The following is a 110,862-nucleotide window of genomic DNA, read 5'->3' on the forward strand; positions in this document are numbered from 1 at the left end:
GAAGAGGAGAGGCTACCTATTGAAGAAAACTTACTTCTTTATATGGGAATTGTTTCCTCCCCCCAAAAAAAGTCTTGTCCTAATTATACCTTCTTTCTCCTCTTATTTTTACAGATAGAATGTAGGGTAGGCACCTGTGAATTGTCCCCAGAGGAAATGCCCTTTTTCAACACAAAGCCTTGGCTTCCTAGAAACATGAGACTTTAAGTAATTTGTGTAGGATCAAAACCAGAAATTGAACCCAGGCCTTCCTAGTTTTTAGGCCAGCTGTCTACTATACCACACTACCTTTCAGACTGAATATAACAATATATTTGGGTCAAAACATTTCTTGCTAGCTTTGAGCCAAAAATTCATTTGTATACAAGGAATCATTTTAATTAATACTATGTTTTGTGAAATTCTGATCCACTAGGTGTTTTTTCAAAGTACTTTCTTTAACTTAGTGTTTGGCAATTGATTTGAATTATTTTACCCTTAGGAAAGACTCAAAAGAATTATGATGCAGTTATCTTAGCTCATTAAAATTAAAACTTCATTGACTTAAATCAGTCTTAGAATCATAAATTTAAAGTGAGAAGAATCCCTAGAAGTCATTTACTTATGGATCAAAATTTCACATTTTGTTTAAGTTAAAAGTCCAAAGAGTTTAAGTAACTTTACTAATTATTGCAAACTCAGTTGTTAAAATCACTTGTCCTGAATTGCATTAAAAACAGAGCTTTTCTTAATATACATTTTGCAAATAGTTTGTATCCATATTAAAAGGAAGGCACTGCATAATGATTCTAGTGAACATTAAAAAAATTTTTTTGGATTACATTTAAAACCCTAGTTTGAACAAATTCAACTACAACAGCAAGAAGAAATTCTATTGATATAATTTTTAAAAATTATTATAGCTTTTAATTTACAAGATATTTGCATGGGTGATTTTACAGCACTGACAACTGCCAAGCCTTTTGTTCCAATTTTTCCCCTCCTTCCCCCCTCCCCCAGATGACAGGTTGACCAATACATGTTACATATGTTAAAGTATAAATTAAATACAATATATGTATACATGTCTAAACAGTTATTTTGCTGTACAAAAAGAATCGGACTTTGAAATAGTGTACAATTAGCCTGTGAAGGAAATCCAAAATGCAGGTGGACAAAAATAGGGGGATTGGGAATTCTATGTAGTAGTTCATAGTCATCTCCCAGAGTTCTTTCGCTGGGTGTAGCTGGTTCAGTTAATTACTGCTCTATTGGAACTGATTTGGTTCATCTCATTGTTGAAGATGGCCACATCCATCAGAATTGATCATCATATAGTATTGTTGTTGAAGAATACATATATAATGATCTCCTGGTCCTGCTCATTTCACTCAGCATCAGTTCCTTTAAGTCTCTCCAGGCCTTTCTGAAATCATCCTGCTGGTCATTTCTTACAGAACAATAATATTCCATAATATTCATATACCACAATTTATTCAGCCATTCTCCAATTGAGGGGCATTCAGTTTCCAGTTTCTGGCCACCACAAAAAGGGCTGCCACAAACATTCTTGCACATACAGGTCCCTTTCCCCTCATTTGTATTTCTTTGGGATATAATCCCAGTGGTAGTACTGCTGGATCAAAGGGTATGCACAGTTTGATAACTTTCTGAGCATAGTTCCAAATCATTCTCTAAAATGGCTGGATGTTCATATAATTTCTAATAATAAAGTGAGACCATGTAGGTATTTCTATTATTTCCCTGGTAGATGAATACTAACTCATTTTGGGAAATTGACTTTAATTAATATGAAGTAGGAATTCTGCTTAAATAAGATCAAAAGAGTTCAGTGTTTGGTTATGTATCCCTCCAACCTCAATTTCATAGGTTAGGGGCAGCTAGGTGGCGCAGTGGATAGAGCACCAGCCTTGAATTCAGGAGGGACCCGAGTTCAAATGTGGTCTCAGACACTTAATACTTCCTAGCTGTGTGACCCTGGGCAAGTCACTTAACCCCAGCCTCAGGAAAAAAAAGAAAAAAAATTTAATAGATTAATTATTTTAAAAAATTCACATATGTTTAATTTTTATCTTTTGCTTTTATGTCATCTTTATTTCCAAATATAACTCTTCTCTCCCCTTCTGAATCCAGAGAGCCATTACTTATAAGGTGCTTCCCCCCAAAAAAAAAAGGAAAAAGGAGTGGGGAGGGATAAGAAATCCAGCAAAAAGCAAAAATCTAATGTATGCTTTGTGTTCCATACCTATTGTCCCTCCATTTATGTAAAGGAGAAAAGTTGTCGAGTTGGATCATTAAAATTACACAGCTTTTAATAAATTTTCACATATTTCTTATCTCTTGTTCCCTACAATACATTTTAAGACTCTTATTAGATTCACATTGATTGGCTATTTAGCAACCTAAAGATATTTCTAGTTCTTTACCACTACTTAAAAGTGCTACTCTGATTATTTTGATTTGTATGCGACCTTTCTATCTTTTCTTTGAGGTTATATATGTAGCAGTGGTATCTATAGATCAAAAGATTTGATTTTGACCATTTATTGATAATCAATAGTTTGTTTCTTAATGGAATTGATGAATTTTATGATCTACATAAACCGGATTTCCATAAATAAAACCTTGTTAAGTTTCCACAAAAAAAAGTACAAAAAGAAATTCTCCAAAAAAATATATTGAGCTGCTTATTGTTAAGGGACAGGTCAATTCTCTGAGAGCCTCCACAGTTGTGGATCATAGTATCTGAAGGAGTTTCAGGGCAGCCTTGCTGACACAGGTGTTGCGGACTGGGAACGAGATAAATTGGAGGGAGGTCAGAGAACAGCAATTGCTTCTCAGTCTCCTTGTATCATCCTCTCACAAGAGGAGATCCATTCTGCAGGTCTGGGCTAGATCTTCAGCAGTCACTGTCAGGTGGCTTCTGTGTCCAACAGCTGCTGTGAATTCCAACAGCTTATGGGACATAAAAGTGACACATAAAGATATTTTTTTTTTAAGTTCATTTTGAAGAGAATTTTAAAAAATATTTACAAAAGGTTAAATTACACAAGAATCACAAGAGTTGGAAGAACAAACTAGAGGTTATCTAGGTTATCTAGATCTTTTAAAATAAACTTTTATTTATACTTCAAAACAAGCATTTCTTTACACATAGTAAAAATAAAAAGGACTATATAAAACCACAAATATCGCCTGTTTTTTTTATGTGTATAATAAATACAACTTGTTATTTTCAAAGCTGTCATTTTGCTCCTGAACTGTTATGTACATATTTTAAAAATCAATGGCCTTTTTTCTTTTTGCTTTATTAAGCAAAATTTCTCTTCCCTCAAAATCCTCAATATTAGCTTGGAAATGGGGAAAAAAGAATGCTCTTTTACAAATGTCATCAAGCAAAACATCTGCCTTGTAATTCTTATCCAAAAAGTACATTGCCCTCCAAACTTCTCTGTGTCCATCACTTCTCTGTGGTTAAGTAGGTAACATAAGCTTCATCATAGGTAAGTGAACCTCTTAAAGTGCTTGGTCATTTCTTTGATCACAGTTAAGTGTTTCAAAGTATTGCTAAATTTATCTGATTTTCCATTTCAGCCTTTTTTTTTTTAATAGCAAACAAATTGTCATAGAATCAAGAACTTGATCGAGTTCACACATAAAAAAGCCAGGTTTCGAACCTAGGTTTTCTGATACAAGGTCCAGTGTACTTCATAATTCTAGATAGCACTATGGTGCTATCTACTTCCCAATATCTGCCTCATTAAATAATCCCTCATATTCTTTAACAATACTAATGTACTCTTGACATGTAAGCATAAAACCATGGTGCTAAATAAGAACTCTTCAATGTTTCATTATTTAAAACACTGGTTCTACCAATTTCATACAAATATTCTGTATTAAAATTTATTATTTGCTGTTCCATAAATTTCATAAATGCTGAACTAACAACATAATAAATTTAGGCATTTTTTGACTAATATTTTCAGTTAACTTGAATTTTTAAGTTAAGTGATCTATAAGGCAGGTTGATGTACTAGATTTGGAGTCTCAAAAACCTGGATTTTTAATCCTAGCTCTACTACTGGTGATCTTAAACATGTCACTTAACTCTCTCTGCTTCAGGTACCTCACCTGCAAAGTCTGGATCTTGCTGACTCCAGGGCCAATGCCTACCTATCTACCCCCTGCGCCACCTAGCTGCCCTTTCCCCCAGATTTTAAAACTCATTCATTTCTTTCATTCTTTATATCTACTTGGTTGCCAAGTCTTCTAAATTCTACTTCCATAACATTTCTCATCTGTTTCTTCTCTATTCACAAAGCCTTTCTCTAAGGCCCTCACCATCTCTTAGCAGAATTTTGACTGTCTCCAAATTATTCTCCTTTCTAAAAACTCCCCTCTTCATTCTACCCTTCACATAGCTGCCAAATTGATATTCCAAAAGCACAAAACTAACCGTATCAGTGCCCTTGCTCATGAAGCTCCAACATGAGGCTCCCTACAGTCTTTGGGATAAATAAAAGCTGTTGTTTGACATTTACAATTCTTCATAATGTTTCTCCACCTTTTTCTAGGTTTATTATACATTACTTTTCTTTCTGCAATGTGCAGTCCTTCCAAATCAATATCCAAACTCCTGTTCCTCATGTGACTTTTTTTATCAATCATCTTCACATCTCCTGTAGTTTGGAATACATGCCCTCCTCTGCCCTACTTAATGGATTGCTTAACTTTTTGAGAGTACCAGCCTTACATGAGCTTTATCCTAATGCCTACAGTTAATTGTGATTTCCTGGAAATTACTGTCCTCTGTGTGTATTTATCTGGATTCATATTGTTTCCTTCAAGGGAATGTAAGCCTGAAAGTAGGGACTGCTTTGTTTTTATTTCCTTAGGAACTAGAGCAGTTCCTGGTATCTAAACACTAACAATAATGAAAATGACTTTAAGATAGGCTTTCTAATTGCTTGAAACAGGTTTTTTGAAGAGGTGATAAGAGTTGTATTTCATAATTCACACACTGTTTTAAGCAGGTATATCCTTAGAACTGATAATTACTTCAAGTATACTTTTATTATGACTTAGATCAGAAAATATTTATCAGCACTGCCACACTGGATTTCTTAATTTCTTCACAAATCTATATGAAGTAGATTTAGAATAGCTTATGAGTTTCAGTCAGTTCCTATTTATTGAAACCTGTTATGTGTGAAGTAACTAAAAATGCTTTCAAAAAAAATTATTGGCAATAAGAATATTGTGAACTAAATGGGTTAAGTATAGTTTAAAAAAAAGAGAAAGAAGAATCTTCTTAAAAATCATTAATTGCTAAGTCATTCATTGTCTGCCACTTAAATTGCCATTATTTAAGCCTGGATAGGTTGATTCTCCATTCTGGCCTATGTTCTCATCTATTTAATAGGAGAATATACTAAATTCTCAAAGGTTCTTTCCTATTCTGATATGTTGTTTAAAGTCTGTTCCAGTGTTAATACTCTATTATCCTTATGATCCTACTATGTTTTTAGTGTGGTGCTTTACAGACTCAAGAATACTTAGATATCTATAATCTTCCAGACTCAAAAATATTTTTATATCTGTAATCTTTGTCTAATCCTCACAATAATTATGTGAGGCAAGCAGAACAGGTCTCTCTACAGGTGAGGTAAAAAGATTGTTAGGAAAAATAATATAATTTAGCATGATTTAGTTTTAAAACTCAGTGATCATTGGTAAGAGTGATTACTGGGAGCAGGACCCTGTTTTAGATGCTAGTGAAAACACAATGTTCCATAGTCTTTGCCATCTTGTACTTTACAGCCTAGTGGATGAATAAGACACCAAGAATTAGGAAAGTATTTCATGCGTGTATCAGAAAATGAGAAAGTGTGGATACTTGAGGGGGATTGATATTCTCTTCTTGGGATGGGTCAGGATTAAAGCACTATCTAAGTGTAAGTATTTAGTTCTTGGAATTGGTGGGTTTGAATAGATAGGAATTCCACAGTTGGAAGCAAGATATTCTATGCATAGGGAAAAGCACAGATGGACATGTAGACAAAAAAGTGAAAGATGTGATAGAAGAAAATAGTCCAATTTAGCTAGATTAGGGAGTAAAATGGAGGTGATGAGATATGGTCAGAAAAGCAGGGCAGTGCTAAGTTGTGCAGAGATTCAATTTGCAACCTAAAGGAATTTTCACTTACTTGGTTGCCCTTAAAGAGCCAATGATGATTTGAATACCAAAGCTGTATGTAAGAATTATTATGCTGACATATCGAGAGTTGTTTGGAGGGTGGAAGAAAGATGAAAGTCTGATAGGATGCTTTACAGTCAAATAGTAACAGGAGCCTATATTGGCAGTAGCAAAAGAAAAGAAGAAACAGATCTGAGAAATATGGAGGCAGAATTAATAGGTCTTGATAATTGTGAGGCAGAAATGGCAAAAATAACTTCAAGCTTTTGAGCAGGAAAAACAAAATGAATTGGAAAGAAGAGGGGCTTAGAGGCAGAGAGAAGGTAAGTTTTGAACATGTTGACTTTGAGGTGATGATAGGATATTCATGTGGAGCTGTCCTGGAGGCAGTTGGAAATGCAGAGAATGTAGGTCAGAGTCTGAATTCATCATTTAATTTTGTTTTCAGATAATTGGCTCAAACCAGCTCTGTCTTCACCATTTCTCAACTAGGCAGCAAATATTGAATGACTGAGCAAGAAAATGTATCGTTCCAAAGCCATTAGACATTTTAAAAGAGGCATTAAAGTAGGTGAAGTTCTGTGGAGTGTATGGATATTACCTTGGTTTTTTCCGAGCTTAAGTTCTAAAGAAATTTGTGTATTGTCTAGACATACACATATGTATGAATAAATAATGCATATTTTGTATACTGCCTTATTCTATTTTACTATTCAGGGGATGTTTTTGAAAGAGAGTTGGACTTGGAATTAAATTTGAAGTATAAGGCAGGAGGGCTATTGATCTCTAGGAAGAGAGAATACCATTTTTGGTTGACTTTTAAAATAAAAATCTAGTAATCATTAAAATTAAAGTTAACCTCAGTCCCTATGAGAGTACATGGAAAATGGAGGAATAAAGGCATTCCAAAATACTTTTGGAGTTGTGAACTTATTCAAAAGTAATCTGGAATTATGGTTTGTTGGCTTTTTTTTTTTTAAAGCAAAATGTTCATGATCTTTGATCCAGAGATTTATATACTACTATGTATCCTAAAGGAAGGCAAAGACAGGATAAAATGACCCACATATGCCAAAGTATTCATAATAATAAATTTTATGTTTTATGCCAGTGAGGAATGGGAAATAAAATAGATACCTTTCAATTGGGTAAGGACTAAATAATGGTACAAGAGTATAATGGAATTTATAACACTATAAGAAATAACAAATAAAGAAAAGCATGAGAAGCAAAACCAAGAAAATATATGCACAATGACAAATATGTAAATAGAAAAATTTCTTAAATGTTATTTGTGTGAAATTAAAATGATAAATTTTGACTGTGGAAAAGAGTGGATAAAATGTATATACCTCCTCATACAGTATTGGTGTGTTGGTTAGTTTTTAAGAATTTTTTTCCCTCCCCTTTTAAATCTTTAGTGAGAGGGGCAAAGGCTCATTGAGTAGGGAAAGAAGAAATGGAAAGAAGGTAAAAGTTAGGCATTAATAAAAATTTTTTTAATTAAAAGAAGGAAAGCATACGGATGATAATACTGAGACAAATATACTCCTCCCAAATACTGATAATCCCAGAACTATAAACATCCAATTTGCAAAATCAATACATCTTCCACCATGTGTTAGGCATTAAGGAAATAAAAACAAAAATGAGATAGTCCTGTTCTTTAGCTTTCTATTGAGTGAAATGATGAATATAAATATAAATATGTACAAAATACAAGTTAATTTGAGAGAGGAAAGCACTAGAAGTTAGGGAGAACAGGAAAGTCTTTATGTAGAAGATAATAAATACTTGTTATGAAAAAAACTAGGGATTCCAGTTATGGGCTACAGAAAGTCTATGCAAAAGCAACTAGATGAAAGCTATTTCAATTAAGTGATGATTTTAGAAACCAGATTGCAAAAAATTTAATAGAAAAATGAGAATACGTGGATGAAGCAAGCATAAAACTGCTTTTTTTAGAAGATTAAGAGAAATGATGTAGGATATTAGCCTGAGGAGATTGTAGGATCAAATGAAGGGTTTTGTGTTTTTTTTGTTTTGCTTTTCTTTTAAAAATGAGATGGGGGCATGCTTGAAAGCAGTAGGGAAAGAACTAGTAGAAAGTAAGGATGAATTAATGATAGGCTTGATGAAGGAAACTTCAATTTGCTGGAGAAGATAGGAGGGTATAGATTCAAGTGGAGAAGTAAAGAGATTGGCCACTTCTGTCAGACTGATGGAAAGAATGGGAAATTATATTGAAGGATCTTTAGCTAGAAGAGATAGGAAAGAAATCACTTTAAATGACCATAGTTTCTCAATTAAGAATCAAAGTCCATATATATATGTGTGTGTGTATATATATATATATATATATATATATATATATATATATATATATATATATATATAGCATTTTTTTCCCTGGGGGCAAAGAATTGGAAATTGAGAGAATTCCTGTCATTTGGGGAGTGACCTAACAAACTGTGGTATAGGATTATGATAGAAACCTATTGTGCTATAAGAAATGATAAGAAAGAAAAACCTGGAAAGATTTCCATAAGCTGATGCAAAGTGAAATGTACTGTGTACAAAGTAATAGCAATATTGTAAGATGATTAGCTGTGAATGACTTAGTTATTCTCAGCATTACAGTGACTCAAGACAACTCTGAAAGACTTATGAAAAATGCTTTTCATACTCAGAGAAAATAACAATGTCTGAATATAGATTGAAGCAATCTTTTTTTTACTTTATTTTTCTTGATATTTTGGAGGGGCCTTTGGGAGGGAGTCTTTTCTTTTACAACATGACTATTATAGAAATGTTTTGCATGTGTAACGTATATCAAATTGCTTGCATTCAAAATAGGGGTGGGGTTGGGAAGGGAAGAAGGAGAGAATTTTGGAACTCAAGTTTTTAAAACAAATGTTAAATTGTTTTTAAATGTAGGTGGGGAAAAATAAAATACTGAATAAATGAAAAAAGTCATGGCCCTCAAGAAAAGAAGATGAGGGATTCTTGAAGAAGGAAGAAAAAAATTTGGAATGTCTCCTTATGAAAGAAGGCAATATCAAACAGCTATTTCTCTCTGGTGACTATCTCTGAATAGAAATCTTGTGTACCTTCAGGTCTCTGATGTTGATTCTGTGGTGGAGACTGCTTGAAGGAATTCTTCCATTGTTCCCACAGCCCTAGATGGGGAGCTAGGCTATTTGGGATCAACCAAAAGTCAGCCTTAAAATAAAGGTTTTGGAGTTCTTGGGAGGAACATCTAGATTGGGTTGAATTATTGCAATCCGTCAGTTGCGTGAATGCTTGGACCAGTCAGAAGCCCTAGGGGTAGATAATAACAGGGAGAATTGTCTGAGCCCAACCCAATACATTGCTGGGATTGGGACTGGGACTGGAACATGAAGATCAAGCAGAGATGGATCCTGTTTACTGAACTTTAATCATCTGAATTAGCATTTGTGCCAAGCAGAGGCTAAAAGTAGATAGTAGCAGGAAGACAATGCTTGGGAAGATTCACAGAGACAGAGAATATTAGTTACAAGAATTAAGCAACAGAAAAATGAAAAGGATGAGGGAGTGGCTGTTAAAGCAAAAAGAGCTTCCTTTCCCCTCTTCCTCATCCTCAGATCACTTCAAATTTATGAAATTACAACCAGGCCAAATTAATGTGGCTAATGCTATGTGGAACAAAAGGGGACATTTTGGTACTTATTTTTCTCCACTGGAAATGTTTCCCTGAGTAACTTTTTCTTTCCTGGGTTTTGCTCAAAGAACCTTAAGCAGAGGCAGAGAGAGCATGGGCAGGGGAATGATGATCTAGTGAAATGTCTGTGTTTATTTACCTTTCACCAGGTCCATCCTGAGATCCTGCAGTTATGGGGGATAGATATCGGTTTGAAACACTGCAGAGCCAAGATTGGAGGTGATTTTGAAAAATCAGACTGTGCTAGAAAATCAAATACCTCCAACTTGCCAAAACATTATTCGTGGTTCTTAAGACACACACACACACACACACACACACACACACACACACACACACAATATGCATGGATAAATACAAATGTCTGTCCTGAAGCCCCCTTTCACAGAACCAGCAATTTATCAGAAGTGCTTTTGTTCAGGATTGATTGCAGGAGACAAGAACCTTATGGAAGTTTTTATACAGAAAGATACTAATAGTTAACGTTTATATAGCCCTTTATTTTAAAGTTTGAGAAATGCTTTACAAATATGTATTTTATCTTTACAACAACCTTGGGAAGCTGGGTGAACAAAAAGGAGACTCTTAGTTCCAGTCCCTGGAATGACTGCTATCTGACCTGAGGCATTCAATTAAATGCCTCACATATTCAAGCAGGCAGAGAGACCTTAGAGATTCTTTAGGCTACACATCCTGTGGAATCCACATACAAGGACCTCCCAAAGTAGATTAGTCGAAGCTTCTAGCAAGATTAAATTGGTGATACTCTTGGTTTTGAAGGGTCTCTATGTTGGAGGGGTCTTCTACCTATTGCTAAAAACCAGAACTTAATCTTAAAGTTCTTTTGTAGCATTGTAGTTTTCAAGGGCCGAAGCTCCTGTCATTCAAATTTGGATCCTGAACAAGAAACAGTGATTTAGCCAAAGTGGCCTTTTGTTCCTCACACTTGACAATCCATTTCCAGTCTCTGTGCCTTTGGCTGACTCTCATATCTGGAACACAGTTCATCCTCACTTTTGCCTCATGGATTTATATGTGTGTGTGTGTGTGTGTGTGTATGTGTGTGTGTGTGTGTGTGTGTGTGTGTGTGTGTGTGTATTCATCTTGTTTTTATTTGTATCCCTAGCACCTAATAGTAGAGAGTACATTGTAGGTACTTAATATAAGACTGATTGATTGATTGATTCCCTAGCACCTAATAGTAGAGAGTACATTGTAGGTACTTAATATAAGACTGATTGATTGATTGATTCTATCTTTCCTGAACCTCCATACTATTATCTTCCCTATTGGAATGTGAGTTTCTGAATACCAGGGACTGTCTCAGTGTTCCTTCTGTATCCCCAGGGTACAGAAAAGTATAAAGCACTTCAAATAATGTCACTCTTGGAACATTACAGTCCTAATTGTACTTATAAAGAATGTAGAAAATACACTAAAGAGAAAAATAAAGGAAAAAAATCCTGATGGGACCAAGAACTTGTGTAGAGATCAGTGTTATAGACAACACAATTGTGAAGGTATTGAGTGAGTTATATACAAAATATCTACAGGGGAGGATTATGGTGAAAAAACTCTTGAGCCTTAAATACTGGAAAGAATGAAACTGAGGAAAGAAACATCAATAGTTATTAACTTTTATGTCCACTCTCCCATCTATTAAAAAAACTTTGAGAAAATGCTTGATGTGAATATTAATAGGGAACACTCAGGCATTTGCAAATGATGGTGGTGATGTCATTACCATTTCACAACTGAAATATGCAGAGAATGAAAAAAATCCCATTGTGCTTTTAAAAAATTATGAAAAATATTTTATTTAATAAAACAAACTATCTTAGCTCTTTCATAACAAGGCACCAAAAACATTCAAGATTTTTAAAAATATATATTAACTCTATTCCACAACCCTCTCATTATAAACATCAAGCTAGGCATGCAACAGGGAAATATATTTGGCAAAAAAATTTGCCAGCATGGTGACAGCTAGGAAGCAAGTGAATAGAGAACTGACCCATGGAATCAGGAAGAGCCGAGTTCAAATGACACTTCAAACACTAGTTATGTGATCCTAGGCAAGTCACTTAACCTCCTTCAGCCACCTGTAAAATGAGGATAATAATAGCACGGATTGCTCAGGATTATTGTGAAGATAAAAATTAAATATTTGTATAGGATTTACCACAGTGCCTAGCATATAGTAAATATTTATGTCTTTTCCTTACTGGTAGAGAGCTAGAGCAGAGTTTGAAGAAAGATTACCTGTGCTTGTTTAAAACCTCCAGATGCACCTCTTTACATAAAAGATTATGCTTATTGCAACAAGTCCTAAGACATCCCTGAGTCTCCTGCTAGAGATATATAACTATTACAAAGAGTTTTATCAGATCCCCATTCAGGAAAGGTCAAGTGGTTGAAGAATGTCTATTAGCCAAGTTACAACTTGCATTTAGATGAATAACATAGAGCTTGTCTATCAGTATATGACTGGAAAAGACATATTGTTAAGAAAAAAAGGAGCATAGTGGGCTTGGTTGTTTTCAGGATACTGCAAAGATTCTTAAATGAGCCTAGAATTCACATCTTTTCAACACCAACACCAACATCCAGTGTTGATATATGACAAAAAGCATGAAATATTATAGTCTCCAGGGAATTAAAGATTAATCTCACTGGGAAGGCTATGAAGTAAAGTGTAGTACATGTGAACTGGCTGCAAGATAATCAAGAGAAACTCTGAAGATTAGGAGTTAAAGATGTAATTGAGGAATTGTACAGTAGGAAGAAAAGATGGTCTGATCATGTGAGGAGGAGGAATGACAGATGGATATCCAGAATGTTTCATTCGTATCCTCATGATATCAAGGGGAAAGGAGAAAAAGATAGAGAGGGAGGGAAGGAAAGAAGGAAGAAAGGAAAGAGGCCTCCTAAAAATTGAAGTAATTTAAATATTCCTGTTCAGTTTTAGGAGAGAAGACACGGACAAGAGTTACACAGAATGAGCAAATGTAGATGGCTTCAATATATTTATTGTGGAGGAATGTATTCTGAATCAATAAAATCATCCATCCATATGAGTATTCTTGACTTCTCCATATTGTTTGACCATATTGACTGTGGACCACTTCTTCTATCTTTATAGCTCCCCTTCCTCTTGTTTTCTCTGAAACTTCACTCTCATGGTTTTTTCCCTATCTCTCTTACCATTGCTTTTTTTGGTATCTTTTACTAGCTCTTCCTTCTCAAGCTCATTGAACATGGGTATTTCTGAAGGTCCTATTCTTTAGATTCTATAGTGTTTATACCTCCTTAGATTTAGCTTCTTTTTTAAAAAAAGTAATTTTTTGAATTTATTTAATATTTCACTTCCAACAAATTACATATAAATACAATTTTTAAAATTTGTTTTTAAAATTTTGAGTTCCAAATTCTCTTTGTCCCTCCCCATCCTCACTCATTGAGAAGGAAAGTAATTTAATACTGTCATGCAAAATATTTTCATATTACTCATGTTGTAAAAGAAAACAGATTAAAAAAAACTTCAAGAAAAATAAAGTAAAAAGAGTATGCTTCAATCTAAATTCTGACACCATCAGTTCTTACTTTGGGGATGGATAGCATTTTTCTTAAGTCCTTCAGAATTGTTTTGGATGACAATGGCTGTGAATAAGTGTCATTCACAGCTGATCATTTTACAATATTGCTGTTACTTTGTACATAGAGTACATATTGCTTTTCATCAGCTCATGGAAATCTTCCCAAGTTTTTCTAAGAACATTCTGTTTATCATTTCTTATAGAACAATAGTATGCTATCATAATCACAAATCATAATTTGTTCAACAATTCCCCAATTGATAGGCATCCACTCAATTTCCATTTTTTGCCTTTCTGGCTACTTGTAGGATTTTGTCCTTAACCTGGGAATTCTGGAATTTGACTATAATATACTTGTGAGTTTTCATTTGGGATCTCTCTGAAGAGGAGATTTATGGATTCTTTCAATGTCTATTTTAGCCTCTGGTTCTAGAATATCAGGGCAGATATCCTTGATAATTTTTTGCATGATAATGTATAAGCTCTCTCTCTTTTTAATATTGGTTTTCAAGTTGCTTAATTCTAATTTTTAAGGAATAATAATTATTATTAATTTTTTTTTTTCTGAGGCTGGGCTTAAGTGACTTGCTCAGGGTCACATAGCTAGGAAGTGTTAAGTATCTGACATCAGATTTAAACTCAGGTCCTCCTGATTCAGGGCTGGAGCTCTAGCCACTGTGTTACCTAGCTGCCCCTGGAATTCTTTTTTTTTTTCAGCGAGATTTTACACCTCCTTTTTCATTTGGCCAATTCTACTTTTGAAAAAAGGAATTTTTTCTTAGTCAAATTTTTTGCCTCTTTTTCCATTTGGCCAATTCTGATTTTAAGGCACTCTTCTCCTCATTGTTTTGTTTTGTTTTTTTCTTTTATCATTTGGCCTAGTCTTTTTTTAAGGTGTTATTTTCTTCATCATTTTTTGTGTCTCTTTACCAAGCTATTGACTCCTATTTCATGATTTTCTTGCATCACTCTTCTCAATGTCTAAAAAGGCAAACTCTGTGAAACAAGGTTGTTTCCTAAAAAAAAAAAAAAAAAGCAGGCAAAGCTATCCCCTGCAAACACAAGGAGTCCTTGTGCTCAAATCCAAGGCTCAGAGCTGCACAGGAAACTTGGGACAGCATTCCCTTTACCCCAGGAGCAGAACTCAACCATAAAAATTTTTAAAAATGGAAATACCAAAGAAAAGGAAAGAAAAAGAACAAGAAACAGAAAAGAACCTTGACCATAGAAAACTACTATGGTGACAGGGCAGAGCAAGACACAAATTCAGACGAGGACAGAATATCCACAGAAGAAATCTCAACAATATGCATTGGTCTCAAGCCCAAAGAAGCTCTTGGAAATGTTCATAAAAGACTTCAAATAAGAGAGGTAGAAGAAAAAAAATGAGAAAGGAAATGAAAGATGAGTGAGAGTCAACAGTTTGGAAAAAGAAGGAAAAAAATTGTTTGCAGAAAACAACTCTTTAAACAGTAAAATTAACCAAATGGAAAAAGAGATATAAAAGATAACTGAAGAAAATCACACATTAAAAACTAGAAAAGGGCAAATGGAAGCTAATGACTTTGTGAGACAAGAGTTAAGTCAAACAAACTAAAGAAAATGAAAAATAATGGAAGAAAATGTGAATTAACCTCATTGGAAAATAGATCCAGAAGAGATCATTTAAAAATTATTGGCCTACCTGAAGCCCATGACCAAAAAAAGAGCCTGGATAGCATTCTACAAGAGATCATTAAGGAAAGCTGCCCCAGTATTCTAGAAACAGAGAGGGAAATACTCATTGAAAGAATCCATTAATCACCTCTGGAAAAGAGATCCCACAAGGAAAACCCCGAGGAACATTGTTGTAAAACTTCAAAACAACAATCTCAAGGAAAAAATACTATAAGCTGCTAGATGGAAACAATTAAATATCAAGGAGCAACAGTCAGGATTACCCAGCATCTGGCAGTTTCTACAAGAAAGGATTGAAGGGTTTGAAATACAATATTCCAGAAGGCAAAGAACCTACGGTTACAAGAATTAACTACTCAGTAAGACTCAGCATCATCTTTCAGGGGAGGAGATGGAGCTTCAGTGAAGAGACTTTCAATAATTTCTATTGAAAAAATTAGAACTAAACAGAAAATTTAATTTACAAACACAGGACTCAAGAGAATCATAGAAAGGTAAACAGGGAGAAAATATATTTAAAAGGTTAAACTATTTACATCCCTAGATGGGAAAATGATATCTGTAACTCTTGAGAACTCTATCAGTCACTGGGGTAGACAGAAGGGGGCATCACATGAACTGAGGGTGTGGTTTGAATGGACTGTGATTTGATGACATGAAAGAAAAAGACATTAAGGAGGAAGGTCTGCACTGGAAAAAGAGAAAAGAAGAGGTATAATGAGATAATTAGTTCACCCGAAGAGGTGCAAAAGACCTATTACAATGGAGGAAGGGCATAAGGAAGAGGGATGAGCATTGTCTGAAGCTTGATCTCATAAGTTTTGGCTCTAAGAGGGAATAACTTAATCATTCAATTGGGTATATAAATTTATCCAACTCTATAAAGAAGTAGGAGGAAAAAGAGGAAAGAACAGAGAGGAACAGGATAGAAGGGAGGGCAGAAACACTAGGGGAAAAGGTAAGAGAAGAGGGGAAGGGATGATAGAATATAAGGCAGTGGGTGAGATGGGTAAAAAAAACCCTACAGAATTAAGAACAGGATGGAAAGAGAGAACAGAAGTAAATACAGGGGAGAAAATAGGATGGAGGGAAATACAGAACTGGTAATCATAACTGGGAATGGGAATGGTATGAACTCTCCCATAAAATGGAAGCAAAAAGCAGAGTGGATTAAAAAACAGAATCCTTGCCTGTCATTTAGAGGAGGGAGCAGAGGGAGGGAGAGGAAAATTTGGAAAAATGAAATACAAGGGATAATGTTGTAAAAAAAAAATTACTCATGCATATGTACTGTCAAAAAAATTATAATTATAAAATTAATTTAAAAAAACAGAATCCTACAATACATTGTTTACAACAAATACATTTGATACAGACTCATACAGAGTTTAGGGAAAAGGATGGAACGGAATTTATTAGGCTTCAGCTGAAGTAAAAAAAATCAGGGGTAGCAATTCTGATCTCAGATAAAACAAAAGTAAAAATAGATCTTATTAAAAGAACTAAAGAGAGAAAATACATCTTGATAAAGGCTACTGTAAATAATGAAGTAGTAATGATACTAAATGTATATGCACCAAGTGGTAGAGCAAACAAATTCCTAGAGAAGATTTTAAGCCAGTTATAGGAAGAAATATACAGCAACATTATTCCAGTGGGAGATTTCAACCTTCCCCTCTCAGAACCTGACAAATCTAGCTACAAAATAAACAAGAAAGAAAATAGGAAAGTTAATAGGATCCTAGAAAATCTAGATATGATGGACCTTTGGGGAAAATTGAATAACAACATAAAGGAATACACCTTTTTCTCAGCACTACATGGCACCTGCACAAAACTGACCATGTATTATGACATAAAAACCTCACAATCAAATGCAAAAAAAGCAGAAATAATAAATACTTCTTGTTCATTCCATAATGGAATAAAAATTATATTCAATAAAGGGCCAGGGAAAGATAGACTAAAAACCAATTGGAAATTAAATAATCTAATTCTAAAGAATGAGTGCATCAAACAACCAATCATCAAAATAATCCATAATTCCATCCAAGAGAATTACAATACCAAAACAGGTATTGTCAAATAAGTTCTTAGGGGAAATTTTATATCTCTAAATAGCTACATTTTTTATTTAAATAGCTACATGAATAAAATAGAGAAAAAGGAGATTAATTAGGTATTCAACTAAAAAAATTAGAAAAAGAACAAATTAAAATGCCCCAATTAAAATACCAAATTAGAAATTCTGAAACTCAAAGGAGAGATTAATAAAATATAAACTAAGAAAACTGTTGAACTAATAAATAAAACTGAGTTGGTTTTTTGAAAAAACTTCCCAATTTCTATTCCAAATTTATCCTTTACCTCTCTTACTTGATTTTCAAAATCCTTTTTGAGCTCTTCCATGGCCTGAGATACAATTCATATTTTTCTTGGAGGCTTTGGATGTAGGAGCTTTGATTTTGCTATCTTTTTCTTAGTGTATGTTTTGATCTTCCTTGTCACCATAGTGATTTTCTATGGTCAGAATTTTTATTTCTGTTATTTGCTCATTCCTCCAGTCTATTCCTTTACTTTTAACTCTTTGTTAAAGTAGGGCTGTGCTTCCAAACTGGAAGATGCACTGTCCCAAGCTTTAGGGTTTTGTGCAGCTGTTTTCAGAAATATTTCTAGGGACCTGTAAGTTTCCAGTTCTTTTAAGGTGGTATCATCTAAGGAGAGCTGTTTACTCCTCTGCTGGCCTCTGCACTGGTCTGTGAGTGACCACAAGTACTCTTTTGTGTGCTGGTACTGTGAGGAGGGTCCCATCTCTACTGTGGTAACAAGCTCTGATGAGCTAGTGCTCTTTTTTGCTCTGGAACTGTCTCTCAGGACTGTAACCTGGATCTGAATACGGACAAGATAATAGAATCTTGCCTTAGTGCTAACAGAGATCCCTCTAATCTCCTTTAGACCAGCTGTTCAATCCCCTTATCTTCTATGGTCTGAGACCTCTGGAAGTAGATGCTGTTATTGCTAATTCAATGGCTCCCAAGGCCTGCTCCTAGTTTTCTGAGGCTGGGGCTGTGCTCCATTGTCACCCAGTGTTGAGACCCTGGATATCTTAGAATCAGCTGGGGTCAAGATAAGGAAAAGTCTTTATTCTTGGTCTTTTGGGGTCGCTTTTGGGGGATTAGATCTAGCAATCTCCACCCCACCTTCTTCTCTCTCCACCACCAAAGAATCATCCTGCCAGTCCTACTCCACCCTCTCATCTCTCTCTTTTCCTTCTTTGTCCACACCCAGAGATCCAGCACAGAATAGTCCAGGAGGGTCATTCTGCAAGCATATGTTAATAGAGAATTGTCCAATTGGTAATTAGCCTTAAGTGCTAGGTTATCTCCGTTAAATAGATCTCAGTTTTAGCCCTCTACAACCCAGATGTGACACCTTTTCTGCTGACTTAAGTTGTCTTTGGCTGGAAATTTGTTTCATCCCTCAATTTGTGGATTCTGTTGATCTAAGAATTGTTTTATGGTATTATTGAAATGGGTTCTGGAAAGATTTCAGGATCTTGACTCTGCCTCCTCTGAGTGTATTCTTTTTTATTCTCTCTATAAGTTCTTCCTTGATGAGTACATCTATGGCTATTACTTGAATCATTCTTCACCTCTCTTCAGATGGCTCCCACATCCCTTGCAGCTTCCCCTTTGAGCTCTAGTACATTTGCAGTTGCCTCTTGGATACCTCCATTTGAATATTTTGCTAGCACCTCCCTATCAAACATACTCTTCTAAACCTATGATCTTAATACAAATCAATAGTACTCTTCATGTCCTCTTGTCTTTTATCTAGCCTATTATAATAACTGCATGCTTGGAGTAGAAGCCTCTATCCCATCACTAACATCTCTGTCTCTGGATGTCCCTCTCTTCAAGACCAATCATAGAGGCTACCTTCTGATTGGAAGGTTTTCCTAGCTCCCCCTATTCCTTATATGAAATGATCTCTTCTTCAAATTTCAGCTAGCAATTTTCCTTTAATTCTTAGCAATTAGCTCTGAATACAGAACATTATCTGAAATAATAATCACTTCCATACTATTTCTCTCTGAAATAGACCTTAAGCCTTCTTTAGTGAGGAGGTGAGGTAACTAGGTGATGCAGTGGATAGAGCACCAGACCTGAAGTCAGGAAGACTTATTGCTGTATGATCCTGGGCTAGTCACTTAACTTTATTTGCCTCAGTTCCACATGTGTAAGATGTATTAAAGAAGGAAATAGCCAACCATTCCAGAAACTTTGCCACAAAACTCTAAGTGAGATTACAAGGAGTTGGACATGACTGAATACCAACTGAGGAGGAATCCACTACCTCCTGATCCAGTCCATTACACTTTTGGATAACTCTAATTATTAGGAAATTTTTTCTTACCTCAAGGAAGGTGCCTTTTTGTACCTTCCACACATTATTTCTACTTCTGCCATCAGAAACCATAGAACAAATTTAATTTTTCTTTCTCAAGATGGGCCTTTAAGTATTTGAAATCAGCTAACATTTCCTTTCCCCCATTTCCTCCTCCCCAAGTCTCCTCTTCTACAGAAAAAGAGCTTCTAGTTACTTTAATAAACTTTAAGATTATAACAGCATAGGTTTAGAATTAGTGAAGATGATCTAATTCAGCCTTCTCATTTCACAGGTAAGGAAATTGAGGTCCAGAAAAGTTATGATTTATCCAAGGCCACATAGTTGGCTACTGGAAGAGTGAAAAATCTGAACCCAGATCTAGCACTCAGTTGTCAAGATGACCTTTCTACAGCATAGGTCTTATAATATTACTGACTTTGTCAATGAGTTTGTCACTGTTTATCCTGGAATCAAATAAAAAGTCTTGTTTGGTATTTAAATCTCCTATAACTTAGCTTCTTCCTACTTAAAAAAAAAAAATTCTTTTTATACTTAACACCTCCAAGCTCTTTGCTATCTTGCATTGATGGCCAAATTGCAATTCTTGGAATCTAACACTGTCTTCTGTCTATGCCTTTGCATTGGCTGCATGGAACGGTCTTCTTTATTCGACCTTTCTTCCTTTATTTGACCTTTTAGCTTCCATGGCTTTCTTCAGAATTCATCTCAAAGCTCTTTTTTTCATCATAAGGCTTCTCCTGAAACCCCAATATGCTACTACCTTCCTTTCTGGGAATATCAACCATCGAATATATCTGGTTATTTGTATGTTTTCTCTCCCTTTGGAATTATAAGCTTTTTGAGTGACTGTTCCTTTGTATCCTAGATCATATTGTTGCTGGCTAAAGGGCCAACTCTGGAAGAAGACCATGACATCATGGGTGATGTCTTAACTTGTTCATGAATTGAATTTAAGTGAGTCAGAGCTGTACAAAGTCTTCATTCTCTCTTCCACAGTTTTATTTTTTTAATTAATTAAAATTTTAAAAAGCTTTTTATTTTCAAAACATATGCACAGATAATTTTTCAATATTGACCCTTGCATAGCCTTGTATTTCAGATTTTCCCCTCCTTCCCCTAACCCCCTCCTCTAAAAGGCAAGCAATCCAATATATGTTAAACATGTTAAAATATATCTTAAATCCAATATGTATAAATATATTTATATAATTCTCTTGTTGCACAAGAAAAATCAGACCAAAAAGGAAAGAAAATCAGAAAAAAACAAAATGCAAGCAAACAACATCAAAAAGAGTGAGAATGTTATGCTGTGATCCACATTCAGTCCCCTCAGTTCTCTCTCTGGGTATAGATGACTTCTTTCATCATAAGATCATTGGAACTGGCCTGAATCATCTCATTGTTGAAGAGAGCCATGTCCATCAGACTTTATCATTGCATAATCATGTTGTTGACGTGTACAATGATCTCCTGGTTCTGCTCACTTCACTTAGCATCAGTTCATGTCTCCAAGCCTCTCTGTATTCATCCTGCTGGTCGTTTCTTTTTTTTTTTTTTTAATTTTTTATTATATATATATATTTTATAATATTATCCCTTGTATTCATTTTCCCAGATTATCCCCCCCTCCCTCTATTCCCTCCCCCCGATGACAGGCAATCCCATACATTTTACATGTGTTACAATATAGTCTAGATACAATACATGTGTGTGAATATAATTTTCTTGTTGCACAATAAACATTAGAATCCGAAGGTACATGCAACCTGGGCAGACAGATATTAGTGCTAACAATTTACATTCACTTCCCAGTGTTTCTTCTCTGGGTGTAGTTATTTCTGTCCATCATTGATCAACTGGAAGTGAGTTGGCTCTTCTTTATGTTGAAGATTTCCACCTCCATCAGTATATATCCTCATACAGTATTGTTGTTGAAGTGTACAGTGATCTTCTGGTTCTGCTCATTTCCCTCAGCATCAGTTGATTTAAGTCTCTCCAAGCCTCTCTGTATTCCTCCTGCTGGTCATTTCTTACAGAGCAATAATATTCCATAACCTTCATATACCATAATTTACCCAACCATTCTCCAACTGATGGACATCCATTCAACTTCCAGTTTCTAGCTACAACAAAAAGAGCTGCCACAAACATTTTGGCACATATATGTCTCTTTCCGCTCTTTAGTATTTCTTTGGGATATAATCCCAGTAGTCTGCTGGTCGTTTCTTACAGAACAATAATATTCCATAACATTCATATACCATAATTTACTCAGCCATTCTCCAATTGATGGGCATCCACTCAGTTTCCAGTTTCTGGCCACTACTAAAAGGACTACCACAAACATTCTTGCACACACAGGTCCCTTTCCCTTCTTTAGTATTTCCTTGGGATATAAGCCCAGTAGAAACACTGCTGGATCAAAGGGTATGCACAGTTTTAAAAGTCTAGTGGCAAGACAAAAATCAGGACAACTGGTGATGCAGTGAATGACCTTTGGCTTTCACAGTGCCTGATACATAAAAAGCACTAAGGAAATTCTTACTGACTTTTTCTTTCCACTATAATACACAGCTCTTCATATATATTGTTTCTTTTCTTCTTACCTTCTTGATCACTTTCCTCTGGATGTATTCCAGCTTATAAATGTCTTTCTAAAATATAGGGTTTCGATTTGAACATAGTCCTTCAGATGTCAGCTGACTCAAAGAACACAGTGTGACTACTACCTCCTTCCTTTTGAACACAAAATCTTTCGCTCTCTCTGTCTCTCTGTGTCTCTGTCTCTGTCTCTGTGTTTCTTACACACACACACACACACACACACACACACACACACACACACACACACACACACACTTTTCCCCTTTATCTTCCACTCTCTCACCTTCTTTCTCTCTGTTTTTCTGTTCTTTTTCTTTCCTTTCTTGCTGTTTCTTTATTTTCTTATTTTTTAAATTATCAAAAATACACTCTCTCTTCATTCCTCCCCAGTGCCAGCTGCATTACCTCTCTTAATGCAATATAAAATCATTTTAGCTTTTTTGGTTACGATGTTGCAGTATTGATTCATATTGAGCTTGTAATCTGTTAAAATCCCCAAATCTTTTTTTATATGACACTATTGTCCAACTTTCTTTTTCCATCTTTTACTTGTGAAACTGATTTCTTGAACCCAAGTATATTTTAGATGGATTGCATCAGATTTATTTGGGCCACTGTTCTAGCTTGCAAAGATTCTTTTTTTCAAGCCTAGCACTTACCATATTAGTTTTCTCTTGTAGCTCTGCATTATGCAAATGTGTAGTCATGTCTTCTATACCTTCCTCTACTTTACCTTTTATAAGTTATTTATATGTATATCCTTGCTATTCATTAGATTGGAATTTTTTTGTATCTTCCTTTTCATTACTTTGCATGTTCCTTGGGACCTTTTTATTTATCTTTGAATTCTCAGTATACTATCCCTTGCACATAATAGGTTATTAAGAAATATTTCTTTAATTAAATATTTCTTCAAGTCAAATAAAAGTCATTATCATTTTCCATGAAAGTTATAGTGTATTCACTGAATTAAGTCACCCCCATCCAGAAAGTCACTGTGACATCACTCTATATGATGGGAGACCATCATAGTAGACAGTAGACAAAAGGCCATCAAATTCAGCAAGAGTCCATGGTACCTTGGCTTAGTAGCAGTCAAAGTATGTTTGAATCTGAAAAGGTACCCAAATAATAGTAATCCCCTAAAGTTCATCTACCTAATTGCATCAGACAGAGTATTTTGGCAAGTACAGACTGAAGAGAATTCTAACAAAGAATAATTCTTTATCTCCTTCCTATCTTTATTGGACCCTTAGTTAGGCTGACATTAATGGTATTATATCTTAAGAGAATGGGGAATCCTGCTTCAGAGTAGCTCTTATTCAACTTTTTCTTCTTCCATGCTTCATGTGATGCAATGCCTAGAGATGGATACAGGAAGGTAAGTTTAAGTCGTTTTTGATAGTGTCTCATGTTTGACCAGTAGATTTGAATTCATGGTAATTTGGCAAAAGGAATTGAAAGCTAAATAATGGTAATGAAAATAAAATCTGGATGCCTAACTTCCACTAAAATCAAATTTTCTAAAATTTTTAGTTATTATGAAATTGATTTAAAGGATATTTCATAGTAGTGAATTTGAGCCTGTATCAATAGTAAAACTACTGTAACATTAATGATGACTACAGGGGCATCCATGATCTACAAAAAATTTTGTACCTAATTTTTTCTTTCTTTAAAAAATAGATTTCTACTGAAAGACTTTGTTTCCCAATGTATCCTTTCCCATTCCCTGTTCTAAAGAAGCATTATGTAACAAAAAATTTATAACAAAAATTAAAACATTTTTTAAACAGTAAAAGTTTAGCAAAATTATTGAGATATTTTAAAGTCCCATATTATTTGCAGTTTTCCCAATCTTAGTCACCTGTATAATAAATCAGGGTAAGGTGTCTTTTTATGACTTTTTTTTTTGTGGGGAAGAGAGGGTCAAGCTTATTCATTATGATTTTAAAATAATCATTTTTGATTGTTTTGTTCTTTTCTTTGCATTTATATTCTTATAATAATTATGTATATTATTTTCCTGTTTCTGTTTATTTTTCTATCTGCTCATGTGTGTTTCCTAAATTCCTTTGTATTCATTATATGTATCCATTATTTCTTAGAGTGGAATACTATTCTATTATATTCATGTAACCCAGTTTGTTTAGCTATTCCCTAATCAATGACAAGTCTTATATTCTGCAGTAATAGCACTAATTCTTGAGAATCTCAAGAATATAACAAGAAAATATTACTAGGAGATTTTATTTAGCTATGGTTCATGTCTCTAAGAAATTTATATTCATTCTAATGGGAAATGAGGGAGAGAGTCACAGATATGATATATTGAAAAAAACCATTTGGTCTTTTTCAATTTAGAATGAACATCAAAATACCCCAAACTATCTATATAATGAATGAAAAATAACATTTAGTCAAAAATTCAGACATTTTCAAGAATAATTCACATTTAATTCATGCTTTATATTATTACAAAGGGGTGTATTATATTATTTGATTCTCATAATTCTATAATGTATTATAATTTTTACAATCCCTTTTTAGGGTCAGTCAATAAATATTAAGTATCTACCATGTGTCAGGCATTGTGTTAAGTACTAGGACTATAAAAAAAAAAGAGAGAGAGAGAGAAAAAACAATCTGTGCTTTTAAGGTGCTTTTAGTCCAATGGAGGAAACAATATGCAAAGAACTAAGTACAAAACAACCCTTCTAGATCATAACTTTGCCTGGGTGTAGAGGGTCTTGGTAACTCAATGAAATTATGAGTTATGTCATGCAGGGTTACTGTAACCCAAGATGGATGATAGGTCATAGTAGAGAGTTCTGATGCAAGGTGATCCAGCAGAGAAGGAAATGGCAAATCATTCCAGGTTCTTTGTCAAGAAAACTCCATGAATCGTATGACACTGGAAGATGAGCCCTCAGGTCTGAAGGTGCCTAACACACTACTTGGGAAAAGCAAAGGACAACTACAAGTAGCTCCAGAAAAAATGAAGAGGCTGGACCAAAGCCAAAAGGAAGCTCAGCTGTGAATATGTCTGGTAGTGAAAGAAAAGTCCAGTGCTATAAAAGTCAATACTTCATAGGAATCTAGAATATAAGATCCATGAACCAAGGTAAGCTGAATGTGATCAAAGAGGAGGTGAAAAAATTAAACATCAAAATTTTGGGTGTCAATGACTTTAAGTGGATGGGAATGAGTGAATTTAATTCAAAAGAAATAATGACTCTGGATCAGGAAATAGATTTCCATGCTTCCTTTTTTATTTTAATACTAATAACTTTTTATTTTTCAAAATACATGCAACATTCATATTTTCAAAACCTTGTGTTCCATATTTTTCTCCCTCTATTCCCTTCTTCTCCCCTAAATAGCAAATAATCCAATATTATGTGCAGTTCTTCTAAACATATTTCCACATTTATCATGCTGCACAAGCAAAAATCAGATCAAAAGAGGAAAAAAAGAAAAAAGAAAAAAAACCAAGCAAACAGCAACAATTGTCCTGAATCACCTCATCGTTAAAAAGAGCCAACTCTATCATAGTTTATTATTACATAATCTTGTTGCTGCACACAATTTTCTCTTGTTCAATTCACTTCACATAGCATCAATTTATATAAGTCTTTTCAGGCCTTTCTGAAATCATCTTGCTATTTCTCCTAGAACAATAATATTTCATTACATTTTGCACATGTGGGTGCATTGGATTACCCTTCCTATTGATCTTTTTGGGATTCAGACCCAGTAGAGATACTGCTGGATCAAGAGTGGACATAGTTACAGATTGCTCTCCAGAATAGTTGTATCAGTTCACAACTCCTCCAATAATATATTAGTGCTCAGTTTTCCCACATCCCCTCCAACATTTATCATTATCTTTTCCTGTCACCTTAGCCAATCTGAGAGTCATGAAAGGGGTGCTTTGGAGTCATCTTAACTTATATTTCTCTAAACAGTGTTGATTTAGAGCATTTTTCATGACTAGGAATGCTTTAATTTCTTTGTCTGAAAATTGTCTTTATATCCTTTGACCATTTATCAATTGGAGTTAAATGGCTTGTATTCTTAAATTTGAGTCAATTCTCTATATATTTTAGAAATAAAATATTAGAGATATTGGATGTAAAATTTTTTCCCTGGGTATCTGCTTCCATTCTAATTTTGGCTGCATTGGTTTTGTTTGTGCAAAAGCCTTTTAATTTAATGTAATCAGAATTATCCATTTTGCCTTTCATAATCTTCTCTAGTTCTTCCATCAATTCCTACCCTTTCCATCGATCTGACATAGATCTTCCCTTGTTCTCCTAATTTGCTTATAGTATCACCCTTTATGTCTAAATCATGAATCAATTTTGACCTTATCTTGATATAAGATATGAAGTGTTGGTTAATGCCTAATTCTTGCCATACTATTTTCCATTTTTCCCAGAAATTTTTGTCAAATAGTGAGTTCTGGAGTTTGGGGGTTTATCAAATACTAGATTACCATAGTCATTGACTATTCACTTTCAATAAGCTTTCTGGGTAATATTTGACAATTTGGGCCTACATGGCCCAACATGGGCCTGCCTACAGGCCAGACATTGTTGGGTACTAGGGATGCAAAGACAAAATTTATTAAATAACTACTGCTCTCAAGGACTCTAAATTCTATTGTGTATGGGAGGGGGAGATGGGGAGAAAACAACATTTACACTGAAAAATACAAAACATGAACAAAACAAAAGTAAAGCAATTTAGGGAGTCAGCAGCAACAGCTGAACTCAGTGTGGACTAAGTGTAAGTAAGTAAGTGTAGGTAAGGAAATGGAACATGCATCAGGGACATAATTTGCAAAGGCACAGAGGCAAGAGATGAGATGCTGTATATTAAGAGCATCAAGTAGTCCAGTTTGGCTGGAAAAAAAAGCCTGTGAGAAGAAAGTAATATGTAACCATTCTGAACAGATTGGTTGGAGCCAGATTGCAAAAGGCTTTAAATGCTAAATGAAAAGTTTGTAGTTTATTCTAGGGTGATAGAATCATTGCAGCTTTTGGAGAAGGCAATCCCTTGTAATTTAGGATCCATGAGGAGATAAAACAATGTAATCTATCCTTTAATAGAAATGAGGAAATGTTATAAGTAGATCCAGAAGACCAAAACTGTTGATAACTTGAGTGGATGTGACGCACAAACTAAAATACTTATAATAAAATACATTATTTCTATCATTTATTCATTGTCAGGATGCGATTTAATAACAATAACAAATAATGAATAACAATAACAAAATATTTGCAGGCAATATCCTTTTTGTTTTCTTCAAGCTAATAAATCATTGTAAATATATTTAAACTTGACTCACTCTTGTGTAACTTGTATTCTTTATATTCTGATAATTATCTTGCAAAATCTATTTTTGTATAAATCATTTTAACTAAGGGACCAACAGCTCTGCATTTTTATCATGAGTACTTGAATAGGTACTCAAAATGAGTATGACCATGTATTATGTTTTGGGCTTTTTTGCTGAGGCAATTGGGGTTAAATGACTTGCCCAGGGTCACACAGCTAGGAAGTATTAAGTGTCTGAGGCCACATTTGAGCTCAGGTCCTCCTGACTTTAGGGCTGGTCTCTACCCACTACGCCACCTAGTTGCCCCATGACCATATATAATGGAAGAAAATGCCCAAGTATTATGAGATCTTTGTTCTTTGGCTCACTGGTCCATACATTTAATGAAGATTGAATAACATGATAAATGTCAATTCTTTGCCCCAGCAAAATGAAAATGTTGAACCACCCCTAAAATTGATCATTTCTTACTCAAAATGATTTGTTTGGGGATAGTTAAGGAAATTATGATCTAAGTGGTTGTAGAACACTTTGACAATTAATCACAAAAAGCTATCTATAGATGAGACAATACAGAGAGAGAAAATTAGGACTGAGGAAAGAGGAAGGGGAAGAAAATGAGTGAGGAGAGTGTTTTAGGTCTTATATAATTATTGAATTTTTAAGTTTTGGTCTTTTCTCCCCAATGAGCCTATAATTTTATGGAGTGCAAAAAAATCTGTTTTGTAAATCCTACTCTTGATGGAAGATATATAATATTTTTGAATCAATGAATGAAAAAAGCACTTGTTAAGCATTTATTATGGTTTTAGAACAGTGCTAAGTGCTAGAGATGCACTATGAAGCAGATACAGTACTTGCCTTCAGAAACTTACATTCTAATTCACAGAATATTTATTAAGCACCTATTTTGTGCCAGATACTGAACTGAATGCTGGGGATACAAATAAAAAGAACCTATACAGTCTCACTTCTCAAGAAACTTACATTCTAATGGGGGATACAACATATATAGAACTGCTTAAAGAGGGGAAAAGATGAAGGGAAATTAGTTGGAGAGGTGTTTGAGTAGTTTAGGAGAAAAAGTACCTGATCTGGAATGCTAATGACAATTCTGGAGAATTCAGAGGAGAATAAGATGAAATATGGCTGGAGTTATAAATTGGAGATCCTGGGGAGGAAGACATTAATGAGAAGGGACAAGGTGCCTGGGGTAGAGTATGTGGCAATGTGACAAGTAAGGAAGAATAGAAGTTGGTAGGTTGTGAAGGGTGTTTTCTAAAATACAGGTAAGTTAGTATAGCCTTAGGAAGGAAAGAAGCATTTATTAAATAACTAATATTTATTAAAGCTTCATAAAATGCCTATACTAATAACTTTGTAAATTTTATCTCCACAACAACACTGGAAGGCAGGTACTATTATCTCCATTTTGTAGTTGATAGAGATTAAATGACTTGCTCAGTATCCATAGCCACTAAGTAGATCTGAACCCAGATTTTCCTGACTCAAAGTTCAGTTCTCTATCCATTTCACTACCTAGTTATCTTATGGAAATAGAATGACATGCTCTTTCCAGGGATAGTCAGGTGGTACAGTAGGTAGAATTCAAAGCTTGGAATCAGGACTCCTCATTTTCATAAAGTCAAATTCAGCCTCAGATAGCTACTAGCTGTGTGACCCAGGGCAAGCCATTTAATCCTATTTGCCTCAGTTTCCTTATCTGTAATGAGTATCTGTAAAATGAGTTGGAGAAGAAATTGGCAGACCACTCCAGTACCTTTGCCAAGATAACCCCAAATGGGTCATGAACAACTGAATTACAACAAGTGTAGAAGCAATGTCAGAATTGATTTGATTATGGTTCTTGAAGGGCAGTGAGAATAGAGAGCTAGCCTGTGAGCAAAAAGAATTGGAGTTCAAATCCTACCTCTGACATACAGTGGCTAGATGACTTAACTTTCCAAAACTATAAATTGCAGAGAAGTAGCTATTGCATAAAAGTAGCCAACTTGCATTGTTAGAGGAAGATTGATGACAGTTGAATTTCACAATGAAATCATAGATTTAGCCCTGATCCTTAGTCCATCCAAAACTAAAGGGAGGTGAAGGAAGATAAGCACTTTGCACCAAGGCAGATGGCTAGATGATGGCAGGGATTTCAACACAGTAGAGATGGGATAAAGAATTGTGGCATTCATCCTGACAGCCTAGATAAAGTCAGGAGTTCTACAAGTGACAGAGTGATATCAATCAATCAATTAATAACATTTATTAGATAAATATAAAAGGCACTAAGCTAAGTATATAAAGGTAGGTAGAAGATAGTCCTTGCCCTCAAGGAACTTGCAATGTAGAATATAACTGAAAACATACACAAAGCAAGATTTCTAAAGAAAAAATAGGAAATAATAGACGGTTATTGATGCTGTTATTGTTATTGTTGTTGTCCTTCATTCTAGAAGATCACCATGACATCAGGAAGGTAATACCATAACATATAAGTGAACTGGATTTATGTGAGAGAGGGCTGTGCTAGGTCACCTGCCTCATTTTCCTCTCTCGAGCCATCTGGGACCAGTGGCAAGAACTACCAGACAACATTCCTCCCTCTCTCTCTTCCCTTCCTTCTTCCCTCTCTTCTTCCCTCCCTTCCTTCCTTCCTTCTTCCCTTCCTCTCTTTCTTGAGGTTCATGGGCTAACTTTCTTAAGGATCATGACAAACTCAAATTTCTTTGGCTCTCAACAAAAATGCCATTCTACTGAGCCATTGTTTGGGCCCTGATTGCCTCAGAGTGAATGTAAATAGCATTTGTTTCTGTTTTGATCAAAAATCCCTTCATAGATTGATTTTTTAAAAAACAAGGTTGAAAACAAAAAAAAGCATTCTTAGCCTCATTTCTTTCTTACCTAGCCTTAATTACTTAATGGACATTGCCGTCAAACTGAAACTTGTTAAAGACTTTAACTTAAAAAGGCCAAGGTATTCCACTACATTCATGGTCATCTCTAGTACTATATCTTGTACTATACCTTGCCACTGGATCCAGATGGCTCTTGAGGAGAAAATGAGGCTGGTGACTTCGCCCAGTCCCTCCCTCACTTAAATCCAATTCACTTCCATATATCACTTCCCAGAAATCATGGTCCTCTTGGAGAATAAAGGGCAAACAACAATTAACAATAGAATTAAAAAGAGTTGGATGAGAAAAGCTTTCCTGTAAAACAACATTCCAGGCATGAGGGAAAGCTAGAAATGCCTGGAGTATAAAGCTGGAGTGTGTTGTTCCTGAAATAGCCAGGTGCTCAGGGTTACAAAATGTAAAAAATATATGTTTAATACAAGACCAAGATGGCAGAAAAAGGCAGGAATGCTTCTCACACCACGACTTGCTTCCAATACCTTTAAATAACTCTAAATAAATTATAGAGCAGCAGAACCCACGAAAAGATGGAGTGAAACAATTTTTCAGTCCAGAACAACTTAGAAGGTTGCTAGGAAAAGTTTGTCAAACCAGGGAGTGAAGGGTAATGCTTCACAAGACAGGCTAACACAGCCCTGGCCTTGGGAAACCAGGAGCAGGCCTTGGGAGACACTGAATCAGCAGCAGCAGCAGCAGCAGCTTCCAGAGCTCTCAGTCCATGAATAGTAAGGGAGTCAAACAATTGGTCAGAAGGAGATTACAGGAAGTTCTTTGCTAGTGGGCAGGATTCAGTTGCTTTGTACTCCAGGTACTTGTTGGTAGCTTTATATGGGCCCTAGGGAAAGGCCGTAACAGGGAAGGACCTGAATTTTACAGTTCAAGCTACTCAGTCCTTAAGTGGACCTTTTGTTCTTAAGTAGACTTTTTGTTGTTTGAAATGGACCTTTACAGCAGTAGACCCAGGTTAAATTCCTTGTCCAATTCCTTATATTGATATATCCCCATAGTATTCAATCATCAGGAAAGCCAAGTCAGGATGGTTTTTTGTTTGTTTGTTTTGTTTTTTTTTAAATTTTATAATTATAACATTTTTTGACAGTACACATGCATAGGTAATTTTTTACAACATCATCCCTTGTACTCCCCTATGTTCTGAATTTTCCCCTCCTTCCCTCCACCCCCTCCCCTAGATATGGTAGGCATTGCCATACATATTAAATATGTTATAGTATATCCTAGGTATAATATATATATATATATATATATATATATATATATATATATATATGTAGAACCGAATTTTGTTGTTGTTGTTGCAAAGGAAGAATTGGATTCGGAAGGTAAAAATAATCTGGGGAGAAAAACAAAAAAATTCTAACAGTTTACACTTATTTCCCAGTGTTTCTTCTCTGGGTGTAGCTGATTCTGTCCATCATTGATCAATTGGAACTGGATTAGCTCTTCTCTATGTTGAAGATATTCACTTCCATCAGAATACATCCTCATACAGTATTGTTGTTGAAGTGTATAATGATCTTCTGGTTCTGCTCATTTCACTCAGTACCAAGTCAGGATGCTAACCCCCAAAGTTATTTATCTCATATAAAAGAAACTACTTCTGCCTTACTTCTTTGAAGGTTCATTAAGAACTGCTCACTTTATGACAGCAAATTCTCTAGAAACTTTGCCTGCCTTATTATGTATTTCTTTTTCTTAGAAGAAATTAACTTGCTAAGTGTCAATGACTAACTCCTTTTAGGATTAGCTTGCTTGCTATGTTATGAACCCACAATGGTAGGTTCTTTAGAAACTTGCCACACCTTATGGCATCTTCCCCTTTAACGGCGTCTTCTCCCTCCTCAATGGTTAAACATTATTTTTGGAAATTAGCCAACTATCAGCAGTATAATAAAATTTTTGCCTCTTATAGTTTAAACCTGTAAATTATTTTGAGACACCTGGAGACATTGACCCAGAACCCCAGTATATTTTGGGGCCCAACTTTGCTCAATATTTGATAGACTGTAAGACCTGAAACCCCAATATATTTTTGGAAGGGTTAGCATTTCTTGCACCCTTTTTAAACCATCACTAGCACAACAGAGTTTGTGGCTGCAGTGGAATGGGGACCCTCCTCACAGTTCCAATACAGAAAAGAGTGCTTATGGTTATTCACAGACAAGAACACATGCCAGCAGAAGAATAAACACCTCCTTACATCATCCTACTTTGAGAGCTCTGAAAACTTGCAGATTTCTAGAAGTATCTCTAAAAACAGCTACATAAAACCCCTGAAGCTTGGGACAGTACCTCCTCTGCTCTGGAAGCACAGCCCTGCTTTAGCAATAGTTAAAAGTCTAGTATTAGACTAAAGAGTGGAAAGGGACCTGTATGTGCCAAAATGTTTGTGGCAGCTCTTTTTGTTGTAGCTAGAAACTGGAAGTTGAATGGATGTCCATCGATTGGAGAATGTTGGGTAAATTGTGGTATATGAAGGTTATGGAATATTATTGCTCTGTAAGAAATGACCAGCAGGAGGAATACAGAGAGGCTTGGAGAGACTTATATCAACTGTTGCTGAGTGAAATGAGCAGAACCAGAAGATCACTATACACTTCAACAACAATACTGTATGAGGATGTATTCTGATAGAAGTGGAAATCTTCAACATAAAGAAGATCCAATTCACTTCCAGTTGATCAATGATGGACAGAAATAACTACACCCAGAGAAGGAACACTGGGAAGCGAATGTAAATTGTTAGCACTACTGTCTATCTACCCAGGTTACTTATACCTTCGGAAGCTAATAATTAATGTGCAACAAGAAAATGGTATTTACACACATATATTGTATCTAGGCTATATTGTAACACATATAAAATGTATGGGATTACCTGCCATCGGGGGAGGGAGTGGAGGGAGGGAGGGGATAATTTGGAAAAATGAATTTAAAAAAAAAATAGGGAAGAAAAGCAAATTCTTGTTAATAAACATCCATAGTCAAGCAAAACAAATTTCCTCATTGGTTGTACATATACAAATATATGTTATGTACACAGGGATAGCTAGGTGGCTCAAAGTGTAGAGTGCTGAGCCAGGAGTCAGAAATGTTCAGATGTGACTTCAGACACTTACTAGTTGTGTGACTCTGGGCAAGTCACTTAACCCTGTTTGCCTCAGTTTTCTCATATGTAAAATGAACTGGAAAAGGAAATGGCAAACTACTCTGGTATTTTTGCTAAGAACACCTAATGGGTTCATAAGAGTCAGACATGACTGAAATGACTCAACAACAGCACACACACACACACACACACACACACACACATATATAAGTTATATATATATAAGCCCTTTGGAAATCAAGGATAGTCATTGTTTTGATCATAATTCTTATAGCTTTCAAAATTGTTCATCTTTATATTGTTTATAATATTTTGCACTGTTATTAGCATATAAATTGTTGCTTCTACTCATTTCATTCTATATCAATTAATAAAAGTATAATTTTTAAAAATAAAAAAAAAAGTCAAGTATTAGACTGAGAAAATAAGCAAATAATAGGGAAAAAAAAAACTGACCATAGAAAGTTATTATGGTGACAAGGAAGATTAAAACTCAACTCAGAAGATAACAAAATCAAATCTCCTCTACCAGAGTCCCCTGAATGTATCTCAGGAGAACTCAAAAAAAAAAAAAGAAAGAAAAGAAAGTTTTGAAAATCAAGAGAGGTAGAAGAAAATTTAAGAGATGAAAGTGATACAAGAAAATCATGAAAAAAAGTCAACAGCTTGGTGTGTAGACTGAGACACCAAAAAGAAAATAACACCTTAAAAAAGACTAGGCCAAATGGTAAAAGAGGAACAAAGCCAATGAGAAGAATGCCTTAAAAAAGTAGAATTGGTCAAATGGAAAAGGAGATACAAAAGCTCACTGAAGAAAATAATTCCTTAAAAAATAAAATAGAGCACATGGAAGCTAATGACTTTATGAGAAATCAAGAAAAAATAAAACAAAACAAAAAGAATAAAAAAAATAGAAGACAATGTGAAATATGTTAATGGAAAAAACAACTGACCTGGAAAATAGACTCAGGAAAGATAATTTTAAAATTATTGAACTACATGAAAACCAAGATAAAAAAAAAGCCTAGACATAATTTTTCAAGAAATCATCAAGGAAAGCTGCCCTGATATTCTAGAAGTAGAGGATCACCTCTTCAAAGAGATCCTCAAATGAAATCTCCAAGGTGTATTATAGCCAAATTCCAGATTCCCCGGTCAAGGAGAAAATGCTGCAGGCTGCCAGAAAGAAACAATTCAAGTCAGAATAACAGAAGATCTAGAAAGAGAACTAGGGTTACAATCAAGAATCACTAATTAACAAAACTGACAATAATTCTTCAGGTAAAAAAATTCATATTCAATGAAATGAAGGACTTTCAAGCATTCTTGATGAGAAGACCAGTGCTGAATAGAAATGCAAGGCTCAAGAGAAGTATAAGAAGGTAACCAGCAAAGGAAAATCATAAGGGACTTAAGAAGGCTAAACTGTTTACATTTCTACAAGGGAAGGTGATACTTTAAACTCATGTGATACTTGTAACTCATAAGAGCTTTCTCATTGAAAGGGCAGTTAGAAAGAGTATATATAGACAGAGGGCACAGGTATTAGTTGAATGTGAAGGAATAATATCTAAAAAAATAAAATTAAGGATTGAGAGAGGAATGTACTAGGAGAAAGGGAAAGAAATAAGCAGAATGGAAGTACATTATCAAACAAAATTTTGAGGCAAGAAAAACTTTTTACAGTGGAGGAGAAGAAGGAGAACGTAAGGGGGAGTGAGTCAACTTTACTTTTATCAGAATTAACTTAGAGAGGGAATCACTCCGTTGGGTAGAAAAATCTATCTTACCCTTCAGGATTGGAGGGGAGAGAAAAGGGAGGATAAAAGAGAAGAGGGGTGATAGAAGGGAGGGCAGATTGGAGGGAGGGGGCTGTCAGAAGCAAAACACTTTTGAGGAAGGACAGGGTGAAAGGAGAAGAAGGGAGAATACAGGTAGCAAAAGCAATTTTTCTCAAAAATATTTTGTTTCTTCAAATACACACAATATAGTTTCAATATCCATTTTTGTGAGATTTTATGTTCCAATTTTTTTCCTCCCTTACCTTCCTCTCCTCAAGACAGCAATCTAATATAGATTATACATGTACAATCCTTTTAAATGTATTCCCATATTTGTCATGCAAGAAAAATCAGACCACGAGAAAAAAACATATAAACAAAAAGTGAAAATACTATGCTTTGATACACATTGTCTCCATAGTTCTTTCTCTGGATGCAGATGGCATTTTCCATTCCAAGATTATTGGAATTGCCTTGAATTATCTCATTGTGGAAAAGAGTCAAATCTATCACAGTTGATTATCACATAATCTTGTTACTGTTTACAATGTTCTCCTGGTTCTGCTCACTTCATTCAGTATCAGCACATGTAAGTCTTTCCAGGCTTTTCTGAAATCAGTCTGCTCATCATTTCTTAACAACACTAATATTCCATTACATTCATATACCATAATCTATTTAGCCATTTCCCAATTAATAGGTATCCACTCAATTTCTAAATTCAAAAGAGCTGCTACAAACATTTTTCCATATAAGGGACTTTTCCCCTCTTTTATGATCTCTTTGGAATACAGACACAGTAGTAAAACTATTGAATTAAAGGATAATACACAGTTTTATATCCTTTTCAGCCATAGTTCCAAGTTAGCAAGAGGGAAGAAAAAAAATTGTAACAAATTTTTTAAATTTAAGGCCTCATTTCTCAAATATAGTGAAAATGAGTCAAATTTGTAAATTTAAGAGCCATTATCCATTTGATAAATGATCAAAAGTTATAAAGTTTTCAGATGAAGTAATCAAAGCAATCTATAGCCATATGGAAAAAATGCTCTAACTCACTAATAATTGGAGAAATACAAATTAAAACAATTTTGAAATACTATCACATATCTATTAGATTGGTTTATAGGACAGAAAAAAAAATGACAAAAGTTGGAAGGTATATGGGAAAAATAAAATATTAATGCAATGTTGGTGGAATTGTGAACTGATTCAACCAATCTGTAGAACAATTTTAAATTATGCCGAAAGGGCTAGAAAACCTTTGACCTATCAATACTACTTCTAAGTCTATATCCTAAAAGACATAAAATATCATAAAGGAAAGGGACCTATATGTATGAAAAATATTTATAGCAATTCTTTTCTAGGAGCAAAGAATTGGAAATATGGATGCTCATAATTGGGGAATTGATGAATAAATTGTGGTATGTGATTATGATAGAACACTATTGTGCTATAAGAAATGATGAACAGGATGCTCTTAGAAAAACCTAGAAAGACTTCCATGAGCTGATGCAAAACGAACTATTCAAAGTAAAAACAATATTGTAAAATGATCAGTGGTGAATGACATAACTATTCTGAGCAAAATAATGATCCAAGATAATTCAAAGTAATTATGATGAAAAGCATTATCTATTCTGAGAAAGAACTGAAGTTGTCTTTATGCAAATTGAAGCATACTTTTTTAAACTTTATTTTTCTTGATTTTTTTTTTTTGGTCTGTGTTTTTCTTTCACAACATGATTATTATGGAAATATTTTATATGACTACACATGTATAACCTATATTGAATTGTTTGAATTATCAATGAGCCAGGGGGGTATTGAGAAAGATAGAGGATATGGAAGTTTTACAAATGAATGTAAAATTATTTTTACTTATAACTGGGGGAAAAGGAAATACTAAATGAAACAAAAAGAAAAAAGAAAAGTATGTTTTGGAAAGTTAGGTGTAACAAGACTGGACAGGTATGTGTGGGGGTATGTTATAAAGGGCTGTGAATGCCAAAGAGAGCAATTTATATTTATCTAATCCTGGAGACAACTAGAAATATTGGTTTTGGGAGGAGGGCAGAGTACATTATCAGACCTACATTTTAGTAGCTGAATGGAAGATGAATTAGAGTAGGGAGATATTTGAAGCTGGCTAACCCACAAGTACGCTATTGTAATAATTCATTTATGAAGAGATGAAGACCTCCACTAGAGTAGTGGCAATATCAGAGGAGAGAAAGGATTGTGATTGAAAGATAATGCAAAGGTGAGATAGATAGGCTTTAGCAACACATTAGACACAGGGGCTTGAGAGGATGAGAGAGTATGAGGAATCCAGGATGACTACTAGGTTGTAAGCTTGAGGGATTGGGAGGATGGTGTGACCCTCTACAGTAAGAGAAAAGGTAAGAGTAGGGAAGGGCTTAGAGGAAAGATAATAAATTCCATTTTGGACATATTAAATTTAAGTTGTCTACTGGGCATCTAATTCAAGATGTCTGAAAGGCAGTTGAAAACTGAAGACTGGAGGTCAGCAGAGAAATCAGGACAGGAAAGGTAGATTTGGGAATCATTAGCCAAGAGATAGTTATTAAATCCTTGGGATTTGATAAGTTCACTTAGTAAAGTAGTAGAAAAGAGAAAAGACAGAATTCTTGAAGGATACCTAAAGTTAGGGAGTGATCTGGAGAAGCATCCAGCAAAGTATTATCTTTAGATTGACAACTTTGAAGAGAGCAATTTTGGTGGAATGATGAGACTGGAAGGCAGATTGAAAGTGGTTAAGAGAGGAGAAAAACCTATTGTAGTTTTCCAAAATAAGTTTAGAAATCCTGTGTTAATTTTTTTTAACTGCAGTTTCATGATCTAGTTGAAGTAGATTTTTATGAGAAAAAAACTTATCAAGTAATAAATATTAGATTGATTTATGTTCAAGACATCTTAAATTCTAGCTTGTATAAGAGCCATTCCTATTTATCCCCATTGTTTCTGTTTTTCCCTATAGGATTTTTATATTTTATATGTATGACTGTTTGTCTTTTGTTTCTCCCATTGGAGTGTGAGCTTCATAAGGAGAGGGATTGTGTTTTTTTTTGTTTTTGTTTTTTTCTTTTTTCTGTATTCCCAGCTCTTAGAACAGTGCCTGACAAGAAATGTTTGTTAACTGACTGATTCAATATTTCATTCTCCACAAAAGGCTCGTCAGCAGGCTGCAATTATATAGTTCAGGGTACTTAAAAAAATTATTGTCTAGGCACAGATAGTAAATGACTTAGTTATATTGTGTCTGATAAATCCAAAGACTCCAACTTGTGGGATAAGAACTCACTATTTGACAAAAATTTCTAGGAAAATTGGAAAATAGTATGACAGAAACTAGGCATTGACTAACATCTCACAAGGTAAGTTCAAAATGGGTTCATGATTTAGACATAAGGGGTTATAGTATAAGCAAATTAGTAGAGTAAGAGATTGTCTACCTGTCAGATCTGTGGAGAGAGGAGGAATTTATACCTAAGAAAGAACTAGAGGACATTATGAAATGTGAAATGTATAATTTTGATTATAATTTGAAAAGTTTTTGCAGAAACAAAATCAATACAGCCAAAATTAAAAGGGAAACAGAAAGCTAGAAAACAGTTTTTACACCCAATGTTTTTGATAAAGGCTTCATTTCTAAAATGTATAGAGAACTTAGTCAAATTTATAAAAATACAAGTCATTCCCCAATTAATAAATGGTTAAAGAATATGAACAGACAATTTTCAGATAAAGAATTAAAGCCAATTCTAGTCATATGAAAAAATTCTCTAAATTACTATTGATTAAAAAAATGCAAATTAAGATAACTCTGAGGGTGCCTCTCTATAACTCTCAGACTGGCTAAGATGACAATCATTCTGGAGAACAAATTTGTAACTATGCCCAAAGAGCTATAAAACTGTGCATACCTTTTGATCCAGCAGTCTCGGTCAATATCCCAAAGAGATTATAAAAGCTCGAAAAGGACCCACATGTATAAAGATGTTTGTAGCAGCTCTTTTTGTAGTGGTAAGGAATGAGAAATTGAGTGGATGCCCATGAATTGGAGAATGGCTTGAAATAAGTTATAGTATAATGAAGGTAATGGAATATTATTGTTATAAAAGAAATGATAAACAGGCTGATTTCAGAAAAGCTTAGAAAGACTTACATGAATTGATGCTAAGTGAAGTGAGCAGAACAAAGAGAACACTGTACACAGTAACAAGATTATATGATGATCAAATTTGATGGATTTTGGCTTTTCACAGAGATGCAGTAATTCAAAGCAATTCCAATAGACTTGGGATGGAAAATGCCAACTGCAACCAAAGAGAACTATGGAGACTGAATGTGGATTAAAATATATAGCATTTTCATCTTTTTTTTTTCATTGTTAGTTTTTTTCTGTGTCATGGTTTTTTCTCTTTGGTCTGATTTTTCTTGTATAACATTACAAATATAAAAATATTTTAAAAGGATTGCACACATTTAACCTTTATTAGATTGCTTGCTGTCTTGGAGAGTTGGGGAGGTAAGGAAGGGAGGAAAAAATTGTCAAACACAAAGTTTACAAAAATGAATGTTGAAAACTATCTTTACATGTATTTGGGAAAATAAAATACTATTGAGAGAAAAAAAGAAAAGAAAATATTATATAGGATTGGGAGAATGAATCTCACTGTACTCTGCCCCTGAAATACCACATGTAAAGTATTATATTCAGGTCTGAACACCATATTTTAGGAATGACACTAATAAGCTTAATGTGTTCAGAAGAAGATGACCATGAGTAGGGATGGGGAGAGGGATACAGACATGATAGCTCTATAAATACTTGAAGAGTTCTACTTTGTCGATTTAGCTCTAGAGGACTGAATTAGGAGCAGTGGAAGTTTACAGAGGATTATCTAAGCTCAATGGTAAATGAAAACTTCCTAATAATTAAAACCATCTAAAATTAGGAAAGCACTGCCTTTGGAATCAATGGGTTTTAAGCATTCTAAGTAAATTCTCCGTGAATTTTGGTGGAGGTACCAAGTTGTAGAGTTGTATAAGGATATTTCATTTGTTTGAACCTAGAGTTTCTAAATTATAGGTTAATTGAAACAATAGGTGAATATAAAATATGTATTAAGAATTTACTATGTCTGGTAAGCACAACTTTACTTGCCCACAAGAAATTTACAAATTACGAATTAATTTTACAAATTGCATAATGTTTCAACAACACACACTGACACCCTCAATTCAGGAATATAGGCAGAATTCATCTGATTATAGTTTTTGATTCTAAAACTGGAGAAGGAGGTGATTAATGGAGGGGGGCAGCCAATAATCCGAAGAATTCACCCTAGAGTTGAAGTTCCTGAAGAAGTAGAAGAAAGCTATCTAAAAATTTAAAAAGACATATTCCAAAAGGCAAGTAATAAAGAAGCCTAGGAGCCTCGCAAATTCGTGTACTTAGATGAAATGTATGTTTCTGGTTTCCATGAACAAATAGATACTTTAATATGGAAAACTAAAGTGCCAGTACTTTTCGGTCAGTCTAATGTTCCAATAATTTATCAGAGGAGAAAACATAAACATATATACAAAACAAATAGGAAATGCCTTTGGATGTTTGGGGAGAAGAAAGGAACAATCAGTTTGTCTTGGACCTCTTTGACAGTCTGTTGAAACCTACGGAAACCTCAGAATAATATATTTATATTCATACAATAAAAATGTAAGATTATAAAGAAAACACATATTGAAATAGTTATCAAAATTTTTAAAAATGTCCAGCTATTTTATGGATCTTGCCAAATTAGGAATCCTGAGCTAGAGAGATAAGATGTTTCATATAGAAATGAAACAAGGGATAGAGTTGAAAAGGCAGTGATCCAAAGTTATGGAATCAGGAGATGGAGAGTCCTAATAGCAGAAAAACCACTTTGGCTAGGCAACAGATTGGAGAGGAATGATGCATAAAGCATGTTGGAAAAGTTATTAGTGGTCAGAGCTTTAAGAGCTTGAGAAACTTATAAGTAAATCAGTGAGGCAATTGTGAGCCCCTAGATTTATTTGCATAGAAAAGTGACATGATTAGGCCTGAACTTTAGGAAAATCACTTTGGCATAATAATTACAGGTCATTTTTCAAAATTTCACAGTTTTTTTTTTCAGATTTTGTATTTCTAGGAATTTTTATAAATTTCATTTTATAGCAATTTTCAAAACAGACTTATTTGTGCAAATACTGTGCTGTCCCTAAAATAAAACATTTTTTGGTGTTTTTTTCCCTATATTTCTTGCCAATGTTAGCAACTGTCTGGTTGATAAGTAAAGGAGATTTTCATTATTTGCCAAAATTTTTCCAGGATTTATGGAAGTTAACAGTCAGTTTTCAGTAACTTGGTTTGGACTTTGCACTTGCTTGAATGTCCATATTTTCTCATCTACTCCTTTTTCCCTTGATTTTGATGCTTAGAACTCTTTTAAATACTTAGTCTTTGTTACTAGTAAGAGACATGAAAAGATATATAAACAGACATGAAAAGATATATAATAACCACTTTAGGAAACCATTGATGCCAGCACTATTTCCTGACTTTCTGATCTTTGTGGTTCAAGAGATTTTTTGAATGTTTGTTTAAAATTAGCCAAGAAAAATTCTGATTCTTCAAGAGCTATTCTGGTAAGGTACGTGGTAAGAGAAGGCTCCATTATCATTAGGGTCATATTTTGGCTTTCTTTATATGAAATATAATTTAGGAATGTTTGAAAGGGCTTTAAAAACATTGCATGGTTTGGGCCCAAGACTGATAGAAGTTTATGGGATTTAGAGCTGAGAAGGCCCGTTAGAGAACCAACCTCTTAATTTTATTGGTGAAGCTCTGAGACCCAAAATCTTAAAAATGATCTATGCCCAAGAATCCGAAGGAACTACTTAATCAAAACTGGATTTTGACCCTAGGTCTTCTGACTCAAATGCCTGAGCTCTTATCTCTAGTTGAATACATCTTTGAACTGGCCTATGAAATATATATTTTCTTGATATTTTCTGTTAGGAATTTTGGGGTGCCTGGAATTAATTAGTAGTTAGAGGACATTGAAATTTTTTTTTTAAACTAGGTGATTTTTTTGTGGAACACATATCTGAAAGGTATATTGGCTATTGGAGATCTAGGTAAAAATTCTGTCTCTGATACCAGCTAGGGGACCATAGGCAAATCAACTACACATTTGTGAACCCCAATTTCTTCATCCATAAAATAGGACTGATAATGCTTATATTATCTACCTTACAGGGTTGATTTGAGGCTCAAGTGAAATACATGTGAAGTCCTATGGCAATTTTAAAGTGCTACATAGATGTAAGTTATTCCTAGTTCCTCCAAATTGAATTATGAATTTTTGGGCTGGAAAGGGACAATACAGATCCACACCTGTGTATTGTGTGTGAGAGAGAAAATAGATGATGTGTAGTTGAGAGGAGTAGAAAAGAGGATAAAGAGGAAGGTAATTTTTAAGACTGGAAAATTATTTATTACTGGTAATTATTTTTAAGCTGGAAAAGACATTGGAGGATCAATTAGATAAGGAACTGAGTGCCTGGATAGAGAGTAGCAAGTTAGGAGCTGCATAGGAATCCTTATATCTTATGGTTCTAAATGCCTTCATGCCTTTTTCCATCAGAAGGGCAATCAATTTTAGAAAGGACCACTAGGCCTTAGCTGCACCAAACTTAAGTCATCAAAACCATTTGGTGTTGGCTAAGAAATGGAGTAGTGGATCAGTAGAACAGATTAGGTGCACAAGGTACATAAGACACTATAGTTAATGCCTATAGTAATCTAAGGTTTGATAAACTCAAAGACCCAGCTTCTTGGATAATAACTCACTACTTGACAAAAATTGCTGGGAAAATTGGAAAATAGCATGGTATAAACTACCCATTGACCAACATTTGCTATTCTATACTAAGATAAGGTTAAAACAAGTTCATGATTTAGATAAAAAGGATGATACTATAAGCAAATTAAGAGAACAAGGAATTGTCTTATCTTTCATATCTGCAGAGAAGAGAGGAATTTGTGGCCAAAGAAGAATTAGAGAACATTTTGAAATGCAAAATTTTGATTACATTAAATTAAAAAGGCTTTGTACAAAATAAGCCAATGCAGCTAAGATTAGATGGAAAACAAGTTGGGAAATCATTTTTGTAGTCCAGTGTTACTGATAAAAGCCTCATTTCTAAAATTTATAAGAATACAAGTTATTCTTCAACTGATTAATGGCCAAAGGATATAAACAATTTTCTTAATTAAAATTCCCGGGGGAAATGAAAATTAATTTCGAGGTGCCATTTCACACCTCTCAGACTGGCAAAAGTAAACAGGAAAAATAAATGTTGGAGGGGATGTGGGGAAACTGGAACATTAATAGATTGTTGGTGGAGTTGTGAAATGCTCCAACCACTCTGGAGAGCAATCTGGAACTATGACCAAAGGGGTATCAAACTGTGCATACCCTGAGATCCAGCAGGGTCTCTACTCGGCTTGTATCCCAAAGAGATCTTTAAAAGGAGGAAAGAACCCACATAGCTACATTTGTAGTAGCTTTTTTTTGTAATGGCAAGGAACTGGAAATTAAGTGGATACCCATCAGTTGGGGAAAATTGAATAAGCTGTGATATAATGGAGGTAATGGAATACTATTGTTGTAAAAGAAATTATTTCAGAAAAGCCTGGAAAGACCTACATGAAACTGATGCTGAGGGAAGAGAACAGAACCTGGAGAACATTGTAAACAGTAACAAGATTTTGTGATGATCAACTGTGATGGACGTGGCTCTTTTCCACAGTGAGGTGATTCAAGGCAGTTCCAATACCCTTGGGATGGAAAATGCCATCTGCATCCAGAGAGAGAACTATGGAGACTGAATGTGGATTGAAGCCTCCTTTTTTCACTGTTTTGTTTTCTTTTTCTTTTTCTTTTTTTCCCTTTTGGTCAGATTTTTCTTGCATAAGGTGGAAATATGTTTAAAAGTTTAAATCAGATTGCTTCTTTTGGTGGGGGAGGAAGAAAAATTTGGAACACAAAGTTTTGCTAAAATGAATGTTGAAAACTATCTTGTATTTGGAAAAATAAATATTGAGAAAAAAGAAAAAAAAAAAAGGACACCACCAGGCCTGAAATGCTGTGAAATGTTACCATTCTGAAGAATCTGGGTAAATCCGGGTGAATGAAGTGGAGAGGAATAGGCAGAGGGGAAGGATGGAGGTGGAAAGTGTAATTAATGTGGAGACAGCATGTGCGCGGCTCGTTCTCACGTTCGTTCGAGCGAGTGTGCATGGAGGAGATTGAAGCTGTGGCTGCGCCTGAGGTGTGAGGACCACAGGCTGGTAGGATCCCGGCTTAGAGCTGGAAGCGCTTAGAGATCTAGTCCAAGCCCCGTCATTTTGCAGATGAGGAAACCAGAATGAACGATCCTGTCAGCACAGGGGGATCTGGCCCGGATGTACGGGGTAAAAGGGACAGAGCATCCTATTAGGGCCCCCCCAAACTCCCAAGATCCCGGGTGGCGGGCTCGAGGGGCGGTTGCCGGGGTATGTATGGGAGTAAGGGGGGGGGGCAGTTGGCGGCTCACGCGCCAGGATCTGACCCCTCTCCCTTCCTCTCTCCGCCCCACTCCTTTCGCTCTGTGACGCAGGGAGCGGCCTCCCCGGCGGGAGGGGCTGGGGGGGAGGGTAAGAAGGGGAAGAGGGAGGCGGGACCTAGCGAGGGGAGGGGGGAGGGGGGGAACGGAGGAGGGAGGAAGGGAGGGAGGGGGCGGGGAGGAGCGACGAGGGGGCGGAGCCAGGGGCGGCTGAGGCCCCGCCCCGGGCCGAGCGAGGACGCTACGGAGCAGGCGCGTTGCTGCCCCTTGCCTTCTCCAGAGCTACTGCCGCCGCGGCCGCCGCCATTTGCACTGGGACCCCGGTGACAGGGGGTTGGCGGAGGGGAGGGAGGGGGGGGTGGGTCGGCGGCCACAGAAGAAGAGGAAGCGGCGGCAGAGGAGGAGGGGACAGAGGAAGGAGAGGCGGTGAAGGGGACGACGAAGACGGCTCAGGAAACGAAACCAACGCCGCCAGTGCCGCCGTCACCACCACCCACCACCACCACCGCCACCACCACCACCACCACCACCACCACTACCACCGCCACCAGCAGCAGCAGCGGCAGCACCAGCACCAGCAGCAGGGGCGGCGGCGGCACCACAGCGATTGCTGCCGCCCGGGAAAACGCCGGGAGGAGCGGCGGTGAGGAGAGGCCGGGGCGGCTCGCAGGCCCCCGTGGGCGTCTCGCCGGCCAGAGTGTGCGCCTGAGGAGGAGGAGGAGGAGGAGGAGGAGGAGAGGAGGGAGAAGGGGGTGGGGGGGTCTCGGCGAGGGGCCGGAGCCGCCTGGGGCGGCGGCGGCGGCGGCTGCTGCTGGGGGGCAGGGGGCGGCGGCGGCGGCTGCGGGCGGGGCGGGGGAGAGTGGCCGCCGTTTGATGGATCCGAGGATCGCCTGGTTTCAGCCAGAGCAGCTCGGACCCTCCAACAGTTTGTGGATGCAGATTTGGGAGACAACCCAGGGGCTGAGGAACCTCTACTTCAACCACCACTGTCACAGCAGCGCCACGAGCAGTAGCAGCAGCAGCAGCAGCAGTAGCAGCAGCAGCAGCGGGAGCAGCAGCAGCAGCAGCAGCGGGAGCGGCACCAGCAGCAGCAGCAGCAGCAGCAACACGGGCAGCCCCAGCGGCCCCGCCGCCGCCTCCGCCGCCGCCACCGCCGCCGCCCCAGCCGGCCCCGCCACGGCCCCCGCCGGCGGCAGCAGCAGCAGCAGCAGCGGCTCCCCAGCCGAGGGCATGTACCGCCCCGGGGAGCGGCTCTTGGGCGGCCACGCACTGGCCCCCGAACAGCGGGACTTCCTGCCCTTAGAGACGACCAACAACAACAACAACCACCACCAGCCCGGGGCCTGGAGCCGGAGGGCTGGAGCCTCTGCTGCGGAGACCGCCGACCCCGCCGCGGGCAACAGCAACAAGAGGAAAAGGGACAACAAGGCCAGCACTTACGGACTCAACTACAGCCTGCTGAGCCCCAGCACGGCCCCGGCCTCCACTGCCGGGGTCGGGGCAGGCGGAGGACAACCAGGGAGTCGTGGGAGTCGTGGGGTGAGTGTTTCCACTTCACTATGGGGGCTTAACGTCATTGCACTCACATGGAGATGGGGGTGGGGTGGGCACCGGGAAACGAGCGGAGGCTTCACACCACCTCTGCCGGGGGCACTTGGTTTCCACCGGATATTTGGTGGAGGTGGTTAACCTTCCCCACCCACCCCTTCACCCCGCCGCCCCTCCACAATTGTCCAATTGCCTCTGCCATCACACAGGAAGATGAGGTCACTTTTCATGGACATCTCAACCCCAAAGGGACATTAACGGCTCATTTGATAACAGGGGCTTTGGGGGGGGGGAGTACTTTCTTCACGAAAGTTTTTAAAATGGAAGATTATTCCCCATCTCCCAATTGCAAATATGACAGACTATTAAGACAGTGTGGCTTGTGACTCACTCTTGTTGGTGGTTCTCTCTTTTCTTACTGCTTTTCTTTTTTCTTTTTTTTCCTTCCTTTTAAAATATCCACCTGTATGTGGCCTCCTTATTCTACAGGAAAGAATACAAGGCTAAGGCTGTACAGTTCATATGCTCCTCTGCTTTACAGAAGCTCGAGGCCCTAAAGAACTTTCCAGGAGTTTGATAAATGTAGCACCATCTTCCTACTCTATATGTGATATGTACCATAACGCTCTGAGGATAGTGTAGGCTCTGCTAATGCTTTTCCTTCCAGGGTGGATTAACTTTATGCTAATTAGTTCTGTGTTGCACCATCAGTGACTCTCTGTTTAAAGTTCAGCAGTTACAAAATGGAATCTTACCTGACCCCTAGTGAATTATGTACATAAGCACAGATTGATTCCAGCTACATTTTGTCTTGTTGGAAATGCTTCTGGGCTGGAATGTTACAGAATTTTCTTCCAAGGTAGCTTTTGGACTATTTTCATTGGGTTTGGTAAATCTAGTTGATGGTTTTTCAAACTGTTTTTCCTTTTACAAATCCTTGGTTTTATGTGTGTATGCTAGAATGGGCAGTTGGAACAAGATAAGTGCCTAAGTATGGAGTCTTGCTTTTTGACCACCCATTAAATTTTACTCCACATTAGCAATAGGGAAAAGGATGGTCTCTCTTGCTTCTTGGAGTCTATGTTAAAATGACTTGGTGGCTTCCAATTGCTTCTCCTTTTTACTACTGTTATCATTAATATTCTTTTGGAAAAGGCCCTTGAAATTTTTATGCTCGGAATAGGTGTACACCTCAAATTTATCCTCTAATTTTGTAAGGAGGGGACTTTTTGACAGTAGGACTAGTGATGAGGGTGTGTTATTAAAAGTTACTGAGGCGCTATCCATGGTGATCTTTAATGTCTAGGTTAATAGGGTTCAGGTTGAAATGGATACTTGGAGCATTTTCAATTCCTGTCATAACAAGAAAATTAATATTAAGGACCTCTAGTAATTTAAGAAGTCCAACTGAATAATTATTGTCAACCAAACTTAAAAATAAATAATATAATTTTATTCTTTTGAAACCTTTGTATGTTTATGTAACTTAGAAAATAAAGCAAGTTACAAACACTGGCAAACTTGCTAATGATACATTATAAGTCACCTATTAAGACTTATTGATTTTAAAAAATCTATATTTAGCAAATATAATGATGACAAATCTCAGTCTTGAATCTCTCCACATGTGAAGTTCTTGTAGAAAAAGGAAACAAATCCTAACATAAGTAATTTGCCCTGGATGAGAAATATTTCCATTTCTTGAAATAGTCTTTAAAATTCATGCAGGTTAAACTTTTAATATCTGTCCTCTCAAATTTTGCTTTACATCTAAGAGTACCATCAGTTAAAACAAGTTTTTTATATTTCAGTTTTGTGTGGATCTTCTTAACCAGAGTCTGTTCCTTGAGTGTTATTGTAAGAACATTTGTAGGGATAAAAACTCTTTTTTTGTTCAGTTCATGGATCATATTTTCTTGGTATGGCTTATCATTTCATGTGTTTCAAAAACTCAATTCAAAATAACTGGAATTTTAATATTTTCAGTGCAAGTTAATACACATGATTCTGAGATTAAATACAATGAAACTCTTAATAAGTAGCAAACTTTGTACAGCTCTATTAAATGAAAGGGATACAAAGAAGAGGACAACTAAGTGGCACAATGGATAGTGAAGAGTGCTGGGCTTAGAATCGGGAGAACTTGAGTTCAGATTCAGCCTCAAATAACATGCTAGTTGTGTGACCTTAGACATGTAACTTAACCCTGTTTACTTCAGTTCTTTATCTGTAAAATGAACTGGAAAAGGAAATGGCAAAACCATTCTAGAGTTTTTGTCAAAAAAATCCCAAATGGGGTCACAAAGAGTTGAATATGACTGTAACAACTCAACAACAAAAATTCAGAGATGCATAACATGAACCTGTTTCCACAAATTCATAATTTAGTTGGGGAGAGAAGACAAAATTGAAAGAACATAAAATAATGCTGTATACCTTATGGAGGCATTGTGGTGTGAAAACACATTAAAGCTATGTATCTTAGAATTGTAAAGGAACTTCAAAGGTTATCTAGTTTAGTTCCTTGACTCATTTGGAAATCTCCTCTTTAATATTTCTAACTTGGAGGTTATCTGGACAAAATCATTTTTGTCTTTGTGGTTCTCCAGTCTTTAAAATACAGGATTTGAATTAGGTTATCTCTAAGGATTTCTCTATGATTGTGTCTTTCATCTTTTTTTTTTTCCCCTCTCTGATTTAGCCTAATTATTTTTTTTTATTGCTTCTAGAATAGGACCTGCATTTTCCTATCTCCAAACCTTTACTCATGTCTGAAATGTTCCCTCTTCTTTTTTTTGTCTTAAGTACTATATTTTAAAGGCCCAATTCAAATTCCACTTCTGCAAAGCCAATGTTCACTTGATTGTTTCTTCCTCTGAATTTCTGTAATATTTGTCTATAACCCTTCATTTGGTATTTAGTCATTAAAGGCTTTTTAAAGGAAAATGGATATGCATCAAACAGGGAGATAAGTCTATCATCAAGAGGATGAGAGACTGCTGAGTGGAGCAAAATCAGTTTGGAGACTATTATAATAGTCCAAATATGAGGCAATAAGGACTTTAATTATGGTGATGATAGTGGGAATGAAAATAAAAAGGCAAATGCCATATTAGTAAGATAGATTGATTGAGTGTGAGGAAAGTGGGGACTCCAAAGTTTTGAGCCTTTTAATGAAGGAATGACGTTGATGGAGAGGAAGGAGTGAAAGTTGGAGGTGGGAGTGAAAAGAGAGAGAGCTGGCATTTTAGATTTTTTTTTTTTTACTTTTATTATGGTAAAAAGACAAACCATGCCAATAAGGAGCACATTTTGATATATAATTTGCTTTCCAATATAGTTTTAGCCTTCAATTCCCAGTGCCTTCTTCTCAGCTTCTCAGCATCTCCATCTCATAGATGGCAAGAATATCCAGATGGCATTTTTGAGAAAGACAATAGAAGTTCAAGACTTAAGCTATATTGCAGAGCACATTACAGATCAGATTTTTTTTATCGTATTTACCTATTGTCTTTTTTTTAATCATGATATAGAATATTAAGACACATCTTTTTCTTATTTTCCTCTAATAGTCTTATGAAGGAGTTTTTACCATAATGACAAAATCCTATAATTAGGATTGTTGCAATAGATTGTGTTATCTCAAAAATGATCAGGTAAATACATACATAGATTGAGATTGAGACCAAAAGCATGAAAAAATTTAAAAGTCTTAAAGTTTTCATTTCTTGTATGTAAAACTTAAAATAGATTGCATTTCTAGAACGTTTTCATACAGTCTGCTGTGTTACATTGTAATGTGCCAAAGACTTGTGAAAATTTTGTGGGCCAGTAGCTTTTTTTTTTTTTTTTTTTTCCTTAGGTCATCAAGTCTGCACTGAACAATTTGATATTTGGATTCTTTAATATTAATAATTAATGATTCAGTATCAGGATACACTAAGTACTAAATAAAGCAAAATAATTTATATTATAACTTCTTTAATCTGAGACATTTTATTTTTGAACATGCATAATTTCTCCATTAGAGGCACAAAACTATTTTGGTATGTGGATTGCATATACATCTTCAGATTTTTGGTTGGTGAAAAGTGAAAGGAAATTAGGTTAATCAGAAGGAGAAATAGGTTCAACATTGGGATGACCCTGAAAAATTTTGTTGTGTATTTCAGGGATATGAATATTGAAAAAGAGGTACTGGAAAATAGACTTGTGAAGGAAAGATAGTTGTGATAGATAAATTGTGGCCTGTCTGCTTAGTTATTTTGTCTTTTGGTTTCCATCATTAAAACTGTTATCTAAGTCAATATTAGAATTAGGCATCGGCCCTGAATTCACAAAGACCTGAGTTCAAAGCCAACCTCAAACACTTAACGTTGCTTGATGTGTGACTCTGGGCAAGTCACTTTAACCCTAATTGCCTCAAAATAAACAAAAAATAGAATTAGGATGCCAAAAGTTTTCCACAATAGAATTGTGGCTACTTACAGAAAAAGTTGTCTCTCAATTTGGTGGTGGTTTCTGACCAGCAAACATTTAAACAATAAGAGTATTTGAGTGAATAGAAAACTTAAAATTAGGAGATAGGAATGTAGCTATAACATAGGAATGCTAAATATATTGAGGGACTTTTTATAGGCAAATACAATTCAAATGTTATATGAAGTATATTTAATTTACTGTGAAATAAGTAACATTGAAGATATTGTCATTAGGCCATGTATAATATTTGAGAGAGAATATTTCAGAGTTGACTTGTCAGAGACAAGTAGTATTAGTTACTTTTGTATGTATTTTTTGAAGCAATAGGTATTTAGGGGTAAGGGTAATTGGCAGTGCCGAGAATGCTTGCTACTAATTATGTCTTGATATTTCTTTCTAAACTCATCTCTGCTGAACCAGCTGTAAAGCTCAACCAGTTTTAGAAAGGCACTACTATGCAGAGAAAATTCTCCTTACCCACAGAAACATTTATTAGTTGTATATAGCTGGCTGTAATATCAGAATGCCATTAAATCTATCATACCATGTTAAGATACACTGAGTTACTTATCAGTGAAACATATTGCAGTTGAGGATGACCTTGAAGGTGGACTATTTCATAACTCAGGACCAAATGGAGAAGACATATTATCTTAAAATAGATTATATATGGACTTTTAGGCAATTTTTTTTGGTTTAAAATGAATATATCATACTTAGGATTTTGTCTACATGTCAGAAAAAAATTTACAAATACTTGCAGATGCTTATTGCCTATTGATTCCTATCTAGATTTATCATTAGCTTCAGATTTGAATAGGAAAACTTTTTATCCAAGTGTCTGCCTTGGTGCAGGGAAAATCTGTCACGAGGATAAACTCAAAAGATCTGAGTACTAGAGATTTCATGGCCCTTTGATTTTACCTTTTTCACTTATATGCCTTGAGGAGACATGTCTTTATCAACATCCTAATGTAGAAATCCCCATATTTTGGGCCTTAAGATTGCTTATGGATATATTAAAATTTAGAAATCTTAGCAGTAGACCTTAAATTTTTAAATATAAATTTTATTTTAAAATTATGCTCTTTAAAGGAATTTTTAAAATTTTGCATTTTCATTACTGATTTTGTTTGCAAAATAATGTGAAGTGTGCTTTTTCATTTACATACATACTATTTTCAAACAAGACTTTTTTTTAGAGCTTTTTTAATCCTAAGACTATATAATATTGTTAAATTGAGTGGTTTCTATTTTGGGAGAGGTATTTTATTTGCTGCTGACCATTTACAGTTTGTGGAAGTCTTTGAGTTGATTAATATTTTTAGAATGTGTATTCTGAATTATCCGGGAATAAAATGTATAATGTAGTTAAAATTTATTGAATGACAGGGATTTAGGGCATATTTTTATTTGGTTAATAACTTGTTGCATGTTTGGCTCTCCCACATATACTTATTTATTAATATTATGAAAAATGATCATACTCCACCAAAACACATTTAGTTATCCATAATGATACAATTTGTGTTTTTTAAATTAACTTCCTTAATAACTTGGTCTTTATTGTTGTCAATTGAATTTGAGTATCCACCATTCCTGAATTTATTAGTTATTTAATAATTGCATTTTCCCTATACTTGTTTTAAAAGTTTCTTATTGTCTGTTTCTTATGGTCAGTTTGTGTTAAAATGAACACTTTTTGGGATGCCTGCTATTGACAAACATTATGCTAAATGCTATGGGAAATACAATACATAACATTCCCTGTTTTAAATAGTAATGTTAATTTAGTTGGAGTGGCCAAAGATGAAAAGTTAAATAGCAATAAAAGATTTAAATAGTTGTTAGACAACAGTAGAACTGTCATAGGATATTATTAAATGCCAGATAAATTGCATTGCTATCATCATACCTACCTTCTGCTCTAAAAACTTTTATTAATGCTCTGTTGCTCTAACATTCACAGTTTGGCTCTAATTCTCCATTCAACATTATCTCATACTATTATTCTCACTTTATATGATGTTCTATTCACATCCTATCTCCTCTCTCTTCCCTCCCTCCCCCCCAATTATTATTTTGTCCTCTCCTTTGTCCATACTTTGCTTATGTGGTATATGTGTAATATATTTCCATCTCCTTCTGCTTTAGCTCTGACCCTTTCTGTCAAAACTAGTTTATTTCCTGGCTGAATCAGCTACCACTTTCTTAAGGAAAACTGCTCTAACTTGCTCCTTCTCTTTTGAATTATAAGATGTCCCCTTTGCACTTATCCCATTATTAATTGAATAATAGTTACTTGTGTACTTGTTCTTCCCTTCTTAGATTATAAGCTCCTTGAGAGCAAAGTCTAAGTCATATTTGTCTTTGCATGTCTATTCTTGAATGTGTAATAGGTATTACTTTCCTTTTTTTTTGGTGGTAAATTCAGAGGAGAAATGATCATTTCTGCTTGGGATAACCTAGACCAGGAAGGAGCTTGGTATTAATCAGTATAAAGTTTGAATAGATGGAAAGAAGATACTATTCTTGCTTGTGATTTTTATTTGGTTCTATAGTACTAGCATATACTCAAATACTGTGCTTCAATTAATAACACATTTTACAAAGCCCTTTAAGATTGTTTGCTTTGCAGCAATCTTTGGGAACAGGTAGTACAGATATTATCGGAATCTAGATTCAAAACCACTATGAATTCAGGTTTAGTATCCTTTCTACCACACTACTGCTTAGTACAGTGCCAGATACATAGTAGGTACTTAATGCATTTTTGTTTGTTTGACTATCATATACAAGCTCTCAATTATTTGAATCATCTTAAAGGAATTTTGAGTTTTCTGAAATAAGTCCTAGAAGGAAAACAGTATCATATAGTTTTCAATTAACGTGATCATCAAACTTTCCTTAATCTGGGAGAAAGGTGGAAATTCTTTCATTTTATGGGTATAAGTATCAAAAGACAGAATCAGGATTCTTTTGGGAATAGTTATTTCTGAGGTCTTCAGGTACTCTTTCAGTTTTGGATTTAGGAAATTTCATTGAAAGGTTGCAATTACTTATTGTAATTTGGGTTACATACTGACAAATAGATCCTTGCTCTCACTTATGTCATTTTTCAAATTTTCCCTATTTTTTACATAACTAAGATTATCCTTTTCCTGTTATGTTTGTCCAGGAAGTAACTTCTGCCTTGAAAATTAAAGCCTTCTAAAATAAAAGTAAAATGTAAAAATTACTTCTATTTAATTTAGCAGAAAGGGAAGTTTATTTGTATTTTGTGAAATAAGACTGAGATTATATATCTCTTCATCTTAATCTCCTTTGAACTCCAAACCATGATTATTACTACCCTTAGATTGCTTAACCTGTATACATCTAAAAGTACCATTCCTCCAGCTTGCCTACTGTAAATAAATAACATGCTTCAGAGATAGAAAGTGCATTATTATTTTATTTTGGGTTTATCAGTTTCTTTTCCTATAAAATTGTTTTTTAATCACTAGTAGAGCACAGAGTTATCAAATATATGGTCCTATAATACTCTTGAGTACAGCTGGAACCAGTATAAAAAGGTACTTGCCAAACGTTAATATAATAAAAATACAATAGAACATATATAAAGTTAATTAATATACAATTATCTTAGTGTGATCCTTTTGCACTGTTTCTATTTGAGTTTGACACCACTGCTATAATATATGTGAATATATATTACATAGATCTAGTTATTTCATATACATTATTTGTGATCCTAAAAGCATATAGTTTTGATCAGAATGGTGCCAGCAAAGGAAGAGAAGATAATGTGTAAAAACCAAATGATTTTTGGAAAGTTAATTACTTAGAATTATAGAATATATAGAACTCCCATAGTTTATTTATTCCTATAAATAAATGAGGAAATTGAGATCCAGAGAGATGGACTTACTTATTTCCTCTGCCAGATCTGTAGCAGGGCTAGGATGCAAACCCAAGTATTTTGACTCTTAAGTCTAGTGTCATTTTCAATGTGCATTTTCTTTCTCATTTTTGGGGGGCAAGAGATATTGAATCAGTGATTTAGTTTTTATCTGTTTTTAATTCTGATAGAAGTGGATTATATAGAATTTGAACTTCTTTTATATGATAAAATATTTCAGTGATTTACTTTAAATCATAGTATAAAACTAGAGATATATAATGACCCTTATGCTTGCAAAAATGTCAGATATTTATATCCATGAATTTTATTGTCAAGGGCATTTTGTGTGAATAATATTGATAATGAGTTATATTATAAAATGATAGAATTTTAGAGCTGGAGTAGCCTTAGGACATTTCATCAGTTTCCATTTCCTTCCTTTTAGAGTTGAATCAAATAACTTGTCTAAAGTCATCTCCTTAGTGGCAGAACTTGGGACTGGAATCTGGGTCTTCTGACTCTGAGTTCAGAATTCTTTCCATTATGTTAGGCTTCTTTTTCTTTGATAATTTTAAATGATCAAATTGTTGCTATTTTATAAAACTTACATTATACCTACTTAGGCAAAAAGTATATGTATCTACTACATACTGGACACTTGGGAGTACCAAGTCAAAAATCAAACAGATGTTATCCTCATTGCTTTCATTCTTTTCTAGAGACTCCATATATGACTTAAGTATTTACAGATGATTTTTGGGTAACAACTCTAGCATCTGGCAGGCAGGATAGGAAAAGATTTCATATAGAAGGTGACACTTAAGGCAAATTTTAAAGAAAATTAGTTACTGTAAGAAGTGAAAGCAGAAGACTTAGTGCACTGAAGACTTTGTAAAGTCATAGTTATTTTTGAGCATTATATTGGGGTGATGATAACCATGAAATGGAAGTGAATTGTGAAAAGTGAAAAGTCTTTAACTTCAGGACCATCTGGATCCAGTGGCTGAACGTAGATCAAGAGGCCTGGAGATGGCACTGCATCCAAGGCCATCAAAATCATGGAAATTGGAGATATAGAGTGTATATGTAAGAAATAGCAAGAAAGGAAGTGGCTAGATCATAGAGTGTGGGAAGAAGAGCAGTAGTGTAGTAAGGTTAGAAAGATAGGTTGGAGTCAGGTTGTGAAAAACTTTTAAATGTCAGAGGAATTTATTTTTGATATTAGAAATAAGGTAACAAGGAACCACTGTAGTCTATTGAGAAAGGAAATAACATAGATCAGGATTTTAGGAATAATATTTTGGCATTGCATTGGGAAGAAATTAGAGACAAGGAAAGTGCTGTAAATCTGTGGTGACAAATTCAGCTAAAAATGGATCCCTGTGGGACAGCATGTTGACTTAGAAAATCCAATTAGGGGCAGCTAGGTGGGTCAGTGGATAGAGCACCAGCCCTGAATTCAGGAGGACCCCAGTTCAAATCTGGTCTCAGACACTTAACACTTCCTAGCTGTGTGACCCTGGGCAAGTCACTTAACCCCAGCCTCAGGGGGCAAAAAAAGAAAATCCAATTAACTATTTGGTTGTTATATTTTTATTTATTTTTAAAAATATTTCCGAATTATATTTTAATCTAATTGGGGCTTCATTTGGGAGTGTTGCTATCCACAAGGGCCTGCAGGGCACAAATTTGACATCTGTGATATAGATAATAAGAGATTTGACATCTGTGATATAGATAATAGAGACAATCTAGTTCAACCCTTTCATTTTAAAGATGAGGAAACTGAAAATTCAGAGAGATTAAGTTAACCCAGCTAGTCAGAGGTAGTACTTGAACCCTGTTCTGGGGACACTTGTCCCTGACAAGAGGAGCACTATCCATGGATATTTTCTTTATGTTCAGTTTCTTGATCCTATGAGTACTGTTTTTGTGTCCCTGATGCTTTGGGAAGCAGAGGGGAGATTTTTAGCTTGATGAAATGGTACATATAGAAATAAAGTAGTAAAGTCCTTTTTTCTCTTTTCACTTGGACACAAGTTCAGTCATTCATTTTAAATTAAACTTTTTGTTTTATGATTTAAATTAGTTTAGCTTCAAATTAGTCAAATCTATGTTTTTACAATTAAAAAGCAGAAATCTTTTGCAGGTATTAGAGAGGAATTTTTGAGATTTCCTTGGCTGTATTGAGTTGAAAAGCTCAGCTAATTGATATAAGTAAAAAAAAAAACAAAAAACAAAAAAACTCAAAACACTTCACAAAAAAAAAAGGTAATGTGACTTATACCAATTGTTTTTTAGTGCTAAAAGGCTTTTGAGAAAAATGAACAAGCTTCCCCTCTGCTCCCCCCCCAAAAAACCCTCAACCCAAATCTTTAAGTTATTATTGGTGAAAAGTTATAAAAGGTAATGGTAAACATGTTTAAAAAGTTATACTGTCCTTCTACTGAAGAGGGGAAGCCTGTGTTTAGGGGGAACCTCTTTATTTTTTGGTGCTATAAAGTTTTAGTAAAAGGAAATTTTAATTCTGTAGGCATTTTGTAATTTCATATTAAGTTTTATCAGTGTATTTGAGTGTTACTATCATCTTATTAACCATTTGCTTTATACTTGTAAGATATGGAAAGTGTAATGTTTAGAGACTTTGAGTTTCACATTTTGCTTTCATGGGAGAACACTGGCAAAATTAGATTTTAGAGTCAACAAAGTGCCAGGATTTTAACATTAATTAAGATAATTTTTTTTTTTTTTTTTTTCTGACATCAAGCTTGATTTTACTAGGCTGAAATTGTCTCATGAATTGTGGAAGAAAGAATCTCCAAAATGCTTTTTATGGCTATATCTTTAGTTAAAAACATGCTTCTTGAACATTCCATTAAGTGATAGAAAAATGTCCAAAAGGGAAACTTAAGGAACATCTGTTCTTGTTCATGGGATTTTATAGGGAAAATTGCCTTTTTCAGTGTTCTCTGACTGAAGAACATCCCAAGAAACTAAGTGTCCTATAAAAGGAGCAGTGCAAACTTCAGATTCTGTTGTTACATACGAAGGAAGACTTCTGGCTCCAAGATTGGATTGTTCTCACGTTAAAAAGAGTCATCAATGTCTTAGATCAATATTAAATCTATTCCTTTACTTTGAAGCCCAGGGAGCAAGGCTCTAATTTCCCATTATGTAAGCATGTCAATCTTGATTTTTGTTTAATTCACAAAGGTTATGGCAATCATTTTTATTTAGACCCCGGGAACCATTTTGCCTTTTGGTAACAGCGACCATAATTTTTTTCCTCAAAATAGAGAATTAAGAAAAACTGGTAACAGCTTTTTAAAAAATAAATTTTATTGATGTAGATGATCATAGTAATTTCTGGAAATATATTCCTTCTTCCCTTCAAAATTAAAAATTTTCCTGCACTCCAACTCACTCTTGTAGCAAAAAGAAAGTTAAGCAAAAACAATTTTTGTAGTCACCATAACAGTGTATATAAAATTTTACATGATTAATCCTCTACTTCTTTAGTGAGGGTAGTATAGTATAGCATCTTCCATGCAATAGGGGAACACAATATTATTTTCAGCATTCTATTACCTAACTAACATAGGTCTGCTTCCCTTGGAATCATCAATCTTTCCCTACTGTGGCATCTTATTTTTAAAGAAGTTTGTCCACCTAGAAAGTATTTTTTTACTTTCTGATATTTAATGCTTATTTTTAGCTCCTTTTTCTTCACCCCCCCCCCTTTTCTAATGAACTCAACCAAAACAAAAGTTGGTATTCTTAATCTTAAAATAGTGGAAAATGTGTCCAATAACAATTATGCTCATAGCCAAAAATATCTCAAATTGGCTTTTACTTTGGTTTTGTTTACATAGTACATATGACCTGAAGCAATTTTTGTCTTCTGTTTGAGAAGTTCCTGAATATCCTATTTAAATATGATTAGATCCCACTGGCTTTGTCAATAATTCCTCCCAAAAACCCTTCCCCTCCCAAAACCAAACATTTAAAGAATTGTATTAAGGGAGAGACAATATGAAAAATTCCTGTTCCCTTTAATCATGAAATTATAAAAAAAATTTTAATGGCATTTAAAAACTTTTTATACAACCTTAGCAAATATAAACATACAAAACACAAAATCCCAAATAAAACCATAACATACTCATTTGCTCTCACTTTTCTTCTTATTACTTTTCCATCTGTGTACTTGGAGAGTTTTGTTGATATTTTTTATATAGTTGTGGCCATTCTGAATTCTGTCTATTATTACTTTCTTTTCAGATTTCTTTATATTCAATTTATCTCCTGTTCCTTACCCCACATATTAATAAACCATTGCATTGATAAGCCACAATTTATTTAGTCATTTCTCGATTATTGTATGAATAAGTTGCTTCCATTCCTATTCCCCTTACAAGGAAAGCAATTGTAAATACTATTTGTGTACAGATAGGTTTATTTTTTATTTTTTTTGGGGGGGGAGGCTATTGGGGTTAAGTGACTTTCCCAGGGTCACACAGCTAGTGTCTAGTGTCTGAGCTGAATTTGAACCCTCCTGACTTCAGAACTAGTTTTCCTTTTAATAATCCGGAGGGATCTATTTATTATCACAGCTCTTTAAAGTTGTGGTAACAAAGCAATTGTTGTTTTGTTACCTTTACCCCCTAAACAGATTTTTCTGAACAAAAGTTGGATGTTACCATAATGTTTCAGGATCTGTTTGTAAGTATAGGAGACACATTGCTTAAATATTATTGTACAGATAGACATTGAAAATCTAAATTAGTTCTATGATATTTCTGGTTTGAAAAAAAAACCTAAAGAAGTGTTAATGTTTTATTTTGCTTTTCAATTTAAAAACAAGCCAATAAGTGTTTATTAAAAGCCCATACTTTGTACAGACAGTATCAGGGGCTATACGATGTTTTCTTCATATCTTTCTTTTTCTTAATAATCTAGCAATGTTCAGAATTTGAAAAATGTTTGAAAAACGAACTACACTTCATATAAGTAAAAGTTTTATTATTTATTTTCAGATTAATAGTTTGTGTGTCAGGTTTTTTTTTCTCCATATGCTACTCTAATTGTCTATTTGAAACTCATGGATGACTTTAGAATTTGATGATATTGACTAAACATTCTTTCATGAAACTCTTTTCTTTTGTCTTTCATGATTAGAGTCTTTATAGAATCATAAATCTAGAAGTGGAAGGGACCTTAAGAGTCTTAGTCAAATTCTTCATTACAAAGAAGAGGAAGCTGAGAATTAGAAGAGTTACTTAATAAGCAACTGACTCTGCTACACAGGGCCATTAGGATTTAAACCTGGGTTCTGACTCCAAATCAAGTACTCTTTCTGCTGCACTTCTCTTTTTACTTATTTCATTATTTCTTTTAATGGCTTTTCTTCTTCCTCCTGCCCCTTAAATTGTCAGTTTCTATTGCTTTTTCTTTGACTATTTGCTCCTTTTCTGTCCTCAAGTTATCATTAAGGTAGTTTGACATAGTGGATAGAGGCTACCCTTGGCATCAGGAAAATCTGGGTTCAAGTTCTGATTCTGCAACATTACTTGTAGATTTATAGTCATGGTGGCTTTAGGCAGCTTTCTAAGACTAATGTATGGACACATGAGTTGCTGACCTGAATTGATAGGTGTTTACTACATTGCAGAAATCATGGAGTCATTCTCTACCATTCATCCCCTTCTACCCCAGCTTAAAAAAAAAAAAAAAAAAAAAAAAAGATACAATAATCATAAGATTTTAGAATTGGAGGGCCCTTAAGGCTCCCTCCCACCCAGGCAATTGGGGTTAAGTGACTTGACCAGGGTCACACAGCTAGGAAGTGTGTTAAGTGTTTGAGGTCACATTCGAACTTAGGTCCTCCTGACTTCAGGGCTGGTGCTCTATCCATGTACCACCTAACTCCCCCAAGTCTTGCATTTTACAGTGAGGAAATTGAGGCCCAGAGAGTTAGAAAGGCTCCGGTCCAAGGTTTTGATAGACAGTCTATTGTGATAAATAGAGCTCAGAATTTGTAGTGAGGGATATTTGGATTTGGTCCTACCTGAAATACTTAGCAGATTTGTTACCTTAGACAAGTCACATTTCTGTGAGTCTGTTTCTTCTTTAGAATAAGGATTAAAATAGTACCTATTTTATAGAGTTGTTGCAAAGATTGATATATCAAAATACCATTTATAAATATAAATATGTTTGAGATATCATACATTCTAATTTATTCTTATTTCATTTTTATCATGAATGTTCATTTATTTTTGTTTCATAAAATCTAATCTTAACTAGCTACAAGGGATAAAATTTTGTCCTAAATCCTTCATTTTTAACATTAAGGCATAAATGAATGCTCCAATAAATAAGGTTGAAAAGAAGCACTGACCCTGTAATCAGAGGACCAGGGTTCAAATCTCACATCCTAAATAACCTTGAAACTATCATTTTAATCTCTGAGCCTCATCTGTAAAATGAGAGGATTGGACTAGATGCCCCCCCCCCAACTACATGCCCCCCCCAACGTCTTTTCCACCCAAAAACTGATTCTTTGATCTTTTTGTTGTCTCTCAATTTATCTGAAGTGTGAAGCCCTTTGTCCCCTTCTAATAGAACAATTCACTAGCTCATTTAGTTTTTTAAGTGGCATTTTTCCCTCAGTCTTCTAGGCTGAAAACTTGGAATTCTTGAATAGTCTTCTTTTTCTTCTTGCCCAGTCAACTAAATTTTGCAATAGCCTCTGAAAAGCAAACTTCCGATCTTGTTTCACTCTATCCCTTATAGAAACCCTTCCTCTTCAGAATGATTTGATAGTATGGAAGAAACTATTTCTGTTTTTTTTTTTTTTCCCTTCCTGAGGCTGGGGTTAAGTGACTTGCCCAGGGTCACACAGCTAGGAAGTGTTAAGTGTCTGAGACCAGATTTGAACTCCTGAATTCAAGGTTGGTGCTCTAATCCACTGCACCACCTAGCTGCCCCTATTTCTGTTTTTAAAAGGTTTTATAGCTTATAGAATTACAAGTAACACACAAAATAGAATTATCAAGCTTTTAACTGTATGCTTTCTTAATTACAGGGTAGAAACAACAAACTAGAAAGGTGATTGGAGTTATTAGGGACATAGTAATCAGGGTTTGAGTATTTGACTCCAAAATTTTAAAAACAGTTGTATATTAAAGGACAATTTGATAATGGATGCTTATAATTACCTTCTTCCATCAGAAAAAAATCACGTTCAGTGCAATCTGTATAAGAACATATAGCAGTATAGAATAAGTTTCAGCAAGATTTCATTAAAAGGTTAAAGTAGAAGTTTTGGTAGTTATAAGGGAAACATACTCAAGCACCAGTTATTTGAAAATTTTACTTTAGAATATCTTATTTTCCATTGATGTTGGATAAATGGCTATTTCCATGTTATATTTCTTAATAGTTTTAAAATAACTTAAAGCACAGCCTTTCCCAGTTTTTAAAAATTTATTCTGCAAATGTATTGCCAGAAATTTTTGGTTTATCTAATTTGTATTTGAGTATGTTTATACTAAAGGATCATAGAGTTTAGAGCTGAGAGGACTATAATTGTTAATCAACATACTACCTATTTTTCAAGGGATCCATGTGTATATGTAAGCATTCTCTAAGTATTTCTACTATCTGTGCTACTAATGAGTAAATTTTTATTGATGAAATAAAATTTTAAATTAAAGAAGCTTGGATTTATATTTCTAAGATGTTTAGATACATTATATAAAATTTTGAAGTTTCAAGCTATGCAGAACTTATTTTTGAATAGAAGAATTTTTCTCCTTTGATCCTCTGAATCAGGTAAGTGCTATAACTTATTCCCATTTCACTGATGAATACATTTGAGGCTGAGGGAAAGTTAAATGACTTATACACTTAGTAAATATCTGAGGTTAGATTTGAACATAGGTCTTCTTGACTTCCAAATTCAATGCTTTGTCAAGAATGCCAAATTATATGTGTACTTGTATATACATATACAGATATATAGACATGTGTACATATATAAATAGGTATGTTTATTTTTATGTGTGTTCATTGACTAAGAGATCTAGATAAATGAGTTTACTATTACTATTGTAAGTAACAGATTAATTATGGATTTCTTATTATTATTTCTTATTAACTGATATAAATACGTGACAAATTTTAGTGCTGTCATCCCAAGCTGAATTGTTCATCTTCCACCATTAAAAATATAACAAAACAGAATGTTGGACTTAGAATCAGAAAGGACTTGAGTTCAAATTCTGCCTTGACATTTACTAGCTTTTTTTTAATCTTTGATCACAAAGCTTTAGGGTCACAAAGACTCTTTGCAGACAAGAATCAAAGGTACATATGAATGACTTATAATTGACTCAATAAAATTAACCCGCAGGAATGACAGATTTTAAATCTAAATGAATATTTGAAATCCTTAGTGGGAAAATCATTGTATAAGAACCAAAGTATTTTTTTAATACCAATCTTAAATAAAACCATTAGTATTTTACATTTTATTTGTTCCACAATGGCTCTGTTCATATACTTTCTTATAACTTTTCATTTTCATCCTTTTTTTATTAAAACCACATTTAGTTTACAAATCCTTTGTGAATATTGGGTAAGGGATTTATCATCAGATGAAAATTTACATGGAATTTTTCTATTAAAATATAACTCATTCCCAAAGTATGTTGAAAAAGGGGTGTAGAAAAGCAATCTATGTACTATTTATCTTTTTATCCTCTTAGAATTAGAAGTTTTGCTTTGGGTGATAGCAAGGTGGAGAAAGGGAGAATTGAAGGAAAAAATGGGGGAAGGGAAAGGTAATAAAAAAAAAAGATAAAACCTTCTTTCCTAAAATCAGGATTCAAGTTAGCAAATTTTGTTGCTTTTAAGCTATAAGCTAAAAATTGAGCTGTTACAGGTAGACAACTGTCAAATGGATGGAAAAATAAGTACAACTTTGCTTTCCCAGAACAGAACATAATGGAATGGGAAAACAAAACTTTCAAAATGAATATTTTAAAGCAAACATCTACTTATTCTGCTTATTCTTACCCACAAATTTCCAACAAAGAGGGAAAAAAAAGTCGCAATAAAATTCCAAATTGTTAATGAAAGTTTGAAAATTTTCAAAATATTTGCAAAAGGCATTTTTTCCTTTACCCTGGATCAGGGTAATTCATATTTTTTCCTTTCAAGTTAATTTTAGAGTTAGGAGTTACCATCTAACTTCTTTCCTTCTCAGAAGCTGATAAAATTTTGGAAAAGTCAAAAAACTATCCTGCCTGGATTCAGTACATATTAATATTGTCTAATTTCAAACCGGGCTTTCTTAATTGCTACATGACAAGTCTTTTTATTTTTCTTAGTTTGTTCTAATAAACCTCTCTTCAGGATTTCTAACCTATCTCCTCTAACCCTCTCCCTGAGAGATTGTCCGTCTCAAAAACCCTTTAATCATTGCCCATCTCCTTTGTTTTTGCTCCAATCTCTGATGGAAGAGTTGATCCTTTTTCTTGAAGCCAACCTCTACAGATATGATTTTGATAGCATTCTCTCCTGTCTTTTCTTTGAGCTTGATCTCTTTATCATTCTCTTTTTTTTTCAACTTCAGGCTTTTCTTATCCATTGGTCTTATTTCCTGTACCCTGCAAATATGTCTTGGTCTCCCTTCTTTCAAAAATATTCATCTGACCATGTCATATCCTCAAGCTTTTCTTGTATTTTTTCTCCTTATATACTTAACCAGAACCAAAAAGAGATTACACGTAGCCACTGACTAATACAACTGAGTCAATAACAGCCCTCCCAAAATGAATTACATAAAATTTTAAGTTCTAATTTTAGTATTACATTAGACTTTTACAACTTGTTTGAGAGCCATCTCCAGTCCTGATCTGTATCTTGCCACATCCAGAGCCAGATGGCTCTGGAGGAGAAAGTGAGGCAGATAACCTTGTACAGCCTTTCCTTGATTAAATCCAATTAACTTGCATGTCATGGCATCATCTCCCTGATGTCACAGATCTTTTCAAGAAAGAAGGACAAACAACAACTCTTTCATAGTATATAAATGTGTCTATGTTTAATGTACACATACCTATTTTTATGGTCTGCATAGCATTTTTATATAAGATACATTATATAAGATGGCCAAATTTCAATAATTTTTTAACTTCTAAGTTACTACATATGTGTGTGAGATTCATATTCTTAGCCAACTTCTAGAGTAAGTTATCTGTGCTTATTGCTTCCATTTCTTCACCACCTACTCTTTTCTCAGTTCCTTTTTACTCCACTTGACTGAGACTGCTCTTTCCAAGGTAACTGCTGATTTCTTTTTTTTTTTTTTTTTTTCCCTCCAGAAACACAATATTTATTTAACATTTTTAGATATTCTTTTCTGCTTGGCAGATTGATAATGAATTTTTTACATCTCTATTTACAGTGACTTAAAATATTTATCTCTGGCAGATATTTACAAGGTCAACAATAAATATATTTCACATTTCAACAACAGCATTAACCAGTTTCAGTAAGACAATTATTAAGTAAGTATTCAGTAAGACAATTACATGCACATATTCTTCAATGTGTGTGTCATCCTCAGTTCTAAAATAATGAAGATTTTTACTGGTCCTAGGTTAAGGGACATCACACAGCAAAGATCTCATTTTTTTAAGATATTTATCTTGTTTAAACTTTAACCAGCAATAAATCTTAAATAGTTGGGCAGGCTAGTGCAACCATCAATTTAATGCTGGTGAAAAATAAGGTTTTTTTTGTTTATTTATTTTTAACATAGTCCACATCTTTTCATCTACTAAACATATTCTCAGCAAGGTTTTATTTACTGCTTCCTTTTCTATTAAGACAGAGAAGACTATACAATGCCAAAGTCATAAAAATCCTTCAGAAACCTTAGCTCAGAAGAGCCAAACTAGAATGAGAAACAAGTATGAAAATAATCTTTTAACCATTAAAGATTATATCCCTTAGCTAGTCAAACTGAATGTAAATCCAGTATAATTTCAAGGATAAGAATTAAAAAGATTCATTGTAAAGTATATTATTACAAATATTAAAAAGACCACATGAGGGGCATACTTCTCAGTACAGTTTTCTTAATAAAACTTAAAAAAAAACAAGCCTCCTAATGTCTAGAAAACAAACCTATTTATATAGCTTCAAAATGGTCTAGTTAAACTTACCAAACCATTAATCATTTTTCTAATTTCTCTGTTAAGGAAAAACAGTATGCAGAAGTGACTTAAGTACAGCATCTTATTTTCTTGATCACATTTCTTATTTTTAATAAAATGACTAGTTAAAATGGAAGATTTAAGAGTAATACTCCAATCAGCTCACATTATACATAAATAATTCTTAGCTCAATATTACTCATATAGATTATAGGTGAAGAAATTACCCATTTTACCAATTATATTCCCCATATGCCACAAACAAATCTAGCAGAAATGTTTGTGAGTGCTAATTTAAAGAGCTCCATTTCTGTGACTCTCCTGTGGCATGTCACATTAATAAGGTGTTTTTTGGTCCAGATCTGATTTCATCAGTGTAGTGATGAGGTATGGAGACCTCCTTGAAGGTTGATGATGATGAACTATCATCTCGAACTTAATTATAGCAAGTTGTGTGGGGTACTGATATGCCTAGGGTTATACTGTTTCCTAATGCTCAGATCCATCCACTCTACCTCTTAATTTGAAAGATGATGTTCAAGCTCTCTCTCTCTTTATTTTTTTATCATGACTTTTTTTTTTTCCAGGCCAGTTATTTATTCCAATGAGATAATGATTTCTTAACTGAAATGTAGATGTAGTGGATTTTTCTAAGTCTTCTAACCACTCTGCAACTTTTGACACTCTTAATTTAACCCTTCTTCCTGGACATGTTTTCCTCCTTTGGCTTCTGTGACACTGTCATTATTTTTTCTTCCTTTCAGATTTTTCCTTCTCTTGCTGGATTATCTTCTTTCTCCTATTCATGAAGTGGGAGTATTTTCCTAAGGGTCTGATCTAGATCCTCTTTGTTTTTTCTGTATTGTCTTAGATACCTCATTACTTTTTCATGTGTTTAATTGCCATCTCCTTGCAGATGAATCCTCAGTTTTAATATCTTATCCACTGTCTTAAATTCCAGTCCTGTTTTGCCAACTTTTTGGTTATCACTACCTGGATGCCCCTTAAGCATCTCAAATTCAGCATGTCCAAGATGGAACTCGGTTTATTTTCCAAATATCTGTTCCCTTCTCCAAACTTGCCCATTTCTGCCAACTTTCAGTCATTGTCATTTCTTTATCCAAGTTTGTTACTTCAGAGTTATCTTTGAGTCTTTTACCCTCTGTTTCTTTTCTCAGACCCTCAGTCCTTCCCTTCAGTCCCCACAGTCCAGTTATTGGGCATATTTCATATTAATTCCACAACATTTTTGCAAATAGCCGTACCTGGTCTTCCTACTCATATAGCCTCTTCACTTTTTTCTGCACCATTGCAAGAGCCTCATATTTTGTCTTGCTGTCTCCAATCTCTCCTCTCCAGTCCATGTTCTCCACAGACGCCAAACTAGTTTTCCTAAAATAGAGATCCGAACATGCCGCTCCTCCTCCCCCAAGACACTTAATGGTTGTCTGTTGCCTTTATGGAATAAGATTGGAAAAATCAATGGGAGTCAGGTTGCAGATGGCTTTAAATACCAGGCTGGAGATAATCACAGGACTGCCTTTCACACGATCCCTGTCCCAATCAGATTGGTCTGCCAGCTGTTCTTTCTACTCTAGGTCTCATCATGCTCCTCCATGCCATTTTGCAAGTTATCCTCCATATCTGGATAGAATCTCTCTTTTTATTTATTTTGCTGAATTCTTAGCTTTAAAACAAATCTCAGATGCAAAAAGGCCTTTCCAAGCCCATTACTCCTCTCTAGTTATTAACACTTTTACTGTCCAGAAATGACTCATTTTTCCTTTGAATATATTTTGTTATTTCTTGCGGGTATATAGCTAGAACATCAGGTCCTTGGGATAATTAGGTAGGTGGCAGAATGGATAGAGTGCCAGGTCTGGAGTCAGAAAGGACCTGAGTTAAAACCTATTCTCAGACAATAACTAGCTGTGTGATCCTGAACATGTTACTTAACCCCGTGTGCCTCAGTTTTCTCACCAAAAGAACTGGAAAGGAAATGGCAAACGATTTCAATATCTTTGCCAAAAAAAATTCAGATGGGGTTGTATAGGGTCAAATATGACTGAAAAGACTGAGCAACAACAAAGATCTTTGAGAACAGGGCTTCATATTATTGTTATCTGTGTCCATTGGTGCCTTGCATAAAATCGGGACTTAATTTCTTGTTGAGTTCAGTTGCACTGAATGTAATTTGGACAATTCCTTTTGGCCTGCAATTCAACATTTTAAAATGGATATATCTCTGAATTTGGGTGACATATATTCACAGTTAGCTTGTTATACAGAAATTTTGAGATTTGTTCCTGCATAATCAATCTTAAGAGCCATGGAAAAATACAGAAATCATTTGCAGAACATAAAGATGTCTACATACACAACATACTATTAATAGATTACCTCTAAAATAATACAACTGGGACCTAAAAGCTCTAGTCACATCTAGTGTATATATGGAGTTCATTTTAGGAAGACTTTTATACTTTTTACTTATATTGATTATATTTATCCACTAAGTGAATCTCCATGTATTATTTTGTGGTAGAGGTTTTTTGTCTAGATATACACCCCCCCCCCCACATATATATAAATCATAAACCTCTGTGTGCTTGCGTGCGTGTGTGTTTGTGAGTGTGTGTGTGTGTGTAAATAGATTTTTGTTTTTCAGTCATTCAATTATGTCTAACTCTTTATAACCACATGGACTATGACTTTCCAGGTCTTTCTTGTCTTCACTATCAAAGTCTGTCCAAGTTCATGTTTGTTGTTTTCATGATACCATCCATCAATTTTCATCCTCCACTGTCTCCTTTACTATTCCTAACAGCAGGGTCTTTTCCAGTGAGTCACATCTTCTCATTATGTGGCCAGAATGTTTTAAGCTTCAGTTTCAGTACTTGACCTTCTATTGAGTAGCCTGAATTATTATCTTTAAGTACTGACTGATTTTATTCCCTTTGTATCTCAAAGAACCTCAAAAGTCTTCTCTAGCAGTACGATTTTATATATTTTTTATGTACAAAAAATTTTAAATCCATTAATGATATATATATATATATATATATCACATATAATTTTCCAATTTCTAATAATGTTCTAAAACTGCCATTTAGATGGAACTGCCCTTCACTGTTGCCACTCAATGTAGTGTTCTTCAAATTTCTGAATTAAGATTTGGCATATTTGTTTTGGGGATTTTAATTTTTGATTCTCTTAATTAAAGGGTAGATTTTACATGCCTTCAGGTTTATTTTGAGAAAATTTTTTTAGCCCTAGTAAGATCTTTACATCACCTTATTGCACATCTAATAACATGCTTTAAATCATAGAGATAGCCACAAAAATTTATTTGGGGCAGAGCTTTTTCACAAAGTATGTCTAGCCTTTTGAAATAGCTGCTCTCATGCTATTTTATTGGTAATTACATTTCTGGCTTCATTTGAAATTTTAACTTTACTTTTTGGTTATTGGTTTGTATGGGCAACTTATATGAAATTCCTGCATTTCCAGAGTGTACAAAAAGTAGGAAAATATTATTCTTCCCTCACTTTAGTAGAAAAAGTAAGATTAGTGAGAGTCATTTCTATAAGGCAAATTGCTAAATTGTATACTATATGTGAACTTTTTCTTGTTGGCTGTAGTAAAATTGTCCTGAACAGAATTGCTTTTTCTTTTACTATTTATTAATTGTATCAACATGTGGCTTAGTGGTAATTTTTTACATACAAATATTTCTTTGTTGATACATCTCCCTTGCTCCATTAGTCTATTTTTTATACCATTAACTTTGAGTTTAATGTAGTTTCCCACCTCTAGTGTATTCATTTTTCCCCTCAATATTTTATTTTTCCAAATACATGTAAAAATAGTTTTCAGAATTCAAGTTTGTAAGATTTTGTGTTCCAATTTTTTTTTCCCCTTCTTTCCTTTCCCTCCCCTTTCTCCTACAATTTGATGTAGGTTATACATGTACAGTGCTTTTAAACATATTTCCATATTTGTCATGTTGTACAAGAAAAATCAGAGCAAAAGGGAAAAAACCAAGAAAAAACAAAATGAGAAAAAAAGGTGAAAATACTATACTTTGATCCACATTTGGTCTCCATAGTTTTCTCTCTGGATGTGAATGGCTTTTTCCATATTGAAATTGTCTTGGATCACTGCATTGCTGATAAAGAGCCTTAAGAATACCATAGTTGATCATCATATAATTTTGCTGTTACTGTGTACAGTGTTCTCCTGGTTCTGCTCACTCAACATCAGTTCATGTAAGTCTTTCCAGGCTTTTCTGAAATCAGCCTGCTTATCCTTTCTTTCTTTTAGAACAATAATATTCAATTACATTGATATACCATTAACTACCAACTAATTACCCAACTAATGGGTATCCACTCAATTTACAATTCCTTGCCACTACAAAAGGAACTGCTACCAACATCTTGGCATTTGTGGGTCCTTTTCCCTCTTTTATAATCTCTTTGGGATACAGTATTGCTGGATCAAAGGGTATGTACAGTTTTTTAGCCCTTTGGATATAGTTTCAGATTCCTCTCCAGAGTGGTTGGATCATTTCACCTCACCACCCCACCAATAAGTGCATTTGTTTTATAATTTTAAAATTGTCTTTTGTTCATTGTCTATATTATTCAGGAATCAATGATTTCTTGTCCAGCTGCTTCTGCCTTTTTTAGCAATTTTTAAAAAGTATGTATTTTTATACACAATCTGAAAAAAAGTATATTAAAGAGACTTTTAATTACTTTTATGTAACAGAACAAATTATTAAAGAATTATTTAAAATTTTAGTAAGGACTCTATTCATATATATATTATATATATTAACTTATATATCATATATCTATTATATATATTAACTTATTTTGGGTCCTTGGAATCAGATTAGGACATAGAAATCTAAGGTCCCTTCAATAATTGGATAATTTCAGGTGTTTCCAATTAAATTTCTTAAATTATCCAAAATAAGCTTACTATGAAAATTCTTTGGTTACTGGGAACTTCCATTAAATCATAATTTGTTTGTTTAATATTTTTAATGCTAATGCCCTGTATGCTCTTAGTAGATATTTGATTGAGGTAGAAAATTGCCTTGTGCTAGCAAAACTTAAGTTTCCATAGAGGAAACTCAGTTTCTTGGACAGAAGAAAAAGTATTAATCAAGTCAGTTGGCAAGTACCTTGGAAGTCTTTGGTTTAGCTCAGACCTGCTGCATTATTTCCATCTACATATTATATTTCGGGAAAAAAAAATCCATCCTTTATTTGAATACCTTTAGTAGCGAATTCCCATTTTATTTTAGACAGCTTTGTTAGGAACTTAATCCTTATTTCGAACTAAAATTTGCCTTATAGCATCTGCACATTAGTTCAGTACTGGAGATCCTAGAGATAAATTTATCCTCTTCTACAAGATAATCCTTCAGAATTTCGAAAACATTAATTATGATCACACTAAAATTTCTGTTATCACTTTCTTCAACCAGACCGGCCAAAATAGAGGACAACTAAAATGTTTTTTGCTCTAGATGTTATTAATGTAGCCCCAAGATATGTTAATGTTTTTGGCAACCAGGTCATACTGACGAGTGAGTGCATTGGTATAAGTATTATTGTGTATTAAAGAAAATCCACCCAGAATTTACTTGGTATAGTCTAGAAACACTAGTGTTTGTTTAATGTCTTTAAGATAATCTGTCTTTGTCATTTATACACAAATGAGAAAACCTAGTCATTTAATGGCTAGTAAAGGTGGGTAAGTTAATGATAATAATTTTTCCTGTGCTGTCCTATATTTTCAATCCATCTTAATTTTTTTCTTGCCTTTTTTGATTATATGTTCTTTTAATCTCATTGTATGCTCTTCTTTCTACCCTCCTCCCCTTCTCCTGTCAAGTATATTATTAAGGAGAGGCCAGACTGTTAAAAGATTTAGGGGATGATATATATCAAAAGACAATACGTCTTACTGATCTTAGCTTTTTTCCTCAAAAAGAGACCTTTATCCAATATCTTCATTATTGTCTACCTTTTCCTTACTGGTCATGTAGTATTGGAATAATTTTTGATAATCTCCTTTTTTCCTCCATATCTCTATCACCAAGTTTTTTGTCATTTTTTTCTTAATGCTGTTTTATGATCATTCTTAATTATCTGGGCTTAGAACCTTCAAGTTATCTTTATCTTTTCATTATTCTAGCATATCATTAATCACTGAACATTGTATGCTTTTTTCCCCCAATCTCTTTCTTTTAGTTCATACTACTCTTCTTCATTTCTTTAGAGAATTTACTGATCTCTTTGCATTTAAGGCATTGTCTTGTCAATAGAGAATATATACAAAGATGAATATAATAAGATATAATATAATATAATAAGATTATTTCTTGCCCTTTAGGAATTTAAAATAGAGTACATGCTTCCATATGTATATACGTTTATGACACTTTTATTAAATATTTATATTGGTAATAATATTGTCATTAAGACTTCTTGTAATTATTTAAGGAACCAAAATTTTCATTTTTGACAGATTTAATTTTAGTTTCTTAATTACTTTCTGCTGCAGAATTTGGATATTAAACTTAAGATAAAAATCTATAAACTTTTGTTGTCAGCAAATTTATTTTATAAGATTGAATATGTACATTCACATAAAATAGTAATTTTTCTACTACATCTATTTGGAAAAATAAAATACTATTGAAAATAAAAAAATAATTTATTGGTAAGGCAACCCTGTTAATTTTCTTTTTTCCTCCTCAGTCTTCATGAAGAAATCAGTGATTTTTATGAGTACATGTCTCCTAGACCTGAGGAAGAGAAAATGCGAATGGAAGTGGTGAATAGGATAGAAAATGTTATTAAGGAGCTTTGGCCCAGTGCTGATGTGAGTAATTGCCTAGAATTCTTTAGTATCTCTAAACAAAATTTCTGTTCTTTTTGTTTTTAAAGATAAATAATAATTGTTGTATCACTATTTTAGAGTAGATATCTTATAACATGCAAATTCACAAACAAAAGTGTGCTCATTTAGCTTTGCTTGCTTAACATTTAATCAGTTTAACAGTTTTCTACTGTCTTTAGAATTTGAATTTTAAAGTTATTTTCATTGAGTTGAGAAATTTTTTAGTCATGTTTTTTAGCTTCAATATATTAAATAGTAACTTCCAAGAGGAAAACTAATTTAAGAAATCCTTAATGTAATAGAAATAAAGCATTTCCTATTTGAACATATTTTGATTTTGCAGCTGCTTTATTTATTTCTCTAATTCTAATTACCTATAGACAAGTGAACAAATGACAATTGATATTGGTAATTGATATTCCCAATGATAATTGTGAATTCATTTTCTGAATTAAAGTGTTCCAAAAAGCTCTCTATTTTGTGCTGTTTGAGGATCTTAAATGAGTATGTAGGGAAATAGTTCTAGTTCTTCCTCCAGGAAGATTCTAGTTTTTTTCCTCCAAAAAATATAAAACTATTTCTCCCCAAATATTGACCTTTATAACTTCTTTATTGTATTTATTGTATTTTTTGGTTAGTAAAAATGTTTTTTCTTTCAAAGATATCAAAAGTTATCTTTCAAGGCTATATTTCTTAGTTAAATGAATGTGAAGAAGTAATTTATTTGCTGAATGACCATTAGTGATTTTTTTCTTCCTTCCATCTTCTTGTAACACCAACCTCATATCCTTAACCCTCAAATTCCAAAAATAAAAAATGAAAGCTAAGGGAGCTTCCCACTCCCCCCAATTCTTTATACCTTAACCATTAAATTCCAAAAATAAAAAAATAGAAAATAAAAGCTATGGGAGCTTTTTTTTTTTTTTTTTTTTTTCCATTCTTATACTGGTTAGGAATTTTTAAAAAATAATTTTTCCTATTTTTCTTCCCCCTTATTTTCTTTTTTAAAAATTGCAATATTTTATTATATTCCCTTTTTAATTTCATCATATTACCTTTCTGACCAATTTTGCAAATTCCATTCAAAAATACTAAGTATCTTTTCTCCAGCATTCTGTCTAGTCTTGATCTCAACATTGAAACCTAAATTTTGTTTACTCTTCATGATGATGATTATGACACATTGCACAACCACTTCACCAGTATCTCCTAAATCAAAAAGATTGTTGGGAGATGAGATTTTAGGAATAGAAGGAAACTTGTAGTGCAGGTTGACATGTAAAAATAGCAATGGATTCTTAAACTAAAGGATATATGGAATCAAATCTCATCTGCGTCTGTAACCTCAGAAAAGTTACTGTAAAGGGAAAGATTTGATCTAGAGAGCCTCTGAGGTCTATTCTAGTTCTTGATCTCACAATGTCTAGCTCTGGAATCTATCCATTCCTATAAATTCCTTTTGACATTATGCATTGTGCATTATAATCTGTGTATGATAATTCTTATTCCCATCATGTTGGTAATGGAAAGATTAATATAAAAAGAACAAAATCAGAGTTGTTCTATGTCTTTATATTTTCTAGGCATTCTTATAAGGGAACAGTTTGAAGTTGTATAAGGGAACAGTTTGAAGTTGTAAGAATTGTTTAGACAGATGCTTAATGTTCATTTATCTCTGTAGTTATAGAATGTTGCTTAATTTTGACACCTTTAATGATTTGGGGGAATACATTTCATTCAGGAAATAAGAAAAATGCATTTTTAACAGATAGTATCTAGTATTCCAATACTTTGACATATTTGTCTTATGATTCTTTTCTAAACTTGAGGCAACTCTTGTTGAAGCAGAGAACTCCCGATGAGGTCTCAGTTGTACAGATTTTAACTCCAATAATAAGCTGCAAACTGTGGCTGAGAATTAGGTCAGTGTATTCAAGTTATAGACTGAGCTATTTCAGCCAGTTGAGTTGGAATATAATAATAATTTAATTACAATGCAAAATGTTTTTATCACAAAGCTCTGCTTAAACATAATGTAATATGATTATTCTCTTATTGCTTCTCTATTTTATTTAATTCATTTAAAAAAATCTATTATTGTTTTTGGAGTTTTGTTTTTTTTTAAAATAATATCTTTCCCTACCCTTATCACCAATATTGGACTGTCTTTTAGTAATGAAAGGGAAAAAAAAAAACAGTTTAAGCAAAAAAGATCCAAAAAAATGCCTATGTAAATGTCTAACAATAAATTTAATACCAGAGTAGTTAGCTACTTGATTTTTGGAAGGGAACAAGTAACATTTTGAAAAGACTAAAAGCATTCTAATGTTAAACTTTTCTGTGTCTTATGAATGAAACTTTTACAGGCCAAGTCAAATTTTCTTGGATTTAATGGGGACATTGAAAAAATTCAAATGTCACTGACAAGAATTATAAAATATTCTTGCGACTCAAATCTTATTTTATGTAGGTGCCTAATAACAATTGACATTTGTGTAATGAGTTAAGATATGCAAAGAGCTTTATATTCATGATTTCATTCTTTCAACATATATTTCATGATTTCAACCCTGTGAGATAAATACAGGTACTATTATTTTATAAATGAGAAAAATGAAATCAAGTGTGTGTATGATTTACCTAAGATTGTAAAGGGAATAGAGATGAGTTTGGAACCCGTCTTCTGATTCCAGATTAGTTCTTTTTTTGACATATTCTTTTGCCTCCCTAATTAAGATCCAAACCCAAATTTCTTGTGATAACTTAACATTATGTGCTATAAGTTTTAGCAAACTATTTATTTAAAGCAGCTTTTTGTGCACTGCTAAAAAATACCAGTTAGGTAGTGAAAATTATTTTTTTGCATCAATTTTAGTATGTTTCCAATGATACTTTATGATTATTTGTTTCTATTTTTCAGGTCCAGATATTTGGAAGTTTTAAAACTGGATTATATTTACCTACCAGGTTTGTAAATGTTAGAAGTTTTATAATACAAAATATTTTACAAATGATTATAGTGTTCTTTTTGTTTTTTTTCTCTGTACAAATTCATATATCAAAAAGCAAATAATTATATGTTTTTGGTGATATGTTTGTGTGTGTGTGTGTGTGTGTGTGTGTGTGTGTGTGTGTATTTCACCCTAATATATTTTATATATATATATATATATATATATATATATATATTTTTTTTTTTTATATATTTATATATATATTTTATATATATTTATATATATATTTTATATATATATATCACTCTAAAATTTTTTTATTATGAAATGAAAATAGTAAATACAACTGTTTCAAAATTCAAAAAAAAATTTTCAAAACCCTCCATAATCTGCCCTGCCTTCCTACCTTTCCGGTCCTCTTATACCTTACACCCCCTTCCCCACATATATTTTGACCCAGTGACACTGACCTTTTTACTGCTTCTCACACCAGATGTTCTGTCTCTCACCCCATAGAATTTTCTCTGCCTGTCTTCATGCATGGAATGCTATCCTTCCTCATTTCCTTTCTTGTTTTTTTCAAGTCTCAGTTAAAGTCCCACTTCTCATCTATAGGAAGACTTTCCCAATCCCTCTTAATTCTAGTACTTTCCATGTTGATTTTATTTTCCATTCTGTATATAACTTGCTTGTACAGTTATTTGTATGTTCTTTCCTTTGAGTTCCTTGAGAACAGAGATTATCTTTTGCCTTTCTTTGTATCCAACATTCAGCACAGTGTCTGACATATAGTGCTTACTAAATGTTTATTGATTGACTGATCTCAGCAACTTACTTGTACCAGAAAAAGAGCTCTACTGCAATATACAGTCATCTAATATGTACTTAAAGATCCTTAGTGAAATGCAAACTGTTAAAATCCAATCCACTTTCAGAATGAAATTATTTTTCCCCTCTCTGAGGCAATTGGGGTTAAAGTAACTTGCCATGAGAATAATACCAGGTCATACAGCTAGGAAGTGTTAAGTGTCTGAGGTCAGATTTGAACTCATGTCCTCCTGATTTCAGGGCTGGTGCTTTATCCACTGCACCGCCTAGCTGCCCCCTCAGAATGCAATTCTTGACAAGTTTTTCCTGATATCAAACCTAAATTTGATTTTCTGTAACTTCTGTCCTTTGCTATTCATTCTGTCCTGTGGGGCCAAATAGGATGAATAAAATTCCTCTTTAATGTGAGAGCTCTTTAAGACACTTTAAAGACAGATCTACAGTCCTTGAATCTTCTCTAGACTGAATGTTTCCATTTCATTTAAATGATTGTTATAGATTCAAGGCCCTTTATCCTCCTGATTGTCCTCCTTTAGATGACTGGAAAGAGTACTTCTCAGTATAGATTTTAAGATCACATTAATTTTTTTTGACTATTGTATTCCATTATGGACTAAAACTGAACTTGAATTCTAACAAAACTTCTAGATGATTTTTAAGAAAAGCTTCTGTTTAAATGTTCTTTCCCGGTATTGTTTTTTTTGGAGTTGATTTTTTGAACCCAAGAATATACAGTCATCCCTGGTAAGTTTCATTTTGCTAAATTTAGTCCAACATTTTAACCTGTTGAGATTTTTTTTCAATTTTGACTTTGCTTTTGTGTTATTTTAATTATCCCCCTCCCAGTGTCATATCATGTATACATATGATGAGCATGCTATATGTGTCTTTGTCTTCATCATTGGTAAATGTGCGCAGTAGCATAAAGTCAAAAACAGAACCTTGGGGAGTGGAGATTTAATAACTATGTTTGAATTCACAAGTACTTGAATGGCCAATTTTACTGTCATCTAGTCCAGTGATGTCAAACTCAAGTAGAAAGACTTCTAAATCATGTAATCAGAATCCCCTATTGACTTAGAAAACTACATATTAACATTATCAATGTTCTGTTGTATTTTTATTTTGTTAAATATTTCCCAGTTACATTTTAATGTTTCTGACCCACTCTGGAGGGTTTGTGTATATTTGATATCTCTGATTTAACGTACATCTCTCATTTTTTTCAACAATAATAACATGAGATACTTTATCAAGTTCTTTTCTCGATGAAATCAGTCTGGTTCTTTGTGATCACCACTTTCTTTTTTAGATGTTAAGTAATAATTTCCTTAATAATACTTTGTAGAATTTTGCCAGGAATCAAAGTTAGCTTACCTATTTTGCCAAACTGGCTTTCCCCCTTTTCCAAATATTGATATGCTTCTTCATTCCCTTAGTATCTCATTTGCTGTCTATCAGATATTGATAGAGGTTCAGCAGTCATATTTACAAGTTTTTCTAGTACCAAGAATGTAATTATTTTGATGGGTTTTGAATTTGTTAAGAGCATTTAGGTGCTATTTTATTATCTATTTGTATTCAATATTAACTTCCTATTAAACATTAGTTCTTTCCTTTCTAGACCAAAGACTGTTCTTAGCAAAAAAAACCCCAAAAGCTCTGCTTTCTATCTTGTAAGTCATTATCCTATCCACTCTGAACAATTGGATCTTTCTCTTCCCTCCTCCCAAAGTAACTACAGCAAAACAACAATCCTCCTCCCCTGCTTGTTGTTTGTCCTTAGTTTTCCTTATCAATGTCATCTAAAATTGAACCATAGAATTTCAGACAGTGTTTTTATTGTGACCATGTCACATTTTTATATTCATCCTTTATATTTACTCACCTTGGATTCTATATTCTGGACACATTTTTTAAAAGTTGAAATCAAAAAAATTCTCTATGCATCTGTATTTGCATTGTTCTCTTAAGTTCTGGTGCCAAACTCACAATTGCTGACCCAGGCCAGAATCAGATTAAAATATATATAATTGGGAAATATTTAACAAAATAAATGAAAGTACAGTAGAACATAGCTAATGTTAAATATGTTCAGGGATTCGTATGTATGGTCCCTGTTTTGTTTGAGTTTGACATCACTGTTTTAAGACATCTCCTGTTTTTCCTCTGTTGAAATTTTTTCCTTTGTTTTGAGAATTTTATTCTTGAGATGTTCCCATCCCTCTCCTTTTCCTCATTCCCTCTCCACTACTTCTCATTATCTTATCCATTTTTCCTTTGAATCCTTTGGATTCTTCTTTCTAAAAATGTGGGAAGCATATCAAACTATGCTTGCATTTTTTTCTTTCAAATGATGAGTTCACCTTTTTACAATTTTCATTACTTTAATCTCTGAAATTGGTCAACAAGCATTTATTAAGTGCTTATTATGTGTCTGGCCTTGTATTAAGAACTGGAAATATAAATAGGGGCAGAAGGAAGGACCATTTCTGTCCTCAAGGAGTTTACATTCTAATGAGGGGAGACTACATAAAAAGCAGATCAGAGAGGGAAAAGGGGAAGAGGAACTTAGTGCAGGGGCATTATTGGTTTCTTCACTTTTTTGAAAGAGTGAAATTATCATTAAATCAAATGAAGTGGTCAGCTGTTCAGCTTTTGAAAGAATAGGAGCTCTAGCAGAGAATTGTATAATTGGATTTCTCCTTCAGAACTATATAAATCTTTTGTACCATAGCATATCCTCTTTCTGGGTATACCCCAGTGCATTCTGCCATGTGCCTGCCATCTAATTACTCAGTGCTAATCCATTGGTATCTTCCATTTCTCCCAGCATGTTTATCCTCATTCCTATCCTGTTTCTTTTGAGTAAGTTATATCTGTCCAAAATGGGCAACTAGGTGTTAAATCCTGAATAGAAAGTACTGGGCTTAGCATCAGGAAGATAAATCTTCCTGAGTTTAGATTTAGTCTCATATACTTATAAGCTGTATGACCTGGGTAAGTCACTTTAACCCTGTTTGCTTCAGTTCTTTATATGGAAAATGAAGAAGGAAACAGCAAATCACTCCAGCATCTTTGCCAAAAAAAGCCGGAAGAATTGGACACAACAGAAAAACAATTGAATCTAGAACAATATTCCAGTCATGGGTCTCATTCTAAACCTTATAATCATGGGATCAAATTTGCCTGCTTCTATTAGCACCACTAGCTTACTTTGTTGCTTCAATGTTGGGCATATTTGTATATAGACTTTTGAGGTTTTGACACTGCCTTCTGTGATCTTTTGTGGTGTTGACTGCTCTTCTTACTTTGTAGCTTCATTCTATTGTGTAGCTTGATAATTGGAACTTATTTACCCTCCTACCTTCACTGCCACATCCTGTTCCTAACCCATCATTTTTAATCTAAATACCATTTGATGATATTTATATGACACTAAGCATTCTTTATATTAGTTTTGTGTGTATTTCATCACAGACCAATAGTCTTTTATTCTATCTTCTTAATCAGCTGTTCACTTCCCAGATCATTTTTTCTAGTTTGCATTCCTGGTTTTCAATGGATACTAGTGATGATAAACTTCACCTTTGTTCCTATGGTCTTCAGATTTTTTCCCAAGATTTTCTAATCTTTAGCAATGCTTTCTAGGTTTCTTTTAGTATCTTTTTTGCCCGTGTGAACCACTAGAAATGGATAATAGTCATCCATTTTGACAATTTTTAGGAGAACTCTTCCTTACACTTTTCATACATGCCCTGAGGAAAGTACCAGACCTTTCATTTCAAATTGCTGCTTCAGCATTCAGGAGGAGCTGAATCACCAGGCACCAGTACTCTTTTCTTCCGATTTCACTCTCATTAATGGATGATTTCTTACTGATAAAATCTGTAGATTCCCAGCATGTTCTTTGGAATAGAGATGATGTTTCTTCATCAAGAATATCCAGCCTCACTGAATTTTAGCTACAGATATATGATGGTCTTTGTAATGTAACTTTTTATTTTGCTTTAAAAAATTTTGTTGTTCATTCATTTCAGTTATTTCTGACTCTTGAAGAGACTGGAGTGATTTGCAATTTCTTTTTCCAGATTATTTTCTTTTTTTCTTTTAAAAATTTTTAAGTAGTAATTTTATTTTTCTAAATACATAAAGTTTTTAACATTCATTTTTGTAAAACTTTGTGTTCCAAATTTTTCTCCCTCACCTCCCTTTTCTCCAAGACAGCAAGCAATCTGATATAGGTTAAATATGTGCATTTCATTTAAGCATATTTGTAATATTGTTCAAGAAAAATCAGGTCAAAAGGGAAAAACATCAGGAGAGGGAAAAAACCACCAGCAAACAAAAAACAAAAGGTGAAAATACTATGCTTTGATCCATATTCTGTCTCCATAGTTCTCTTTGGATGCAAATGGCATTTTCCATTCCAAATCTATTGGAATTGCCTTGAATCAGCTCATTATTGAAAAGAGCCAAGTCCATCAGAGTTGATCATCACATAATCTTGCTGTTGCTGTGTACAGTGTTCTCTTGATTCTGCTCAGTTCACTCAGCATCAGTTCACGTAGGTCTTCACAGGCTTGATTTGAGCTCAAAAAAATTCATCTTCCTGACTTCGGACCTGGCATTTTATCCACTATGCCATCTACTTGACCTATTTTTAAATTTATATTCCCACCTCTTTCACCCTCTTTGCAAAAACAAAAAAAATCCCAAACAAATTAGAACTTTAGTACTAGATATACATAGGCAAGCAAAACAAATTCCAGAATTGTCCATGTTCATAATGTCTTATTCTGCATTTTGAGTCCATTTCATTTGACAGGAAGTGAATAACATTCTTTATCCTTTGTCCTTTTCAAGTCTATAAGGTTGTTTATTTGTTTTTTTAATAGTAATTTCCATTATGTAAATTGTTCTGCTTCTACTCACTTCACTATGTATCAATTTGTACTGTTTTCCCATAGCCCTCCAACATTTATCATTTTTCTTTTTTTTTTTTTTATTAACTTTGTTAATCTGATGATTGGAACCTCTGAGAGTTGTTTTAATTTTTTCTAATTATTCATGGTTTAGAATTTGTTTTCATAAGATTGTTGATAACTTAGATTCTTCATTGTTATATAGCTTAAATTCTTCATTTGAGAATTTCCCATTCATATCTTTTTTTTTTTTTTTTACCATTCATGCAAATAGCTTTTATTCATGCAAATTTTGAATCATTTCCAAGCCTTTTAAATTCATTCATCTGTCCACCCATGTATGTTTGTACTTAGTGAGAAACCCCAATTTTTTTTATTTTTTTATTTTTTTTTTTGCTTCTGATAATCTAGAGCAGGAGTTCTCAAACTACAACCCGCGGGCCAGATGTGGCCTGCTGAGGGCATTTATGCGGCCTGCCAGGTTATGGCAAATGGGCTGAAGGGCGGAGACAAAGCGTGATTTTTTGTTTTTACTATAGTCCGGCCCTCCAACAGTCTAAGGGACAGTGAACTGGCCCCCTATTTAAAAAGTTTGAGGACCACTGATCTAGAGGATGGTGAGGTCTTAAGCTCTCATTCAGTCTTATCTTCTAGGAGAAAGAGTCCTTTGGTTGGGGCAGGAGTGTAAATGTTTTTAACAGTGAAGATTATTGCAAAACTTGATGCTTTCCATAACTGTGAAATCCTCAGCCTTATTTTATAAATTGTTATGTATTGTTTTCACTGCACATCTCCTAACCACTTTTTATAATTGATATTTTTATCTCTTACTTTGACAATCATATATTTAATCTCCTTGTCTTTTATTTCAACAACTTGACAGATACATCCCTTTCTCACTACCTTCTTAATTTGTTTTACCGAGTTGCTTTTTCTTTAATCCTACTTTCCTTTCTAAAAAACTTTGTTTACTTTGTGATGAAATTCTTCTTCAATTCGACCCTTTCTTCTTTAGGTCAAGTTGTTTTCCTTCAATTTTTCCTTAAACTCTCCCAACTTTCCACTTCTTGAATTAAAATTTAGACCTTCAAGTTCATATTCTTCCACATAATTATAATATCTTCTTATAAAGCTTACTTAGCTCCTTCTATAACTCTTTCACCCTTTTAAGTGTGAATCACACAACCTTCTTTGTGAAGAAATAAAAAATAAAACTTGTTCATTTGACATCTACCTGATTTTCCTATAGGAATCTTTAAGATTGCCATGTAAACAATGGATACTTATCTTTCCTTTAAAACCTTTCTCCTCCTCCAGATGTCCTTAAGTGTGTTGACAGAACATCATGATCCTTTCAGTCTCTCAGGTTTATTATCTTGGGATCATTTGAATTTTCCTTCTATCTCCAGGGTATAATAGATAGGAAGGTGCTGAACTAATAATTTGACTGTGTGGCCAAGACTAATTATATAGTCCTTCTGAGCTTCAGTTTAATTCTGAGTATAGTTATATGAGTTTTATGTGTCTTCCTGGAATTTTAAATTGTTTAAATGTACATTGGGATAATTTATAATTAGAATGCTTGAATGGGAATTAAAACAAATTTTTTTCTTCAATATTTTATCTCACCTATTTAGTGACATTGATCTTGTGGTATTTGGAAAATGGGAGAATTTACCCCTGTGGACCCTAGAAGAGGCTCTTCGAAAACATAAGGTTGCAGATGAGGATTCTGTGAAAGTACTTGACAAAGCAACTGTAAGTCCTCCTGCATTGGTTCAGTACTCTGTACCTTCTGAGGCTTGAGCGCACTTGTAGGTGCTTTCAGCATAGACAACAATTCTCAGAGAAATACTAAAGTAATTTTAATAGTGAATACAGTAAATGTCTGTTATTGCCCATTAATAGCCCTTTGAATTCCTAGGTAATTTTTAGGTACATAATGGGATCTTGAGAGCAAAACTTTTAAGAATTCCTCAAATTAGTTCAGGAGGCTAATTTGTGAATTAATATATTTTTCATTATTTATTTTTGAACAATTATATATAAATTGAAGTTTTGTAAACAAGTTGCATTGTAAATGTACCAAGGATGATAATACTTAAAACAAAAATCTCAAATGAAATTTTTGTGTGCTTTTAAAATAAATTAGCTCCATTAGAAAGTTGGGTTTTCTTAAAGGAGAAAGACCTATAATTTTTCTTTGGGCAGAGATGGTAGAGATTAGTAAATGGATCCATTTTCATAGATCTTTTATTTTAGGTTGCCTTTTAAGTTGTTACTTTAATACAGTATTCACTTTCCCAAGTGGAAGAAATGGTTTTGTTTTTGTTTTTTAATGACTGCAGCTTGAAGCTTCTGATGCCAATGAAAATGTCTTATATTTTCTTACTGGAATCATATCAGTAATGTAAAAAATAAAAAGTTCCTTGCCCATATAGGCATATAAAAATATTTGACAATGAATTAGAAAAGTAATGGTCTCAAGATAGGAATTTTAACAAAAGCTCCTATCATAAATCTGTATTTTAAAGAATGAATTAGTATAAGGATTAAAATCCTATTTTCTAGAAGAAACCTTTCCCAATTCTTGTAATTTCTGTTTAATTCCATTTTATCCTGTATAGCTTATTTGTTGTCCATATTTACTTTCTGTCTTCCCCATAAGATTATGAGCTCTATGAGGGGCAAGGGCAATGTCGTTTGCCTCCTCTTGTGTCCTTGGTGCTTGGCACAATGCCTGGCATATAGTGGGTGCTTAATAAATGTTTATTGATTGACTAACAAAGGATTGAAACATAAATTTGAAGAAAAAGTATTACTTGGGCTGAATACTTAGTATGTATAGTCCATAAATTATTGAATAAGACAGCTTTTAACTAGAAATTTTGTCCATGTGTTCAGTCTTCTAATCCTTAATTCCCATCCTCCTATTTTTCTTCACTATAAGTTCAACTATTTAATTATACTTTTATGTCTCTAGGTACCCATTATTAAGCTAACAGATTCTTTCACTGAAGTAAAAGTTGATATCAGCTTTAATGTACAGAATGGAGTGAAAGCCGCCCAACTTATCAAAGATTTTACCAAGGTTAGAGAATATTATTGGGAATATGGGCTTAGAAAATTACTTTTGATTTAAGTGTAGCTTATAGTAAAAATGTATCAAAAACAAATTTTTTTTTTAAGGATTCTAGTATGGTATTTATCAGAAATAATTTTGTTGAATATTGATGCTTAAATAAATGGTTAAACTGTTAACTCGAGTGGATCTTGCTGCCAAACTAGTTTCATAGTTTATTCTCCAGAAGAGCTTTCTTTAAAATTGAAGAAGCCCTTGTCATCTCTCCTTTGGACAATTGCAATAAATTCCAACATTCTCCTTCTCTGTTCAGTCTCCTTATATTGCTCCACAGGTTTGGTCATGTCATTCTCCTCTCAAGAAGCTTCAGTGAGTCCCTATTACTTTTGGGATAAAAGTCCTTAACAATTTATTCTCAACTTCTCTTTTCAAACTTATTTCACATACTTCTCCTCATACCCTCTACTTTCTCTGCAGAGGAACCTATTTGCTTGTTCCCCATATAAGATATTCCCTCTCCTATAGTCTATGCTTCTGTATAAGCTGTTCATCCTTCTTGCAATGTTCTTCCTTGTTTCTATTTCTTGGGATATTTATCTGATTTCAAGACTTGCTTAAGTGCCCTGTTGTCAAAGAAACATTCTGTGACAATCCCTGTCTCCAGACATCAATGTTATCTTCCTACTTAAATTATCATATATTTATTTTGTTCATATTTTATGTTTACTTTTGTATAAGTTGATTCTCCCTGAGGAAAAGCTCAGGTTCTCAAGGGCAGAGATTTTTGTTCTTCTTTGCCCTTTGTCATTTAGCAAAGACTTATGCATAAGTCAATGTTTGTTAAATGAATGAATAAATTACTAATGAATTTCACCACCTTCATTCTCTCTCTTGATGGTGAAAACTGAGTTGGCAGAGGCCTCTATTTCCCTACTTTCATGGAGGTAGATGCTTACATCGTTCCATTTAAATGGTATCCATTTACTATATATAGCTTTTTATAATTTACAAAGAGATGTCAATATTGGGTATCTCCATTTTATAAAAAAGGAGACTCTTAGAGAAATTGATTTTTATCTACAGTCCCATAATAAATATATGTTACATCCTGGAACCCAGGACTTCTGACACCAAATTCCATGCTCTTTTTATGTTGTTAACTTATTCCAGAATTTAATTTCCCAAGTCAAATTTATTTAGTTTTTCAACCAAATATTTTTTCTTGTGATAGTTCTTGAGTCTATTTTCCTTAGTTTTTTTAGAGAAAAATTTGGCTATTTTCTCTTCTTAGCCTTTGTGTGTTTCAGGTATTTTGTGACATTTAAATCAAACCTTTAGGCTTTTCTTCTTCAGTGGTCTTCAATAGCTCTTCTTTAAAAAACAAATTCTTTCTATTTATATTTTATGTTTCTACAACTTGTTTTTGCAATTCAGGGTAGCTAAATTTGGATTTGCCTGTTGAGTACAACATAATTTTTAATATATCATAATTTTTTAAAAATACCTCTTTGCATTTGGAATTGTAATTCCAAATTAATTGTAATTGTAATTGGATTGACTGTAATCTAAGTAAAACAGTTTCTTGAAATTCTGCCAATTCAGTTTTTTGGAATGCCTAGAATTTTCACCAAAATTTTCCATGGTCAGTATTAAATATAATGCATTCCAATAGTAGGCACTCTTATAGGTAGTTATTTGAATGATTGAGCCTACTTTGTTCTTTGGTCATTCACAAAATTCTTGAGGTTTTTATAGGAATTGATCAAAATATAACTGTGTTTCTTTTTTTCAGAAATATCCTGTATTACCTTACCTGGTTTTAGTATTGAAACAGTTCTTATTACAGAGGGACCTTAATGAAGTGTTCACAGGTGGAATTGGTTCTTATAGCCTCTTTTTAATGGCAGTCAGTTTTCTTCAGGTGAGTGATGAGGAACATTCTAAATCAATATGTGTTATAATTTCAAACATACTTATGTTTTTTAAAAATTAAACCCTAATTAGTTGTTTACATGACTGAATGTCATAAAGCTTTTTAAAAATGAACATTAAAATATGTATATATTTTAATAAATCATAGGTACTGGGAGATATTAAGAAAAAGAAAGTTTTTCTTATAAATTTTCTATTTTTGGTTCTATATAAATTTGTATGTATTTGATGATTTTCACTGAACCATTTTGCCACCTACAGATATAATCTGATTGTCATAAATTATAGGTATGTAGCTGAATTAATATAGTTGCTTAATGGATTAAAGGAAATAGTTTTGTTCTCTTAAGCTATTTGTTTTTGTTTAGTCTGTTTTTGCCTTCTTTAATTTAGTATTAAATGCCAGCCAAATATGTGGCAATTACATGAGTTTTCATAGAATTTAGGTTCTTTTTTTATGGTTACATAGTTTTTTACTGCTATAAGCATATTCTGGCCACAAAGTAATATACAACTCTTTATTATATATATATAATATATATATATATATATTATATATATAATATATAACTCTTTATAATAATTTTGTTTAGGATGTGAACTCATATAGTCCTAATCACACCACTAGTGTATGAAAACTACACAACATTAATGTAGTAATCTGACTTTCCATATGGTTCCAGCTCTAAAAGAGCTTAACTCTAAAAGAGTTAAGTTTTTAGCCATTATGGCTACCATAACACTGAACAGCTAACTAAATCTCCAGCCCTTCAATTGGACACTTGTGGTTGTTGCAGTGCTTAGTGTAACCTTAGCTTATAATGTGATCTTTGTGGTTAATGTACGGACTATGTTTAGAGATTGTGTCAAATTCAAATTATCTTAATACTTTTTGGATTTTGAGCCTCAACCAAAATTGGATTCAACCTGCATAATATAGCTTGTACATTTGTGTGTCCACACTTCTGCTTATTCAATTTCTGAAATATCTTGCATCCTCCTATTTGCTTTTAAAGTCCAACTTATATCATCTCTATGTAAAGAATTCTCTGATTTCCTTGGTGGTAACAAGCAGTCTCATCTGATTTCACATAGCATTTTTGTTCTGCATTTTTATTGTGTTCCTATCATGGCATATTATATATGTGTATATGTTATACTCTCATTAGACTATAAGCTTTATGAACACAGAGTCCTTTGTGAGGCTATGAGACTGGCTCTTATGTTATTTTTGCATCTTCTCTAGCTTCTAATACAGTGCTTTATAGTACTTAATATAAATGTTCTTTTGAAATTCCATAGAAATGTAGTATTTTTTATTTCTTAGACTCCAAGGAAGAATCAAAAAAATTTGTTCTTTTTTTCCCTCTGCCCAGCTGCATCCCAGGGAAGATGCTTGCATACCCAATACCAACTATGGTGTTCTCTTAATAGAATTTTTTGAGTTGTATGGACGTCACTTCAATTATCTCAAGACTGGCATCCGGATAAAGGATGGTGGTTCATATGTGGCCAAAGATGAAGTGCAGAAAAATATGCTGGATGGTTACCGGCCATCAATGCTGTATATTGAAGATCCCTTACAGCCAGGTATTAAAGTTGTTGGATTTTTTGGAATCTATAGAAAATTAGTAGTCAGTTTATTGTAGCTTGAAATCACTTTTCTTATGAGGCAGACCAAGAAAATAACTTCCATATCAGTTTGGAGTAGATCTTCTATTCACCTTTGTCATTCAAAAAGAATCATTATGTGATGTACATTTGTGTGGTATATTTGGTAATTTTTTTTCTGAAACATCTCTTCCTTTGCATCTAACAAGATTTCAATGTTATACTTTAATATATGATTAGTGTGAAGATAGTTAATGGCAATGAGAATTATAGGTACTACATAGCTGAATTAAAATAGCTACTTAATGGAGTAAAGAGGTAGTTTTGTTCTTTTGTGCAATTGTTTTTATTTAGTCTGTTTTTTTCCTTCTTTAATTTGGTATTATCTTAAAAAGTATCCACAAAATACCTTTTCCCTTAGATTTTTCAGTGTTACATTATTTTATATCCAGTTTTTGTATTGGTAGTCATTTTAAAAATTATTCTTTTTCATCAGTCATTCTTTCTTAGACATTTTGACAATGAGTGATGGGGCATCTTGGTGGTGTAGTAGATAGAGTACCACCCTGGAGTGAAGGGGACTTGAGTTCAAATTTGGCATCAAACATTTAACACTTCCTAATTGTGTGATCCTGAGCCTCAATTACTTCTTGGGGAAGTATACAACAGCAAAAAAGAAAATGAATAAGGAGAAGTACTCACTAGTGAAATTTTTAAAAAGTAGCTATAGTTGAGGAAACTTCAACTTCACTAGTGATCTAGAGATCTTTTAAGGCTATATTCCTGTAAAAATTTCTGATTTAGTGTTTTTTCTCCTTTGGAAAAAGGAGAACAAACTTAGAAATTGTAACAATGTTAGAATTTTGAGGAAAGCCATAGGCCTATTCCTTTTGGCTTGTGTTTATTTTTTAACCTATGATAGAATCTTTTTTGGCAAAACAACTTGAAGTCATCTGAACATTCCTTAAAAATAAGTACTGGATGTGTGATAGACAGATTCAGAGATTTGGTATAGAATCATTTTTAAAAGTAGTCAAAATTTTGAATGTGGTTCACACTAGCTTATTATATATTGTAAGATAAAATATAATTTCAGCTTTTATAATTTCAAATCAAGTAAACAAAAAACTTTACTACATTTATGTATGCATTTATTTTTAAGGTAATGATGTTGGAAGGAGTTCATATGGTGCCATGCAAGTGAAACAGGCTTTTGATTATGCATATGTTGTTTTGAGTCATGCAGTATCACCAATAGCAAAGTACTATCCCAACAACGAAACTGAAAGGTAAAAGTAGAATTAAAATCAGTGCATCAAATCAAGATTTATGAGTTCTATATTTTTATATTCTAATATGTTTTTCTTTTAATTTAAAATATTTTCAGCATATTAGGTAGAATAATTAGAGTGACAGATGAAGTGGCTACATATAGAGATTGGATATCAAAGCAATGGGGCTTGCAGAATAGACCTGAACCTTCATGCAATGGTAAGATTTTCTATATTTATTTAATCTTACATGGTCTCTTATCTTATACATTGTGCATATTTATGGGAAGAAACGTTTTCCAATTTCTTACCACTCTTTCAGGAAACGGTGTTACCTTGATAGTAGATAATCAGCAGTTAGATAAGTGTAACAATAATCTATCTGAAGAGAATGAATCCCTGGGAAAATGTAGAAGTAAAACTTCGGAATCTCTTAGTAAACACTCTTCAAACTCTTCATCAGGTCCAGTGTCTTCCTCTTCTGCCACGCAGTCCAGTTCTAGTGATGTTGTAAGTATTTAATTATAAAACATTTTTTGGAATTAGTTCTTCTATTGTGCTAACAGTATTTGAATATTTGTAGCTCATCTTTTGATTACTGAATAATATCTAGACATTTAATTATTAAATTATTTGGTTGATTAGTTATTGGTGGTCCATTTATTTAATAGTTTTGGGTTTTTTTGGCCAATAAGTTTGAATTTAATAAATATTTGAACTTTACAGAGGATATTAAACTACTAGTTTAAAGTAAAGCAAAAAGTGAAATTTTCATTCACTAAAAAAGTCAGTCAGCAAATAATATTATTTATGTATACATAAATATGCATACTCAAGATCAAAATGCATGTTTTCTGTTTCCTCTGAAATTCTCAGAAGTCTCAAGGTGAAGCTCAAAGATGCTTTCAAGAGTAAGTAGAGCAGCCACAAAACAGAAAAATTAGGAATTGTTAATATGATTGCTAATAGAGGAGACACTTATAGGGCTTAGAGGGAAGATAGGGAAAGAAAAGAAGAAAAAAAGGTTGCACAGAAACCAGGGGCATACAATAAGACAGTAATATGGAGCTCATAAACATTGAAGTTTGCACTAATAGGTCTGAATAACTGAAATTTTTTTTCCTTTAAATTTTTTCCCCTCTCAATTACTTATAACATTCTTTTAAAAAAAATAATTTTGAATTCCACATTCTTCCCCCCTACCATTGGGAAGATAAGTAATTTGATAATGATATAGGTTATACATGTTCACTTTCATACTAGTCATATAGTAAAAGAAAATAGATCAAAAAACATGAAAAAAAGAAAGTAAAAAATAATATACTGTAATCAGCATTCAGATTCCATCAGTTCTTTTTCTGGAGTTTACTACATTTTTCATCATAAGTTCTTTGGAATTGTCTTTGATCTTTCTATTGCTGAGAATAACTAAGATCATCATATATAATATTGCATTTACTGTGTTCAGTGTTCTGTTTTTGCTTACTTCACTTTTGCATCAGCTTATGCAATACATCTTCCTAGATTTTTCTAGAAGCATTCTGCTCATCATTTCTTTCCATCAGATCAGAATCATATGCCACAACTTGTTCAGCCATTCTTCAATTGGTAAACATCTTTCCAGTTTCCAATTTTTTGTCATCACAAAATGAACCGCTATAAATATTTTTGTATATAAAGGTCTCTTTCCTTTTTCTTTGATCTCTTTGGGATAAAGACCTTTAGTGGTGGTATTTGAGTCAGAGTTCATCAACTGAGCATTTTTAATCATAGAATGTCAGAAATTTAAGGAGCTTTAGTAATTATCTACTTCAACTCTATCATTTTATATATAATCTAAATTCAAAGAGAAGAAACTTTTGTTGGTGATAGAGCCAGAAGTAGAACTCAAGTCTTCTAAGAGGCAACATGGGGTAATGACTGTACTTTGAGTCAGAAATATTGGGTTTTAAGTCCTGTTTCTGATACTAATTCTATGACCATACATGACTCATTTAACCTGGGGAAGCTTTAGTTTTCCAAGGTTAAATGAGGAGGCTGGATTATATAAATGGCCTATAAGGTTTCTTCTAGTTTTAAATCTTTGATCCTGTAATCCTAATTTTTAGTCCAGTATTCATCATGTTACAACATGCCATTGCTGCCGACTTTTGAAGTTCTATTCAAGGGGAAGTAACAGAAGCTAAGGATTGAATAGGGTTTTTAATTATGTTTGAAAATGAATAGGAGCCCCTTTACTTACTTAGAAGTTCCTTAAACTCGGTAGTTAAATTTAGAGGCAAAAATTAAGTTCTTTAAAAAAAAAAAAAAAAAAAAAAAGATTAAAAAACTCCAACCAAAACCTTGTCAGTTCTAGGAATTTTTTTGGAACTCTTAACTTCTAAAAGGATTTATTTAGTCCAAAGGACATTTGTTGTTGAAATATAATTTTTATTATTTTCTCTTGATACTTAACATTTTAACTGCTAAATAGTCAAACCATTGTATAATTTGTGTTAAGGATTCTGATGCAACACCATGCAAAACATCTAAGCAGCTGATTTGTCGTCAGTCTACTGTGAACAGAGTGGGATCACAAGAAGCATCTTTGGAATCCTCCCAATCAGGAGGGAAAATACAAAACAACCAAGCTCCTAATTCAGCCAATAGCACTAACAAATCACAGGTATGTGAAATTTCTATTCTAATCATTATTCATTTTAATACAGAATATTTTTATGGAATATTTTAATGTTAAATATGAAAAGTATGACTTATTTAAAGTCTATTTAAAGAAAATTATTAGGGCATTCATTTGTCAGTGTATAAAATTCCATAGTACAATGGATACTTAATAAGGCCTCTTCCTAATGATAGAGCTCTTTCTGAATCAACACAATTTATACTAAATCTAATGCCTTAAATGGGCCATTCATTTCTATAGAAAGACTACCATAATGTTTCAAAGTGATACTAATTATCATAAGCATCTTTGCATGATATTATGGTATGGTTTATACATAACCTCATGGATACTTTGGAGTTTTATGTGTTGTTGATATGAAGTGCTGAGCTCTGAATTGAACAAACTATTGTTAATTAGGAATGGTTACTTTTGACTTGTTAAAAGCCATAGTTTGTATTTCAAGTCTTTAAATTGTCTAAAAATTGCTGTGTCCATGAATAGAGAATCAAAATTAAAAAAAAAATTGTTTTCTATATACAGTAATATGCCAAGGAGCCCATTGTCAGCAAGGAACACATGACAAAGGAAATAGCAAACTATAAAATTAGAAATAAGAAATAAAAGCACAGAAGTGATTTTTATATCTAAAAGTATCACTATATTATATTACAGTAAATAAAAGTTGTTCTTAATTCCTTACTCATTTTGAAAATGAATATTATTCATATTGTGCTTTATTAAAAGAAAGTGTCATAAAAAATTATCTAAAAGAACTCTGGCCAGACTTTGTGGCATATACCTGTAATCCCTGCTATTGGGGGAGGCCAGGACTGGTAGATTGCTTGAGCTTGGGAGTTCTGAGCTATTAAGCTAAGCAAAGTCTGGTGCCAGTATGATGGACTCCTGAGAGTGGTCACCCAAGCCACCTCAGGAAGGACAAACCAATCCAGGTTTTGATTTGAACAAATAGAAGAACAGTTCTGATGCTTATCAGAAGTGGGGTTAGGTTTATGAGTGACTACTACACCAGGTGAAATAGGGAGAAAAAGAGAGAGATGGATGATTTAATTTTGAACATTGTCCAATAAATGATGATAGAAAAATTTGAAAGTTTGGTCAATTCTTTTTGTTTCTGTTGAAGCCTTTTGTTCTCACCTAACATTCATTTCTGAATATAATTGTGCCTCGTCCTCTTCTGAACTAGAGAACGTTTTCCTTGTTCAGCAAAATTAATTCAGCTGTTCAGGAAACTTAATCAAAACATTGGCCCTATGTGATAGGAAAATTATATGTAACATTCCATATTTTTTTTTTAAATCCCATACTTATTTTCTTATGCTGTTGTCTTGTGGTCCTCTCTTTGTAACATGTGGACAGGGAGAAATTTTAGCATAAGTAGAACATTATTAGGAAGGTAGACCCGTATTTGTAGGCCTTGAATTAAATTTGTTATTTGCTTAAACTACTTCTCTAATAAAGATTAAATATTATTAAAGTTTTAAGTATATCAAATTAAAGTAGTATTAAAAGATCACTATTATAGCGTCTTATGATCAGGTTTAACTCTTTTTGAAGACTTAGATGTTAAATGTTTTCTAATAATTATGATAATAAATTGCTATCATTTAAACATGGACTATTTTCTGTTTTAACATATGATATTCATGATTTTTTTTTCTCCTTTCCACAGCATGGATCAGCAAGGTTATTTCGTTCTTCCAGCAAAGGCTTCCAAGGTACAACTCAAACAAGCCATGGCACCTTGATGACAAACAAACAGCATCAAGGCAAATCAAATAATCAGTATTACCATGGCAAAAAGAGGAAACACAAGAGGGACGCAGCCCTTTCAGACCTTTGTAGATAGTTACCAATTTTATGATTGACTGTTCTTCTGTGTGCAATGATCTCATGCTACACGATAGTTTGATAGCAACTCCTGGGATTCATTCAGGAGCTTCAGACTGTTCAGACGTTGATTAGCAACTGCATTTTTTTCCCAGCTCGCCACGGAATGGATCATGAAGACTGACAACTACAAAAACAAAAAGGAAAAAAAAGGCTGCTCATTTGATAAGTCATATGCTATACAACAGGGTCATTTTAAGATTTAAAAGCTTGAATGTAAAATAAATATATATCCCATCAGCTTTATGCTGAATTGTAGGGGTAGTATTCAGTGTGTGTAGGGGGTGGTATAAACAAAAACTAAAAGTTTAAAAGGAGGGGGGAAGGAGAAAAAATGTATTTTGTGAGAAAACCAGATTTAAAAGGTGAAAGTGATTTGTGCATGATTTTTTTTTATTATTTTTGCATATATTTACCATTTTATTGTGTGTGTATATATATATATAGAAAACCATATTATAGGAAATTGACATTTGTAATAGTGGATTTGTTAATACTTTTTACATAACATTACTGTTTAAATTGTAAACAGAATTTTCTCAGGATTAGTTTGAAAAATAATCTGAATTGTCATCTTAACATCCATATGTAGGAACGTGATTAGTTCTGTTATTCAGAATTTGTTTTCCTCAGCATTGAAATGAATTAATAGAACACTTGTGACCTGCTGCAAAAGTTTTTCCTCAAAAAAGAAAAGATTTATGGTGGCAAATGAAGTTTATTTTATTTTGTAAAATGTGTACTATGTATTTTTGTGTAAACACTGAAAAAAACTATAGTCATCTCTGATAATTAGCTCGCAACTATTTCCTATAGTGCCCTTGTCTTTGGCAGTGGGCAGTTACACTAATTTGTTTTTCTTTGAAGTCTTTTTTTTCTTCCTAAAAAGGAAAAAAAAAGCCACCTGAATGTTGTCCATTCTTGTTGCAGTAAAAAAAAAAAAAAAAAACAAAAAACAAAAAACAAAACAAAAAAAAACACCTCAGCTCGAGTTCTACAAACATTTGCATGCCAGCTTCTTTAATCTTCATGCTTGCGTGTACTTGTTTTTTTCATTCTTTCTTCTTTTTTAAATTCATGCTAAACTTCTGTGGGAGAGAATAACTGTTTAAGCTTTAATGAAATCATACTTATAAAACTATTTTCTTATACTCCACTTTATGCTTTTGGTATTGTTTATCTTTAAAAATTAAATGGTCTTTGATAAAGGACATATTTCGTATTGCCTTATTAAGACCAAACACTTCTTGTCATCCCATTCTTTATCCTGCCCTTTTCATTGAATTGTTACCTTTAATTAAAACTTTTTTAAACATTGGCTTGTTTTAATCATACTGTAAATTTAGGCTATGGTCAATTGAATGCCTTGAGTGCAAATGAGATGTAAAATTCTGTTATTCACCACATGTTGAGTTTGAAACTGAGCTGGGGAAAAATTGAACATAATAGAATGTTAAATAGCTTTTATGAAAATGCTTCCTTGAAAGGGAAAAGCGCTTCTACATTCATCGTCAGTGTGTATGACTATTATATAAAGAAGCCATTCCTGAGATGAGGATCTTTTATATATGCATATATATGTATACGTATATGTATTCATATTACATGTGTGTATATACACATATACACACACATACACACACATATATATATACATATATATACACATCTATAGGCTTTTAAAATTTTCTTTTATATACAGTTACAAAGTACCAGACCAACCAGACAGTAATGGACACTATTAGTGCAACAACTTTTTAAATAAAATAATGCTAAAATGACCAAAACCAATGTCATCACTGAAATCAATATTTCAATATGTTAGTGTTTTACTTCAAAAAGGAAAAATACGTTCCAAAAGATGGAAACTCATAACACTTACCTTGTATAAACAGTATAAGAGTTTTAAATATGATGTTAATTTGACAATGTTTTAAATTTTAGATTCACATTTTGTTCAGATCAACTAATTTTTATCAACAGGATGTTGAGCTTTTGTTTATAGAAACTAGTTCAAGTCATACCACATGATGCATAATCACAGTATTTATTTTGTTTTTTTTAGATTATTGTGAATGTGTAGACTTTTGTTTACTGCTTAGGGACAAATTATTTATAAAATTATATAATCCAGTATTAGCTGCTATTAGCAAACTGTTTCAGATATATAAAATTTGCAAAGATCTGTGTTGCATTGGCCACACTGACTTTTTTTTGTTGTTGTTGTTTTGTTTTTGTGTTTTAAAGAATCACCCTCATTGTTGAAAGCAAATGTACTCTTAGGGTGCAGGTATTAGTGTTTCAATAAGCATGTGATTATTTTAAGGTGGTGGTAGCGGGAAGATAATCTTGATTCCATTGGGAATCTTAGGTTTGCCTCAATTTATGGTTTTCATAAATTTATTGGAAAAATCGCTTTTCCTGGACTGCTCAAGTTTCTTTTTGGTAAACAGTATCTTTCTAAAAGACAAAAAAAAAAAAAAAAAAAAAAAGCATGAAGGAAAATTGAGGTGTGTGTTACATTTCCTCAAATGACCAGCATTGTATTCGTAAATACTGTATATCTTGCAAATCTTTATTTAAAAAGGACAGTTGAACTGTTCATTTTTCAATCTGAAGTAAAATACTTTCAAGAACTTTTAGTTTGCCTGCTCATTTGTCTTGTACATTTCATCTCTGTATTTGACTTCCGTCTAATTCTTTTTTGAGTTTGAATATTTTGTGCAGATTTTGTGACTGAAAAAATAAATGTTTCATCTAAATATTATAGTTCATCAGCATCCTTGAAACATTTTTCTTTGCAGTATTGTAGAATTGGATATTTACAAATTATTCCTGTTTGTGTCATCAAAAGTTTATTTTTGTTGATTGTGTTTGTGCTTCATGTGTGTCTAGTTGCATTTAAAATTTTAATAGAAATGAGAGATAATGGTTCTTTGAAGTGCTGAAGCATCAAGAATTATAAATATAGATTTTGGATGATTATATTTTGATATTGCTTAAAGGCTGTTTATACACTTTAAAGGATTCAGTTAAAGTGTCAATATTTGCAAAGGATGAAGAGACCAGGTGTTCTGCTTTGGAGAGATATATCGCATTTGGTTTCTATCATAGGTTGTTAGTGTTATAAAACCTAATGGTTTTATGTCTAGCTGTTTTTGAACCCTCCCAAAGGGTTGAATGTCTATTTGTGCCTCTTTGATTTGCTTTCTAGTTGCTTGCTCCTCTTTGAGCTTGCTCCTGAGATTTAGGCTTCATTTGCTTGGGTTCCATTTTTCCTCAACTAAGTCTTCATGGTTCAGAGCAAAGCATGGGCAAGGAAGACTTTCCTTTTTCTCTTTCCTTTGGGGCTTTATATTACAATGGGTGTTCTTCCCACCCTCCCATCCCACCCCTACCCTCCCAGCCCCAGTAATGGTAAGTGTTATACTTCCCCAATCTATGAACTAGTTTTTGGGTTATAAATTAATGTGACCTGTAAATAGCAGAACCATAGTGCTGTGATTTGTTCTTTGCAAGAGCCTTTATAACTAGGATGACCAGGGTAATTTTATTGATGTTGTGTTGAAATGTTCAGAAACCATTATTAATAGGTTTCTGTAAGTTTTGTTGGTATTTTCATTATTTATGATGATATCCTGTTAATTGTTTTAAATTTGATCCACAGTTGGAAACTTATGGTTGCCTTCAATTATAGCATGCTATTGATTTTTAAAAATCACTTTGATATTTAAAAATAAGGGGGAAAATTCAGTTATAACTAGGGAACGTTCCTAGGAAAATGGATATTTCTGAACTAAATTTTTAAAAATTAATGTCAGACTTTTTTCTTCTAATAATTTCAAATTTCCAAACTGATAAATCATAAAAATGGTTAAAGCAACAACCAGACAAACTTGCTATTTCCTCTCATTGACCAGCTCTGTTAACTGTGTATGAGTGGAAAGCATAGTTCTCCTGATTATCAATTTTATATAATAAATATACTGATAGCCAGAACTTTATGAATGGCTGGTGCACATTTATTTGAATAGGAAAAAAATTAAAATTTTGCATTGCAGTTTTTCCCAGTGAAGTAATTGATTTAGTGAAACATTTCAGTAATAATGTAGCATAAATATTGAAATAAACATTTGTATAAGTGTTTCATTGAAAATACTGTGTTTGCTTTTCCTCAGGTTCTAAACCTTTACTTTGAGATTTAGATCACTCTTCAGTCTGACAGAAATGGAAGTTTTGTGGAAAATAAGTGTTTAAAATTGTAATATGCTGTTTGATTTAACATAACCAAGGAACAAGCCAGATTTCACTGTGAAAGTTACTTATATGGTTAACAACTTTGTTTCTCTATGATGTCTTTTTTCTTATTGATAGTATTAAATGTTTTTAATACTGTTGTCAGAGCTAGGTCTTATAAGCTTTCAACTTACCTTCAAACCTCAAACAACAGATTAATCAAATTTTTTTCCATCAGAGAGAGTGATCCAAATATAGGTCAAAGCTGTTATTAGCAAGAAAGCCTTATTTTTTTATAGGCTGGTTTGGATAAAATACCTAGAGCCTAATATTAAAAACTAAAAATTCTTTTAGTAACGTCTGATATTTTGTTTCCCCGATCTCTTTTTTAAAGCATTTTAGCTTTTAAGGTTTGTACTTTAAAGTGCGTGCCTTAGTATTGCTGAAAATGGCCCATGGTTCAAAACCTCTGATCTAGAGTTATAGGAAGAACTAAAATGCTAGTGACAGTGAGTGGTTGCCTTGCTGTTGTTGTTTCAGCAAGCATGGGCTTTGTAATTTGCTGAAAGAAGTTGTAGCTGTATGAATGAATCCCAAACAGGTACTTTACTGGGGGTAGTGTGAAAACTAGGTGTCCTCTTAATTTGTGTATCCGAGTCAAAGTTTCTATTTCAAGTGATTATCTGTGTATCTGTATTCATCTCAAGACCTAAAATGTCAAATAAAATCCTTGCAGATCCATAGCCTTTGCTACTTTTTGTTGAATCCGTTTCCATGTGGTATGATGTAAGGGGAGGGGGGGCCATTACCAGATGCTGGTTAACAATTTTAATGAGTAGTTATATTCATGTTCGCTTTATTCCTTTGTCCTATACATACTATAATTCTTTGAGATAATTACAAATAATAAAGTATATGGGTGGTACTATAATACAAAGTCACAAAATGGGAGGAGGGAACTTCACCAGGAGAGATTTTATCCCTAAAGATAGCAATTTTATTAGATTCTTACCATTCAGGGATGATTCTTACATGAAATTAAGGAATTAGACAGGTAAGCATTTTGATACTCGTGGGAATAGCTAATTGCGTGACAGTCTTTATCCAGAATCTTTAAAGAAGAGAGCTTATTGATTATCTGTCAAATTCTTTAGGCTGAAAGTTACGTTTATGTTATTTTGGGATTTCCACATAATAAAGCTTCAATTACATTTAGATCTTTGTCATAGTTTCCCTTTTCACTTAGTTGCCTAAAATTACTTTGTAACCTCAGGATTTAAGATTCACTACTGCTTTCTTGTATATAATTTTTTACATACATTAAATTTGGAGACGCTTCAAAATTATAAATCTTTATAATCCTGACCTGGGAATTTTGGCTACAAAATTTCAAAGTTACTCATTCCCCTTGATAACTTCAGTCTTGTTTGATTTTAAATGCCAGAGGTATAAGAATAAAGTGTGACTATTCAAATCTGTCATCTTCTGGTAACAGAATTGATGAAGGAACATCCAGAGAATCCTATTATAGTAGAATATTTCATTGAATGTACACAAACCCTTGGCAAGTTTGGATTTTAATCAATACTTTTTGCTTATTTCCTTCTCTGATTAGTGTTGCCTTCAGTTCTAAGAAATGCAGACTCCTGTGAAGTGTTGGAGGTTTGAATCGTCCTGAAAGCTTCCAAGTTTTATCTAGTTACAACTGCAGCGAGACACTGAGGAATCCATCGCAGCAAGAGATTTAATACAAATGATTTACTAAAGTTCAACATTTCCTGAGGTCATTTAATTGGGCAGCAATTATGAATATTATGAAAGAATTGCACATCTTGTCTGGAAACTTTTTAAAGCTAACTACAGTTTCTTCAAAGATGCAAATTGTTTACCTTGAGAATTTTATAAATTGCATTTCTATGCAAATTTGTCCTCAGTGGTACCACCCATTTTCTTATTCATAATCTGTGATCCAATAAAGGCTCTGTGCTTTCATTCAGTTTTCAAGCATCTGTTATGAACCTTTGTGTAAAATTTGATAACTTATTTCTCTCCTGTTTTTCCTTTTATCTGTTCTATAAATGACATTATTTTGTAATAATGATACTATAAGTGGAGATTATGATTTGCCTGGGATTTAGAAGTTAACCCATTATCTCATTTTCATCCCTTAAAAAAAAATAGCTTTAGGATGCCACTAGTTTGCTCTTGCCAGTTCTATAAAAATTGGGATTTTTATATACTAATTAGTTACCAGAACTCATCCAATACCCAAATTAGTTATTAATGAACCCTACCACACTTTAATCAACTGCTCTAAAACACAGGATCATAACTTTTAATTCTATTTGAATGTTTAAATTTAAAAAAATAACACCTTTAACATAGAAATAGCTAAATCAAGCCTGACCTAGAAGGTTTTCCACCATGACAAATTCAAATTACAAACGAATAGTTATTTATGATACAATCTTTAATTAATCAACCTAACGGAAAGAAACAGTAAATAATCCCCAAAGTGGTTGACTTTGTAACACTGTCAAGTTTAAGACGTGCCAATAACTTATTACTTGTTAAGACCAGATTCTTTTTCAGGACTAAGACCCCTTTGAGTCTCCTGCCACTCAGATTTTGTGAATATATGTGCTTTATGCTTAAACCTGGTCTCTAATTGATTTGGCAAACAGACCTTATCTGGATAGTGAAGAAATCACTATCAAGTGATCAAGTGAATCAAGATAAGTCATTCACATATGACCAAAAGTTAACCATGTAATGTGACGATTTCATGGGAAAAAAAAAAAAGCCTAATCATGTTGACAAAATGTGGATAACTTTTGGTATCTATCCCAAAGGCATCAGTGTTGTAACTGGACTCCTTGTAGGTTTGGGCTTTTTGTTTGTTTTACCCACATAATTTGTATCAGTGTACTTTAGAGGATAAGTATACTAAGAATAATTTGAAGAGAGTTTTTTTTTTTTAATAGGAGGAAATATTTTTATTTTATTATTATTATTATTTTTTATTCATTTTTCCAAATTATCCCCTTCCTCCCTCCACTCCCTCCCCCCGATGGCAGGTAATCCCATACATTTTACATGTGTTACAATATAACCTAGATACAATATATGTGTGTAAATACCATTTTCTTGTTGCACATTAATTATTAGCTTCCGAAGGTATAAGTAACCTGGGTAGATAGACAGTAGTGCTAACAATTTACATTCGCTTCCCAGTGTTCCTTCTCTGGGTATAGTTATTTCTGTCCATCATTGATCAACTGGAAGTGAGTTGGATCTTCTTTATGTTGAAGATTTCCACTTCCATCAGAATACATCCTCATACAGTATTATTGTTGAAGTGTATAGTGATCTTCTGGTTCTGCTCATTTCACTCAGCAACAGTTGATTTAAGTCAAGAGAGAAGTTTTGATTCATAAATGCTTGGGCAACTTTGAGAATGACTTGATTTTTAAGATAAACTAGGACCCTTTCACAGTAATGTTAAAAGTTATGAGAAAAGTTATGAGATTCTCATGCACTTATTGACTAGAGGGGTGAAAGTTCAACAAATTTAGATAATTCTTTCCTGAGTCATTCTTTGTAGTTTTTTTTTTTAAAACAAACTTACTTGAATAGGCTACTTCTAAAAGTTATTACATTTGCTTTTCTATCATTTGATATTTTTCTTAGGATATAGGCATAAAACATTGCTAACTAGCAGTATTTCTAAATTTTTTTGAAACAATACTTAGAAAATTAATAGTTTTATTAACACTATTTCTAGGAACTCTGCGTGTGTAAATCAGAAGAAAGAACGTTTTAAATGATGGAAATATCACTTTGTTTTCATTTTCTTGTATTTCATAATGCCTGTAATTCTTTTGCATGATTACATTTCAAAAAATGTCTTTGCTAACATAGGGTGGATATGAAAATTTAATGGTGGGCAAAAAAGGAAAGAATTAGGCAAGAGCCAGAACCCACTTACAGCATCTGTTGACCAAATGGAAGCAGGGGAGAACACACACACACACACACACACACACACACACACACACACTTTTTAGGCTTACTGAATCAAGGCTGTTTTCAGGAGAAATTTATTTTTCTTTCCTACTCGGGCAAAGCCATTTGTATTATTTGTATCCATGCCCATTTGTATCCATGCCCTGCCCTTACTTGCTCTTTTTTCCATTCACTTCTCATTCTCTTGCAATCTGGTTTTTGTCCTTACCACTCTACTGAACCCGAGCTAACCACCCTAAATTAAATGGCCTTTTTTCTGTCCTTATCCTTCTTGACCTCTTGGCAAATACCTTCTTTTGGATTACTCTCTCTTTCCTCTGCTTTAAAAACAAAAAACCCAAACAAAAAAACAAGTGTCCTGATTCTTCTATTTGACTAGTAACTCTTTTACTGAATTATCTATTTTCTGTCCCCTAACCATGGGTACCCCAACATATCTCCCTCCAATCTGTTTCCTGGGCTAAATCAGCTCCAGTGGCTTGAGTTATATCAGTATAGTTGACTCCCAAATTCCTCTCCCACTCTAATGTTTAACTGAATTCCAGTTCTGTGTCATATAGGGTAATAGGGAGGTTGATTGAATTTGGAATCAATGGACCTGTGCTTGAATGTAGTCTCTGCTATTTAACCTATGGGACCTTGGCCAAATCACAGCCTTTCTGGGTCTCAGTTTCTTCATTTGTAAAAGGTCAAAGATGATCTTTAAAGGGCCTTTAGCTCTAAGTTGGTGATCCTTTACCAATTGGTAACATCTCTGGTGGATATATTCCACAGGCAGCTAAAGCTCAACATGTTCAAAATGGAATTCATTATCTTCCCCCTGAACTGACTACTACCAGTGATTTCTTAATTGCTAAATCCAATGATCTTTTATTTTCCCCTGAGTAATTAAGTGACTTGCCCAGGGTCACACAGCTAGGAAGTATTAAAAGTCAGGTCGGAGTTGAACTCCTGACTTCAGGGCCAGCACTCTATCCATTGCACCATCTAGCTGCTTCCTATGATCTCTTTTCAATCCATATTCTCCCTTTTTTTCTTTTTTTTTTTTTTTTAAAGTTTGTAACATTTGATACTGTTAACCATTCTTCTCCCTGTGTTTCTGTGATTCTATTCTCTCCCGATTCTCCATATTGTCTAGGTATGCCTCAGTTTTCCTTGCTGGGTTATTATCCATGATTTGCCTCTGCCTGTGTGTATGTGTGTGTGTGAATTCCAGAGCCCTCTTCTTTCAAGAACCAGTGCTTTCATTAAGTTCTCTGGGTCTAACATCTCCATGCAGATTTCTGCCAAATTTACATATCCAGTCATCTCTTGTGTTCCAGTTCTCTATATACTGGGACACTTAGATGTCCCAAAGATATCAAATTGAACCTAATTAAAATAGATATTTATCTTCCCCTTGAAATTTCCCCTCTTCTTGAGTTCTGCTTTTGTTGAAAGGATAACCATTTTAGTCAACCAATATCAAAACCTTTAGGTCATTGTCAGCTCCTCATATCCAATTAGTTGTCTTGTCAATTCTCTCTACAAAATCTTTTGCATCCATCCTCTTCTTTCTAACTCATGTGGCCAATATCTTAGTTCAATAGTCACCTTATTATGCCCCTTGCTTTGATTTTCCTTTCTCTTATCCTTCATAGAGCTGCCAAAATCATCTAAAATATGGATCTGACATTGAAACCCTCATGTTGAAAAAAACCTTCCATATTTTTCTTTAGCTACTAGGATAAAATACAAACTTCTCACCCTGGCATTAAAAATCCTTTGCAGTCCAGCTCTATTAAACTTTTTCAATCTTATTTCACATTATTCCCTTTCATGCATTTTATGTACTAGCCAAACTGGACTATTTGCTGTTCTTTAGCATTCCATCTCATTTCTATGCCTTTGCAAAGGTAGGAAGCAATTCCTCCTTAATTTCTGTCTCTTTGAAACCTTAGATTCCCTTTAAGGCTTAGCTCAGCAATTTGGAACTATGCCCAAAGGGCTATCAAATTGGGCATACCCTTTGATCCATCAATGTCTCTACTGGACCTGTATCCCAAAGAAATCATAAAAAAAAGGGAAAGATCTATATGTGCGAAATTTGTAGCAGCCCTTTTTGTAGTGGCAAAAAACTGAGTGGCTTCTCATCAGGTGGAGAATAGCTGAATAAGTTATGGTATATGAACGTTACGGGATATTATTGTCCTATAAGAAATGATCAGCAAGATGATTTCAGAGAGGCCTGGAGAGATTTACAGGAACTGATGCTGAGTAAAATGAGCAGAACCAGGAGATTACTATACACAGCAACAAGAAGACTATGTGATGATCAATTCTGATGGTGGTGGCTCTTTTCAACAACAAGGTGACTTAGGCCAATTCCAATAGGCTTGTGATGTAGAAAGTTATCTGCACCCAGAGAGAGAACTATGGAGAATGAATGTGGATCACAACATAGTATTTTCACTTTTTGTTGTTGTTTTGCTTACATTTTGTTTTCTTATTTTTTCCCTTTTGATCTGATTTTTCTTGTGCACCATGATTGTGGAAATATGTATAGAAAAATTGCACATGCTTGACAGATTACTTGCCATCTAGGGGAAGAGGTGAGGAGAAGGGAAGGAAAAACATTTGGAACACAAGGTTTTGCAAAAGTAAATGTTGAAAATTATCTATACATATATTTAGAAAATAAACAACTTTTAATTTAAAAATTAGGCTTAATTAGCTCAGGTGCCACCTGTATTGAAGCCTTTTCTGATTTGTCTAGTAATTAGTGACTCTCTCCAATCATTCTGGAAAGCAATTTGGAACTTCCTCCAGAGAGCTTTCAAACTACATACTCTTTGATCCAGCAGTGTTTTTACTGGGACTGTATCCAAGAAAATCAGAGAGGAGGAAAAAGGACTTACATATGCAAAAATGTTTGTGTCAGCTCCCTTTGTGTGGTGGCAAAGAATTGGAAAATGAATAGATTTCCATCAATTGAAGACTGGCTGAATAAGTTATGGTATATGAAAGTAATGGGATATTATTGTTCTATAAAAAATAAACTGGTTTTTAAAAGGTCTTGCAAGATTTACACAAACTGATGCTGAATGAAACAAGCAGAACCAGGAATTCATTGTACATAGTGATAGCAAGATTGTGTGATGATCAACTATGAACTTGGTGGTTCTTAGCGGTTCAGTGATCCAAGACAATCCCAATAAAACTTTGGATAGAAAGTGCCTTATGCATCCAGAGAGAGAACTATAGAGACTGAATGTCAATCAATACAAGCTAGGTTCATTTTTTTTTCTTGTTTTTCTCTTTTGCTCTGATTTTTCTCTCCCAACATGATTCGTTTTTTAAAAATGTATGTGTATAACCAGAAAAAAATAAAACAAAATAGTTTTAAAAAATAATTTTGATAATCAGTTCTGAAATTTCTTTCTATAGCCAATCCTCAACTCATTGAGAAGTAAAGCAATATGGTACCCATTATGCATGTGAAGTTATTAAAAACATTTCTATGTTGACCATATTGCAAAAAAAGCAAGAAAAATGAAGTTTAAAAATACGCTTCAATTTGCATTCATAGTTCATCAATTCTCTCTCTAAAGGTCAATAGCATTTTTCATCATGGAATTATTGTGAATCATTGTATTGATCAGAGTAGATAAGTCTTTCACAATTGATTATCATTACAATATTGCTGTTACTGCATATAATGTTCTAGTTCTTCTCACTTGTCTTTTCATCAACTTAGTTCTTTGAGGTTTTTCTGAAACACTTTCATCAATTCTTATAGTATTACAATAGTTTTTCATCATAATCATTTACCATGCCAAAGTAATTTTGGAGAGTAGGCATAAGCAACTAGAGGGATCTGGAAAGGTGTCATGGAGGAGGTGACACTGAAATTGAAGTGAATTGAAGAAAGCCAGAGAATTTTTAAAAATTTACTTATTAATTTTCAACATTTACTTTTATAAAATTTTGATTTGCATTTATTTTTTATTTCCTTCTGCCTCCCTAAGAAGGCAAACAATCTAATATAGATTATACATGTACAATTATATTAAATGTATTTCCACATTGGTCATGTTTGTTGTAAAAGAAAAAAAAAACTGTAAAAGGGAAAAGCAAAAAAAAAAAAAAAGTGAAAATAGTATGCTTTGATCTGTATTCAGAATCATAATTCTTTTCCATTATGAATCTATTGGAATTGTCTTGGATCTGTATTGCTGGGAAGAGCCAAGTCTATCATAGTTGATCATCATACAATGTTGCTGTTATTGTGTACAATATTATTATTATTTTGCTTTTCAGGTTTTTTTTTTCTGAAATAAGCCTGCTCATCATTTCTTAAAGCACAATAATATTCCATTACATTCATATACCACAACTTATTCAGCCATTCCCCAATTGATGGATATCCCCTTGATTTTCAATTCCCTTTGGCATCACAAAGAGCTGAGTTTTTTTTTTTTTTTTTTTTTTTTTTTTTTGTGAATGTGAATCCTTTTCCATTTTTTATGATCTCTGTGATACAAACCTAGTACTGATATTGATGGATCAAAGGGTATGGGCAGTTTTATAGCCCTTTATACCTAGTTCCAAATTGCTCTCCAGAATGGTTAGATCAGTTCACAAGTCCATCAATAATATATGTTCAATATGTTTCAATTTTCACATATCCTTTCTAACATTAATCATTTTCCTTTTCTGTCATATTAGCTGAGCTTATAAGTGTGAGGTGGTACCTCAGAGTTTTAATTTGCATTTCTCTAATCAGTAGTAATTTTTGAGCATTTTTATATGATTATAGATGGCTTTAATTTCTTCATCTTAAAAATGACTGTTCATATGCTTTGACCACTTTTCAACTGGGAATTGACTTATATTTTTATAAATTTAACTCAGTTTTCTATAATTTTTTTGTGCTTAATCATGCAAATACCATGTTATTTTAACTATGCTCAGTTTTATTACATTGTTTTTAACAAAAGCATTTAGTAGGCTCTTGACAAGGAATCCCTTATATTCATATTGCAGAGTCAGAATCCTAAACCCATCTAGGACCTGATGGAGTTTTCTATAATTTTAAAAACAAAGTCATTATCAGAAACATTTGCCATAAAAATTTTTTCTCAACTTTCTGCTTTCCTTCTAATCTTGCTTGCATTGACTTTGTGCAAATACTTTTTAATTTAATATAATAAAAAGTATACATGTTGTATTTCTAGCTACAGGTTTTAAGATGAAAAAATGAGGGAATGATTTCCAGGAATGTGACAAAGGTTCTGAAGTATGAAAGAGTTTGAAAATAATTAGCAACAAATAGAATAGGTTGACTGGAACATAGCTTAAAAAGAAAAAAAATGAAAATAGTGTGCTTTGATCTGTATTCAAAACTATAGTTCTCTTTCTGAATGTTTCTGGTTCTACTCACTTAACTTAGAATCTTTTCAGGCTTTTCTGAAATCTATATGCCCATCATTTTTTTATAGCATAATAATACTCCATTCCATTCATATTACCACAACTTGTTTAGTCACTCCCCAATTGATGGACATCCCCTCAATTTTAAATCCTCTTTGCCACCTCAAAGAGAGCTGCTATAACCATTTTTATTTGCATAGGCCCTTTTCCATTTTTTATGATCTCTTTGAGGTACAGACCTAGTAGTGATATTACTGGATCAAAGGGTATGCAGAGTTTTATAATCCTTTGAGCATAGTTCCAAATTGTTCTCCTGAATGGTTGAATCAGTTCACAACTTCACCAAAAATGCATTAGTGTCCAAATTTTCTCATATCTTTTCCATTACTTATCATTAGGAATATCTCTTTAGCAACTGTGGAGAATGAACTAGGGAGGTAAAAAATTGAAGACTGCAAGACCATTTAGGAGGCAGTCCTTGGAAGAGAAAATACAAAATGTTTAGCAGAATCTTTCCTGTATTAAAATTTCAAATGGATTTATAAAACCATAGATTTAAGATTAGTCAGGGATCTTAGAGTTTTCTAGTTCAAACTCATTTTACAGAGGAGAATACCAAGGCCCAGAAAGATAAAAGATCTTGTCTAAGATATTACAGATAATGATGACAAACAGAATTCGAACCCAGGCCCTTTAACTCCCGAGCTAATGTTCTTTCCATTTGTGTCTATAAGACAGCGTTTTGAAAGGTCCAATAAGTAGTGATGTGGAATGGAAACTGAAGAGAGAGATCTGGCTGTTATCTTCCTAGAGATGATAATAGAACCTATGAAAGCTAATGAGATCACTGAGAAATGGAGAAGAAAAGAGGGTACAGGAAAAAGCTTAGGAACTTGCAAAAAGACTACATAACTAGGCAGATAGAAGGGAAACTAAGAGAAAACAGTGTCACACAATCCAAGAAAAAGAATATCTCATAGAGGTAAATGAGGATAACTGAGAAGAGGCCATTAAGTAAGGCAATTAAGAGATCATTACTAACTTTGGAGAGAAATGTCTCAGTTGAGTAATGAAGCTAGAAGCCAGAGAGTAAAGGATTGAGTCTCAAGTGAGAAGATAGTAAATGAGACAAGAAGTATGAACAACTTTTTTTTTTTTTTTTCTAGGAGCTTGGCTCGAAAATAGAGGAAAAATATAGACAGGATTTCTGAAATTATTATTCTGAATAAAAATCTTAGTTATTGTGCTATTCCAGGTTTTTTTATGATGAATATTTTTCAGTCAAAAGGAATGAAATGAGAAATCTTGTTGGGTTGAAGACTCCTTGCCTCATTTTCTCTCCTAACCTTGGTACAAGGGATAATGCATAACTTGATTCATGATTAACAACAAAATGCTTAGATGTGACAGATGCCTATAAAATCTATTATGGATCTTACAATTTTATGAGGAGTGTCATTTAGAAACTAGTGACAGGTTGTTCAGTCATTATATTTCTTTCATCGAGTTGCCTTTCGTTTTTAACATGCCTTCTAGAATTATATTTTTCCAGTAGTCCACTTGGTGATGTGGGAAAAAAATCTGAGGTAATGGAAGCATAATGGTCACATCCTACAGAAGCAATAATGGGCATTTTCTTTTCTTTTCTTTTTCTCACCCTACTCCTTTTCCCCAGATTGGATAAGGAGGCATTTATAAACAAGGCGTTTGCTTTGTTATTTTCCACTCTTAGCCAGCAGAGGTCAGCAGAGCAATCCTTATAAACCAAATTACATTCTAAACAAAGTGTCTAGGAACATCCAGCTTCAATGATGCTTCCAATATGTTGTGCCATTTTTTTTTTTTTTTTTTTTTTTTTTTTTTTTTTACTCAGTGAACTCATTAAATGGAATCACCTGGTACAGTCATTTACAGGAGTCTATAACATTATCATATGTTTCAAGATGGTGAATTGGGCAGAGTCTTTTTGCTTTTTGGAACTCTGAGAAGTCAGGGATTTTACCAGTCTAGCATTAATAAATAACCTTATTTTACAATTGTGACTTCATCTCCTCTTTGGACTATGCACCTAAAATCATCTGTGATATCATTTTAAAGTACTTTTCAATTATCATAGAGAGGGAGGATCCCTCTGTCTCTTCTCTCAACTCTTTTACTTCCCTTTCATCTGGAAAGCAAATCTGATTTTTAATCCCCAAGAAGAGCTCATCCTTCAGCATCTTTCTGAAGTCTTTGTACTTATGCTTTTAAAATGTAAGTGTATTGCTTAAGGAGTCAGGAGAGAGAAGTTCTGTATTGCATTTTCTTCCCTGTCTTCTGAGGAAGCTAGGATAGAATGGATAGAGTGCTCACTCTGGAGACAGCTGTGTGATTCTGGGCAAGTCACTTAACCCTTTTTGCCTCAGTTCCTCTTTTGTAAAATAAGCTGGAGAAGGAAATATGAAACCATTCCAGTATCTTTGTTGAGAAAATTCTAAATTGGACACAGCAGTACAAGAAATTCTCCACTAAGGGATAGAAGTTTCCTCCTCTCATGGGATTGGGTTAGGGACTAGACCTGTCATTTCACTAGTGAAAGAAGTCCTAGGTGAAGAAATCTCCTTCTATCAATGCAGATCAGCACATTTTCTACAACTTATATAGTCTTAGAGAGTTGACTAATATTACCCACTTCAGTGAGAGAGATGAACCCAGATATCTTTTGGAATATGACTGTTGTGCAATTTTTTTTAGATTATTCATATTTTTAAATGAATTTTGTTATTCCCATTTACTCAATACATGGAAGCAGGATGTGGGAGGGAGAGAATAAGGATCTGAAAATGAAATTGAAATTTTAAAAAAGAGATCCTTTGAGCTCTGAAAGGTCAAACCATTTGCCTAAGATCACACAGCCAG

At 33.9% G+C, this 110,862-nt stretch overlaps 1 protein-coding gene across 1 annotated transcript; it reads left to right on the plus strand.

The window, feature by feature from the left end:
* The first annotated feature begins 45,829 nt into the window (after window positions 1-45,829).
* TENT4B (terminal nucleotidyltransferase 4B) lies at window positions 45,830-99,267 on the plus strand. The gene is given in 13 exon segments (XM_074293348.1): window positions 45,830-46,543; window positions 46,545-46,560; window positions 72,972-73,096; window positions 76,035-76,081; window positions 83,459-83,579; window positions 84,805-84,912; window positions 86,696-86,824; window positions 88,212-88,425; window positions 89,609-89,735; window positions 89,834-89,937; window positions 90,040-90,227; window positions 92,218-92,382; window positions 94,073-99,267. Coding segments are annotated over 13 exon segments (2,160 nt in total). The 5' UTR covers window positions 45,830-45,904; the 3' UTR covers window positions 94,250-99,267.
* The last annotated feature ends 11,595 nt before the right edge of the window (window positions 99,268-110,862 follow it).

Source organism: Sminthopsis crassicaudata, chromosome 2 (assembly GCF_048593235.1).
Source record: "Sminthopsis crassicaudata isolate SCR6 chromosome 2, ASM4859323v1, whole genome shotgun sequence".
Lineage (NCBI taxonomy): Eukaryota > Metazoa > Chordata > Mammalia > Dasyuromorphia > Dasyuridae > Sminthopsis > Sminthopsis crassicaudata.